This window comes from Tiliqua scincoides, chromosome 5 (genome assembly GCF_035046505.1).
Source record: "Tiliqua scincoides isolate rTilSci1 chromosome 5, rTilSci1.hap2, whole genome shotgun sequence".
NCBI lineage: Eukaryota > Metazoa > Chordata > Lepidosauria > Squamata > Scincidae > Tiliqua > Tiliqua scincoides.
In genome coordinates, this window is record NC_089825.1 from 9,232,652 (window position 1) to 9,376,830 (window position 144,179).

Consider the following 144,179-nt stretch of genomic DNA (forward strand, 5'->3'; position numbering starts at 1 on the left):
TTATCATAGCAGCGCAGAGGTGTTAAAACACAGGAGAAATGGTTGGGCTTCACCATAAGGCACCCATAAAGTCACGCTGCTGCATACAATCCCATAAAATGAAGTTAATCTGTAATTGTAATCATAAAAATGAAATTAAAATACTGGTATTGTCAATTTAATGGCATCATAAAAGAAACTGCTCTAATGGCAGTCTTTGTTAGTCTGTGTGCTGCACTATTACTTAAAACTCAGGCTTTAAATTCATTCCCTTCTAGAGCTAGAACCACAAAATCTACGATGCATTTTATAAATATAGCAAAATGTAATATGAAAGCCTTTGCTTCAAGGCTGCAGGCCTAAATCTTAGGCAATCTACATGTCAATAAAAGTGCATGTTTCAACCTACTGTACACTGTAAAGATCCAATCCTGTCCCCCGCCAGCCCATGCCATGCATGGCCACTAACAGAGAATGTGCTACATGCTATGGGAGAGGGGTGACTAGGAGCACCAGCTATTTAGAGACTCAGGGCCAAGGAGACTCAGGGTTCAATCCAGCGGTTCTCTAGGAGAGTTTGAGCCGCAGTAAATTCCTGCGGGGGTGGGGGAAGCAGCGACATGATCCCCAGGATCACGTCATTAAGGGGGCTGCAGAGACAGGCATGTACTGACCAATCCGTAGCAGCCTCTGGGGGTGCAGGGAGCCCTGCGCGACCATCTGCAGGGCTCCCCGTGTCTTCAAAAGTGAAAGCACAGCGATGGCATTCCACTTCTGGTTTTGAAGACTGTAACAATGTTAAATATTCCTATTTATTCTAGCATATTGTCTTTCCAGCAGCCAATGCTAGTGTCTTCCTTATACCCTTTTTTTTTTTTTTTAAGACTGCAGGCCTCTTTGAGATGAGCCATCTTTTCATTTCTTTTGCTGTGTAAAATGCTTAGCGACTTTTTTGCTGTTGTTGAAAAGAACATTCTAAATAATCACTATGTTCACACAAGCTGCAGGATAGATACGGGGAAGTATTGAAAGAGGTGTTGCTGTTTTCATGATCTCATCTACCCCTTTTTCTCCCAGGGATAAGTCTGAGGGATGTTTTTTTTTTTACTCCAGCTGGAGAAATATGAACAGTAATGAGTCATGAATGCCAGGGGAACTCCTTCGTCAGTTGCTTGCTGCCAGATTCTTAGTTCTCTTTTTTCCCAGCCAGCTGCCAGTTTCCTCTGGAACACAACGCTGGAGAAGTGGCCAACTGCTTAACAAAAAAATCATTTAATTTAGAGAGACTTTTGGTTTTATACTCAATGAATGCAGATTACCCCTCCTCTTTCTATTTGATCTCCCTGCCCACATGCAACACGTGAGAAAATAAAATAAAATTCTAAATGCACTGACAAATAGTCTCTTTTCTCAAAGCAAGACCAGGGTGGGGGGGAAGCATCCTTGCTAATCGCTGCAAAATAAAGGGAGAGTCGTGTGTCTTAAGAGAAGATGACAGTCTCAGAGCAGAAGATCAGACAATAGGTGACATTTCCAGTGGGCACTGAAACAACCAGATATTTTACAAACGTCAACTTGTCCCTCCTGCAATGAAGTGCTGTGTGTCACGTAAATGCAATGGGGCCTCCTGACTCAAAATTCTTTTCAGATGGAAAAGGTCACTCTAGCCGGGAGAAAAAAGGCAAGTGGACAAATGCACGTATGTGCCCAGTCATAAACTGAAGGGAAACTTACAACAAAGAACAAGAAAGGAATCTAGGTTTCTCATGAAAATACAGCAAGGTTGGGACCCACTACTAGGTGGGTCACGAGCCCATTTCAGGTGGGTTCCCATTCATTTCAATATTTTATTTTTAATATATTAGACTTGATGCTACCATGTTATGTGACTGCATTTGGGGAACTATTACAGACCTGTACTAATAGGTGACTAAGTATATGCTTTTAACAATGACAGTCAATGGGACTTACTCCTGGGTAAGTGTGGGTAGGATTGCAGCCTAGGATTGTTGAAAATTTTCCTGCTTGATGACGTCACTTCCGGTCATGACGTCACTTCCGGTCATGACGTCACTTCTGGTGGGTCCTGACAGATTCCCATTTTAAAAAGTGGGACCCAGTGCTAAAAGTGTGAGAACTACTGTGATAAGACATACTTTGGGTTCCCATATCTTTCGCGCTGGAACAGGCAAGCCAAGAATCCAGCACAGGATAGGGGCCCAAGGCGGCTCAGCCAGAAGAAAGGGGAAACTTCTCCCCTTACCCTGGGTAAGGCGCCCTGGCCCCAATGGGTCTCCTCGAACTTGCGCCACCTCCTGAGGATAACTGCCAGATCCCAACCCTGTCTCCCACTCCCACTCCCACTGGGGCCGCCCACTGCCCGCCCTCCCCACACCCAGGAAAGCCTCCCTCCCACCCACCCAAGCCGGGCCAATGCAAAGCTCACGGAGTAAGACACCACAAAGACTGGATTCAGCCACTGTGTATCGGTGCGCCTTAATGCGCTGATGCAGCTTACACCTGAGGAGGTGCAAATGTGCTTTACAGCACATTTGCAACTCTCCTGGCCCAGCGCAAGGGACTTGCGCCGGCTCAACTCATTCTCAGGATTGTACCCTTCCTTGCTTTCAATTGCTGAGCAAGTTATAATTTATTTATTTATTGGATTTGTATTCCGCCTTTCTCCCCGAAGGGCACCCAAGGCGGCTATTGGAATTGCTCAGAACTAGAAACACCTCCATCCAGTATGTACTCCTAGTCCAAGATTCGAAACATTCTCAACCAACAGCACTCCATTCTTGTCAGAATTAAGATTTGCCTGGATTGAAACTCCAGGCAGTAGGACAAAGGTGGGTTCTGAAAGCCCCAGGATAAATCGCAGGAAAAGCAGAAGCTTTGGAAAGGAAAGATCGTCAGCTGAGCCTTGAAAATTGAGCCAAGCCTGCTGAGCATGCAGACCACACCCTCAGAGCTAAGAGTGAGCAGGAATTTAAAGGAGCATAATTCTGACTTGAAGTTGTGCACTCCAGGATTATAAGTGACTTCCAAGTGTGTCCAATCTCTTCTCAGCTAGGAGCTCAAAAGACAGGGAAAGGCATCTCTCACGTTACACTAGTACAGTGGTTCTCAAACTTGTTAGTACCAGGACCCACATTTTAAAACGACTCTCTATCGCAGCAGTTTTCAAATTCTCATGGAGAGTTTGCACCACTGTATGTTCTTGCGGGGGTGGAGAGGGGAGGGGGCGGGGGGAAGGCAGCAACACAATCCCCAGGGTCCTGGGGATCACGTTGCTAATGGGGAAGCAGGGACTGGGATGCACTCACCAGTCCCTGCAGTAGCCGTCCCGCGGTGCGGGGAGCCCTGCGCAAGCGTCTGCAGGGCTCCCCAGCTCGTCAGAAGTGAAAGTGAAGCAATAGCACTCCACTTACAGTTTTGCGTCGCTGCCTCCTCCTTGCCTCCTCACTGCCCCCTCCCCTTAAGGGGAAAGAGGCCAGGGCCTTCAGGCTGGGGCATCGTGATGCCCCAGATTGAAAACCACTGCTCTGTTGGGACCCACATAGCTTTACAAGACTTTAAAAAAGCTTCACTTTACCAGCTGCCCAAGGCTCTGTTTTAATACTTTTTACTATGGTGGGGGGGCATGTTCTGGAGCATTTGTTGAGCTCCACGTTCATCAGATTGGGATCATTCTAGTGGCCTTGTGTTCCCCCTTCACCAGGCCTTTGATACCCACAAGTCAATGCGCACATGTGGTTCAGTTTCACTTACAATAGATCTCAATATGTTTTATTGTCAGCTTAGAGGATGTGACTCCCTTTGCGAGAGTTTTTTGAGACCTGTGTTCAATGGATCAGGATCATCCTGGTGGCATGACATACCCCTCAAGTGGACCAAGGCATGGTTTCCTACTCATGAGTAAACATGCACATGCTTCTCCATTTCAGTTTCCATTGAGCCCCGTTAGGTTTTCATCAGCTATCAGCTTGTCAGTTTCACAATCCCTACAATATACGAGTCCACATCTGTAAGAATTATTTAAGCAGTGGTTCCTAAACTGGTGGTTCATGACCCCCAGGGGAACCAGAAGCAGGTCATTCCCCCTTAAGGGGGGTGGCCCAGCAATGATGGTAACAACGACACCACAGCAACCATGGCTGGAGCTTCCAAGGAGCTTCATAACATACTGGGAGGGTAGCACTGGCCATCCAGACAGTGCAGGGGACTTGCAACCCACTCTGTGGGCCTCCACACTGCTCCAAACAGCTCAAGTCTCTGATCATGACCCACTTCCAGTTTGCGATCGCAAATCAGAAGTGGGTTGCAATTTTAGATATGAGCCGTTTGGAGCATCAGGGAGGCCTACAGAGGTGACTTCAAGCCTGCCCCTGCACCCTCCCTATGGCCAGTGCTACCCCCCAGGTATTTTATGAAGCCCCTTGGTCACAGCAGCTGCACGATCACTGCAGTGCCATCACCACCACTCCGTCACTGCAATTACTTACAGGGTTCCCAACTTCTGAGTAGAAATTTGGGAACCACTGATCTAAAGGCAAATCAAAATAATTATGAAATATGCATGAGAAAAGCAACAGACTGATGGATGGCCATTGTCATCCAATCAACAGTCTTCATGTACTCTCAATTCAGCTTTTGCCCACCTCCTGCTCACCACTGCTTTTTTAAAAAAAATTTTATTTTGACAACAGTGACATCCGGTAGCTTTCAATCTTAAAGGCTTGATGAAAATATGTGATGGGTGGGTTTTTGGGGTGGAAATATGAGAAGAAGCTGCTTATCTTTGGGAAGACGCTGCCTTTGATGCTGATGTAAAAATGTACAGAATGTGTCTAAACTCAATTAAGAAGTGTCTGAGGGGGGAAAAAAATCACTTAACCTCTTCAAAACATTTCCTTTCTCCCATTCTGGAGACGGCTGATGTGGTCTTTGAACAAGAGAAGGAGGGCAGGCAAGATGCTCTAAAATGTGTTTCTTTGAAGTAAATTGCCTACTTCAAACTACTGTCTCTAATCAGCTTCATAAGGAGGGCCAAAAATAAATATATCAAACTGACAATAAATTGCCGTTTAGAACAAATTAATGCTGCCAATCTGTTTGTGGTAATACTGCACCCCTCCTGCCCCTCCCCTTAGTGTGGCACTATTCTCATGTCACTGCCTAATCAAAGTCTGTTGTGACTGGACAGCTCTCTACCTATACAGGCTTTGGCACAGCCTGAAGCACCTTACCAACCCCCTCCCAATATGTTAACAGCTGTAAAATGCTGTGTGTGTGCACGCGCACGCGCAAACCAAGTGTTTGTCAAACCAGGGCTCTGGCACACTCCCCTTTGCACCACCCAAGCTCTATCCTGACAACAAGCTGAGAAGTCTGAGCTCTGGGCTTTACCAATAGTGTCAAGGTTTCAGTGTCCATCAGTTGAACGAAGAAGCCAACCACAGCACACCTATAAAGCTGGGGTGTCAGCCCTGGTCATTGTTAGTGTGAGGACTTCCGGCCTGCTCCCTTGCTCCTGACTGTTACTTCAGACACTGATCCTGCCTGACTTAGCTATGTGCTTGTCCCAGCCCATACGGCAGTGATTTTCTTCTTCTCATGATACACTGAACATTATGGTCTTCACCTCTTGTGATGTTGATTCCAGGAGACTCTTCCAGGTTCTATGGCTCTGTTACTAGGGCAACTGTAGTAACATATTGTCTACTCTTCTTCCACCAGCAGAGCTGACAAGTAACAATTCATTACTACAGACCGTTGCCCTAGAAACAGAGCTGCAGAACCTGGAAGAGATTTTCAGCTATTTTCAACTGCTGTGCTCTAACTTCAGTAGCACACCTGCAGACCTTTTCCAGCACACCAATTTTCTGAGGCACACGGGTTGAAAATCACTGTCACATAGCCAGCCTTCGCAGTTCTTTTTCTCCACTGTATCTAGCATTCATTGGGAGCAGGCTGAAGGTTTTCTGGGGGTAAGGGGATATTTAATTCACTAAGAGCCCAGTCCGGAGCTCTTACCACTGGTCCTCCGCTGGCACGGAGTGTTGTAAACATGCTGTAAAGCACATCTGCGGCCCTCAGTGTTGGCCCAGTGCTGGAGCTAGCCCAGTACCAGTTGGCACTGGTCTAGTGCCAGTGGATTGCTGCTGCTCCGCTGATCCACGGTCACCTAAACTTCTGGGTGGCAGAGAGGTAGGTGGGGACGTGGTGGGGGCAGGAGGAGGTGTTCTGAGGCAGGGGGAAGGGGCGTACGAGGGGGAGGGAGTGGGGTGAGAGGGAGGCAGGACCGGAGCTCCACTCCTCCACATCCAGAACCTCTGGGTTGCGCCGCAGGCCTGACACAGAGGCTCTTGATTTTATGACAGCCCAAGGGTTGCTGCAGAATCAAGTAGCCCCATTGTGGGGCTATTTGCCTTACCCAGGAGAAGGGAATGAAAGTCCCCTTCCTCTAAGGAGTTGCTGGTGGCTGTCCTGTTGTGCACAGGATGCTGCAGCAGCCGTTTTAGCACCGCAGCAGTCCCAGTGCAATGGGCAGCTTAGGACTGGGTTGTAAATTCCCATTGAAACCAGTCAGTTCTACCCAAATTAAACTGAACTATGCACGAACAAAAGGGCTTCTACTGAGCCCAAACGCCCATAGCAACCTCTACTGAAAAAGAAAAAGATCAATATACACAGATAGCAACCCTCCAAGATGGACTTAAGCACAAAGCAAGACGAAAAAACAACAAAATTCAATTCAAAATTAAAGTTCCTGCTACAGAAAGGTAAGTGGCCTAATCAAGCAACCTGTGACTGGAAGTCTCCATTTCGTGCTTACTACCCAGGTTAAAAAATTAAAAGCGAGCAAGGGCTATATCCAAGAAAATTCATGTTTTCATTCATTAGTTTGACCTTCATTTTGACATGATTTGGCGCTACCATTCGACACATCACTGAAATACTCAGCAAGCTCTTCAATTGCCCTTCCAGAGTTGAAGAAAGAAATTGAAGAGGAAATCAGTGTAGCACACTGATTTCTAGGCTTCCAGCCATAGACTGATCTGTACTTGAGGGCATAACGGGGCTAACTAAGGGGCAAAAGGGCTTAAGTAGAGGATCTCTGAGCCTGTGGTCTAGCGATGGGCTCACAAGAGCAAATAATTAAACCACTGCATTTGCTAAATCAGTTATTAGGGTTGCATGAAGATCTTAAGTAAAGATCAACAATCAGTAACTCCTAGGCTAAGGTATCCAATCCTATCCAATTTTCCAGTGCTGATGGAGCCACAATGCAACTCCAAGATAATTGAATAAATGTTCCCTTACCTTGAGGAGGCCTCTCGAGTAGGATGCAGTGCACACCCCATTAGCACAGCTGTACCAGTGCTGGAAAGTTGCATAGGACTGCGCCTTCAATGGGTCTTCCCTGAGGGATGCTAGTTGGTAAACAGCGGAACAGAGGAATGATGATTGTGGAAACTAAATTTGCCACAGGCCACTTTTGAGAATAAGGATTGGTGCCCTGATCTGCCCATTTCCCCTTTCCTTCTGGCAAAACCAGCAGCTAGTTTTTCAGTACTGAAAGGGGCCCAGCTCTTACTCAGAAAGACAAGGTATTCTTTCTACCAACCTCACTACTCCATCATCCAATCAGCCTATATACCATCAAGAACACAATGTGCCATAAGCAGAGAGCAGGTATCCTAAAGAAAAAGGGCCTGCATAGAAATCAGAGTCAATGATTCAACCATTCTCATAGCGCAGCTCAGTTTCACGTTCTCTTTGGGTCTGAAGACTTCACAAGCAATTAAAGAATTCTTCCACTGCAGTTAAAATCACATGGTATGGGTAAACCCCATGCTGGCAATCCTCTTGCAGTAGCTCCACTACTGAGACTGTTGCAGGAAATGGTAGGAAGACATGCATGTGAACGCATACAAAGCTTAATCTAAAAACAACTATCACAAGCAACCAGTGAATTATTATAGGGTCCAAAAAGGAAACTGTGCTTGTCAAAAGCAGCTTTTAATGTACACAGTAGATTTCATTGCATCTTCTTCTTGGCTCATAGTAAGCCAGATTCCTTAAATCAGGGGTGCCCAAACCCGGGCCCTGGGGCCACTTGCGGCCCTCGAAGCCTCTCAATGCGGCCCTCAGGGAGCCCCCAGTCTCCAATGAGCCTCTGGCCCTCCGGAGATTTGTTGGAGCCCACACTGGCCCAACACAACCACTCTCAGTGTGAGGGCGACTGTTTCACCTCTCACATGATATGTGGGATGAGGGCTCCCTCCACTGCTTGTTGTTTCACATCTTTGATACAGTAGCGGCAGCAAAGGAAAGGCCAGCCTTGCTTTGTGCAAGGCCTTTTATAGGCCTTGAGCTATTACAAGACCTTCATTCATTCATATAAGTTCATTTTTAATATATTCATTTATGTAAACTTATGTAAATTTATTCAAATTTTATATGTAAATTAATTATTTTCTTCCCCGGTCCCCAACACAGTGTCAAAGAGACGATGTGGCCCTCCTTCCAAAAACTTTGGACACCCCTGCCTTAAATCAAGTAAATTTAAAAAAAAAAAATGAAAGCTCATGTTAAGATATTTCCAACAAAGTTGTTTTTAAAAAGAGACAGAGTCATCACCTTTGGTATCATTAAAGCACGTCCTGAGATCCAGTGCAATGACAGTTGGAATACAGCAGCTGCTACGTGCCACAGAGTCTCACTCTGTGCTGCCTTTTAAATGAGATTGTTTGCCTAGAAATGCAAGCAAAGGCGAGTCTCTGGACTAGAAGAGGCACCTCTGGATTGCTCAGGCTGAACTGAATCCCAACTAATAAATTTCCCCACACCTTTGTCTGAAGCAAGGAAGGCAAAGGTCTGCGTTTTCTCACAAGCATGCACAAGCCTCCTCCCAAGTCATATGGCTTTCTTCTACCTCTAAATCTCCCCCTTTGTTGACTTAAAGAGTTTGCCTGAGTGACAACGGACATCACTGGTTTGTTACTTCTGTCATCTATGCTACTGAGCACGCCTTGCCTCAGATCAAAGTTGAAAGTCTCTTTTTTTTAAAAAAAAACTACACACACACACACACACACACACACACACACACACACACACACAACCACAGTTACAAATAGCACGCTTTGTTTAGCAGACCAAAGCAAACAAGAAATTGCTTTCATTAACCAAGAGAAAGAATCCCCTCTTTTTCAATCTTAACTCTGAAGTCGGAGATGTTCAAAACTCAAAGTTTACTTCATGCTCAAGGAATGACTCCTTTTCAAAAACTGAACGAGCCTGGCAAAACTCAAAACTGTTTGCAATTTTCTGCAAAATATGTTCTCAGAACACAGAATGGGAAAAAACAATTAGATATTATTTTGCCTGCCAAAAAGAGCTTCCTTTTCAGTAGAAAATCTACCTTTTTTATAAAAAAAATTTTTATAACATTTTTAGAGCAGATATAAAAACCACACGTATTTGTATAGGAAAAAATTATACATGCACTTCATTGACTCATGGAACACCCCACCCCCACCCCCCACAGTGGCATAGCTAGCTGGTGGAGAGTAGACTACCCTGGGTGCCACCCTCGAGGGGGGCGACACCACTAGTGACCAAAAAGTGGTTGTTAGGACTAATACCATCATCTTACGGTCAAAGACCAGCATAAACAGAACACAGCAACATTGCCTGTGATAGCAACATTGAGAGCCAGGGTGGTGTAGTGGTTTGGGTGGTGAACTTGGGCCTGGAAGACCCAAGTTCAAATCCCCCCTCAGCCACCAAGCTTCCTAGGTGACGTTGGGCCAGTCACTTTCTCTCAGCCTCACCTACCTCACAGGGTTGTTGTGAGGACAAGAAAGAGGGGAGCAGGGCGGTAGTAAAACAAAAAAATATCATAGATGTGTAATTTACAGCAGAATGGAAAGAAACAAACCAGAGTGAAATAACTCGATTCTATCAAAGGTTATAGCCACAATACCCAAATACAAAAATACAACTGTCCTCAGTTTTAAAAGTATATTTCCTTAACTCAAACCGGACCAATGAGACTGATTGTTTGAAGAGCAAATGAGATATTATGACACAGTATGGAACCAGTAAGGTATTGTAAGATGATACTCTCAGGGGGGATGATGCCACTAATAACCAAAGTTGTGGAAATCGTGGTTTTTAGGAATAATACCATCATTTTATGTATCATTTGATGTGTAATTTAATGCAGAATGTAATGAAACTGCATTGAAATATCTGTGTTCTATCAAAAGTTATAGCCGAATACCCAGAAAAGCACAACTGACTTATGTAACAAAGTCAATTTCTTTAACTCAAAACTGACCAATGAGTCTGAGTGTTCTGAGAGCTAAAGAGGTGTTGATATGACACAGCATGGAACCCAATAAGATGTTATAGCTCCCTTTTCTGTGTATCAGAGAGAATACTTGAACTCCTATTCCAGTGGTTCATAAACTGTGGGTCAGGACCAACTGGTGTGTTGCAAACTGATTTTTGGTGTTTCGCCAAAGGATGATGAAAAGATCAGATATAATTAATTGACTCAAGCAATTGAAATTTAAAATGTTAGTTCCTAGGATCAAGTATTTTTTGAACAACCATGCTGGGGGAGGTACTTATGTAACTAACAGCCCAATCTGAGCTCTCGTGGTGCGCGGCTGCAGCAGCACCAAAAACTGCTACCACTGCATCCTGCACGCCAATGGCAGCCGTGGGCAGCACTTCGGAAGAAGGGGACACCTTGGAAGAAGAGGGAAGAGCGTTTCTGTTGGGCGCTGAGCCCCACAGGGAGCAGAGCTCCACCAGTTCTGCCTCCCTGCCTCCCCACTCCCTCCCCCTGGCAAGCCTCCCCCACCCTCTCCCTGCCTCCCAGTCACGCCTCCGCCCTGTCCCAGAACACCTCCTCCCTGTCCCTGCTTACCTTACCATAGCTCAGTGGTCTGTGCGACTGCCAAGCAGTTGAGGTCGGGCACCTGCCCAGCGCTAACCCAGCACCAGCCAGCACTGGGCTAGCATGGGCGCTGGCCCGGCGTTAGGCCTAGCAGCAGTGCAACAGTGCGCACCAGCAATAAGCCGGTGCATCGAGCCCAACATTGGGCTGTAAGGCTACAATCCTATGCACTCTTTCCTGGGAGCAAGCCCCACTGAAAGTGACAGGGCTTACTTTTGAGTACCCACTTAGGATTGGGCTGTAAGGGCGCAGTCTTCCCGTGCGCTGGAACACATACGTGTGCATATATGGCAGGGCATCTGGTGCATGTGCACACGAAGCAGTGGATCCTCAATTGAGGACGCAATCCCTGCGCTGGAACACACAAGCCAAGAGGCTTGCACTGTTTCCAGCGTGGGATAGGGGTCCTTACCTCTGGGTAAGGCACCCTTGCCCCATGGGTCTCCTCAGACTTAGGTGGCTTGAAGCTGCTCCAAGCTCCCAGGGAACAGGGGTTGTGACCCGGCATAGCTACCAGATCCCAGACCCGCCCCAAGACAGCCTCATTGCTGAGCATGCCCCTGTCACCTCTCCATGCCCTGGTGACCACTCAACCCCCTGAGGGGAAGAGGAGGGGCAGTGGCGTAGCTGGAGGGGTGTGGAAACTCAGTGTGGCGGGCAAGCGAACCCTCCTTCGGAGCCATTCCCAGCGGGGTTGGGCAAAACGGAGCCGTACGGCTTGCTCGCCACACTGAGGCTCCCTACCAGGCTGGGTGCACCACCCCCCTCAAGCTACGCCACCAGGGAGGGGAGCTGCGTGGGCACAGCCGCCCTCAGCAAACAAGGCCCCAGCAACCAGAGCGGGTCACGTGACGCCAGCCAACAGACGCTGGTACCTCGTCCTTCGTTCCACTAAGCGCTACGCCACAAAAGCGCGCGAAAGCCTCGCGCCTGCGCACTGGCTTCTTCTCGCGGCAACGGGGGGAGGGGTGCGCGCCTGTCACAGCTCGCGCACGCGCAGTACAGAGACACCGCGCGCGGGCGACCGTTGCTTCCAGCGCGCGCTGGCCCGGTTGCTAAGCGACCGGTAGCGTGCGCGCTGGAGCTGGAGGAGAAGAGGCAACTGGGGAGGTCGGTGGGTGGGGAGGGTGAAGGCGCTGCTCGGGGGGACGGGACGGCTCGGCTTCCCAGGGGCGGCTGCGTGTGCTGTGCGCTGCCCACCTCCAGGGGACTGTGCAGGGCAGCAGGGCAGCAGGAGAAGGAGCCCTGCCCCGAGGAACATGCAGGCTGAAGCTTGCCTTGCCTGTGGAGCCCCCTTAGTAGAGCAGGGGACAGTGCCACCTGCATGGCCCCCTCAGGCTGCAGTCCCATCCACGCTTCCCTGGGAGTAAGCCCCATTGAACACAGTGGGACTTGCTTCTGAGTAGACATGCACTAGGCTTGTAGTCTCAGGCAGGTGGTTGGTGAGGGAGAAGAAGGCTCACAGTTTAGTTTAACAGCCCAATCCTAGGCATGTCTAAGAAGAAAATCCCATTATAGTCAGTGGGGCTTACTCCCAAGTAAGTGTGGATAGGATTGCAGCCTAAGAATCCAATCCTAGGCATACCTACTCAGAAGTAAGTCCTGTTATAGTCAACAAGGCTTATGCCCAGGTAAGTGGATAGGATTGTAACCTTAGAGCCCAGACTTTGAGTATGCATGTCTACTCAAAAGTAAATCCCATTATAGTCAGTGGGGCTTACTCCCAAGTAAGTGTGGATAGGATTGCAGCCTAAGAGCCCAATCCTAGGCATGTCTATTTAGAAGTAAGTCCCGTTATAGTCAGTGGAGCTTATTCCAGGTACGTGTGGCCTCATTAAGAGCCTCTTTGTTGTGCTTTGACCACCGATGTATATGCGGTCTGTCATTAAGCGACCTTGTTAAGTGGTACACGCCTGTATATAATTATTTTGTTTGTGCCCCCTATTTGGAACTCCTTCCAACAATATACTAAGGGCCCAATCCTATCCAACTTTTCAGCGTCAGTGCGGCCAAATTGTAGCCTGAGGTAAAGGAACAAACATTTGCTTACCTTGAGGAAGCTGCCATGACTGCTCCCCCACTGTACAATGCAGCACATGCCCCGTTTTCACAACTGCATCAGTGTTAGAATTTTGCATAGGATTTGGGCCCTGCTTGTATTACTGATCGTGTTGGAAATCTGTTACATGAGTAAATATAGAACCTTGGAATCCGTTATAGCAATCCAAATGGAATGGATATAGGTGTGTTCATGTGTTCACAGGCTAGGGAGATATGTGCCCGCATAACTTGCACAAGGAAGGAATTTTTTGTAACACAAAGAATGGGCAAGTGGGGATAGTATTAATTATTAAGAGAATGCTGTGAGTGAGTGCAGAAGTGACAGTAGGAGATGGTTATTGAACAGGAAGACATTTAGCATGATCATTTTAGATTTTGGAGATGGTAAAGTTAATTTTCTTTTCCCATAATATTCAGAACATGATTATGGTCAAAGGGGAACCTGTGGTTGGTGGTCTTTGTTCTGTGTAATTCACAATGTAGGCTATTTGAGATATTTTAGTGGAAATTTTATAATTTTAATTTTATATATAATTTGATCAGAGCACCATTTTGATTTTGAGAGTCTTCACAATCCCAGTTAGCCAAGTAACAGACTGAACCAACATGAGGAGTGGAGAAACGTAAAGAGATCATTGACATCCTCCATGAAGTCTTTTCTCCTAACTGTTCTCCTCAAGGCTTTTTGGCCACCATTTGTTGGCATCTGCATTGCATAACTATGTATGTCTCCTCTGTAGCACTCAGTGATGATGTTGGAATTGACTCAACATATAATAAGCTGATCTGTCCCACTTGGCTCCAACTCTGAGGCACTATGACAACATCAGCACATGCCAATGTGTTACATCTATAGCTTTGGTTGTCAATTACTCCTCAGGTGTTTTGTATTTGTTGTTACAGAGCTACAAGAATTTGACAGTGTATGCTATCAACAGTTCAAATCAGTGGAGCATTGTTCTATACTAAGATAAGGAAACCATCACCGCCTCCAGTTCCGTGATGCAAAAGAACTATTACGAGGTGCACCAATCTCCTGGTTGTAAAACATGCTAAAAGATATAGCCTTTAAAGCAGGGGTCTCCAAACCCTGGCCCGGGGGCCAGATGTGGCCCGCGGAGATCCTCTGTCTGGCCTGCAGCCAGTCTCTGATCTGCTGAGAGCCTCTGGCCCAGTTGACCAAACACAACCAGAGTCGTGCTTGTGGGGTGGGGGAATGGGGATCCATTTAAGTGTGTGTGTGCTTTATTTCTTGGGCTGTGTTGGTGCTTGGAGAAATCCTGGACATTTAAGCCCATTCACTCATTCATTTCAGTCATTCAACAAAGTTCCGTCTCTAGTGTATTTATTTAAATTTTAGATTTCATTTTTTTTTTGGCCCTCGACACTGTGTCAGATATTTGATGAGGCCCTTCGGCCAAAAAGTTTGGAGACCACTGCTTTAAACTATGGCATTTTAAATAGGCTCACAATGTATATGAAATATCCACCAACTTTTTTTTTTAATGTGCAGTTACTTTGGAAGGCAAGAGTAGCCTTAGGTTTTGTTTTTAATTACATTGAAACAAAATATGTTTAGGCATGTCAAACTTTTATAGTTCATAATGAGTTTATTGCACATAATAATTATGGGTTCAGTAATTAAAAGTTTAAAAATTGCTGCTATTTTATTTAATATAAATGATAAATCAAAGATTTCTTTTGCCTTTATATAAGTTAAAGTTAGAATGTGTCAAACATCAATCTTATGTTTCATATTATGGTAATTGTATATTAGTAAGACTTCAAGCATGGGAGTTGTATAGGTATAAAGCTTCTCTCAAGTTTAAAAAAAAGCCATTATTGGCTAAGGGCTGAATTTCTTTTGTTGTTAATATGCTGTACATAACGTACACATTCAGAAGTAATTTATAATAATAATTATGAAACTTTATTTAGGGGAGTTCCTCCAAACGGGAGTCTGTAGCGCTTACTGCTGTGGCATTACAAGATCACATTTTACATAATCTTCAGCTCCAGAATCTTTCATTAGCGGATCCTTTTAAATCAAAGAACTGGAGTAAAAAGAACAGACCTGTGAACAAAGAGAGAATCAGAGCAGTAGTAGATACTGGATTAAGAAAACCAAGCAGTTGCCAAAGAAAACATGAAGATCCAGAAAAGGAATATGTCCTTGATCCTTGTCCTCAACTTTTAACATTAGGTAAATCATTATCATATTCCAATGTGTATCATTCTGCTTCTTAAGAAAACTAACTAAAGTATCATAAGTAGATGCTGTTTCCATGTTGCAACATAGCATAAGCTTATAAGAGCCTAACTGCAGCTTACAAGCAGGTCCATGAGTCTGGATTTCGGATTATCACTGCTGGAAAGAAGTGCTGGATAATCTGAGGAGTTACAGGGGTACATGAAGGCAACAGCTCTTCTCTGTTTGTCCTGAACATCTGGTATTCAAAAGGATACTGCCTCTAAGCTTAGAGATTTTAAATATGGTCTATAGATGGAAACTTTAAAGACTGGGGCCAATTCATTTCCAGGCCAAAAAATCCTTCTCCCCTCCCCCCCCCCCAATGTTCAGATCAGTAAATTTAGTACCTGAACTGGGAGGTGATCATTACTAACTAATGGCTGGGAATAAAATGGTGCTGGGATTACTGACATTACTGCTGACCATGTTTTTAAACAAACATAACACATTACCTTCATGTGAGCTTGTAACTTGTAATCTTTTCTGTTTGCATGGGCATATGCATGCATATATTGTTCAAACAGGTCTTAAAAATATCCTTTAAAAAATTCTGACTTTAACTTACAGCACACTGCCCTGAATATACTATAGTTTTTTTTTCCATTTGTCACACACATATCTTAATTTCCTTTGAGAATAAAGGAGGGCAAAAGATAATTCTGCCAGAATGGAGAATTTTGTCATTTTGGAAGAAAATGGTTTATAACGTCTCTTTAGACTATGAGCCCTTTTAGGACAGTGAGCCATTAGTTATTTGATTTTCTCTGCAAACCACTTTGTGAACTTTTAGCTGAAAAGTGGTATATAAATACTGTTAATAATAATAGCTACTGAAAATACAGTGCAATGAAGTTGCATTGGCACCATCTAAAGTTGCATTATTCATATAAATGGGATATTTATAAGCATTTTGTAAATCACCTTTTTAAATAAAACATAGGTACTAGTCTGGGTATAAAATTTATATTAACCTTTACCTAGCCCTTGATCAAAATTTTACAAGTTATGTTTTCATAATGGTTTGGAAGCAAACCCATGAACAATGCCTGCACTTAAAACACCTACTTCAAATCAAGAAGCAGTTGTACCCACAGTAACATGCATGGATGCAAAAGCTTAGAATCCTGCCTCAGGAAATAGGAGTTGCAGTGGCAAAGCACAGTATTGCTGTGAGGTGTTGTTTTGTCTGACTGACAATCAGGAAGACTTGCCCAACCACCACTTTTATAATTCTCTGACTTTCTCTTCAAGTTTCTACTGTCATCCTTATTAACCCAAATATATTAAGCCTGGTAGCTTTAAAAGTGAAAAGGGGAGGAAAGAAAAAGCTCTTGTTTTAAAAAGCTGAGATTCCCCATTTCATGTAGTATGATAGCTCAGTTCTGTCGTTTGATTCATTACACAGGCCTTCCTCACAAGGAAGCTGCTTGAATCAGCATATAAGGTACCTATGCCATACCCACAAAACTAGAACCGTTTGGGCAAAACCAATGCCCTTTTTGGATTCAGCACCCCAAATATACCCAAGAATAGGTCTAACTTTTATGACAACAAAATGCTTGTAGGCCTGTGTTATAGATGTGCCAAAGTAACTCTGGTTTAGTGACTAAAAAATTGCAGGTCTATTGTAAAAATATTTTACTGAAATATTTGACAGGCATTGAAGAAAATTACTTAAACATATGTCCCTTTATTGCATGGCCCTTTATTCATTTTAAAATGTATGCCACACCTTTTGGTTAAAACTGTGCCCAAGGCAACTTGCAATAAGACTACAGATTGTCAATATGGAGTATATGAATGACTTCATATTGGTTCAATCTGTGTAAGTTGATTATCAACTGTGAGATAAGCAACCAACTGCCTAGGGCAGTGGTTTCCAAACTGGTGGGTCACGACCCACTAGCCAGGGAAGCACTTTAAGGAGTGGGGAGGGGGGAAGGCAGCAACATGATCCCCAGGATTGCGCTGCTGCCAGAGACAGGAGAGTTTTTTAAAACCTACTGGCAGTCAGCACTAGAGTCTAAAAAATTGTTTCAAATATGACTTTTTTGGGGGAGGGGGGGGCTGGACAAACATCGAAAAAAGGAAAAAAAACTGGCACTTCTGGTTTTCGTAGCAAAAACGGAAGTGCCTGGTTTTTTGTTATTTTTACATGTTTGGAGGCGCTGTGGGTTCCCCAGACTCTGGCACTGGCTGCCGGTAAGTAAAAAATACTGCTGGGGATTGTGTTGCTGCCATAACCCCCCTATCTGCACACACTTAACAGTGCTCCCAACTCTCTTGTAGGAGGTTGGGAAGCACTGGCCTAGGGAGACCTGGATTGCTTACCAGCAGTCTTGGTACAGTCACACCATGTAGTCCCTAACTGTGTATCATGGTGCTATTCTGCAAAGCATTCAATTGGAAAATGCAAGGTATGAGAGAGTATGTTTCAAATGCTTTGAAATCTGCTAGATCTTTCACAAGTGACAGACAATTAACAAGCCCTTCAAAGAACACTTTGTTGAATTTGCTCATTGACTGAAGAATTCACTTCTCATAAGAGGTGGATGCTAGTTTCTGAAACCAGTCTACATTCATATATTATCAATGCATGTTTTGAAAAGCATTATCCATGGGATAGTTTCTGTGCTTCAGGATGAAAATACAAAGCAACAGGATTTTAAACCCATGGAGGAGATGTTCCAATTACTTTTATTTTGATTCTGGATTTTGTAAACTGTTGCCCAGCTTTGTACATAACTCTGTTCGCTGGTAACTTGAGAAAAAGAATTGTCTGAGGTGCCACTTACCTGAGAAAAGTAGAGCCTACCTGTTAAATTCTTCTCTCAGGTGACGCATCTGCCTATCTGAGCAAGCGAAGCTTAAAAGTAAATAAAACAAACAAGTGTTTCATTGAAAGTTAGATGTTTAAGTGACATATATTCTGTATAATAAAGTGGAGAATTCTGATACTTTGAATATGTATCAGCACACATAACTGTATGTGTATGCACATGTGTTCACTCTGGTAAATTCTCCTCCTCCCCATTAAATTTCTGGCAGTATTGTGTGAAACCCAAACCTTTTGGGCTGTCGGCCCAAGGACAACAGCCTGTGTGCTTCCTCATGAACACCCTCCATCAGGGTTCAAATTTTGACTGCATAATAAGCCATTTCAACAAAACATGGGACAATTCAGCTTCCATTTATGGGTTGACATTCAGTCCTTTAGTTTCATCAGACCAAACTATTGGTGACATATGAGCAACAATAAGTCCTTCAAACGTATCCTTCCAGGACTCTGTATGTGAGCTCCCATAACTTTTTAAAAGAGCCAATTTTAAAAAGTGCTAGTTTCATTAACCTTATTTTGGGCTTTGCCTGTAGCCCAGAGATTTGGCTTGGTCGAGCTTCCTGCCCTGCCGCTAACAACAGATGAGTGGGAACAGGTGAAGCAGCGATCTATTGAACAGGGGGATTCTGTACAACCTTGTGCCATATGCAGAGAAGAATTTGCGCTTCTGCCACAGGTATTTTTATCTTTGTATTGTGGCAATACTCTGTAAATATGTTGAAATATTTCACCTAATGCCATTAGCACTGTTATACTTCTCTGTCCTAAACTCCTGTGTCAACACTGAGTTAAAATCATGCCTCTTGGCGGCACAATAGCTCATAAGTGCGTCTAACCTGAATGTTCATCTAAAAGTGCAGCAAGACTTCAATTTGAGTTGGTTGTAGAATAATTCCAAAGTTCAGTGTAAAATAATACAGCCAGAATACAATGAACCATACAGTCATTTACCCATGTTGCATGGAGCTTTGAATTTGTTTTTCTTGCACAACAGCCTTCTGGTTTCCCCATCATCCCTTCCATCCTCCAGTGATAAACTGCTTTTTAAATTGAGGGGTGCTTCAAAGTGTTAAAAGGTTTTCTTAACTTCAAGTGGCAGATTTTCATTTATCCAAAATCTAATCACTTAACATAGGTTGCTGTAATCTTTTGCTAGAGTAAAAATTTTTAAATTGCAGTGGAACCCTAAAATGTTCTGTTTTTGCAATGAAAGCTTCTGTTTATCTGTGACGCCTTTGGCAATGTTCGCCAGTTATAAGAATGTTGTGCATTTTCTGAACAAGTTTAAGTTTCAAGGTGTTCTGTTCTTTCTTAACAGGTGTTGCTGTCATGTTCTCATGTGTTTCACAGAGTGAGTAAATCCTACCTTTAACTATGAAAACTGATATGGACAACATAATAGTCTTGCACATTGTATAACTAGGAATAATGTATACTTACATTAGATATAGATATTAGATATAGAGATTAGATATAGATATTACATTTAGATATAGGCTGATGGGTTCTGAGCTGTCTGTGACAGATCAGGAGAGAGATCTTGGGGTGGTGGTGGACAGGTCGATGAAAGTGTCGACCCAATGTGCGGCGGCAGTGAAGAAGGCCAATTCTATGCTTGGGATCATTAGGAAGGGTATTGAGCACAAAACGGCTAGTATTATAATGCCATTGTACAAATCGATGGTAAGGCCACACCTGGAGTATTGTGTCCAGTTCTGGTTGCCGCATCTCAAAAAAGACATAGTGGAAATGGAAAAAGTGCAAAAGAGAGCGACTAAGATGATTACGGAGCTGTGGCACCTTCCTTATGAGGAAAGGCTACGGCGTTTGGGCCTCTTCAGCCTAGAAAAGAGACGCCTGAGGGGGGACATGATTGAGACATACAAAATTATGCAGGGGATGGACAGAGTGGATAGGGAGATGCTCTTTACACTCTCACATAATACCAGAACCAGGGGACATCCACTAAAATTGAGTGTTAGTCGGGTTAGGACAGACAAAAGAAAATATTTCTTTACTCAGCGTGTGGTCAGTCTGTGGAACTCCTTGCCACAGGATGTGGTGCTGGCGTCTACCTTAGACGCCTTTAAAAGGGGATTGGACAAGTTTCTGGAGGAAAAATCCATTATGGGGTACAAGCCATGATGTGTATGCGCAACCTCCTGATTTTAGAAATGGGTTATGTCAGAATGCCAGATGCAAGGGAGGGCACCAGGATGAGGTTATCTGGTGTGCTCCCTGGGGCATTTGGTGGGCCGCTGTGAGATCCAGGAAGCTGGACTAGATGGGCCTATGGCCTGATCCAGTGGGGCTATTCTTATGTTCTTACATGTTTTTCTTCCTAATCTTCATAGTTAAAAACGTATATTTTGGGATACTTTTTTAGGAAAACATCCCTTATCTTGTTCAAAATGTTATCACTTGTATGCTTATGGGCAGTACCAACTTTAAGATGCTAGAACTGCATGTAATTATGCCTTCAAATCAAGTGTATCTAAACAATAATAATTTGCAACATTGAACCAGATCAGATACTGCAAAATGAGCAGCATGATGCTATACGGGTAGAGCCTATTTATTTGTGTTAGTTCTGTTCCGTGACTTGGCACGATTAACAAAAAATGCGTTGTGCTAAATTCCATAGAGTTACGCAAAGAGGCTGCAGCCTGACACTTTTGGATGGAAGGAAACTAAGGCAGCTGTTATCAATCCCTTCCCCTTTCACAGGTGGGATCCTGAGCTTGCTTGGGAAGCCTTGACCTCTGTGTCCCAGGCAGCCTCCTGACAGCACTGCAGGTTCTCTTCCTCCTCTTCGCTGCTGCTGCTCCTGCAGCCCTCCTTGGCTGCCGCCATAATGGAAGCTCCTCTGCCACAGAGCATTCTGGGATTTGTAGTCCAGCTCTCTGCTCACCCTCACCTGTCTCTCCAAGGCTTGCTTGGGAAGGCTTGCTGGAGCAGGAGAGTCTTCATGGGGGGGGGGAATTCAGCAAACACTCCCTGGTCTTTTTTAAAGCAATCCCCTCTCCTCCCCCTCCGTACTCAGCCTTCCCTGTTGCCAGCTGTCCTGCTTCTTTCACAGGTGGGATGTTGAGGTTTTAAGAGTCCAGCCCTATACGTTTCTAATCAGAAGTAAGCCCCATTCTAGTCAATGGGGCTTACTCCCAGGAAAGTTTGGAGAGAATTGTAGGCTAAATCTCATGCTTTGCTTGCTAGAAAGGCTTGCTTGTGTCCATGATTGCCTGCACCATGGGGGGGGGGGGAAACACTCCCTGGTTTTTTTAAAGCAATCCCCTCTGTTGCTACTGCACCTGCCCCTGTGTGTGAGTGAGAGAGAGCAAGCTCCATCTTGCTGTACATGTTCTGGCTACAGAGGTTTTCCGCCACCCCTTCCTAACCTCCGCTGGCTCAGGGGCTCCAGGAATGTTACTGTTCCTTCAAAAGGGGAACTTCTTCCATGGCTGCAGGGCTATTTCCCTGCCTGGGTGAGGCAGAGCCTTTTTGCAGTGTTTTGGGCTGCCTGGAAATGGATCTAGATGCCAGTGCAAGGCAAAGGTGTGTGTGACTTTCAGTTCCCCCACCCCCATTCTTGTTGAGACAAATCCTCAGATAAAAAATCCTTGGAAAAATAGGCTGCACCTGTACATGTCTTCTCAGAAGTTCCATTGTGTTCAATGAGGCTTACTCCTGGGAAAGTGTGCATAGGATTGCAACCTAAGGCAGTTAATTAATAAACACAAATACTGAACTCCTGTTAAGCAAGAACAATACTACTTCTTTCATGAAATAAAAATTTATTTACTGTTCTTAATTTGCTTTTTATTACTGTCCCGTTTTAGTTTTTATGTGTGCTGATGGCTTTGTTTTATGTATTGATTTTAAAAAATTGTTTCAAATATGACTTTTTTTGTTAGTTGACCTGGGCACCCATTGTAAGTGGGGAAAGGCAGGATAAAAATTCATTAAGTACTGTGGGGTCCTCAGTATCCATGGGGATCCATTCCCAGACCCCCTGCTGATATCAATTTCCATGGATAACACAGGCCTACAAAATTGAGTGTCAGAAAAGTTTTCCCCAAAGTTTATGGTGGTTTGATATGAATTTGGGGTGCTGATTCCAAAAATGGCATCCGTTTTGCCCTATCACGTCTAGTTTTGGAGATATAGTATAGCCTCATTAGTGAATGGTTCAAGCAGCTTCCTCATGAGAAAGCTGCTTGAACCATTCACTAAAGAGGCTATGCCATGTCTCCAAAACTAGACGTGATAGGGCAAAACAGATGCCATTTTTGGAATCAGCACCCCAAATATACCCAGGAATTGGTGTAACGTTTAAGGAAGCAAAATGTGTGTAGGCCTATGTAATCGCGTCTGTGGAGAGGCCCAGACCCCAAAACTGGAAGTACCTTTTAGAAGGTTCCGGCAGGCTTTCCAGGGTGCAGGGAGGCCATGCGCAACTTCCAGTCATGTCGGGGAGGCCCTCCAGCATGAATGTGTGATCCATGTTGAGTCATACCTGTGGATGAGGAGGGCCAACTGTAAATTGGAGCTGGCAGCCTGAACCACATCCCAGAACAGTGCTCCAGCCTGTTCTTCAGCTCCTAGAGGACTTGTAAACACATGAACCAGGGCAGAAACTGTAGGAAGTCCTCTCCTTTTCCACAACCCAACTCCATTATTTTGGGATAATATCTCTCCAGATGTACCAGCATTAGATATCATGCACCTGTGGAAAAAGCTGGGTGGGGGAGTGTTGGGGAGTGTTGATCTCAAGCAAAAGTAAAGTGAAAACTTAATGTTGTTTTTTCTAGGCATGCCTGAAAGCTTTTGAAAGATTTGCAGGTAAAAAGACCTGCCCGATGTGTAGAAAAATCCAGTACCAGACCAGAGTAATTCATGATGGAGCACGTCTATTTAAAATAAAATGTGCTACAAGGTAAGGATGAGTGGCAAATGACAAAACTTTTTGCTGAAAAACATTTCTTGAAAGTCAGCATTCTGTTACCAGCAGTGCTGGTAACTCCTTGTTTTGGAGTACTTGGGGATTTGTTTGGGAAGGAGGCCTGAGGCCAAGCTCAGGCATTCAACAAAAATGTACAAAAATCAGAAAAGCACTCGCTTACTCACAAATAGAGAAGAAAAAGCAACACCCACTATACATGCAGTCAATTTGACTTCACACAAGTCAAAGACAAGAAAAATAACAGGGAATTGGTGGGTCTTTGACCAGGCCACTGATGAAGGTTACCTATCCTGCAAGACTTGAGATTTTTGAATTGCATAGGGTCACAGTGGCAGATGGCCAATTAAGCCAGTCTCCCTGGGGAAAGGCAAGTCTCAAAGACAGAGCTATGAAACAGGCCTTATATCCAAAGAAACAGTGGTCATACACAGAGCAGGGCATCATAGCTGAGCCACCTTTCTTGAATGGAAGGGACACTTGGAGGGAGAAGCATCCCAAAAGCTTAACTGACCAACCTGCACTGGCTTAGCAGTTTCAGTAGAGCTCGAAGAGTTGGAAGGAAAGAAGGCTTGAGAAGAAATAAGGTTGCAGGGTGTTACTTTCCTGGGTGCCAGCTGATACAGTGTTACTCAGATGAAGGCTTGAATGGGGATGACTTGACACAGCAGCAGTGGACCTGTGGCAAGGCAGGGTAGCAGGCCACAGGTGGGGAAGCAAAAATCACAAGGCTCTAGCACTCAGAGTTTTTAGAGATTTTTCCTCCATAGAAGCCTTTGGGATTCTTAGGTGGGGTGACTTAGAGCAGGGGTGCCCAAACCCCGGCCCTGGGGCCACTTGTGGCCCTCGAGGCCTCTCAATGTGGCCCTCAAGGAGCTTACAGTCTCTAATGAGCCTCTGGCCCTCCAGAGATTTGTTGGAGCCCACACTGGCCCGACACAACTGTTCTCAGTGTGAGGGTGACTGTTTGACCTCTCGCTTGAGCTGTGGGATGAGGGCTCCCTCCACTGCTTGTTGTTTCACGTCTGTGATGCAGCAGCAGCAAAGGAAAGGCCTTTTATAGGCCTTGAGCTATCGAAAGACCTTCATTCATTCATCTTTAATATATTCATTTATGTAAATGTATGTAAATTTATTCAAATTTGAAATGTAAATTAATTCTTTTTTCCCTAGCCCCTGACACCTTGTCAGAGAGACGATGTGGCCCTTCTGTCAAAAACTTTGGACACCCCTGACTTAGGGGATCCTCTGTGGCCAGTAAAGGACCCCCTGCTGGGTTCAGCCTTTGTTTCCCACTCAGTTGAGGGTGCAGTAACAAGTTGGATGTCCATTGGCATCCAGTGATTGAAGCGCTGGATGTTCTCCTATCATTTTATGGTCTTTTATCTTAAAAAAAATGACAATAAGTTTACCTGCTTGCACATTTTCCCTGAATTAAAAGAAAGAAAACAAATAAGATTTATTCCTGTGCAACTCCTTGGCTAACCATCCTGCAGCAGAAGTGGGAATTGTTTAATTTGAGGCTAGCACAAATAACTGCTGAAGCTTTTGTCAGAATTTATAACATCTAAAGAGTCTTAAGTCACTAAATGTGGTCGTAGTCGTAATTGGTGTGAAATCTGCAAATGGGAAGCATCTTGTCTCGGCCTAAAACTACCTGTTAACAAGAGGAGAACCTGTCATGTTTCTGTAATAGTGGAAAACAAAAGAGCTGGTGCAAATTAATTTTGAGTGTCTGGTGGCCACATTTCACTTGCTCCACACAGCAGATCTGAGTCCCCATGTAATGGAAGCTAGTCTTGTAAATCAGCCACCAGATATAGTAACGGACAGTTTTTCATTCCACTTGCTCTTCGTAAATTGGGTGGCAACTTGCTACTCCAGCACATTTCAAGTGCTCTCCCCCCAACCCGACCAATACCTTATTTCTAGACTTTATGTTTGGATTTGTGAAAGAACTGCAACTTTCCATCCCACAGAATTCAAGCCTCATGGAGAGGGTATATTGTTAGAAAATGGTTTAAAAACCTGAGAAAAACAGTTCCTCCAAAAGACCCCACATTAAGAAAGATATTCTTTGAAGAAAAGGTACGTCTGAAAATTCTTTACCCCTAATTACGTTCTTCACCTCCTTCCAAAATATTTTATAAAGCCGATAACTGTAATTAGCTGGAGTTCTTCTATATGTGAAAATAAAAACCAAATTTGCAAGTAAGTATTCTCTTACAGTTTTTTCCCTTGTCTGTGTAGCATTAATGTGCTTCAATTTATTTTTGGTTTTAATGGGAACATAAGAACAGCCCTGCTGGATCAGGCTATAGGCCCATCTAGTCCAGCTTCCTGTATCTCACAGTGGCCCACCAAATAATTCCGTGAGCACACACGACAACAGGAGACCCACTTCCAGGTGCCATCCCTTGCGTTTGGCATTCTGGGGTAACCCACTTCTAAAATCAGGAAGTTGCACATACACATCATAGCTTGTAACCCACGATGGCCTCTTAAGTTGGCCTCTTACTGGGAGGGAATCCACTATGAATTCCAGTCTCAGACCCCACTAAAAGCCCTCCTCCTAATAGGCATTTACTTCACTATGCACCAGCACCCAGAGCAAAATTTCAGATGGAGGGCAAGGAGTGGGAATCCTTCGGGGAACCATGGGGACAGGGAACCATTTTTTAATTCATTCCTTCACTTTGCAATGTAAAGTGTTTTGTTTTTGTTGTAGATAAATATTCATCATCTTCACACCATGCTGTGTGAAGAAATTTCCCAACTTTTATGTGAAAATCCTCTTCCTATGTGATCCTATTATCAGTAGCATAAAAGAAGTGCCTTATTTAAAATATTCATTCTTTCCCTGGTTCTGTGGAGTAAATGAATTTTTCCAATTTGTTGGCTATATTTTCCAATAACTTTAGTTGTTAGGCATGACCGCTTTCTTTCAAGGCCCTGGTGGTAACATGATGCAGGACCAAGAAATTATTGGCTCTTATCATAAGAACAGCCCCACTGGATCAGGCCATAGGCCCATCTAGTCCAGCTTCCTGTATCTCACAGCGGCCCACCAAATACCCCAGGGAGCACACCAGATAACAAGAGACCTCATCCTGGCGCATCTAGCATTCTGACATACCTTGTTGGCAACCTTCAGTCTCGAAAGACTATGATATCGCGCTCTGAATGGTGGTTCTGGCACAGCGTCTAGTGTGGCTGAAAAGGCCAATTTGGGAGTGACAATCCCTTCCACACTGGGAGCAAGTGCAGTCTGTCCCTGGTCTGTCTCCCTGGCTATGGGCCTTCCTTCTTTACCTCTTAGCCTCAGTCTGTTGGCCAAGTGTCTCTTCAAACTGGGAAAGGCCATGCTGCACAGCCTGCCTCCAAGCGGGCCACTCAGAGGCCAGGGTTTCCCACTTGTTGAGGTTCACTCCTAAGGCCTTCAGATCCCTCTTGCAGATGTCCTTGTATCACAGCTGTGGTCTACCTGTAGGGCGCTTTCCTTGCACGAGTTCTCCATAGAGGAGATCCTTTGGGATCCTGCCATTGCCCATTCTCACAACATGACTGAGCCAAAGCAGGCGTCTCTGTTTCAGCAGTGCATACATGCTAGGGATTCCAGCACATTCCAGGACTGTGTTGTTTGGAACTTTGTCCTGCCAGGTGATGCCGAGAATGCGTCGGAGGCAGCGCATGTGGAAAGCGCTCAGTTTCCTCTCCTGTTGTGAGTGAAGAGTCCATGACTCGCTGCAGTACAGAAGTGTACTCAGGACGCAAGCTCTGTAGACCTGGATCTTGGTATGTTCCATCAGCTTCCTGTTGGACCAGACTCTCTTTGTGAGTCTGGAAAACGTGGTAGCTGCTTTACCGATGCGTTTCTTTCTCTCGATACCGAGCTAAACAGTGTCGGAGATTGTTGAGCCAAGGTACACAAAGTCATGGACAACCTCCAGTTCATGCGCAGAGATTGTAATGCAGGGAGGTGAGTCCACATCCTGAACCATGACCTGTGTTTGCTTAAGGCTGATCGTCAGTCCAAAATCTTGGCAGGCTTTGCTAAAACGATCCATGAGCTGTTGGATATCTTTGGCAGTGTGGGTGGTGACAGCTGCATCGTCGGCGAAGAGGAAGTCACGCAGACATTTCAGCTGAACTTTGGACTTTGCTCTCAGTCTGGAGAGGTTGAATTGCTTTCCATCTGATCTGGTCTGGATCATATCTGACAAGAAGACCAACAAGGCGGCAGACTGGTTTGAAGCCCACTCTGAGGAGTTGACACCAGTGATTGAGGAAAAGAGGAGAGCTCAAGCAGCATACAAGGCCTGTCCCAGTGAGCGCAACCTGCAGGTCCTCTGAGCTGCTCGCAGTGAAGTCCAGCAGACTGCCAGGAGATGTGCTGGTGACTACTGGCTCCAGCTCTGCTCCCAGATACAGATAGCAGCTGACACGGGCAACATCAAGGGGATGTATGATAGTATCAAGCAGGCCCTAGGTCCAACACAGAAGAAAATTGCCCCTCTGAAGTCTGCCACAGGCAAGGTCATCCAGGATCGGGCGCAGCAGGTGGAACGCTGGGTGCAGCACTACTCTGAGCTATATTCCAGAGAGAATGTGGTCACCGAAGAAGCACTGAACAACATTGAGTGCCTGCCTGTGCTGGAGGAGCTTGACAGTGAACCAACCCTAGAAGAACTTCACATGGCCCTGGACTGCCTTGCCTTTGGCAAGGCACCTGGAAAAGTCAGCATCCCTGCTGAAGTCCTAAAGTGCTGCAAAGAGATCATCGTCACTGAGCTGCATGAAATCCTCTGTCTCTGCTGGAGAGAAGCTGGAGTACCTCAAGACATGAGGGATGCAAACATCATCACGCTGTACAAGAACAAAGGCGACAGGGGTGACTGCAACAACCGTGGCATCTCTCTCCTTAGCGTTGTAGGAAAGTTGTTTGCCCGAGTTGCACTAAAGAGGCTCCAGGTACTTGCAGAGAGCGTTTATCCAGAATTGCAGTGCGGATTCCGAGCCAACAGGTCCACCACTGATATGGTATTCTCCCTTAGACAACTGCAGGAGAAATGCAGGGAACAGGGATGGCCTCTTCAAGATTCTCCCCAACATCAGATGTCCACCCAGGCTTCTCAGCATCATCAGATCTTTCCACAAGGACATGAAGGGCACTGTTGTCTTCGATGGTTCTACATCAGACCCCTTTGACATCCGAAGCGGAGTGAAGCAGGGCTGTGTTCTTGTACCGACCTTGTTTGGGACTTTCTTCGCTGTGCTGCTGAAGCATGCCTTTGGAACTGCAACAGAAGGCATCTATCTCCAGACCAGATCAGACGGAAAGCTCTTCATTCTGACATAGCCCATTTCTAAAATCAGGAGGTTGCACATACACATCATGGCTTGTAACCCATAATGGATTTTTCCTCCAGAAACTTGTCCAATCCCCTTTTAAAGGCACCCAGGCCAGATGCTGTCACCACATCCCTGTGGCAAGGAGTTCCACAGACCAACCACACGCTGAGTAAAGAAATATTTTCTTTTGTCTGTCCTAATCCTCCCAACACTCAATTTTAGTGGATGTCCCCTGGTTCTGGTGTTTTGTGTTATATCAACTTTCAGAGAGCTGTGTGTGATGATGGTGTTCATTCCAGAGTGAGAAACACAAAATAAGTATATTGAACCCAAACACAATTTTACATCTATAATAAAACACAGGAACAGATCATGGACAAAATAACCCATTGCCCTTGGCTGAGTATTTCTGCCATTCATGATCTCTTCCAATGTTCTTGGACTTCTCAGGCTTGGCTCATGTTGCTTTTTGATGCTCTTGGAACTGATTTCGACTTGTACCTCCCTGAGAGGATCACTACATAAGTTACAACTGGTGACATCTTTAGATATTCCCTTACCTGGTTAGAAACCTTTGCCTTCAGAGCTGTCTTCTGTCAAAGTAAATACCAGCTCTCACCATGTGAGGGCACATTCAAACAATATATTTATCTGATGCCACTGATACCATAAAATGACCTCAAGGAAACTATCATGTCAAACAGGTGACAGGTTAATCAGGCCTTTAGTCTTTATCCTAAAAGAAAATCTGTATAACAACTTGAAAAGATGCACTGGGAAATTAAAGTTAATTACCAGTACTTGTTGAATGCAAAGGAAAATAGGTTGAGTCAAAGCTTGTGAATTCATGGTACCTATTACATACCTGGCTGAGATCCAGAGGGCATACACTTCTGCAGAAGAAAGCTTCCAGGTTCAGATGAACATATGAGGCAAACGGTGTTCAGGCCTCATCCTCAGTAATGAAGAGTTTGTCTTTTTCCCCATCTGAACTTCTTTTTCATTACAACAAAACAAACTGACCCCAACACTTAGCTGCTGAAACCTTGCCTTCTTTCTGACAAGTACACCAGCAATCACTCTGTTTTGCTCTGCACTTTTTTGAACTCTTTCCTTTTCACCATTTCACAGCATATTCTTATCTCTCTCTGCGCTATCATAGGACTAGCACCCCCAGTAGTTAGTTCTGTCTTTTCTGTTTCCCACCCTACAAACAATGTATATATCTTAGGGTGGCCACAGAGAGTTGGGAGTGGGCTGCAGTTGGCCCTCATGTTTCATTTAGTGAGGGTTTACTCCAATCATGGCATTGTATGAAGGGGACCAGAATGGACTGGACACAAAGAAGAAACGACAGATCTTTTACTGCAACCCAAACTGTCTTTGCACCAAGGATACCACAGTACACTGGGGCGAGGACATCTTTATCAGCTTGGGCAGAGGGAACTATCCTCACTAGATGCTTTGGCTCAAGAGGTGGGGACACACTTCTAGCAACACAACTGAATGAGGAAAACATGCTACCCATTTTCTTCTGTCAGCGTGAATTGCTATTATCTGCTTTTTTCTGGATCTAGCTAAACTCAAACTTTTAAAAACAAATGTACATTTATTTATACACATCCAGTCTTCATAGGTCCTCAGTTTGATCCTGAAAAATATAAAGAGTGAGAAGAAATTCAAAGCCCGTAGGTTTTTTGCACAAGACTAAACTTGAGAATGATGAAGATTGTAAATCTTTCCATCAAGAATTCGAATTGGTGTAAAGTACTACCCCTCATAAAACTGCTTCCTATAGCATTGGTTTGTTGCAGTTCTCGTTTGTTGAGGCATGATTGACAGCTGTTGCAGCCAATGGGCCAGTGCATTCAGGTGGCCAATCAACACCAGTTTCCTCATCTTTAACAATGTCTCTGAAATAGCATTTTCACACAGAACCAGACTTTCTAATAATGTGTCTCCCACTTTATGGGAAGTGCTGTATTACTATATTGTCTCCTACTGCCTAGCACCTCCCTGTGGTTTCATGAACACGGGTATACCATACCTGCACAGGATCAAAAGAATGGCACAGATCAAGAGCATAAAAGTACCTTTCTCCCAGTGTCATCACCATGGCTCATACTATTTATCTATGAGCTGCTAAAGGATTCAGAAACATCAAAGTTAGAAGAAATATCATTTAGTTTATAGAAAGGATAACGTGGCTTTCAGAGCAACTGAATAAAATGGTTTTCGCTTTATCTTTTATGATTCAGACTAAGTAGTAAAGGAACATAGAATAAAAGGCTATATTAATTATGAAAGTTGTGGTTGGCTCTGCCCATTTTCTGTGGTTTTTATATCAGCTTTGTATGAGACTTGGACTGTTTTCCACAATGTTTTGTTTTTAGAAGCTTTCTAAAGTGGAGGTTTTTTTAATCATTCCAAATGGCACTAAAACAAAACTAAACAAAAACACAAAGGAGGTGCCTGAGTAAGATCTATTAAAAATACATCCATTTCCTTTGGCAGGAACACACAGAGCAAGTGTCCATTCTGTGTACTGGTAAAGACATCCCACAAAGTTAGACCCTGTATTTGAAACTTCATTGCTTAATAGAGCGTATTTTATTTGTTTGCCAGTGGTAGGCCTTCTCCATGAATCTATTCAAGATCTTACTAATTTAGATGAAAAGGACAGCAAAAGGTTACTGCAACCAGGGTATGCTAATTTTTAACACCAATGTATACAGCAAGTGAAGTGTTGCCTAGAATGTGGTGCATTTGGTAGTGAATTTCTTTGATCCTTATCTATAAACCAGGCTTCTATGTGTCATCTCACTGACATATATTTTTTTATTGCTGTAATTAAATCTTTTCAGATGTACTATCTTCTACCCAGTGAAAAATTCAGACCATTGTTTAGGAAGCTAAGTACGGTATTTGTAAGACAGAGCAGTTTGCTCTAGTGTCCTCCCCACCACACAAGTCCTTCCCAAAGATTTTAATTTAAATCTCACCAAACAGCATAATGGGTCTGGGAGTTTGTTTAGCCATTTGACTTCCTTTATCACATAGAGATGGCAAACATTCTGTTGCTAACTTGATGTTGCTCCAGGCAGCAAGACTAGGAGGATATTAAACTAGTAAAAGCTTATCAGCTGATTCATTGATACGCTGTAAATTCCAGCCTTTTCATTTTACTTTTAAGTCAACACATTAGTAAGCAATTTACTGACATAAAGATGGATTGCTTTAAAATGCCTCCCCTTCAGCGGACAAAGTTCACCCAAAGCTTTTGTGTGCATCTTTATTTAATCACGTTCTTGGGTGTTGCCTACAGTCTATGACTGATGATGCTTTACATATTGATAAAATATTTAGAATTCTTCCACTTTGTCATACAGTTCAAGTTGAAGGGCAGAGAGGTTTACAATAGTGGACACAATTAATTACCCAAATAAATTCAGACAGCTTTTCGAGGGAACTCAAAAGATCTCCAATTTTTAACATAGAGGGGAGTTCCTTTCATCTATTAATTAGCTACTTTTCCTTTGAAGAAACAATGATTTTAGTACTTTTGCCGTAAGACAAAAATAAGAATTTAGAATAGGTAGCATGAACAAAGGATCTAGGGCATTTTCACAAGCAACCCTACTGAAATCTTATAGTTTGGAGTGTCCTATAACTCTTAACTTGGTGTAGAAAGCCAAATGCATTTTAAATTTTAAAATTCATTGCTCTCTCTGATCAGTGGAGCTTCCCCCTCTCCACCTCCATTTGATTTAGGGATATGAGACATGCAAAAAGCATTAAGGCTGCAATCCTAACCACTTTCCTGAGAGTAAGCCCCATTGAACAAAATAGGACTTACTACTGAGTAGACCTGATTAGGATTGTGCCCTAAATGTCACTCATGAAAAGCACTTCCCTTGTCTTTCTCAACCACCACATTTATGGCATAGTAGAATGATTCAAGTTGCAGTGCAATCGAGGGAGATGCCACTTTCTACAGGCAGGAGTGCAAACGGGCAATTGCAGGGCCAGGACTCTTAGGCTTTGCAGAACCGTTGCAAAGAACATTCTGGGGGGCAAGAAAATATTACTGGTTTATGAGGGCAGGGCTAAGTACACTTAGATGTAGTACAAAATCTAAGTGGTTATTAGAAGAAATTCTATTAGAATTTTCTATTTAAACTTTTTCTAATAAACTTTTCTATTCAAATCCTGCAGACCTCTTGCTAAAGACCACTTTTCACTAGTTGAAGCTCTTAGAGTATGTTCCTTCCTTCCCCACATTGTTTTGCTCACCATCTTCCTGATGCAGAGTTCTGTAGGATTCAGAAAAGATCATCTGAACCTTTATTATACTTTAGTTTATATGCACTAGCACACATTCTGCTGTTTAAAAGGAATCCTATTTAAGGGCACCATTTGATATTAAAGATTCTCAGAAGCAATGCCATTCTTTTGAGCAATTTGTGAATAATTCTGAATATATTAAATTTATTACCAAAAGTGACTTCCATTTATGTTGTTATTTAATTCCAACACATTTTCTGATGCTGTAGCTACCATGTTTGGAATTAAGAAGTGTTCCTATCTTTCCCCTAATTACTTGGAAATGTAGATTATTTTGACCAAAAACAGTTATCTCCCCTAAGAGCCTAGTGTAGTGATGGAGGAGTCTTACCCCCCCCCCCAAGTGCTTGAATGCTGGTCTCAATGGCCATAACTGGGATCAAAAAATTTAAAGATTATAAAATGAGGTTATAGAGGACTAGGATTTTCATTATATTTATCTGGATTAAGTAATGAGCCAGACTGTATCTAACCTACTGCAAAAAGAGCCTCTAACTCTGCTTATAACTCATTACAGTGTACTAACAGGAGTAAAAATCTTTGCTCACCCTTCAGTTTGCAGAAATCTGCCAACGATTATTAAATTCATACAATACCAAGATAGATGAATTCTTCTCTGAGATAAATTCTACTGTCACTGCAAGTCGAAATGTGTTTCAGCAACTGGACAAGAAGATGGGCCCCTTCATAGATGAAGTCGAGTGGGAGAAAATACAGAGGCAGGTTGGTTTCAGAGGCAGAAATGCACCTTGGGCTCCATCTACCCATGATAGATTGATTGCAGTGCTGGGCCTCTTTATAATCATTGACAGGGAAGATATTTTTATATATTTGTCATGTTTGTGTTTTCTTTGTCTGTTCTAACTACTGCAATAGAATGCTCCCTTTTATCCTATAAAGGGCGTAATCCAAACGCCAGATCAGGAGGGTCACAAACATGCTGTAAGGCAAATGTTTGCACCTCCTTGAGAGGAAGCCAGGCTGGTGCTCTGAGAAGCGCCAGCTTGTGGAGGCTCACGTAAGCCTCCGTGCCAGCTTCCTCTCTGACTTTTGCATCGCCCAGCTGGGCTAACGCGAAGACAAAAGGTAGGCGGGAGGGAGGCGTTCCTGGGTGGGAGGGCAGCCCCAGGGGCGGGCAGGCAGGAAGCAGGAGGCAGGGCTGGGATTCGGCAGTTATGCTGAATGCCAACCCCCATTCCCGGGGAAAACAGAACAGCTTGAAGCCGCTCTGCTCTCCTTGGACTTGTGCCACCTCAAGAAATGTTTCCCCTTGCCTCTGGGTGAGCTGCTTATGGCCACTATCCTGCGCTGGATACAGTATAGGCCTCCTGGCTTGTCTACTCTAGTGCAGGATAGGATTGTGCCCTAAGTAAGATAAAGTGTATGACTTGTCCAAGACTACCCAGTGGCTGAGCAGGAATTCAAACTCATATTTTCACTGTCCATGCCAAAACTTGATACATTATAGCACAGTGGCTCTCACAATTACCTTATTTGGATTTCTAGCTCCTGAGCCCAACAAAATATATTTACTGTTGTGTAACTGCAAGGGGAAGGTCCATAGAACAGCTGAGGAATTGGGAATTATCTCAGTACTCAGGAGTCTAGTGACGTGGGGATGATTATAAGGGAATTGGGGGAGTATAGGTATATTTTAGTGGGGCTGTTGCCTCTGTATCTTTTTGCCTTTTACTGATGTAAGAAACATATGGACTCCTATCTGGTCAGCGTTTATTTGGTGTTGAACCTGCAATACAACATTTACCTCCTTTGTTGTACTATTCCTACTATACAATGTTAGCATCTTACGGACCCAGCCCATCAGGGACATAGTCCACCAAATTTTTTTCCAGCATTTTAAGAGGTGAATTCTTCTCATGTGCCATCTATGAAATACTTAAAATAGTCTTAGGTTGGGTAGAGTAGAAATGACAAGTATATAGAATTCAGAGCTGCAGAAGTTATGCAGGCTGGTTCAGACTCCATTTCAAATTCTCCATTTTGTAGGCAACAGGGCACTTCTTTTGTTCAATCTAACCTATTTCATATTTGTTTTTACAACTCTGAATTCCAAAGCACTGTCTAAAACCAAAGAATAATGCAAGGTAAATATTATGCAAGGCCATTTGGAATCGTCTGTGGAGGGAATATAACCTGTTGCTTTTTACATGTTTAAACTCTTAAAATATTGACCACTTTCTTTTTGTTTCAGGCATTCCGGCAAGACATAATGGACTGTCCAATTTGCATTATGCCACTTGCCCACCCTACTCATCTTCAAGATGGACCACTCCAAGACAGCCACCAGTCAAGTTCACGTCAGACTGTTCTGCTCTCGTGTTCACACATGTTTCATAATACCTGTCTTCAAGTATTTGAGAATTTTTCCCCAACAGAAAGACCCCTTTGTCCTTTATGCCGCTCCTATTATCAGAAGAAAATTCTTTACTGTTATTAATTAGCAGAAATATTAATACATTTTAATACATTTCAAGGGATGTTTTATCACTTTGCATTTCAGCAAGTGTTATCATGCAAGTTTGACTTCCCTGTGTACACGTGTCAGCTGCAGTAGCATTGAGCTCCATTAAGCCTCACCTTACTACCCAGGTTACTCTGCACAATGCTTGTGACCCTAGTAGTGCCGGAAGGAAAACATTTCTTTATATGCAACTGTTGTGCTTTGAGGGGATATTTGATGGGAGGTTTTAGAGACTTCTAAAAGACTAGTAGTACTACCATCCCTGCTGATCTCAGTACCATTCTGTATTTGCTATGAGAAAGGATCAGCCTCTGCCTGTTCTGTTCCAGTTGAGTCACAGCACCACTACCAGTGATAGATCAGAGATCATGATCCCAAAACACTTTGTAAGGTTGGAGGACAAGGTGTGTGACTACAGTTTCCCCCCCCCTTGAAGAATTTTAATTGTTGGAGTTCCATCCTTCCTGAAAGAACCTTAAGAACATAAGAACAGCCCCACTGGATCAGGCCATAGGCCCATCTAGTCCAGCTTCCTGTATCTCACAGCGGCCCACCAAATGCCAAAGGGAGCATGCCAGATAACAAGAGACCTCATCCTGGTGCCCTCCCTTGCATCTGGCCTTCTGACATAGCCCATTTCTAAAATCAGGAGGTTGCACATACACATCATGGCTTGTAACCCATAATAGATTTTTCCTCCAGAAACTTGTCCAATCCCCTTTTAAAGGCAATGTGCCCTTAGGGCAATGTGCAAAGTTGTTCCCCTCATAACGCCGTAAAATAGATTAGGCTGAGAGACCTTCAGAGGGAAAGGTGGGATAAAAAAACATTTAAATACATATATACCCAGTTGGCTTCACAGTTCAAGGGCAGGGAGAGGATTTGACAGTTAGGTATTCTTTGGCCAAGGCTGCTTCTCTAATCACAATAACATGACAACTCAATAGGCAACTCTGTTTTCTTTGCAGACCCAGATGTAGCACAGCCATGAGATAATTGAGGACAGTTTTCCCAAAGCTTACATTTCCCCTTGCTTACAGATTCTTCATATGTCTCTAGCAGTGTAATTCAAACACCACATATGGCATATAGCCGCAATTTTCAACCAGTGTGTTGTGAATGGTCTGCAGAGAACCCAGCCAGCAGCATGGTGTGCTTTGTCAATTGTCAAAAAAACCTGATGTTGTTCCTTGACAATTTTAGCAACTTCTCAGTGTGCCATGAGATGAAAAAGGTTGAAAATCACTGGTATAGCATATGAACAGAAAGCCAGGGCACCATAAAACTCTCAAACGGGATTAATCTATAAATACATAGGGAAGAAGAAGAAGAGTTTCCCTTCAATGAGCCACCCATAGGCAAATGAAGAGAACCAACAGCTGGAGCTAGACCTGCAGAGGGATTGATCATGTTGGTTGTTCCTCTGATTAGCACTTGGACTATTTACAGGTAAACAGCCTTTCCTTCATGGTCTAGGTGTAGTTGCACTAGTGGAGACTAGCTGGCTGCCCACTTACCTAGAAGTGGGTGCATTCCGATCAGAGGATGTCCTGCACAATGCACCCAAGTGAGGCATCAGTTCTTAACCTGATCGGCATACATACCAGTGCTGCCAACTGGTTCTTTCCAAAGGATTATGGCTTTTGCAGTCATGTAATGTAGAAAGCTGAGACCTGGCCATAGATCTACTTGAGACTAATGAACAGACTTTATCCTAGTGGATTGATTGCAGCATTCAGATTCATGCAGGAAACATGAATATGGGCTGGACATTAGCTTTCTGTACTGGGGGTCACTTAAAGGGGCTCTGCTCTCACAGATTTGGGCTCTCGAGTTTTGCCACAGCTTTTAACACAACTCCTTTGTGCTGCTGATGTTCAGGCAGAAATTGAGAGGGAAAAGCCTCAACCCTACCTCACACAATGGGTGGAAAGGTACTGTATATGGACAAGAAGGAGGGGTCAACCCTCCTATACTTCCAGAGTATTCTAAAAAGTGGTCTGGTAGATTTCCCAAATATACTATTCCCATGCATGTTGCTTCACAAAATGCAAAAATGGCAGTGCATGTCTTCTGAAATGACAATGTGTGAAAGCGAAAGCACGTATATAGGGAAAGGCTCTGACGGGAGATAAGTATTTGTCCCCAGGATATGTGACGAAATAGGGCCTGGTGCCCAAAGACATCTCTGTGCAAGTCTCCTCACTTCTGCTGAAGAAAGTCCTTAGATAAGTAAAGAAGCATCAGATCACTGCAGGCAGAAAACTTACAAGGGGTCTCACAGCCCAAGCTGTACACTTCACACTAAATTTGAAGGAATTTATATTCTGGCCTGTGCAGCAAAGTGCGTTACAAAATGCGATATGAATAATGCAATTCTGAACCAAGGCATACAAGAACATCTTGTCAAATCTTTTAATCAACACTGTAAAACAGGCAACTTTGTAAAAGGGATTGGAGAGAGTGAAAGATAAACATCACATTGCAATCTAAACAAAGTGTCCGAGTGAATCCTACTTCTAAAGTAACCCTCTATGACCACTAGAGTTTAGCTTTAAAAAGCTGAATACTAAAGATGTGCTCCAACTTTGCAATGACCACAGTTCTAACATGGTGTGTTCACACACTGCTACCAACAGAGGAGAAAGCCAAAAAAACTGGCTTGTTTTAAGTCACCTTGCACAGCATTTTTGGTTTGATTTGATGTATACCTAGCCCAAAAACAAAAGCAAATTTGTGCTTTAACCTCATAATAAATGAGGCAGATGGTCAATGTCCAGAGAAAAGCTTTTTGTACCTTACAAGGTACACAACACTTTACAGGAGTCAAATCACTAGGAATGCATTGTCAATATCCATCAATTATTTTCTGCTTATGCTTACACTTTAAGCCTTTATAAATGTTTGTGCATTTATGATTTTTTTTTTATAATTAGACTTGGAAGTAATTATTTGTAACATAGTTTGCAGAGAGCTAAAAATGACCATTTTTATGGTTATGGACGAAGTCCAGAAACAGGTCACACATCACATAATTTCTAGCTGGAAAGAACTAATGCTGAAACTATCAACTCTCTTGTCTCATATCCATACCAGAGCAACACAGTATGACTTCTTGCCTGAAAGGAGGGGCAAAAGCCAAGGTGTACCATACTTACATTTCACAACACAAGATTTTGAATACACCTTTCAGTACTGGCAGCTTTTGGCCGCCCTGGCACCAGGCACACACCTAACCATTGCAAAATGGTTGCTCTCCCCCATACTCCACCACATTCCTGACTGGGTCTGAGAACTGTCCCTTGGGGAAAAGTAGGTATCTCTGGATATAGACCAATACAGGGGCTGAAGGCACAGTTGATCCTAGAAATTACAGCATCCTAGAAAGGGTTTTAACTGGGGAAAGCACAAGAAAGCACTTTTGTATGTATCATGTATGAGGATGTCTTAGATCAGAATTCCCCCTCATGCACAACTCCTTTTACCTTGCATGGAGTAGTTACTAGTGCAGGGGTTCCAAACTTCTCACCGTGGTGACCCACTACATCATCCTTGGTGAATTCAGGGCCCACTGAGGCCAGGATGCTGCAGGATAAAGCCAACTAGAAGTGGCTTCTGGATCATGCACACACACCAGGGTCACTGGCTGCATCGTGCAGTGTTTCCCAAATTGTGTCTCTCAACCCACTAGAGAGAACACACTACAACCCAGTTTAAGTTAGAAGCTCTGGATTTGTTCAGATTAACTAATACTGTTTCAAACTGTGATGAAATGTTTAAGGTTGAAAAGTTCCATCTACACCTGTCTTGATCAAACCTATAAAAATGCATTGATGCAGTGGATTTCATCATCCAGTAAGTATAGTCTTTCAGCAAAGTCACACACCGTACACTGGTCTTTACAATTTACTCCCCTCTACACACAGTAAGTTAGCTAACAAATTCAGTTTCAATGTCGTGTCACACAGTGTGTGTGAGGTTCCAAAGTGTAACAGTATCAAGGAAAATTGCATGCTTATTAATATAACCATATCTAAACCCCTTGAATAAGAATCTATTTTTTCATTCTAAAAAATGAAACTGGACTGGGTAGTCTACTGGCCTGAATACTTCATGTTTTTAAAGAGTCAGGTACATATGTAAATCAATGACTGAAGAAATTAATGGTTTGCATTCATGATCGACAATGCACTGCACACTTAAAAGACCTTAGCTCAGCTGCACAGGGAACGGGACTATCATTTTAAGTCAGCCAACACCTGTATCAGCTCTGTGCAATCACCTCTCATTTTTGCACAGGAACAACACATTATACAGAAGGGAACCAATTTTCTGTGCATACTATTTAGTAGAGGATGACTTTATATCGTTAACGTATCCCAGATGCAGGGTTACGAACACAGTGATCAAATTACTTAGTTATCAGCTTTAGCACTGCAGTGCAGGATTAAGTTATTGCATGGTGATTCCCAAGTTGTGAGGGTGTGTAGAACTAAGAACTGCTTGTCTCTTAGACACAATGATAGTGTCAATGGATCAAAGGGCAGGTTAATGCAACAATCCTGGGTCTTACTGTGCTCTCTACAAATTGTCAGTGTTCATAATGCATTCAAAGGGGAAGAGCGGCAGTGCTGGTGGATGAGTTGCCATTTCCAAACAAGGCTCACCTCAGACTGTCTCGTTCTTCAGCAATATATTTAGGCATAAAAGGTTATCTGCCAAATGTGGTAACATATCAACATGGCTGCATATTCAACAAGAAATGCAATTTTCTTCTCTGTTCCCAAACTGCAAGGTATTTCTTCACCAGTTGACAGGAGTAACTAGCATGGACCAATCCAGGTGAGAACAGAGTCTGATGCACCCAGCTTTCCAGGTGCTTTATCATCAACTTGGACCCAATATACAAACAAGTCAAAGAAAGACAAAAACAAGTGTGGTGAAGTGACGGGAATGTCATGAAGTCAAAGGGCTCAGCTCTACTGACTGCTTTTCACAGTGTTTTCTGATGCCCATTCGCAGAGGGCTTGGCTGCCTCAGAGTCTCTTGCATTGTGCGAAAGGTGAAGTTTGTCTAAACCTGCAAAACAGCAAAAATATTCAATGTAAAACTGGCTTTAAACAGGTATTGCTGCGATATGGAACAATATGCAGAGAGGAAAAAACAGTGTAAGCCACCTCGTGCTCCTCCTGATCAGAAGAGGAGAGGCGGGCTGTCAATAATTTAAATACAAACACCACGGGTTGCATATTAAAAGGTTCTCTTGCTCCAGAGGAAGGGCACCTTTGGATACAACTCCGTATCATTCTTTGTTCATACACATACATTAGCAAAAACACTGCAAAAACCTTATTTGCAACTCTACTTCCTTGTCAGGAGCAAGGTACAGGACCAATTACAAGGGACTGTAAATGTGTGGCAAACATCAATTGTGGTATATGCACAATTAGCTCCCCTGCTTCTAATGCCAAATAGAGCTTACCTCATGTTGTGACACTACAACAGTCTGTATCTCCCCACCTGATTTACATCACTGACAGCCAATCATGGAGAAAAAAATCTAATGCCATGACAAGCTCAGCTCTACTAGACATTATGGAGGAAGAAAGAGAAATTCACATTTCTCCAAGTTCTTAATTCTCATCTCTGAACTTTGTAGCTCTTGCACTTAATTTTTTTTCCAAGCAAACAATAAGAGAACTCAAGCAACACAAACTAATCACCACTTATTTATCTACCTTTCTATACCAGATAGGTTGAAAGGCACTAAATGGTTGATTCTAGAGCTGTGTTTCCCAAACTTTTTAGCACCAGACCCACACAAACGACAATCCATCACAACCCACTAAAAAAAAAAAAGAGGTCTAGAAATAATAATATCAATCATAATTAGAGTCCTGTGCTCCCACCCAAGGCTGCTTAGAGACCATATATATCATATGTGCTACAGCCATTTGTTAGACTCTCCGTAGAAAAGGAGTTCAAGGACTGTTCCCCCAAAGCTTTACAGTCATCTCAGGTTACCCAGAAGGCTGAACTGGCGAGTAAGATATGCAGTTAGGGACTTTCTTGTCAGACAAAAGGTTAAAACAGGGTTCACATGGGATCAATTACTAGAGAACATTGGAAAAATACGGAATTTTAATTTAGGTGCATGAAACTTACCTAATATCAGCGAATGATTTTCTTCTGCAAACCAGACAAGAGTGCTTGCAAATGTTTTTTTCTAAAAAAGTTTCAAGAACTTTTCACAACCCACCAAAAATCAGCTTGCAACCCACTGGTGGGTTCTGACCAGCAATTATGGAAACACTGTTCTAGGGATAGTTTTAAGATTCTCACACACATGGACTATCAAGAAGAAGATAACATACATTACCTAATGCCTTGAGGAGTTCTTCTCTAACTGCAGAGGTGAACTTTCTGACCAGACACAGAGTTGTCATAATGGCAAAGAGAAGATTGTAGGATAACACAATGTAGAAGTTGCCCAGCCAATTAAATCTTCCAAAGTCTCCAAGGAGATCAAACCTCGTAATGCCTAATGGGAGCAAATGTGATAAATTCAGCAAAACATTGGATTACCAGTGACATTTTTATGAAAAAAGTTCTCCTCTGTGTGTGTGTGTGTGTGTGTGTGTGTGTGTGTGTGAAATCACTGATTAAACTATTTCTTTTGAAAGCTACATAAAGTGCCAAAAATATCTTAACACATTTTAAAATAAGTTTTAAACAAACTTGGCTTATGGTTTCAAGTTTTCACATCAGAATCTTAAATCCCTTTCTAAAAGGTGATTTAAAAGTTGCCCACTGGGTTCTTTAAGGGCTGCAGTAATCTGTTTCTACAATGCTGTAATTATGAAACACAAATTACAAGGTTGCATCCTTTCTTCAATACTCATAGCAACAAAGTGAAAGTGCTGCAACCTAGAAGGCTTGTGTTTGCATCAACATTCATATAGGATATACCCTTCCCTTCAGACCCAAAGCCACAATGTTAAAAATGCTGCTATTGGCTGAGATGCTACCAAACGTTTGTATATGTATCACTGATTGGCTTATCACCCATGAGGTCCAGCTGACGGCAATCATGAGCCCATCATAAAGTGAATAACTTATTGTACAGTGAAGTTTATTTTACTATTTCGAATACATTATAAAATGATTCGATTGTAATGCAAATCCAATGTAAAATGAGGGTCCACTGCACACGGCTACTTGTTTATTACCTACTGGTCAATGATGCAGTCTTCTGTGCCAAGCAGGAACACAGAGGAAAGATTACACAGGCTGGTAGACAGTGCTGGGGGAGAGGTAGCGGCTGTGGTGCATGTCGGCACCAACGACGTGGGCAAGTGTAGCTGGGAGGTCCTGGAGGCCAAATTTAGGCTTTTAGGCAGGAAGCTGAAAGCCAGGACCTCAAAGGTAGCGTTCTCTGAAGTGCTACCTATTCCACGCGCAGGGCCAGCTAGGCAGGCGGAGATCAGGGGTCTCAATGCGTGGATGAGACGGTGGTGTAGGGAGGAGGGGTTTAGATTCGTTAGGCACTGGGGAACGTTTTGGGACAAGCGGGGCCTGTACAAGAGGGACGGGCTCCATTTGAACCAGAATGGAACCAGACTGCTGGCGCATAACATTAAAAAGGTGGCAGAGCAGCTTTTAAACTGATCCCTGGGGGAAGGCCGACAGGAGCCGAGGGGCATCCGGTTCAGGACTCCACATCCCTATGGGATGAGGATGGGGAGGTTAGAGAACAACAAGACAAAGGCAGGGTAGGAGAAGAAATTGGGAAAGGTAGGGAGATGGGATGTGATAGACGGTTTGGCACAATGAGAGGATGCGGGGACAAAGGAGCGAATAAGCAGCCCGTCCTGGGGCATTCCTTGTATAAATGCTTTTATGCGAATGCCCGAAGTCTACGAGCAAAGGTGGGAGAACTGGAATGTCTGGTGACAAGGGAAAATATTGACATAGTGGGCATAACGGAAACCTGGTGGAATGCGGAGAATCAGTGGGATACCGCAATCCCGGGCTATAAACTCTACAGGAGGGACAGGCAGGGGCGTGTTGGAGGTGGGGTGGCCCTTTATGTTAAGGAAGGGATAGAATCCAGCAAAGTAGAGATTGAAGGTGGGTCCGACTCCACCGTAGAATCTCTGTGGGTTAAATTACCAGGCTTGAGCAGCGATGTAATACTGGGGGTGTGCTATCGTCCTCCAGACCAGAAATCGGATGGGGACCTTGAAATGAGGAAACAGATCAGGGAGGTGACAAGGAAGGACAGGGTTGTAATCATGGGGGACTTCAATTATCCTCATATTGACTGGGTCAATTTGTGTTCTGGTCACGATAAGGAAACTGGATTTCTTGACGTGTTAAATGACTGTGGCTTAGATCAGCTAGTCACGGAGCCCACCAGAGGACAGGTGACTCTGGATTTAATTTTGTGCGGTACGCAGGACCTGGTTAGAGATGTAAACGTTACTGAGCCATTGGGGAACAGTGATCATGCTGCGATCCGTTTTGACGTGCACGTTGGGGGAAGAATACCAGGCAAATCTCTCACAAAAACCCTTGACTTCCGACGGGCGGACTTCCCTCAAATGAGGAGGCTGGTTAGAAGGAGGTTGAAAGGGAGGGTAAAAAGAGTCCAGTCTCTCCAGAGTGCATGGAGGCTGCTTAAAACAACAGTAATAGAGGCCCAGCAGAGGTGTATACTGCAAAGAAAGAAGGGTTCCACTAAATCCAGGAGGGTGCCCGCATGGCTAACCAGCCAAGTTAGAGAGGCTGTGAAGGGCAAGGAAGCTTCCTTCCGTAAATGGAAGTCTTGCCCTAATGAAGAGAATAAAAAGGAACATAAACTGTGGCAAAAGAAATGTAAGAAGGTGATAGGGGAGGCCAAGCGAGACTATGAGGAACGCATGGCCAGCAACATTAAGGGGAATAATAAAAGCTTCTTCAAATATGTTAGAAGCAGGAAACCCGCCAGAGAAGCGGTTGGCCCTCTGGATGGTGAGGGAGGGAAAGGGGAGATAAAAGGAGACTTAGAGATGGCAGAGAAATTAAATGAGTTCTTTGCATCTGTCTTCACGGCAGAAGACCTCGGGCAGATACCGCTGCCCGAACGGCCCCTCCTAACCGAGGAGTTAAGTCAGATAGAGGTTAAAAGAGAAGATGTTTCAGACCTCATTGATAAATTAAAGATCAATAAGTCACCGGGCCCTGATGGCATACACCCAAGGGTTATTAAGGAATTGAAGAATGAAGTTGCAGATCTCTTGACTAAGGTATGCAACTTGTCCCTCAAAACGGCCACGGTGCCAGAAGATTGGAGGATAGCAAATGTCACGCCTATTTTTAAAAAGGGAAAGAGGGGGGACCCGGGAAACTATAGGCCGGTCAGCCTAACATCTATACCGGGTAAGATGGTGGAATGCCTCATCAAAGATAGGATCTCAAAACACATAGACGAACAGGCCTTGCTGAGGGAGAGTCAGCATGGCTTCTGTAAGGGTAAGTCTTGCCTCACAAACCTTATAGAATTCTTTGAAAAGGTCAACAGGCATGTGGATGCGGGAGAACCCGTGGACATTATATATCTGGACTTTCAGAAGGCGTTTGACACGGTCCCTCACCAAAGGCTACTGAAAAAACTCCACAGTCAGGGAATTAGAGGACAGGTCCTCTCCTGGATTGAGAACTGGTTGGAGGCCAGGAAGCAGAGAGTGGGTGTCAATGGGCAATTTTCACAATGGAGAGAGGTGAAAAGCGGTGTGCCCCAAGGATCTGTCCTGGGACCGGTGCTTTTCAACCTCTTCATAAATGACCTGGAGACAGGGTTGAGCAGTGAAGTGGCTAAGTTTGCAGACGACACCAAACTTTTCCGAGTGGTAAAGACCAGAAGTGATTGTGAGGAGCTCCAGAAGGATCTCTCCAGACTGGCAGAATGGGCAGCAAAATGGCAGATGCGCTTCAATGTCAGTAAGTGTAAAGTCATGCACATTGGGGCAAAAAATCAAAACTTTAGATATAGGCTGATGGGTTCTGAGCTGTCTGTGACAGATCAGGAGAGAGATCTTGGGGTGGTGGTGGACAGGTCGATGAAAGTGTCGACCCAATGTGCGGCGGCAGTGAAGAAGGCCAATTCTATGCTTGGGATCATTAGGAAGGGTATTGAGAACAAAACGGTTAGTATTATAATGCCGTTGTACAAATCTATGGTAAGGCCACACCTGGAGTATTGTGTCCAGTTCTGGTCGCCGCATCTCAAAAAAGACATAGTGGAAATGGAAAAGGTGCAAAAGAGAGCGACTAAGATGATTACGGGGCTGGGGCACCTTCCTTATGAGGAAAGGCTACGGCGTTTGGGCCTCTTCAGCCTAGAAAAGCGACGCTTGAGGGGGGACATGATTGAGACATACAAAATTATGCAGGGGATGGACAGAGTGGATAGGGAGATGCTCTTTACACTCTCACATAATACCAGAACCAGGGGACATCCACTAAAATTGAGTGTTGGGCGGGTTAGGACAGACAAAAGAAAATATTTCTTTACTCAGCGCGTGGTCGGTCTGTGGAACTCCTTGCCACAGGATGTGGTGCTGGCGTCTAGCCTAGACGCCTTTAAAAGGGGATTGGACGAGTTTCTGGAGGAAAAATCCATTATGGGGTACAAGCGATGATGTGTATGCGCAACCTCCTGATTTTAGGAATGGGTTAAGTCAGAATGCCAGATGTAGGGGAGAGCACCAGGATGAGGTCTCTTGTTACCTGGTGTGCTCCCTGGGGCATTTGGTGGGCCGCTGTGAGATACAGGAAGCTGGACTAGATGGGCCTATGGCCTGATCCAGTGGGGCTGTTCTTATGTTCTTAGATCTGAAATAAGGTGCTCAGAAAACTCACTGCACTTCTGCCCAAGCATCCTCTATGCCATTTCAAAAAGCCACTTACTAAACACAATGCTGCAATGCTTCATCTGGTATTTAAACCAATCATTAAGAGTAGTTTTCAAACAGGTATAATATTCTAACTTGCCTTTCCCATTAGAGCAACCGCCCTGTTCTTTTCACTGTCCAGAAACTTGCTTTTCTAATCCTGTGAAAAGCTTGTGCTTTTTCCTCTTTTTTCATCTGACAACACTGGGTGTAATGTGGTGCCTGTTGATATGCTGCACCCTAATATACTCCATTCTCATAGTTGGAAGGGGCCTTTAAGACCATCTAGCTCTAGTTCAATCTCCAGCTATTATTTCAGAGGTTCTGTTGTTTGTAGGATTTGCCCTTTTAGTCAAGCGTGTAGGCAGTGAATACGTCTGCCCGCACATTCAAAGCAATACATTTGTCTCTCTGCTGCAAACTATGGTCTATGTGCCCCTCAAAAAGTTGCTTCTATGAAAGAACATAAATCTACCCTTGAGTTGACCTGTTTTTCTACATCCCAAAATGAAAGAGTACTCCACCCCAGAACCACTGAAAAAAAGAAAAATCTGAATTTACTATCAATTTCCAATCTCGGGTTTGGGGGTAGCGTAGCCTTTCCGAGCATTAGGTGAACATATAAGCCAATGGTTCTATTATGCTTTGAGATATCTGGACTTTTCAGCATCTTGAGTCAAACAGCATGTCTATCTGCAATGTTTCATGCAATTGTGTGTCTTAATGTGCTTGTTAAAAGAGCTCTCTTTCCGCCTCTGTCTGGAAGCAGAAGAGAGGGACGCTGCCTTGGTGTTGTTCTTGTTTGTGGACTCTGTCAACCGAGAAGTGGTACATCCCCAGAACTGAGGACTGAGCACCCCACACCCCTGAGAATGTATGGTGTTCAAATTTTCCTTTAATCCTGTTTGGACAGCTGTGTCTGTGCATTTGTGTTTTAACTGTTCATCTTCTGTTTTATTCTTCTCTTTATCTCTATAGCAAACATTTGTGGGCCCCAGAAGGGGCACTTAGTAATCTTGCCATTAATTTGCTTTCTGTATAACAAGTGCACCGAGTGTGTAAATTACTTTCGCATTCTGTTTGTTTTTTCCTCAATGCTCATCTTAGTGTCAGTGTGTAAGAAATAAGGTTCACCATGAATACAAGTTTTCCCACCACTGTAGAAAGCCATTAACTGCTAAGTATTACAGAATTATTTTACCCAATTGTCAGAATGCTAGTTCCGTACTAAAAACAAATAGCTACATTTACTCACATCTCTATTAAAATTCATGTAGTAAAATTACAATAAGGTTGGCTAAACTGGTTGGTCACTTTCAAAAGCAGTTTATAAAATAGTGCAGGAATTTGCTGTTAAACGAAAAAACATATTTGAAAGACACCACTGGGCATGCTCTACCACTCTGAATGTCTTCTGCTTGCTTCCTGCCCTAACACCTGGAGCTCTCTGCCTTATCACCTGAGGAATGTACTTCAAATTCCTCCTTTTCAAGTTCACCTTTTCCATGAAGCATTTAGTTCTGTCACTAGTTTCTCCACTTTATAGCATCTAAGCCCCAAATTCTCTTGGCAACTAGCACACAAAAGGTGACATGCCAGACCATGCAGGCTAGCCACCACCTCAAGCAGGAAGAGACCAGCTCCATGCACCAGTGGACCCTGGATGCCCACCGGTTCAGGAAAGTATATATAGGGGGTGAGGTGAGCAAAATGGGGTGGCAACAAGGAAGAGGGCAGATCAGGACCGGGGAGGAGGTGGGTTTAGCGGCAGTGGTGTCCACTGAATCCCAGGTCCACAGATTTGCACCAGCAATCTCTCTGGCACAAACTGAATAGACCATTTGGGCCAGCAGGGCTTACAAATGTTCCAATGCCCCATGGAGGCCTGCAAAGGTCAAAAGTCTCACACGCAATGTAGTGGGCACCACATGGGAGTTACAGTGGATTGGGTTGCTTGATTTAGTACAGGCGTCCCCCCATATCCACAGGGATCCTTTCCAGCCCCCCCCCCCATGGATACAGAAACAGCAGATATGAGGAAATCCTATCTGAATTGTATAGAGAATATTCCCCCAATACTTATTTCCTTCATTAGCAAGCAGGCTTGCTTTTACAGAGGCTAGAACAGGGATGTGACAAGCATGCAGGCACTGACTTAAGATTCAATGTGTTATGTACAGAGGTTAGGATGAAGCTTTTCCACAACACTCAATATTACCTAAATTATTCTTCCTGAAAATATGACTGAATCAATTTACTGTTCTGTGGTATTGACATCAATGGTGACTACTTCAAGAAAGGCGTTCCATTCACAAAATGTGATTTAAAACTTACCTAGTGTCCTTGACATAACTGGCAAAGCTGAACTGAGGACCAAGATTGAAACACAGTTCCCAATTATCTGTGTAAACAAAAAAGGTTCTCATCATCATTATTTCAATTAAAAGCAATATGGTTGATGAGCCGATTAGCAACGCCTAAGCTTAGTAAGCAGTTTAAAAAAAATACCCCTAACACAGCCACTGATTTGCTTGATTTTATCCTCTGCCCATCTCAAAGTTCAGGACCTCTAACTGCATCTCTCAAACAAAAATGTTCCCAGACAAACTAGTCAACTCTAAAAATATTCAATAGGTCACATGAACTTTTAAAATGGGTCCATACTGTATTATATATGCACACAAGGACCCAGTCTGCTTTGCATTAGTTACAGATACTTTTGTATTGACTATGCAGCTACTCCAATCCCTTTGTATCAGATCCCTTTTGACTGACTGAGTTTTTATTTTGTGCCCAAAGTGGCCAAAAGACATTCAGCAACTGTGCTCTTTTATCAGTAAGGAAAGGAACAGTAGATTACCTTTGTCTCCATTTTTTTATTCAAAGAGAATCAGAATACTAAGTTCTAACATGAAGAACATATGTCAAACAGTCACAGACATTCTTCTTGGGTGTTATGGTAAGGTGGGCCCCCAGGGACCACTACATACTTACTACATGTCTTATATTGTTTAAGGCCCTTTCATGCTCAATTTCCAAACATTAATCATGAACCACTTACATGTGCGATGTTAAGCAAGTATATTAATGTACATAGATATCTTAAACTGTGTATTTCTTTCTCCTGTTTTGTGAAATTATGAGCAAATAGCTGTCCCATCCCACTTCCATGCACAGATGTGTTATCATATAGCTATTATTCATTTCACAGTGTCTTGTGCAAGACAACCGTTGAGATTTTTCCACAGCTGAAGTACTAGTCAAACAAAGAAAAAGAAATACTTTTTTCCGAAACGAGCAAGAAACAAGTTGCAAAATTCCTAGGTACATTTCATTAGCTTCCAATTTCTTTTATTCCCCTCCTTTCTCTCAACCATTTCCAAAATGCTGTATGGTAAAGGCCTGAGCAAACAGCATGGGACTACTCAACAGTTTTAATCAAAGATCTTCGATACTGTTTACTTTTCCACTTGCAAGAATTCCTGGCAAGATGAAAGCAAATCTTTTTCCTCACCTTTCTCTGAATACAAAAAAAGTTTAGAAAAAGCAGGCAAAAAATCTGAAAAACTTGAATCCCTGCTAGCTACTTGGTAATTTTCCTTCTATTTGATACATATGTCTCAGCACCATTTCTTCTAAAGCCATGCTAAATTTCAGGAAAGTCACAGTAGCTTCAGAATGAAAAGAGTTGTTGAAGAGATTACCTCATTAGTTATTCAAACTGAATTAATTTGCTAGCATTACTTGTACCAATCAAATACCTCACATTTCAAGACCCGAAAAGCACAGTTCACACAATCAAAGTTACCCATTAGCAATCAGGTTCCCTTGGGGAAGGGGAGGAACCTTCCACCAGCTTTTCTATGGCTAGTTAACAAGCTATGCCATTCCAAGCTTTTCACAAGTGAATGGATGCCATCTAAACTAGAGACATATCCTTTCTTTTCTTCTTTTCCCTCTCCCCAATTCAGCAGTTTGAAAATCTTTCTGTATATTTATGCACTTACGAATACTACAAATGAGCTAATCACAGCAATTACCATCCAAGAGTCAGTTTGTCTTAGGTACTAAAAATGATCAAGAAAGAAGAGGACAATGGTATAACCACCACAGACTTCTTACCTTTGTCATGGTTGTGTCATCCTTCCTGGGAGTGAAGTCTCCAAAAAAGCGTAGGCTATAGAAGCCAACGACAGAGGAGACCATAAGATAGCTGTGAGAATCAAGGAAAAAAAGAATCTAAGCTTCAGGCTTCTAGAAGCCTTCAGCCCCACCGAAAGGGAGGAGAAAACCTTGCTTGAGAATGACCACTGAATCCTTGGTAATGGCTGCCCTGTCATTTTTTGGTCGACTGGGCAAGTATCCTAGTAATTCACAGTGTCTCAGAAAATTAGACAAAATACTTGTTAACAGACAAGATAATGCTATTTAAAGAAAGGATACAAAATCAAAATTATCTCAAGTGCTGCTCCCACAAAACCAAATGTTGAAAGAGAGGCATTCCCTATGCCAGACCCCTGCAAGAATGAAAATAAATAAATGAGATACAAGTATTTACACAGAATGCTACTTTTGCACTTAAGTCCTAAAAGTGAAGTTTAAAGATTTTTTTCTATGTTTTTATGCTAAATTAATCTCTAACTATTAATCTTACATAGTATCAGGAGCATAAATATGAGCCAGCAATAAATAAATATGAGCCAATGAGAAAGTAAAACTTTTACGTTGCCTATCTTGTCTACATTAAAACATACTGTAGGCATTAAGAACAAATAACGTAAGGACAAACACCTTGGCCACAATAAAAAAAGAGCTGTAAGGATATATGGAGGAGTTTATGGCCTGATCCAGTGGGGCTGTTCTTACATTTTTAAAAAACTCCACAATCACAATCCAAAGATGCTCTATACATAGAAGGTGAACTGTGTAGACAACCAAAACACTGTTTAATCACTGAAGTCGTTTTGCTGCTGAAGATACAAGTCATTTTTAAAGCTGAATAGTTTGCCTCTTCAGCAGTGGGAACTAATATAATATCTAATGAAGATCCAGTTGTGTGCATAATCAATCCCCACTCACATGCTGCTTTCTGCAGATCATGGTCCTTGAGATTTTTCCATTAGACTTTTTTCATTTATTTGTCCTTTAACTACTCAGTGCTTCGAAGCATGTATGAAGCACCCTTCCGTTAAGATTTCATTATGCGAAACTCAGGCTATCAAGCTCAAGACAGAATTCATTCTTTTAAACCAGTGTTTCCAAACCTGTGGGTTGCAACCCCTTTTTTATTTGTATGCAGTGGCGGCGGCAGCAAAAGTGTCATACTAATGGCATCTACTAGTCCCTGGTCACAATGCTAAAAATGGGTTAAGCAGGTAGAGTCCCAAAACATAGGTTGGGAACCACTGTTTTAAAACATATGGTCCTTAATCTTTAACAGCTATTAAGATAACAAAAAAAATAATACTTTACCCTTGATCCCTTTGGCATTGCAGTTTCATCAACCAGCAGGCAAAGAATATTGCAAGCAACTAAGAGAACTGAAATTGCCTACAAAAGCCAAAGAAACATTTGACTGTCAGTGAAGACTTGGAACTTGGTATATTTCACAATGAATATCATTCCTGAGGTTTAACTAATTCAAACTATTTGGAAGACGAATATCTAGTACTGATTAATAAAATGTAGCAATTCCTTTTATTTCTGATATTCAACTTGCATACATATGTGAAAAGTCATTACACTTAAAAGCTATATTGGTTTCAAGCAATGGATGGAAGAAATCAGAACTTACAGTTTCAATTAGTAGCAGTATCATTACAGCTGGATAAACGAGATTCCTCTCCCACGCAGAAGCCATTTTACGCCGTTCTTTTAAAGGGGGAAAAATGGTAAACTTACTATTTAAAGGTGACTGGAATGTTCTCCCTAGCACGCAGGTTTTGCTTGTCCTACCATCTGAAATAACGACAAGGCCTCAAGACTTTTTTATTCAAGAGGGCTTTCAACTGCTGACATGAAAGGCTGGCACTTTTAATGAATGCATTTTTAATTGTTTTGTATGATCCACTGGGGTTTAATCTGTTTTATATTTTAATGTTTAGCATTGTTTCAATCTGCCACCTTGTATTGTGTTTTTATGTTGTAAGCCTCCTTGGGTGCCCCCAATGTGTGGAAGAAAGGTGGGTAGAAATTCTTTAAATAGAATACATACATATATCTACAGGAGTGCAGACATTTTTCTGAAGTGTTCTGTTAGCAAGACTGCCCACTGTTTATAACGAGATGTTCCAACAAAGACTATTTTTGTCCTTTTTTTTTTTACTGTGCATGTGAGCGTATATATTTTATATACGTACTCCTCCTGGAAAAGGTTTCACATTAAACTGATATGTTGGGTGACAGCCCACAAAAAAGATTGACACAGTTACCTAATTTTGTCTTCATGCTCTTCACATTATTAAGTTCCTGTTCCAACTGTTTTACATTGTATTCCAAGGGGGAAGACACACCTAACCAAGAACAAAAACATGGTCACTTAGTTACACCTGGTAAAACAATCCTCGCTAGCAAAATGTATACCCATCTAATAAACTGAAAGTAATTGTGAGAACCACTGAAAGCGCTTTAGAGATTTCATAAGAATATGCAAGTACCCTCTACAGTGGAATTACTCAATACAACTATAGCCAAATTGCATCATACTTTTGAGATTTCAAATATAAGTGCTCAACCAAAAAAATAAGATAGAGAGGGGAAAAACACAACAGTTTATTTAACTGGACGATCCAATCTGCCATTCTATTCACTGAGTATATGTCCACAAGCAAACCTAAGATGGGAGAATGAATCTGTTGTTCCCTTAGTTGTCTCAGTTCCTGCATGTCGCACAGCATGATTTTAGTTTTCAAAGAGACAGTACATTTTTTGATAGTTTTGATTACATGTAATCTTCCCCTTCTGTATAGATTCCTTCCTAATTCTCCAGACATTCATGATATGAAGTATAAAACATTACTGAAAGATACTAGAGAAAACCAAAAGACAAACAATGCAATCATTTCATCCTGCACAAGAGGGTATGTACCTCTATCCAAAGAATTCTTATATTTTAACAACCACAATTTACCACCTCTTAACTGACTTACATGATCAAGGGAATAAAGTGAGCTTGAAGAAAATGACCGTATTACCACTTCAGCGAAATTGTCTATAAGGCCAACTTTACCATGAATTCACCTCTTCAAAAGATGGAATGTGATACATTAACCAACAGGATCCAAAGAACTGCTAGTTCTGTGAGCCAAGGGACAATGGGATTTCAGCTTTTTTCCCCTCAAATAGCAGCCTCCCCAATCCTACTGCCACACAGCAAACTAATTTTGAAATTTCTCTCAGTTTCAAAAGCCAGTCATAATTCACATTGGGGTCAAAATAAAAAACTGGATGTCTGGGTTTCCTGCTGGAGCTTTGGTGATTCAACCTAAACCATCGTGGCTGAGATGAGATCCGAGAAGAGGCTCATTAGGGAAAGATACAGAGCTGACAGATGGTCCTAAGGAGTTAAACAACAGGACTGCTAAGACTTGTGGTTGCTAAGGATTATAGATTGCTAAGGACTGTTTGTCACTGGCTTCACATCAACCTGGAAGACAGTTTTGAGTGAGGTGCCCCAGGGCTCTGTCTTGGGCCCGGTTCTCTTTAACATCTTCATCAATGATTTGAATGAAGGGATACAAGGGGGACTCATCAAATTTGTGGATGACACCAAGCTGGGAGGAGTAACAAACACAACAGAAGATAGTAGAAGCCTTCAGGAAGATCTAGACAAAATGGAATACTGGGCTGAAATGAGTAAGGTGAAGTTTAACAGGGATAAATGCAAGGTTCTGCACTTAGGCAAAAATAACCAAAGATGCAGGCATAAAATGAATGATACTTCACTTGGCAGCATAACATATGAAAGGGATCTTGAAGTTGCAATGGATCACAAGATGAATATGAGTCATCAGTATGATGTTGCTGCAAGAAGGCAAATGAAATTTTAGCCTGCAATAGTAGAACCATAGTTTCAGGTCACAAGGAGTCATGGTTCCACTTTACTCTGCATTGGTTAGACCTGGAGTACTGCGCCCAATTCTGGGCACCTCACTATAAGAAAGATGCAGACAAACTGGAGCGGGTTCAGAGGAAGGTAACAAGGATGGTCAGAGTGCTGGAGAACAAACTATGAGGAAAGGTTGAGGAAACTTGGTATGTTCAACCTGGAGAAGAGAAGGTTGAGAGGGGATATGATAGCTCTCTTCAAATACCTGAAGGGCTGTCATATGGAAGAAGGAGAAATTTGTTCTCAGCTGCCTCTGAAAGTAAAACTAGAGCCAATGGGTACAAACTGCGAGAGAAGAGCTTCCAATGGGATATCAGGAAAAAATTCCTGCCAGTAAGGGCAGTTTGGCAGTGGATTCTCCCTCCCCGGAGATCTTCATGCAAAGGCTCAACAACCACCTGTTGGAGATGCTCTAAGAGGATTTCCTGCTACAGGCAGGCAGTTGGACTAGATGACCTATCAGGTCCCAACTATGAATCAGCATATAGTAGCAGCCTGGGGAATTGGAATCCAGAAAGGCTGTTTTTTCCCTGCTTCTATACTCCTATCAGTTCTCTCAAAAAGTTTCCATATCCCTATTACATTTAAACAGATATAATGCACAAGCTATTTTTAGCAGCCTTTGATTCTAACTTATTTTTATTTTGGGGTGGATTTGTATTTATACTATGGCTGACAAAGCACTGGAAAAACAAAAGGAATTTCTTTCTTAGTCAGACAAAACCCTCATCAGATATCCACCCTCAATTTTGTTGATTTTTTTAACAGAAGTATAGCAAAACCAATTATTTACTAAATGACTTCATCTTAGCATTGTGTAGTTTTAATGCTGCCTCCTTACTAGTCTTTTAAAAAATGTTACCCATGAACCATCTTGGAGGCAGACCAAAAAGGAAGATAGAAATATTTCTAACCTACAAAAATACCCTATCAGCCATTTCAAAAGCATGCTTGTCTAGGTATCTAGCAATACCTCCAGTAGTACAGGTAATAGGTTCCCCAAGTGCTACACAAAACCAAGCTACTCTAATAGATAGGAAACAGGCACTGTTTGACCCAGAATGCACTGTTCCCATTGGCTAGAATGGCCACGACTTATGCCAAGACAATGACTCAAGGCTAAAAGAAGTTGCATTTAATTTTAATTTCTAAAGAAGTTATTAATTAAGTTTGTCCCCTTATGAAACAGGCAGCCCTAACCTGCGCTGGAACAAGCAGGCCAAGGAGCCTGTGCTGTATTCAGCAGTGGGTATGATGTGTCTGCTGCACAACTCAGAGTAAGGGGATATTTATGCCTTACCCAGAGTAATGCCCCAGCCACCCTATGGGGCTGCTCACATCTGCACCAGCAAAATCAGTGGTGCAAATTCAAGTAGTTTGGTATAACTTTTCTGTCCTCCCCTGCCCAAAATCACCCCCATTTCCCTCCACCCCCCTCTCCAGCCCCACCCCCCATGCCAGCCTCCCTAGACCAGCGCTTACTTACTCCAGCCAGGCCTGGATCTGGCATATTGTGAACATGCTTTACAGCAAGTTTGCAACACTCCCGGACGCATAAGCCTCTAAAGTTATTGCAACACAATACAGACCACTCTGTAGTACAGCTGTTTGGGGTTAGGAGAAAAGAGAGCAAGAAGCTGGCCTTGTTTACCTTCTTGCACAGCTAAGACTTGCAAAAACTATTTGTTATAAAAAGAATTTTAACAGTATTTCTTTAATGTGTTAAATGCATCTTTCTTAGGTTGTACAATCAAACTGAACAATACTTTTATGAGCATTTATATTACTTACTTATATTCACCAAATAATTATGTATATTGTTTATGTTATGTCTTATTTTATCCTGTTCTTCAGCTATAGAGATCAACGGCCCTAGATTTGATCACAAGCTGCCTTCTTTGAACTTATAAAGCTGCCTCATACTGAACCAGATGATTAGTCCATCTAGGCCAGAACTATCTTCTCTGAATGGTAGACAAGGGTTCCAGGGTTTCAGATTTCTCTCACTCTTATCTGAACTTCTAGGTGCATAAACCTGTGTTCTAGCACTGAGTTATAGTTTCGGTGAGAATGACGTGAAGTAATCAGCTTGGGTTGACTTGGGTACTGTGAATGTCCAACTCTGATTCAGTATTACTGTCTCTTTGTGAAATCGTGGTTTAAATGGTGTTGGAGAAAATACATTCTGCAGTCTTTTGCATCCAACTACACATTTTTTAATTCAAATATATAAACTGCAGTCTGAATTTACATGGAAATATTTGTAACAAAATGTTTTTCTTTGTCCCAGCAGCATAGCTGGCTCATCTACATCCTGGGCCAATGACTCCTGTAGTAACCCCACTACGCAGACACAGAAGTAATTGGTGGTGATATAATGACATCACCATGTCACCACCAATTACTTCTGGGTAAGCAGCTGCTGACTCGGCTGCTTTTTCACTGCACTCCACTCTCAAAGCACCATGAGAAAGCAGCCAATCTAAGCAAAGAAGTCCAAGAAACAGAGGCAACATCAGGTGCAATCTTGCTGCCACCCACTTTCCTTCTTCCTTGGAAGGAATGAAGGGCAGCAGCAAGATCACGAAGCCACAGTGTTTTCTCCGCTAAGTGTTTCTGCACACAATGTTTTCTGCACTAAGAGGCTGTGGCTGTCATCTTGGCTGGCCACATGGTTGCACCCCCTCACAAGATGCTCCGTGTGGAATCTGGAGCACCCTCTCCCAGCTAGCTAAACCACTGCTTTGTGTGTTTTGTTTCAAGAAAGATGTTGCAACTCTGCAGGCAGAACACAATCTCTGCTTGCAGATGGACCGAGATTCAACCCCTGACATAGTTATAAGGTTAGGTGGCAGAACTGGGAATACTTAGAGAGAGTTGTCAGAGTAGGAAATAATGTATTAGATGGACCAATAAGCTAACTCACTCAGTACCAGGTAGTTTCATGTGTCCTTAAATGTAAGCAGTTGGACACACACACTAACACTGGATGTGCAGAAATGTCTCACCAGTATAATGGAAAATGCATCAAACCATCAACATTTATGTTGACAGAGGAATGACAACTCTTACAACTTCCTTTGAGATGATAACAAGGTAACACTAATCCTAATATTTTGCCAAAGAGCTAGGCAACACGTTAGAGCAATCAGATCAGATCCCTGAGAAATGGTACAGACTATTCAAAGCACTACAGCCTCTTAACTTGATTTCAAACAAGCAGAAAAGTTTAATGTCTGCATTGTCTAGTCAATAAATCAAACTGGTAGACAGAACTTGTTCTAACTAGTCATGAAAAATAGAAGGGATTCTCCAAGAAAACCACAAAGCAGCTCATTTAAGGTCAATTTAACAGTATTATTTTGTCTTTCTTCCAGCCCCAACATAATATTTCAGTACCTCAAAGGAAATTGTAGGAGTATCTATTTGCATTCCCTGTAGGTGATTGGCAGTTCAACACCAATTAGTTCAAAATTACACTGTTACTAGTGCGCAATAAAAACAACACCTTTCATCTTTCTTACATAGAGTAGAATACCTTCAGAGCCAATAACTTTGATCAAATAAGTATTTTTGATCCTGCCCCACCCGCCTCCTTGGATTCAGGAAAACTAATAGCTAAAGGCAACTCTTTCCCTTTTAATATAAAGAGGGTCCTAGCTTTATTCTTTTGGCATACGAATGATGTGGGTATTGAAATACAATATACAGAAACAGCTTTCCCATCCCAGCATTTCTTCCACAGCAAGGCTCTTAAAGGCAGACCGACAACTGTAGGGATTACTACCCCCATAATTACTTCCTGTGTGAATTAAGTTCTATAAAATGTACACATCACAAGAATAAATATTCTTAATACCTTATGCCATCTTAAAAAATGCATTTTTTTTTAAAGCATGAAGTAGGAGCAACGCAAATCTTTGCAGTTTGATTTCTAGAAGTCCAATATTGCCAACTGTGGCACACAAATGCTATTGATTCAAAACCTACCAACTAGGGAAGGATTTGAATATTACTATTCAAATTCGTCCTGCTTTCCATTATCAGAGGCCAGATCCACCATCCTTCATTAGAGTAGACTTTGTGATAAATCTGTAACGTGAGTTCATGTCAGCTGCACACATGTCCATGCTTGCAATCTGGTCCTAACTATTTTCTAGTAGCGGTTTCTGTTTGTTCAGTCTCAGCTACATACAATGTCAAGATTTTCAATGCTCATGGCTGTTTCATGGCAAGGTTACTGAGGTTGGAGGTTCACAGCTGGAGGTTACTGATACAAACTTTTCAGGCACCTCCTGAAAAGGTTCTACAATAGGAATTTTTTAAACTTTATTCTCTTTACACATTTGTAGGTGCTGAAAATTATGGAACATTTATCTACCAATGATTGTGTGCGCACTCAAGAGTGTGGGAGTGAGACGGACTTATGAATATAATAGGGAGAATTCATATTCTTATTGTTTTATAGATAACAACTAACTTCCCAAGATACATTGGGAATCATTTTTCAGTTTGTGGCTGTGACTTTAAAGTCTGTAATGTTTACTACCACAAAGATGGAGAAAGATGTCAGCCACTATCCTTGTATCACTGTAATTGTCATGCAAATGGTTTTTCCTGGCAATAACAAAAAAAACAAGCCTGTAAGAACTGTGAGAGAGAACCAATTCATATTGTTTTAAGTCCTTGTTATAAGTCATTCATGGGTGGAAAGGCAAGCTACAAATATTTCAGAATAAATAGAATTTGCACAATTTTCTACTTTAAGGTTGCTGGGTTTTAGTTTAAAAAGTAACCAAGCACTCAATACCCTATTTCAGAAACAAGAACTGAACCTTCAAAATAGCCACTACGCATTAAGATTTCCTTAACATATTTAGGGCCCAATCCTGTCCAATTTTCCAGTACTGATGCAGCCCTGCCAACAGAGCAGTGGGGGGTAGACACAGAGAGCATTTGTTCCCTTACCTCAGAGATGTAATGCAGCTGGAAATTTGGATAGGATTGGGTCCTTAGCAATGTATTATAAGATTTAAACTTCTATAATCTGAACTGAACCCGTTTCTTCATTATTCAAGGCTAATTTTATCTTGAATAAGATATAACTTGACAACTGAAGAGGAAAGACTAGTCTACTTGGATACAATCAATCAATCAATCAATCAACAGTATTTATATACCGCTTTTCAACTAAAAGTTCACAAAGCGGTTTACAGAGAAAAAAACAAATAACTAAATGGCTAAATAACTAAATACAAAACCCTTGATTTAATAGTTAATATCATTCAACAGCAAAGGATCAATAGTACAGGTGGAGCCTATTTATTCACAGAATTTCTATCCGTGAATCTGGCTCAACGCAGTCCCCAGGACCTGTATGGAGCCAAACATGGCCCCACCTGAGCTCTCCAAAAGCGACTGGAGCTAGCCACACGCAGATCTCTAGATGTTTAAGAGCCCAATCCTATGCATGTCTACTCAGATGTAAATGTAAATCCCATTATAGTCAATGAGGCTTGCTCCCATGTAAGTATGGACAGGATTACTGCCTAAAGCATCTCTCACTGGATGGGTTTTTATGTTGCCCATAACACAAAACTGTGTTATGTGAATTTCTTTGAAGCTACTATAGCATCATTTTCCCCCCTACTCTCTTTCATGATTTCAAGTGACTCTGCAGTAATTGCTCCTATATATTTCAAGTTGTCACCATGATGCTTATGGAATGTTTGTTAAAATGACATTTTGACTCTTACTTGCATTTGGTTTTGAATAACATTCAGTTGAGGAATGAAATATGAGGGCTAAAATAGATAGTTTGTTAGCTTCATAGGAGCTCTCCAATGCAGTTGGAATTCTGGGAAATGGTGTCTTTATTACTAACATCCACTTTGCAGCTCTCATCTGCAGCTCTCAACCAACTTGTAGAATGTGTCCAGAAAACCAAAGGGCTCTCTCATTTTTAAAACAAGAAGATAAAAATTGCAAGTTTTCATGGCCTTAAGCAAAAGGAGACATTTATTCCTGTTTATACTCTACGCAGATGCTGTAAAAGAATTTCTGCAGAAATTTCTGCAACAACTTGACTACATACAGAACTAGGTGCAAGGTGGAGAAGATCTACTAAGTAGCATATTAACATACTATTTAGTCTCCTCATGATAGCTTCTTCTTCTAAGGTGATGATGTATATCTGTTCATCCAGATCTTCAAGGATCTATGTTCAGAAAAAACACAGTAAACAAAATATTTGCTTGAAAATATGCATCAAGAGTGGGTCCACCATACAGTCCACCATGCATATAACATGTAGTAGGAACTAGGGCCAATGCATAACAATAACTTACATTCCTTGTCAACATGTGAAGTAGCCAGGCAGCACAATCCCAACTTGCCTTGGGAGATCAGAAGACCTGCCCCGGATCCAGCACAAGTTTTGGACTGCAAGCAGCTCAGCCCAGGGCAAGAGGAAACACTTCCCCTTACTCCAGGGAGAGCAGCTGAAGCCCCAATGGGTCTACTCAGATCTCAAGAGGTGGCACAGATCTGAGCAGCTTGGAGCTGTACTGCACTGCCTGGGAACAGGGTCAAGATTCCACACAAGTGCTAGGTCCTGGTCCCATCCCTATTCAGCTGTCACCCACCCTCCTTCCCTCTACCCCGAAACACTTCCTCATGCCCCCCAGACTCCTGCACCAGCCAAGCTCGGCCAGTGAACTTATCCTCTGTTGGCGCAGAGGAAGCTAGATACAGACTCTGTGGGCCGGCACACATCCTTGCGTCGGCCCAGCTGACTCAGGAGTAGGTGCAAAGGCGCTTTACGCACATTAGGATTGCGCTCTCAGTTGTTTGTATTTATAGTGTTTCCTTTAAAATGCCACACAAAGCTCACACCTTATACGTTTGCAAAAAGAAAAAAGATGCAGAGAGCCAACAACTTGTATCATGATCTGTATGCACGAATACAACTAGGAATGACAACTTCGCCAGCAAGTGTAGTTGAAGTAAGATACATCCCCTCTGTTTGCTAGCTAACCTGTGCTTCAAAATCTGTTCAAATCAACAGTTCAGGTGGCCCCTCCCCATACCCCTTCAGAAGACTGATTAAAAGCTGGTTTTCATTGTTGTTCAGTTTTGGTGGAGGGGAGGGGTTTAGAATGGCTTTCAGTTTGCATTTTTTGCTATAATACTTCATATTTATTTCATTTTATTCCATAGCTATATTATTCTATGTTTCAGAAGCTGCCTAGGGTTGTCCCTACAACCAAGGAAAGTGAGACATTTTAAAAAATGCATCTATTAAGAGCAGTTATTCTTCATGTTTCTTAAAGGTGAGAAAGTCTTAAGGTAAAATGATAAACTGTTAACATAGTTAAAAGACCATAATTTTGCAAAATAAAAGAACAGACTTATATAAAGTTAGAAATATGAATGTTTGAAGGGATAGAGTTTCTATAATAACAGTCAACAAAACCTTTATTTGGCATAAACATTTGATAGGTGAGAACTCTGTACAGAAATCGTAGAGAGTATAAACCTAAATAGTACACAAATATATGTATCAGTGCACACCTATGTGTACAGACAGATACAACGTACATTACATTTTACAAACAAACATGAATTATTTAAAAGACAGTCAGTTACTCTGCGGATCTTGCCAGAATGTAGCCTACTCAGTGATTACTTGGTACAGAAAGCTTGGCTCGATTCAGGATACTCAAATGAGTTTCTATAATGAAGCTATCTTCCTATACCAATGTAGGAAATAAAGTCTTACAAGTCTAATAGCTCAGCAAATTGATATTGGTTTTTCTAGAAAGATCTCATACTTTAGGAAAGAGAAGCTACTTCATTAGATCACCTTCTAGTTTTGGATTTGCAAAAAAATTGGCACTGACCGTTGGCTTCACAAGTAGCTGACCCATCACTGTAAACATTCGTGAAAGTCCCACTGGCGTGCATACTGTGAAGGAATACACAGATTAGTCAACTGGGATTCAGGATTCAGTACTATAGCCTCAATTACACAGAATACAAGTCTTCATCACAGAATAAACCCAGACACTTAATCCAAATATGACCATATTTGGATTGGTCATTTGTAGCTAATAAGAAAACCAATGTAGCCTTACAAATTGCATCTAGTTTTCAGGAGACCACGAGAAGCGCAAATCTATACCCATCTACTAAGAATTACATCATATTGAGTTCAATAGACAGGAGATGTGGACTGATGGTACTGCCTGAAGAGCTAAGCAGGAGATACTGTGGGCTCATTTCTGGATGGCAGACTGACAAACAGCTGTACCCACCGAGGCAGAACGGGGTTGCTGATGAGCTGATTAGCCACTGCAGTGAGAGTGTGGGGGAGAGTGTGAAGACAAGCCGGAAAAGAACTGAAAAAACCTTGAGGGCCTGTCTGGGCATGCAGCCAGAAGAGATATTCCACACTGTGAAGGCAACATCTAATGACTGGTGGTTCTGTAAGTCTTCCACAGAACGTATTGTAAAAACACCATTGAAAAATTGTGGTTTAGACTAAGCCTGCCTATGTAAACTGCCTTGAATGCTGTCTAAAAAGCACAGAAAGGCAGTATATATACAAATACTGATGGACCTTATGGATGGACCTTACTCTCAGAGTAGCCTAGAACTTTCCAAGTCTGGCAGAATACTGAGTCAATAAGAAGGCGGAGGTAACTGGTGAACAACTGGACAAAATTTCATTCACAATGTTGTTAGTTTTACATGGCACTTAAACCAGGAGAAAAAACAGAAAGGTCCTTGTCTTAAGGGTTCACAATGACAAAAGAGACACAAAAGAGGGAAGAGAATGCACTGAGAAAAGGGGGAAACAATGCACTGATATGAAAACAATTATGCAAAGTAACAAAATAGAAACATGAAGAGCTATTCAAATCCCACAGACTTTTAGGTCAGAATTCAGGCAATCATCGGTCGTGTCTCATGATGTCATCCTCCTGCAGGACTCTTCAACTTGAGGAATAAATTTTTGCTCCAGAGTAAGAAATCCTTTCTCCAGAGAAAACTCCTTCTGCAGGAGGAAGAAACCATAGGATAGAAAGCCCATGACACTAACTGTGCATACCCATCCAACACATCTGAAAGCAGCAGTAACCCCCATTTCCTTCAATTCCAGGGTGAATGACCAACCACTTTTAAAATTCAGGGTAGTTTAAAAAACTGTGAAGACTTGATTTGGCCCTGCAGCATTCAGTATTTTTCAGGTTTACTGAACAAATGTACCTAAATTCTGAACATACTTCTTAGAAGTGGCATGGTTTAAAAGCCTCATTTGTAGGCAGGACAGATCACAGTTTCCTAGTTTGGACTTTATGGAAGACTGTGGTTTAACAAACAAGGTAACTTTAGATTCAACTAGGCACAAGAGGAGGTGTAGAGGGAACATGTGGGCTCATGTAGGCTCTTCACACATTTCCATTTTCCTGATCCAACAAATGGGGTTTTCTGGATTGTCTGAACAGGGTAATTACTTATCTAACTTTCAAAAAGTCACAATATGTGGCCCGCCCCTCCACTATGACAAACACAGAGCGTAGCAAACTTATCCAACTGTTAAAAGTGAGGATAGTTTATCTGAAGAATTCCTCCACATGTGCAACACCAGTGAAGAAAGATGGTCAAGAACCCACTGGGGGAGAAACAGGTTGAACATTGTAATTAGTTCTGCCTTTTCCCATATGAACAATCAGAAACTGCTAAGTAACGAACGGCAACCATAAGGCAGACAAAGAATGCCACAAGGCCCTGGGTTATGGTTCCCTTTTATGTTGAAGGGCTGAGAAGGGAAAAGTGTCTAGCATGTACATATAGGAGACTCGATTAACAAAGCTTTGCAAAGCATATTCCATACACATGAAAGGTGCTATTATGAATACCAACAGATGGCTTAGGTCTTCACAACTGGTGTATGCATTTTTTAAGTATATCCTGTTAATTCAAATCCAATAAAAACAAGTAATCAAGTGACGATAAAATAATGATGGCTATATTAAAAGGCTTAAATGTTTTAAAGAGCGAGGCATGTTATTTCCTCTCCCAATATATGTTGCAAAACTTACATAAAAGTAATAAACATCCCATCAGTGATATACAAGAATATAAATAAGGGAGGTAGAATTCCCAAAGATCTGGAAGAAAAAAATTAACATGAGATTAGTTTGTACTACTCCATCTAATCTAGATGTTAATATTAAACAAAAGTAGTATACTTTTTACTATATACATGAAAAGTTGGTCTATGTAAATGTACTATATACATGAAAAATGTTTCCCTAAAAGTTTTGCTCAATACTGCTGTTAGAGATTTCTGGAACTCAAATACTTGGGCATTTAACAGTAAATGTAACTGATTGAAGGTAGCCAATGTCACTTAACTCATTTTTGAAAAATTAAATGTAAAAATATGTATCCTAGGCATGCAAATATTGGTTTAACCTCAGTGAAAATTGTTTACCAACGAAATGCCATTCCCCTTATCTTTGCTTGCTACAATGGGCCAAAACTTTAAATGCGCATAGCATACTTTAACACACCAAAACATATCAAAGACTTCCATACCATACAAAGACTCCATACTCGCAGCATCATTGTCTATGAGAGCTGAAGCCACCCATACTATTCCGAGGATAAGCAGTGCAAGAAGAACAAGCATAACAAGGGTTTCCAGAATGCGTGCTTTGATCCCCTATAATGTAAAATGATTCACATTTAAAAGCAAAATAAAATTCAGGGTATACTGAACATCATAATATTTCTTATAGGATATTTTCCTCCTTATGTGGCTTCTGATACTAAAGAGAAAGAAATGGTTTAAAATTAAGACTTCTTATTAATTTTATTCCATTAAAAAATCCTTCTCATCTTACGATTTCCACATGAGCATTTTAAAGAGATTGATTACTTTTATTAATACTTTCAGCTCTGAAAGTGTATTAGGAAGTTCAACACATAATTCCAATCAAGAGAACAGAAAGCTAATTATGGCAAGTAGCCCAGTCAACATTAGAGCTTTACTAGACTAAGCTTGCAACACATCAGTCTAGTTAAAATAACTTTCCACTATTACTGCTCTGTTCCTTACAGTCTAGAGCAGGGATCTCAAACTGATTTCATCCCATGGGCCACATCAGATTTATGGCACCTGCTGAGGGCCTAACTCCAAATGCGGCCCCAGAAGTGACGTGAACACCGGCAGTAATGTCAAGTGACATAACTTTCAGTGTTTTCAAAAAATGTGAAAACCCACCTCCCCCCATCACTCTGCTGCCTCCCCCTACCACAACCCTCCTCCTGTTCACCCCTGCTAAGCCTCCAATAGCCCCCCCAGCCCCCGAAGCAATGGAAACAAGCAGGCAGAGGCTAAATTCGCCATTCCTGCTTGCAAAGAGTTCAGTGACTTTTGTCTCTAGGAAAAAAAACCCTAACTTTTTGCAAGTGGAGGCAGGGAATGCAGCCCCTGCCCACTCACTCCCACTGCTCCCCTGCCTCCTACCAGCAGCATCCCCCTCCCACTTGACCTCCAAGCAAGGGAAAAGCATGGGCAGAGGCTGCATTTGCCGCCACACCTGCAAAAAGTTTGGGGGCTTTTTTTCCTTGAAAAAAACCAAACTTTTCGCAAGCTAAGGAGGCAAATGCTGCCTTTGTCCACTCGCTCCCACTGCTCCACTGCCTCCCACCAGTAGCACCCCCCGTACTGCCCTCCCACCCACCAGCCAAGCAACCTGGTCACTCCCCTCCACCCAAACTACCACTACCTGCTGCTGCAGTCTCTCCTCCTCCCCAGCCTTCACAATGACATTGGTCACGCATGAATGTGGTGACATGAATGTCACCTCTCCAGTCCTCAGAATGACGTTTGGAGGCTTTCGAAGGCATTAAGACATTACTTCCAGGTTTTCAGTAAACCCAAAGGTGACATTTTAAGGCCTTTCAAGGCCTCAAAGTGTCATTCTGAGAACCAGGGATGATGTGTTTGACATTCCCGGCCCTCAGAATTCCCTCCAGGTGCACAGGGGCCACCCAAAAAAGCTCTGTGGGCTATATGTTTGACACTCCTGGTCTAGCAAGCCCTCAGAAGCTCAGCACATGCAGATACTGAACCTTCATTACTTTCCATAACAATTAATTCCCATCATACCTTATGGTATTTTGGATATACAGACTAAACCATTTTTTAAGAACACATTACATACTTACTGTATATGCATATAATACAGTAGCCAAGGCAAAAGCAACAAATACAAATTTCTAAAACTATTGAGTTGGAAAACAGAAAAATGCCTTGTGTACCGGTGTCTCCTGCCCTATGGATAAGCAGCACAAAGGCAAATGTGCTTGAGGGGATGGGGAGGGGGGAAGAACAGCTCCAATCATTTATCCAATTTATGTTTCCTATATAGAAAAATACAGCCTATTGAAAGATCAGTTCAGTTATTGAACTGAATACGTTTGTGTTGACACCAAGTTCCATACAGCTATGAATACACTTGAAACTCTCCAGGAATTTAAATTCAGCAATGGAGAAGGTTGCACAGTTAAAATGGTTGATGTCTGTTTTTGCCAAACTAGTTTAACACACATCTTTTCAAACCCATATTCCATGTGCTGCTGTAGTTCTTCTCATTATTTTTGCAATGCTACTGCAAATGCTCTATAAGGACCTAACAATTAATAGTTCTCCAAACCAGAGCATGTTTATAAAGTAGCTTTCTAGCTAGAAACCCTGCTCAGGTATGAACGGCAGCTGACTTTACAATCTTGTAGCAATGAGAGACAAGGAAGCCACAAAGCATAAATTACTAAGAAAGAAGTCCCTTCTCCTCCCCCAATAAATCTGTATTGAAGAGGATTACTGTTATGTCAATTGAAACACATTAAGACATGCCTCAAAATAAGAATGTTTACAGTTTATACCTAGAGGGTAATTTCCCTTTGTGTGTACACTGTACATCTTCTAGTTCCTTGCTAACTTTGGGTGAATGTTTTGACGTAAAATTTTCAGATTTTGTCATGAACACAAAAATGATAGGCTCTACTGATGAACTCTAACAAATATTAAGTAGTTGGGATTCTGAAAGATTAAGTAATTTGTATCAAGTATTTGTGTCCAGAGTACAAATCATTTTTTTTAAATATGAAACTCAAAACTACTACTGGCATTTTCCTCGTATACACAACTTAAAATTTTTCACCAGACATGATCAAGCATTAAATTTACATACTTTTGTAGCTAGTGCAGTCATTAAATTAGTAAATGCATAGAAGCTCCTTTTATCACTACCATTGATCAGCTTCAGAACAATGCTTAGGCAAGAAATCTGCTCACCTTTTACTAAGAGCTAAAAACAAAAAGCTAGCAACCCCCATGGGAAGACTGCAGAGCAACACAATGTTTTGAACATATCAAGGATAAAGGCCCCAACAGATGACACGATAATAGGTAGAAGTATCACAAAGCCTGACAAAAGTCAAGTGGTCTGTCCGTTTACTAAAAAAATATCCATCAATTTATGAGGGAAATGGCAAGTCATTAAAAAACAGTGCTAAACTTTGCTGTTTTTAAGATTTGAAACCATTCCTTCAACAACTGAGGCTTATAAATGCTCCCACTGTACAAGCTGCAAAAGACAGTATTCCAGCTTTTATAGGTTTTACTCCTAAAGCAGTACATAAGCAGTACATATGTACGAATGCACATATTTGTTTTTGCATAGTAAGAGGCTTGTCAATCTTTAATGGTATTCACACATACTTCCAAACACAAATTACAAGATCATCCAAACCCATAACACATTCTGAAGCATTTCAAATGGGAAATTATTATAATCCAATCCAAAATTCACACACAAATAACTTTTGGCCACTATGCACACATCATACTTTACATCAAATGCATGATGAATGGCGTGCATATAGCCCACTGCAGATAGAAAAGTTCTACTTTGATACTGCATAAATCAGTCCTTGGGGGTCACCACATGCTTGAAATCCAATGGAACTAGGCTGTCAATGGTCCAATATGACATGAACTTAATGGTCATCACAGCAGCTGTCCCACCCTACATGAAAGCATTGTGGCAAGAGAGCCTATAATGTGCTCCATCTCAAACAACTAAGGTGTTTTAGAGTCCCACTTCACAATGCCTATGCAAATAATTGTATAATGAGGAAAAAATAGTTGCCCAGAACCATATTGTGCCTTTTAATTACGCATTAAAAATCATTATCTCTTCTTCCACGTTCTACCAATGAAAAAAGAGAGCAAGAGAGAAAGTCTGTGTGTAAAAAAAAAAACTGTAATCTGGCTAGCACTAGATATATAGATAGTATGGATATATACTATAATTTACTTTAAAATGTTTTTTAAAAAAGAGGCTTATTGATGTAAAAACACTTTTAAAAGCAGACCCCAGTATCTGTGGACCTCTGTATCGGGGGGGGGGGGGGAGAACTGATACCAAGGGCCAACTTTTTTTTAAAGAAGAATTTTTATAAATATTTTATAAAATTTTAGCAGATGTCAAAAAAGAAAACTGAGGCTATCCAGCTTATGTTACTAAATGAACAAGTTTTATTTCTGCCTCTATTAATGGAAACAATAAATGAACAAATATAGCGCTGCATAATTTCATTAGATACCAGTAACATTCCACTGAGATCAGAGCACTAAACATTCACTCTGTGCTGGAGATTTTGATAGACAAATAAATATGAGCTTAAATGCCAAGCTCACACATACCCTCAACCACATCTGTGATATTATTTGGAAAGCCAATATTTAGTGTAGCTTGTGGTTACCCCCCTACAGCTGATCCTTACACTAAGCAACGCACTGAAAATATTCTATTTTAGAAGCCAGAATTACATAGCTGTGTAAATTCTGTCAAGATTAATGTACTAAACTGTGTTCAAGGGTGTGGTCAAATAAGATTCTCCCTACTAAAAAACAACCATAAGGCCAATATGCAGAGTTGCTCCATTCACCTCCAAGTCAATTATTTTGTGGCATGATCAGAGTATAAGAATGCAGTTTATGAAGTCAAAAGAAAGATTAACAGTCTTCAAGAAAGACGTACAGCTGTCTTACTCACAAATGTTAAATACCAAGTACTAATTACACTATATTGTTATCCTGATGAAAAACAGAGCACCTCAAATCAACTATATTTTCAATACAAGCTGCAATGAAAATTCCAAGTTCATTAACTGTTTAGCAAAATGGTTAATGAATATGACCATTCTTGAATCAGCAGTTTAGGAAACTGGTTAATTTTTAAAATGTTTTTGCCCATGTATTATCTGTACATCCTGATGTGCCCCCAAATTCTCTCACTGTTCAATGTTTAGGACACATTTTTGTAGAACTACAGAAATACTAACATAACCTAATCCACACTCCTGCCATAAATCCTTTTCTTTTTTTTCTTAGCAACAGCCTGTCATTTATACTTTACTTTAAAAGTAAGGCTATTTACTTATTTTTGAACATAATTTTCTTGTTAAAAACACTGTTTTACATGGGGAAGAAAAAGACAGAATCGTGATTACCAGTTGTCACACAACAGCTGGTGAAATATTGCTCTATTTTTTGTAAGAAACATCAAGATCAAAACATTATGCAAGTTAAATTTCCTTGAAAGGTTCCCAGCAGGAGTCTTCCTTTTTGTTCGCAAAGCGCTTGATTTCCTTTCACCCACAAAAAAGCCTCACCAAGAACATTCATGTGCCACTAACACTAAGCAGCACTTCCTTAATCACTTATTTCCAACAATTTATGGATGATCAGTGGCAAAAACGAGTAAAAATAATGAAAGAATACAATGAAGCGACCTTGAGACATACTGGTTTAGACTTCCTACTCATTTGCGTCTCTTTAACATTGGGGGACTGATACAAATTAGCCACTGAGGGGGGGAAAGTCATCTGGTCATAAAATACAGTACAGGGTCATTTTTATGTAAGTTTGCCAAAAGGGACATAAACCAGGACAATTTCAAACTGTGACACAGGATAGAAGTATATTAAAAAAATCTTTGTTCCTCCTCTATTGTGCTGTCATGTTGCTCAGCTTTATAGATATTCTGAGCACCAACACTGGCCTCTTCACTTCCACCTGGCCTACCTAATTAATTAAGCAAGGAAGTTACCTCAAATTTTTCTACCATTTGCTTTTATTATCAAGTACTCTCTTTTGATGTTCTCAGAGTTAACTTCTCAATCTACAGACTTTTTGTGTTGTGTTCCAAACATTGAGATGTCTGGCTAGTTTGCATAATTAGTCAGGATGTTGCTGTCGCATATGGCAAGTTTTATGCCACAACTCCATGAACAAAACCAACAAAAGAAAAATAAGCAGGTTTGCTATAAACACTTTTGCTTTTAAATTAAGATTTATGATTTTGTATCACAAGTGTTTCAACTTTGTCATTCTGATAAAATGTAAGCTCTGCTTCCTCAGAAACACTTTCAGCTCTAAAAGACTAAAGAATTATAATGCATTTGTTAGTATCCGAGAAATGTTACCACAGCTAGGTGACGATGGGGCACCACCTATCTGACTACTGAGCACAAATGCAAACTGAACAATGGTGTACAGCAGAACTTTCAATGTATCAGTTTATGATACACAGAGCTACTCAAAACAGGAAACTACCTTATGCCACCAGACCACTTACCTTTAATACTAAAAGGAGACTGCCTTCATTGACAGATAGCAGCTCTCCAAGGTCTCAGACAAAGAACCTTTCTTCTACTACCTGGCAGACACCAGGGATTGAATCTAGGAGGTGCAACCACTAAGCTGAGGCTTCAGTCTACTTTAGCCATTGCAACAGCCTTAAATATCACTGGTTGAAATACAGGTTTTTGTCCTATGAACATCTAATACAGGGTCACTTGCAATATGTTCTCACAAAAACATCATGCATTTTTCATATGTCTGGCTCTGGTATATCTTCAGTTATAAAAGCTGTTTGCCAATGGTTTGAGATCAAGTAACTAATGTCATGGTTCTTTTGAATAGCAGACAGTTCTCCAGACATGAAGAATAACATGGATGTACCAGAGCCACAGTATCAAGATGAGTCAAGTCTTGAGTCTCCGCCCTCTTGGCTCAAGTCACCCACGAGTTGTAATGGCAGCCGTCATGACTTGTCCAGAGCCATTTTTCAAGTCATTTTGAATTAAATCTGAGTCTTTTTGAAAAGCAACTCATGCCCTGGAAGCAGCGGGGGGAGGGGGAGAAGCAAGCACACACACAAAACAGAGTTGCAAGCACACACAAAAGCAAGTCTTGACTCGAGTCTATTCAAATCTTTTCATTTTTAGAGTAAAATCCCCAAATCCTGACTAGATGCCCAAGTTTTTGACACGAGTGACTTGAGTCTGTAAGAGTCATAAAAAATGCAACTCACGTCAGAGTCATCCAAGTCTCAGCCCATCCTTGGAGAATAATGGGTTGGAGTCAAAGAACCAGAAGAGGAAGGAAAGCAAATGGTCACTTCTTCCCCAAAAACTTTTGATCAAGTCTTTGCACAGGAGTATCCTAGGTAATAAAGGTCCAATCTTGTTATACATGGAATTTTTTATGCAGGGATTTGTATAAAATCCCTCAACAAGAATGGCCACTGCAAATGAGAAGGAAAGTGCTGATCCCTGGAGAAGGGGAAAAATGTATCCCTTTAAAATCACAGTTTTAAAAAACTGCTTTTCTTACTGTTGTAGAGACAGTCATGCAAGTGATTATGCCATTCTTCAGCTGACTGAGGCAAAAGCAGGGGTTCTAATTTCTGACTGCTTCTCTACAACAGTAAGAAAAGCTGTTTTAAATCAAGATCAAAGCACTGGCACCAGCTCAACCTGATTCTCACCAGACGCTCCAGCCTTCCCAGCATCAAGATCACACACAGTTATCAGGGTGCTGCCAGCAACACTGAACACTCCCTGGTGTGCAGCAGAGTGAAACTGCAAACAAAGTGACTATCACATGAAAAAGGAAGGAAGACCTTGCATTAATACCAGCAAGACCCGGGATCAGAGAAAAGTGGAGGAATTTGCAGGAGCGCTTGAGGAATCTCTTCCAGGCCCGGCCAACGCAAACGCATCCAACAGATGGGAACATTTCAAGAATGCCGTTTACAACACCGCCTTGTCCATATTCAGCAAGAAGACCAACAATGCGGCAGACTGGTTTGAAGCCCACTCTTGAGAAATGCCCACTCTTGAGGAGTTGACACCAGTCATTGAGGAAAAGAGGAGAGCTCAAGCGGCATACAAGTCCTGTCCCAATGAGCACAACCTGCAGGTCCTCACAGCGAAGTCCAGCAGACTGCCAGGAGATGTGCTGGTGACTACTGGCTCCAGCTCTGCTCCCAGATAGAGATAGCAGCTAACACGGGCAACATCAAGGGGATGTATGATGGTATCAAGCAGGCCCTAGGTCCAAAGCAGAAGAACATTGCCCCTCTGAAGTCTGCCACAGGCAAGGTCATCCAGGATCGGGCGCAGCAGATGGAACGCTGGGTACAGCACTACTCTGAGCTATATTCCAGAGAAAATGCGGTCACCGAAGAAGCGCTGAACAACATTGAGTGCCTGCCCGTGCTGGAGGAGCTTGACAGTGAACCAACCCTAGAAGAACTTCACGTGGCCCTGGACTCCCTTGCCTTTGGCAAGGCACCTGGAAAAGACAGCATCCTTGCTGAAGTCCTAAAGTGCTATAAAGAGATCATCGTCACTGAGCTGCATGAAATCCTCTGTCTCTGCTGGAGAGAAGGTGGCGTACCTCAAGACATGAGGGATGCAATCATCATCACACTGTACAAGAACAAAGGCGACAGAGGTGACTGCAACAACTACCGTGTCATCTCTCTCCTTAGCGTTGTAGGAAAGCTGTTTGCCCAAGTTGCACTAAAGAGGCTCCAGGTACTTGCAGAAAGCGTCTATCCAGAATCACAGTGTCCAGAATCACAGTGCGGATTCCGAGCCAACAGGTCCACCACTGATATAGTATTCTCCCTTAGACAACTGCAGGAGAAATGCAGGGAACAATGACAGCCACTCTTTATAGCCTTCATAGATCTCACGAAGGCTTTCGACCTGGTCAGCAGGGACGGCCTCTTCAAGATTCTCCCCAACATCGGATGTCCACCCAGGCTCCTCAGCATCATCAGATCTTTCCACAAGGACATGAAGGGCACTGTTGTCTTCGATGGCTCCACATCAGATCCCTTTGACATCCGAAGCAGAGTGAAGCAGGGCTGTGTTCTTGCGCCAACCTTGTTTGGAAATGCCTTTCGAACTGCAACAGAAGGCATCTATCTCCGGACCAGATCAGACGGAAAGCTCTTCAACCTCTCCAGACTGAAGAAAGTCCAACGTCCAGCTGAAATGTCTGCATGACAGCTGAAATGCAGCTGTCACTACCCACTCTGCCAAAGATATCCAACAGCTCATGGGTCATTTTAGCAAGGCCTGCCAAGATTTTGGACTGACGATCAGCCTTAAGAAAACACAGGTCATGGTTCAGGATGTGGACTCACCTCCCTGCATTACAATCTCTGTGCATGAACTGGAGGTTGTCCATGACTTTGTGTCCTTGGCTCCACGATCTCCGACACTCTTTCTCTCAACACCAAGCTAAACAAACGCATCGGTAAAGCAGCTACCACGTTTTCCAGACTCACAAAGAGAGTCTGATCCAACAAGAAGCTGATGGAACATACCAAGATCCAGGTCTACAGAGCTTGCGTCCTGAGTACGTTTCTGTACTGCAGCGAGTCATGGACTCTTCGCTCACAACAGGAGAGGAAACTGAACGATTTCCACATGCGCTGCCTCCGACGCATTCTTGGCATCACCTAGCAAGACAAAGTTCCAAACAACACAGTTCTGGAACCAGCTGGAATCCCTAGCATGTATGCACTGCTGAAACAGAGACACCTGCATTGGCTCGGTCATGTTGTGAGAATGGGCGATGGCTGGATCCCAAAGGATCTCCTCTATGGAGAACTTGTGCAAGGAAAGCGCCCTACAGGTAGACCACAGCTGCGATACAAGGACATCTGCAAGAGGGATCTGAAGGCCTTAGGAGTGGACCTCAACAGGTGGGAAACCCTGGCCTCTGAGCGGCCTGCTTGGAGGCAGGCTGTGCAGCATGGCCTTTCCCAGTTTGAAGAGACTCTTGGCCAACAGACTGAGGCAAAGTGGCAAAGAAGGAAGGCCCATAGCCAGGGAGACAGACCAGGGACAGACTGCACTTGCTCCCAGTGTGGAAGGGATTATCACTCCCGAATCGGCCTTTTCAGCCACACTAGACGCTGTTCCAGAACCACCATTCAGAGTGTGATAACATAGTCTTTCGAGACTGAAGGTTGCCAACTATGTATGTAAAGGGATGCACTTTTAATTTTTTTAAACTGCTTTTATTTAACACATTTTATGGTATCAGCAGAGAGTCCCAGAATCAAACCCTTGCCGATGACAAGGCACAACCTTATTTCATTAGGAGTAGTGGGTCTTTAAATCTATTTTTCCACTGTTTTTTCATTCATGGTTTTTTTTTTATTCACTAGGGGTTCCGGAACGGAACCCCAGTGGGTAACAAGGGACGACCTGTATTATCTAGTAGTTCTCGGGCTTCAGTTGTGCAAGAGGCTGTATGAGATTTTGCCTGACAAGATTATCATTTTTTAATTTCACATTTTTCACTTTCATCATGCAAAACACTAGCAAAAAAAGCACAGAAGAGCCCTTTCACAAGCAAAAGGTGCCTTCCATGGGCAGGTGCCCCAATGCATCCAACCCCATGATACCAATAAGCTGCCATTCCACAAAAAAAGACACTTTCATGCAGAACCAGCTGAAGCATCAGCTAGTTACAGAAAAGGATTGCAGCAGACAAAGAAAATGTGATCAGATAAAAATCAACATACAAGCACTATAAAGGTAAGAAATTCACTATATTGCTCATCTACATGCTTTACAGAAAGATTCTAAAAGATAGTCTAAATAAAATAATTTGGGGTAACTGAAGCTTTTACGGTAATAGTTGATATCCTAGCCTGTTCAAGACATTAATACTGTATGCCAACATTCTGAAGAAAGACTGATCTGTCTACATTTACAGTTTACGAACATGAAGAAAACGACAGGCCCAATAAAAAAATGAAAACCGTGGACTAAGGAAAAAGGCCATTTAAGCCCTTTTTTAAAAGGACACAGCGTTAAGCCCCTTAGGCCTAAAATATCCTGTCTGAATTAACAGAGTGGTTTAATTAAAATCCTAGACAGAGAATCATGTTTAGTTTGATTTTAGAACAACCAACACATCTATCCATGGAGAGTGGCCAATTTCCGTATCTGTATCTCTGTGTAATATGCAAGTGCTTTTAAAAAAGAAAAAACCTTTTGCCCAAGGGAATCAATGGGAACCTACCAGAGAAGCCATATGCCTTTGAGAATGAATGCCATCAATTAGATGCGAAAAAAACACACACACACAATAAATTTGCAAGTGGCCAAATGAAAAAAATTGTACTCTTTAAAAAAAGGACAGAAAATATTAGTCTAACTGGAACATCACCAAAGTCGGCTTTACAAGTTAAACCATAATTTGCTAGTTATACCATAATATATTATACGTAATATGCAATACAACATAGCCTCAAACAATACAATACTTGTAGGAAAAATAGTAGCGTCTAATTAGGAAAGACATTAGAATACATCCCTTCATAACCAATGCAAGTTTAACAGTGCCTAGCCTTTAAACACAGGAAAAGGAATAGGATTCTGGAATCTATGATTCTACAACGAGGAAAGATTGAAGGATTTCACACATTCTCCTCTCCCTACTCCTTATGTGAACTGCCCCATCAGTCTTAATTAAGTCTTATTTGCTATATCATCAGTCTTATTTGCTATATCATTACTACATCACAAATATTAGTAACCACTATCCAAGTGGCCACTTGGTTTCATTATACTGTACTAACTGAAGTCCTACATGCACCAATCAATACAAAGAACAGAAATTGAGCCTTTGGGGGAATAAATAAAGCTGCAAAATTATTTGCACCTTATTAATAGAGAAAGCAGTATTTCCTCAAGATTAATCTGAAAAACCTTGAAAGGTATGCAAGTCTTAGTGATGCTTCCCCCGAATGGCTGACACACCAAAACATTAGAACCCAAACCTGCCTTTCAAAGTAACCTCTGAAAGAATTATGACTTGGTGCCAAACTCCATCATGGCATATTCTCTCAGTTATAATCTATAAAGATCTTCCTTTAACAAATTGTTTTGTCACTAATTCTTTGTTGCATCTCTTACCACTCGCAGAATTTGAATCATTTTTTCTTGTGTTAATGACTTTCATTGAAAGAAACAAAAGTCAAAAGAGAACAAATGGGACAGTCAGCCCAGAGAGCAAGTATTTGGATTTCTAAATGCTACTAGTGCAGGAAAATGCCGGGGTGAAAAAGAGGGGTTTGTTTTGCTTTAATGCTAAAAAAGTAACTTACAATAAAAGAAATCAATATCAGTTCACAGATCCTATAGTTCAAAAAATCCAGTCATTTCATCCCACAAGTACAAAGAGGCTCTTAAAGTGGCCACTCATCTGCTTCCATTAAATATCAGTAATCCACTGATGGTCTTGAAATATCTTATGTTATAGTTGTTGAATGGCAGTGCCTGGATGAAAGACCATTGGGAGCCCCGGTTAAGTTACTCTAAGTGTTTCAAAGAAGAACAGGATACAAATAAAAAATTCCAGCATTAGAGTTTTGTACTAATAAAAATCACAGTTGCCATTCATAATTTGGAAAAGGAAGAGACAAGATGGAACAAGAATTTTAACTTTCTGTATATTTTTAATATACAAAGACAAAGATTTGGGTGCGTGCGTTTTTGTTTTTTTTTACTCTTCTGTTTCTATTCCATTTATGAAGTAGTTTGATCCCCTAATCAACAATTATAAAGTATATATGCCAAGTGGAACTGGGGCTTGAAATGGTAAGTTTCACCTCTCCTTTTGGAGATACACATGCATGAGCCCACATGTGCATCACCACACCCTCATTATCACCACCTCCTCCTAAAATGGCCAAACAGGGAGGTTTTGTTCCCAGAACCCTCCCTGCCTGATCAGTTTAGAAGAAGCAGAGAGAGGGCCGTGGCTGTCCTCTACCCAATCACTCTCCTGGAAAGAGAGAATTGCTATGCCCATTATCTTCTCCCCAGCTCCGCCACCATGATCTTTAGTAGGTGTGACAGTTTCCCAGTTTGCCCAGCCACTGTCCCTTCCTTCCTAATCTTTCTCCATTTACTCACTTTGCTGTTTTGATATTACATTTAAATATATTTAAAATCCACATACCTTTTTTAAGCCAGCAAAGCCTTCTGATTCCAGAAAGAAGAAAGCAAAGGGCATCAACACAAACAAACAAAGATTGGAAAAGAGGGAAGCAAGATTCCATAAGCCTAAACAAAATGAAAAAGATGCATGTTACTTGTAAAGAATACAGGATTTGTAAAATAACATATCATAATTGATACTACTAGACTAGAAAATTCTCACAAAATGACTTTGGGGGTTCATGCCCTTATTCAGTTCCTCCGATGAATGGAAACTTACATCAAAAGGTGTTGCGGAGGACATAAGTCTACTTTGCTGAGGCATAGAAAGATACAGAAACTCAAAGAGATGCCTTTAGGGCAGTGGTTTCCGAAGTTTTCTGTACCACAAACCACCTCGTTCCAATGTTCCTCATGGTGCCAGGAGAGGCCCCAGAGGCTTCTTCAAGGTTATGCCAGTCTGGCAGCACACTCTATTGGCCTCTGCAGGCTTCAGAATGGCCCACAGAAGTGTCCGGAAGTGACTTCCAGTTTTTGGAGGCAACTTCCAGTTTGCTTCTGAAAACCAGACGTCACTTCTTGATGCTTCAGCAGGCCATTCTGAGGCCTACAGAGGCCAATAGAGTGGATCACCAGCCAGATGCTACCCAGAAGAGGCCTGTGGGACCTCCCAGTAAGGCTTTGCAGCCAGCAGTGTCACTGAGCCGGCAACCCCCTCCCCTTCCAGAATGGCTCAGATTTGGAGTGAAAGTTCCAGGGGCAGGCAGGAGGGCCCAGCTCACAGCCCACTGCACATGGGCTCACTGCCCAAACTTTGGGAAACCCTGCTTTAGGGTAATCTGGTCCAAAGGAGAAGGGGGTCAGGATGGCTGGAGCTAGGTCCACCACTGTGCTACCTTGCTGCCTCAGAAGCACTGAAAGCAAGCGTCAGGGTCCATGGCTACAAGGATGACCTCTAAAGGATTCCAGGCTCAACAATAAAGCTGCACTGGATCAGAGGTGCAGGCAGAGTTCCTAAAGGCAGATACTCTGGGGATGGCAGGTTCTTTGGGTGGTGGATGTTATATCCACAAAACTTCTGCAGATATATACTGGATCCCTGGCTTCAGCACTTCCTGGCCTGCCTTCTTCTTCCCCTCTTAAGAACATAAGAACTCTTTCTCTCTGTCAGCTTTCTTAGCCCTTCCTACTCAACCTCGCCTGAACCCTTGTCTTACTTGGCCTGTCACTACTTACTTTTGCCTCCCTCTCCCTTTCTTTAAACCCTCCCATACTGCAGGTATGCCCCAATGAATGAAATTGCAACCAGCTGTGCTGCCACTCAGGTCTCATGAGACTTGTTCACCAGGTGGCAAAGTCATAGCCAGGCAGAAGCTGAAATGGCCCCAAGCACCACACACCACATGGATTTTCTCCTTACAGTCACCCACGCACTCTTCCACATCATCATCAAAATGAAGCAACATGCTTGATTACTGTGTAGATTTAAAATTAACAGAGTGAACTAAAACAGCAGAGGGATGCACCAAATAAATATCACAATTTTAAAAAAACACCAGAAATTGGGGAGGAGGGCACAACTTAAGTCTCCTGTGAAAAGGCATCTCAAAGTCATTGTAGGAAAGTAGGAAATGGCATCACAAAGTTAAAACAGAGTGATGGCATTTTTGCTACATAACCCCCGATGCAGCAAGCATGAAGAGTTTGTTTTTTTTAAAGCGTACCAAAACAACTACTAAAGGGGACCTCAAACAGCAACAAAATGCTATAGGAAAAAGAGTGGCAATGTTTTTCCAATGTCTTGGAACACTGCAAGATCCTTGCAAAATCTTTTCCCAATTGAAAATATTTGCCCACGAAAAATCAGTCTACTCTCCACACTCCCTGAATTTTTTTTTAACTCTTAACTGCCTGCCATAGACCACTATACCTCATGGTATTTACTGCATTCCAATGAAGTGTTACCACTAGAACCATTAATATAAAACCTACTGACACTTTCATAAAAGAAAATTAGAAATCCTGTACCTGTGTTCCTGCAGGTAATATAAATCCTGTATCACTTTGTTTGAAACCTAGAATGGACTGGCATTCTACCGAATAGCCACTATTGCCTAAGTGGCTCTGTAAAAATTACAATATGGAAACTTGACAACCTTTTAAGGTTCAGATTTCTCATCTTTAGAAGGTACTCTGTAGGCAAGACTGAACACTAACAATAACCACTGTACATGAACACCAACTGCAAATAGCGCTTTGAACAGATTTTCAACAGCATAAGATGATAGGATAGGAAAGATGATTAAGTATTGTTAGATGAAATTAACATAGCACAGTCACTGCCACTATTCCCTTTAAGCTGCTCAGTCACACAGCTCAAAATCCACCAAAGCTGAGCTCTACACAGCTCAGATCCCAGCAACGACATCTAACATCACGATGCTTCTGGAAATGATGAGAAGCTGCAACATGAAGGGGTCTACACAGTGGCACAGAGCACTTAGAAGGAATATTGGTCACTGCTGATAAAGAAATAAGTTCCAGAAGTACAAAACACCTAAGTTGTCCTCCAAAGAATGCGTTTATTATACAGAAACATTTCCCATAAGTAAAGTGCAATTTTGCTCTCACAGGTGGGTTGTACAACTAACTTGTATCCTCTGCAGAACAAGAACTTAACATGTGTGTGGCACTTAAGTCTGCAATGCATAGATGTGTGCGAAAATGGTAAATGTGAAATAATGCTATATAACACAAAATTTGCATCAAAAAATGAAATAAAACTAATAAAGCAAAATAAGCCCAATTTTACCCCTCTCAGAGCTGCCTCATGGTCCCCTTTCCTTTCAAAGGAGTTGCAGAGGCCTCTCCAGAACCTCTGAATGCTGGAAAGTTACAGTAAGGGATCATAGGTTCATTCATCTTATTGGTGCAGTACCCGTGTCCACCACTAGATGGCTTCAGCTTGAAATTTTCAGAATGCACCTTTCCCAGAGGCTTATAGCCCCATTACCAAATTGAAAGAAAGTGAGTTGCTAAGTGTTGAAAGAAAGCACATAAGCTGCATGATGAAAGGTTACTCCTACCACTTTGTGCTAAAAGAATTCTGGGCTAGTCAGGAAGACCTGTCTATCGATGCTTGCAATGGATTCCCCTCTGTAAATACTGGACTATGCCTCTTCTGCAATGTGCCTAGATGTTCTAGATATGCACAAGTCCTTTTTTTTGCTATTTTGCATGCCCCCCCCCGTATCGAACGAAGTGCCGTTTGCATTTTTTCTATGCTGTTTTCCATGACCTGCCCCTTTGCTTCCTCCAGCACCTATACTGAGATCTAGAATGCTTCTGGGCTGCACGTGCTTTCACTATATCACTTATACCACCTTTCGAGTGCACATAAACACTGAGCACTTGAACAGCAAATAAACTTTTTTAAAATAATGATTTGGAATAAAAACACATAAGACTGCTTTTTGTCTGTCAATTTTTTTAATTTAATGAAATTTGTGAAAAAAATAACACCCTATTCTAACACCTCTAGCAATGTATATCACATCTATTCTCTTCATGGATTAGTTATTTACTTACAGCAATGGTTCCCAAATTAACCATGGTTACAGCACCCTTCCTTTACAGCGGCCTCTTCTTCCTGGCTCTCCTGGGCACCACCACCTTGAATCTCAAGAGAGTCGTACAAAATCTCATGCAAACCAAAATGACGGCACCCAGGAGAGCCAGGAAGATGTGCACTGCCATCCTGGATACTGTGAGATCTTATGAGATCCAAGAAGGTGGCACTCAGGAGAGTTGGGAAGAAGGGGCTGCTGGGGACATCCCGTGGCACCCTGGGAATTCACCGCTGTGCCCTCAAGCACCACAGTTTGGGAACCACTGCCTCACAGGGTTGTTATAAAGACTATTATCCCCATATTGCAGTGAGGGAGCCGAGACCAAGAGGTTGCCCAAAAGCACCTGGTGAGTAGAGGTGAGTTTAAAATCAAGTAACCCTGATTCACAGCTCAGTCACTACACTAGTGCTGCTCTCAGGAAAAAGCAACCTATATCCTGAGAACATGCTCTGCATGTATAAGCTGTTTTGCTAATTATCTTCCCATGTCACACAGCACAAATATTTGCGCATCTGTATAAGGAGGAGCACAAGCAGTTTACAGCCAATAATGCTTTAGTACCAGAAGAGGAGGTCGTCTTAAGGAAGGAACAAAGGATAGGGTAAAGATTGGCTGATTGTACAGAACAAGAGGTGGGCAACCACACCCTAAGTACTCATATGGCTGATGACAGAAAGCATGTATGAAGAATTTTATTAGCAACTCACACTATCCCTGCCAGCCAACTCTGATACAATCTCAATGTTAAAGCATTTAAGTAAAAGAAAACTGCAATTAAGTAAGCATTTTACCACATATGATAAAGCCTCACCCTTCCCTAAAGAACTTTGTTGAACAGAGAGCAAGTCCTGTTTTGTGGGCAAATGCAGTTTTCATTATGCTCTATCTCCATCTGCTGGACACTCATGAGATAGCAAAAGCAAACAGTCTCACTTGAAGGGGACATTAGCTTTTCCTCATTTCTCTACAGGATTCTGAAACTGAGCCAAATTTCCTGATGCTTTAAATTTTAAATGTCTTTTCCCCTTATCATAAATATTTTGGCCTTCAGAAACATATACAAAGGAATTGCTGCTGTTCCATTTCTACCTGATGTTAACAATCAGGCATTTGTCACAAATACAAATATATTTTTGAAGTTATGAAGATCTAAATTAATACTAGATATCCATTATTTCTTAGGACTCTAGTTTATAGAAAGGACTTACCACATAAAAAGATTGCAACAATGTATGATGCCATGTAGGCAAAGTTTACTACTACATAAAACCATTCATGTAGTAAGCTCTGATTCAAAAGTACTCTGTGTGCCCCAGGATAGGAATCACTGAAGACGACTATTGAGCTGTAGCCTAACTTTTTTCAGAGCACTGCTGCATTATCAAAAGCTCCTTTCAGAAATGGAAGGAGGGTTGGGTTCACAAAAGGGGTCTTCATGCAAGCAGAGAGATCTCCTGTACGAGCACAAATCTCCTTCCACTTCTAGAAGGGAGTTCCAAAACAGATTAGTGGTCCACAAAGGGTTAGGATACAACAACCAAGCATGTCCTCAGTATATCAATAATCAGTTACATCAGAATGACTAAGGAACTCTGCAGAAACACAAAGTTGGCAGCTAAATAATTCAATATAAAAGTAGTATGCTGACATTGTACAAGTATTCCAAGCTGCTGCAAAAAATTTATGTACTAACCCATTTAGTAACTCAAAATCAATTCACAGAACAATTTTCCCCATAAGAAGGCAACTTCTAGTTAATTACTTCATAGTCCCTATTTGTCACGTCACTTCTCTTTATTACCAAGCATGCACACACACGCATATGGTCATAGGTGAATGCTACAATGGCATGTGACCCAGGCTAGGCTCATGTCTGTCTTGTCCAAGTGAATATCAGACCCCAAGCTTTTTACAAAGGCAACAGTTTTGTTACTTGCCACCAACACCACCACCACTTCCTGCATCTTATCCACCACCTGCATTCCACAGGGCTGCATCTCATCATGCTATCATATTCAACCCTGCAGGACAATGTTGCAATCTCTGAAGTATCCTGTCATTAAGATAAACGCAGCCATCTAAGTCATAAAGGAGAGAGTCTTTAATCCCTGGCTCTTCCTCCCCTCCCCTACTGCCAATTTAACCCAAGTTCCAGGATAAATGAGTTTGGCCTCCATGGACAATACCAAGGGCATTCACTCAAGCCCCTCAGAGACTTGGCACAAAAGAAACAAAACTGCCCATCAGAAAACATTAAAAAAACATGTGTTGGTAAAGAGTAAGTTCATTCCACAAAAGATCCAATTTTAGTCTATGGCCAAAGACCCTATAAAAAGTATGGCTACAGATCTCAAACAGTTCTCAATTCCTAATCTGCAGATAAGCGTTTGAAAAATGTATCTGCCATGCTATGCACCATCCTTCTCTCTTGACAAGTCATCCTTCCTCCATGCTAACAGACAACTAGAATAAGTAATTCATCTCACTTTTCCTCATTATTTTACTATACTTCAAAGCTTCTCTACTAACTGTTAGATAAGGCCCCCTCTCGAAACTTTGCTCCCTCCTTGCAATCTTCTCTCTCTCTTACAATCCAGGTCAACTCGCACACAAGTGCACCAGGACCTGAGCCCACCGAGCACCAAAGAACAGTCTTGAGTACTAAACACCCTTGCCCACTTGGAAACACCCCATCGATTTCCCTGTTTGTTGTCTCATGTGTGTGTCTGCAAGCTTGTTGGGCACCCTAGCCTTTACTGCTCATAGCATCCTAACCATTCAAAGAACTCATCATAGCCAATATGGACCAATAATCTTGACCAGAGGTCCTGCTCTTCTGTCTTCCTGTCTTGTATAGCCACTAAGTAAACTTAGGGCACAATCCTAACCAACTTTTCAGCACTGGCATAGCTGTGCCAGTGGGGCACATGCTGCATCCTGCAGTTGGGGGGCAGTCACAAAGGCCATCTCAAGGTAAGGCAATGTTTGTTCTCTTACCTTAGAGTTGCATTGCCCTTACCTTGGAGCTGGAAAGTTGGTTAGGATTGTGCTCTTAGTGACTTCTCTCTCATAATCTCTCTTTGTTGGACTTTAAACTGAGACCCCCTAGATCTATCATCTCCCAGTTAAGACAAAGCCCAGAGATTGGCCCTCCTCTGCATACAGTTCCCTTTTAACCTATGTAGCAATGGTACTCTGAAATATATGGATGACATTCACCAACTGTACTCTTCAGTTACAGTTGCTCTATCACAGTTAAGAGGAATCATAGAGTGGGAGAGACTAGCTCATCCACTCCAAAGAACATTATGTTCTGTTGAAGGGATTGCTCCTTGCCTTATTTATATCTAATTTTTCACAAAAGCAAATATCATACCAAGTTGCATATGGGCTATTATGCATGCACAGAAACATATATACTGTAGGTACTCGCCTATAAATTGATCTCGCAGATAAGTCAGGGGCAGATTTTGAGCCAAAAATCATGGAATTTTCTAAGACCCTTGGATAAGTTGGGGGGCTTAAACTTCGGGGGTGTCTGACTATAGTTCTGTCTGATTTAACCCAAGGTCAGATCCTGAAAAATAACCTACCAGTAATTGTTACCTAAGAACTGTATTCTCTATTTTAAATATAGTAAAAGATCCTAAGATACACTTTATACATTAACTTTTTAAATTCTGGCCCTCACAACCTTTTTGTAAACACTATCACAGTAAGTGCACTGTAGAGAACGCAACAGTAGAACCATTAATCAAATTCTTCTTTAAGGCGCCTGGTGTGCTAAGCCAAAGGCTCAACATGTAACATACAACTTATAACACATAACTGGGAGTGTGCACAGTGGAAAGACAAGCAACAAGGACTGAGCATGAGCAAGCGCAGCTGCACATAGATGCAACTCTATTTACTCAGAAGTAGACCCACAGCTTTCCATGGATGCTATTCCATGGGTGCACTGAATTGTAGCCTGGAACTTCGTTTCAGATGGAAATGAGGACTACATCCTGGTGCTTTAAAAGTCAGACCCCTAAACTGAGTGGGGTGTTAAATTCTTTGAAAATGACTTGCCAGGAACTGTTCTGAGGCAGCAGCATAAAGAGAAATAAAGGAAGAATTTTACCTTCTTCTCCAAACTGAAAGGGAGTTATGGGACCTTCATTGGCTTTGTGAGGAGTACAGTGCTGCACTTCCATAGCAGCAACTCTCATACAGGCTACAATTTCCATAAGTTCCTTCACTTCATTTCCTATTTGAGGAAGTTATAATGGCTCCCTTTGAATACTATAACTACTAGTAAAAATTATCCTTTCTTCCACCCCCTACGTCCTGCTTCTCAGTCCAGTTCCACTCTCCCCCCCCCCAACTTTACCAGATAGCTGCTAAGCTTCCCAGAAGCTCCCCGAGGCTTCTGCTTCATTTATTCTATTGACCTGGGTATAAGTCAACCCAGGGTTTCATGCTCAATTTTCAGGCATGAATTTTTCAACCTACAGGTGACTATATACAGTGCTCGTACCACAGCACATGTGGCAACATCTTCCAGGCAAGGGTAATGAACAATTCTTGTGTTTCATGACCAGAACAGTCTTCCCTTCACATTGTGAAGTACTAAGAAGCTGCCTTCGTAACCATTTCTATACCTCCTCATATTCCACTCGTATTTAAAGCAGTGGTTTCCTCAATTTCTCTTTTTAACTAGGGCCCCTCTTCCAAAGCTTTTAGCTTTATTTAAAAAAATTATGGCACCAAAATTTTTAGCTTTATTTTAAAAAAATTATGGCATTTCTACGTCACTTTTCAGCCAGCAGCCCACGACATCAAAATAGAATTACACACTGTAAGAAAAACAGACAGCAAATTAAACTAAATAGAACTGACATTGCAAAATACATAACAAAGCTTCTCACTATCCATTTAAAAGTGAAAATGAGCAAAGCCATGTGAGCTTTCAGATGGAAAGGGGGAATTCCAGAGCCTAGGTTCCAACATAGAAAAAGCCCTTTAAATATCATGGTCCCAAACCATTTTGGACTTTGAATGTCTCTCCCATACAATTCTATTCACTTGTTAAGACCTGAAGCCTCTTCTGAAGCTCTAAAGTCTGGCTGGTGCGCATGCAGAAAAGAGTCTTCTCTCTGGTGGTACCTAGACTCTGGAATCCTCTCTCTTAGAGGTTACATAGTCTCATGTCCTTAGACAGATGGTGAAAACTTTAAGAAAGGGTCATCTCTGACCTTCTCCTAAAACCTCACACAGGACCTATCACTGGAATAAAGCAATCAGTCTTCCCAAATCAAGTTGGGATGATGGGATCTCAGCACCACCAGTCACCAACATGAATCAGTGAGAACCCTCTGCCAGGAGGCATTTATTCCTACCCTGGGTGCGATGAAGAAACCTACACATGCCTCAAGATGTTATGATATTTCGCACCTTAACTTTGGGTATCCCCATCCCACAATTTGAAAATTAAATGTTGTGATTTAAATATGACTATATGTTTCAGATAAATACTTTTAAGCACTGATTATAATGCATGCTTGGCAGAAATGCTTTTTAAACCTTGCATAAGTTTCAATTCCTGTTGCTTTCCTCACTGACTCTCATATGCAGAATTTTATGTAAAATATTTAGCAGTGTTTTTTAGCATAAGGACTGCAGATCAAAAATAACTTCCAGAAGGGGAGCCATCTTAATCTATAATAGCAAAAAAGTCTTGCGATACCTTAAAAACTAACATTTATTTCAGCACAAGATTGCACAGACTAGTCTTCTGCAACCAATTCATGAAGCGGCCTGTATTCCACAAAAGCTTTTGCTTAAATACATTTGTTAATCCTAAAAATGTCACAAGAACCTAAAAATAGTTAATCCCATATACATCAGAAGTGCTGCTTGTTCATTTAAGCAATGTGCAACCTACCACAGCTCAAGGCTCAAAAATGGGTGACCACACAGTAAATACTCTACCCTATTCCTGGTGACTAAAATCACCTTACACCATTTCTAGAAGATACATAAGCCGGTGCTATGGAAAGTCCATAAGAGAAAAGAGTGTTCCAAGTTGAGTGGCAGCCACCTGTGGGTTTACAGAATTACACATGCGGTAGGAACTCTTTCCTTAAGCTGCCTGCATGCCCTTATGGGGTTGACTGGCTGCATAAACAATTTAATTACACAAATTTTGTGCTACAAGGCATTATAAAGTACTAATATTGAATTATATAACCAAGTACTAACCATGTATTAGAGAGCCATTTAACCACTGAATATAGTAGCTTTGTGGAAAAGAGAGCAGGATCTCATTGCTGATTATCGAGAAAGGTAGAAGGAGGACAGCACCAGCAGAAACTGCAAGAGTAAATGTACTCAAGAACAGCCTGAAAATGAAAGAGATGTGTTATTATTGCCAATACAATAGTTCACACATTTAAAAAAACCTTCAAAAACAACTTCCCTTCAGATATCACTCAGCTAATAAGAACTGTTTGTAATGATGATCTAAATTCAACATGCAATCCTTAAGAAAAATTAGGATGGAAACATAATCCCTAACATAGCAGGTTGAAGCAGGCAACCTTCAGCAGGCAGCGTACTGTCTCCTAAGACATTTCCAAATTTTTTCTTGCACAAGTAAAGTACTGGAGATCTGGAAAGAGGATTCCTTTAGTCAAAACAAAAGCTGGCAGAAAGTAATGCTTTAACGCATTAGCAAAGCATTTAAGCCATTTCTGCCCAATGTTGCATATATGCGACAGGGATCAAATGTGTACACCTGTGGGCTGGGCAGAAATGGATTAAAAGGTGAAGCGTAAGTCTCAAAATGCAATTACATGATAGGAGTGAGATACAAGATTTTATGAGATGATAAAGAAAATAGGATGGTAAGATTACATTTCTTCTATATTTTAAACAGGCCTAAGAGGTATGTACAAACTCCAACACTAATTGAAGTTAAATGCTATTCTGTGATCTCCAACAAAATGAACCTTTTCCAGAAAGAGTGCATTAGTGATATTAGTATGGAATTTTAAGAGGTTACATCTCAAAAATTCTGTTCTCGAAAGTGTTAAAAAATATATAAGTTCCTCTATATTCTCAATTCTTAAAAGTTTCCACTAATTCAAGAAGAACTGCAATGAATTTCAGTGAAGTCAGATGAAATTTCCCATGATACAAAGATTAAATCCACATACATTTAGAAAAAGAGTGGTTAAAAATAAAGGAAGTTGATATTCTGGTGACTACCAACACACAGCTGAAGGCAGCTTCCCCACATATTCAACTACATTTAAAGTGTTGCACTAAGTTCTGTGTTTGAAATATTGTATTCTATACACATACAACAAACACAGCCTAAGTCAAATTTGTCACAATTAATGAAAGCACTCCCTCTGCTGTAGAAGATTAGTACTGCTAATATGTACTAGTCTTGAGGCTTAGTTTGTGTAGCACTCATGTTAGCCAAGCTTTTCTCAGTAAGTAACTAACAATAGAGGGGAACATACACCAAGTGGCTGTATTTAGAACATAAATCAACTAATGCCAAAGCATCTATGGTCTTGCATTTCTTGAATAGCAACCCTTCACAGCAACTCCACTTACGATTTTTTAAAAAAGATAACTTAAAAAATATTCATAAGGGATTGGGTTCTGCTGTTCAAAGAGGAAAGAGAAAATCTTACAATGCACACCCAAAACTTTGGCACATCTAAAGTCGTTGGTTGGATCCCAGACATAAACTTTGCATCTCAATGAAGAACACTCCATCCTAATTTTAAAGGACAGATCTGTGAACTGAACAATTTGTTCTTATTCCTGTTCAAGGATTTCCCCTTAAAATAACATTTGGATTTCAACTAGTGAAAAACAGGCCAAAAAATGGAGGGGGGCCGGGAAACCAACTTTCTAAAAGACTTCACTTATGCGGACTTCATACTGCAGATACTGGCAGGACTCCAAACAACCAGAGAAGGGGTTCTGGTAGTGCAATGATATTTCCAGTCACCTCATCCCACTGCACTCTGGTGCTCCCTTGAAAAGATGACATTCTATAGGGGTCCTGACCCTCAGAATGGTTCAATATAGCACAGGAGACTGCAGTTGGCATTGAGAAGAGTATGTTTTTGAAAATCAGAACACACAAACCTTAGCATAAGTGGAAGTATCTTCTGCTCACATAAAGAGACTCTTTGGATTCACGCCAACGTAAAATATTTTTCAAATCTCAAAAATGAGATGACATTAACATATACAATGATTAAGTAAAAATGTTGGCTGGAGATAAATCATTCGTATCAAAAAGGAACATTTACATTTCTATGAAAGAGGAAAGACATTATCTTAATTTATATACTGGCTTATGTTACACAGCCAACCCACTATCCATTTAGTTTCAATGACCTCAACCGGGTGCATATGTTTACAGAATTTTCTCTCTGCCTTTAAAAAGGTCAACAAAAAGAATATCAGGACTATGTAATAACTTCCATTTGAACAATTTCAATGCCATAACCGCATACCAGAAAAACCAGACTGAAACTGGCCATTTTCAACGAGCTTCCAAAAATTTGAATTTTGAAAAGGATACTTTTATAGAACAATCACTGAAAGTGATAAGAGAAAAGTACAGCTAAGAACTTGGTAACAATAAAGTCTGAATTTTTATTTCACACATCAAAGGGCAGCTAGACATTTCTTTGAAGCAAAAAGCATCTCCAAAGAGCAATTAACACAAACTGACCTGTTCCAGGTATTCTTATACACCTAAAATAATTTGCAACATGAATGGAGCTTTGTTGTCTGGTTTCCAATAATATTAGGACAGAATTGCATCATTTTGTCCAAGTAAACATGGAAAAGACAGATAGGATCACAAAGGTCAAAGAAATGTCACTATCATCATCATCATCATCTCAGTGCTCAAAGTATAACCCTGAAAACACAGATGTGTTGTCAATCAGTTCCATTTGCAGCATTCCCCATAACTGATATGCCACCAAGCACACATTGACTCATACACGTCCTTCTGACTTCGTTTCCCATGCAAAAGACTTATACCTTACCCTACCTTTTCCCTAGTGACCAAGGAGCCCAAGGCACTTCTAACATATAGTAAGAACCCCATTACATCCCTGTCAGTGCTAGGCCTGTAAGCTCACCTTTCTCCTCTGCACAGCCTCCAAGCCTGCATCATTCTTTATTACATTGTTTTCAGTGCTGGCACTTTTGTTGCTGTCACCATCAACTGGAACAACAGGGAGAGCAACCCAAACTCCTCTGTTTCTCCTATCTCTATCCCTTGGAACCCAATGCTGCCATAACCACTGCCATTTCCTATAACAGCTACAGAGAGAATGCAAGGCTCCCAGCATTCCCACCAGGGGTCATTAGAGGAGCAAATAACACAGTAGCACTAGACACTAGCACTGTATGTGCATGTGTCCGTCCATGTCCAGAGCTGATGCCACCATCACCTTCTCTGATAACCAATGGAGGACATCTGCAGGATCTCTGCAGCCATCAGAAGATGTAGTGATGGCACTGGACGCTAAGGGAGAGCCCCCATTTACCTCTCTCTCTCGACACTGAGCTCCACCATGCCGCCGCCTCCTCTAATGGCCACAGAGGGAATGCTAGGCCCCCAGAGCTCACTCCGCCAGCCATCAGAGAAGCAGCAGTGGAGATGGATGCCAAGAGTGGTGTAGGTCTTCTGCATTCTCCTCTTTCATACTATAGGACAAGGAGGAAATGGAGCCAGTCTAGAGGAGGCAGTCTGGGAAGTCTGGGGGTAGGTATGGCGTAGCCCCTGCCACTTCACCATCACCTCCAAATCACTGCCTGACACAAAGTTCTCAACTTGTATCATCAACAGGTTGCACCGGGGAGGGGGTTAATACTGGTTGATGTGTGTACAGTTTATACTCTCTACAGTTCCTATACCTATCTGATCCAGTGGATAAAATTTTTCTTTAAGTTTAGTGAAGGACATACAATCTCCATGAGCTTCCATTTACAATATTTTTAAAGGAAAATTCCTTTCTCTAAGTTGTTTTGCTGTATGTTCAAGCTTTCTGTACCTAACTTTGACTTATAAAGGGGACCCCTGTATTTCAAAACATATTGTGATTCACAGAAAACTGCTATTAAAAGATCGAACTTGTTTTGGATCACAAGAACTGCTATTTAGGGGGTATATTTTTTGCTACCTGAAGCAGAAAGTCCAAATAGTGTCTCCTATAGTGCTGAAAATATAAAGTTGCAACATGCCACCCTTTAATCTGCTGAGATCCTGTGGTCCACGCCGCAGCTCCGCGCTGTGGACCACAGTTACAAACATGCCGTAAGGCACATTTGCGAGGCTTACTGACTGGCTCCCGCCGGGGCTAGCCCAGCTCCGGCCAGCAATGAGCCAGTGTGTGGCAGGCGCCTGAGTTCCGTGGCTCAGTGGTCACCTGGACCGCCGGGCTGCGGAACGGGAGATGGGGGCATGGTCAGGGGTGTGGGGGAGGCATTCCAGGGAGGTGTGGCCAGGGGCGTAGGGGAGGCGTATCGGGGGAGGGGGAGAGGTGGGTCCGCGGAGCCGAGCTCCGCAGGATTCAAAGCGCTCGGGTAGGGCTGCTCACCCTACACGAGTGCCTTTACTTTAGTGGCGACCAAAAGGTCGCCGCTAAAGTGAGAAGCCCCATTGAGGGGTTGCTTCCCTTACTCGGGGGAAGGGGACAAACGTCCCCTTCTCCCGAGGAGCCTCCCGCAGTAGCGCAGGAGGTGCAGGATCCAGCGAGAGCCCTCCGTGGAGCCACTGGGTCCCGGAGCTCCAGGCAGCTCAGGACTGGGCTGCCTGTGAGGCAGGATCAGCCCTACCAGTATCGCAGTATCTCTGAGGGGCAGAATTGCCACCTACTCTTGTTATCTTCTACTCTGTTCTCATTATCCATAAATACTGCAGCGAGGCAAGCTCAGGGAAGGAGCCAAGAGACAGGAAAAGGGAGAGGAAGGGTCAAGACCTCCTCTCAAGTAGAGAGACAGCCAGCACGGGGGAAGAAGCATCAAATATTTGAGATATTGACAAGCCCTCGCTATCACTTAGCCCCACAGACTTCAAAGTTCATGAAGCATATGGTGAAGAGGATCCACTGGAGCCTAACTCCTTTTTCCCCAAATGCTCAATTATTCAGTATCCACTAATTCAGAATCCATTAGGTTTCCCAGGAACCTAACCCTAGTGGATAATGAGAACTGACTGTACTTATTACTTCACAGAAACTACCTCACCTAAAAAAGCAAAGGTGTTCAAGAACTCAAACTGTTATGTTAAATTTCCTAAACTGAGGTTTGTTCATTTTTGTTCTGTTTGTTCATGCTTCTATGAGTTCTGATGTAGAAAACGGAAGCAACTTGGTTTTTATGAAATACTACTATCAAAGACTGGGAAACCATGGGCAAATTTTTCTGCAACATTAATTTTTGTGCACCAGAATTTCATGTTTAGCATTAGCATTAGGATTCCCCCCCACCCCCACTGGCACATAAAAGTTAGTATTTCACACCTAGATCATCACTTCATTGGCTACATTAGCCAAAACTTTTGCTCTGAAGTGGTTAAATCAGAAATAATTGCCGCTCAGTTATGACACACACACCAATGTGAGTCAGAGGAATCTTACCAGGTGTACTGCATCAGACAAGAAAACTCTTAAACTCAACTTTTTTGGTATTGCACATCAGCTCTCACTACCTATACATTCTTCCTGTTAGGGGTGGAAACAGACCACTGAAATGAAGCAGCAGACAGAGAACAAAAGAACAGTGTTGGGGGACGAGAGCTAGCTAGAGCTTCACTTTCCAAAGTTTAGTTCCAATGAAGGATGCAATGTTCAACTGAGATATAAAAAACACTTTTAACCATTTAGAAAAGGTTCCCCTAATTAATCAGGCAGTTTAAAAATACAGAGAATCCTTGATTTCATGGACTAATGGGAGGCAGGATTAGAGCTGCCCTTATGGCACCATCCTTCTGGTGCTCCTTCCTCCTTGCTGGAAGTTATGTTCTGACAATTATTTCTGATTATGTTCTGCCAACATTCCTCCTCCTCCATTTGGGAATAGAACTCCCTAAGAAGTGACACCCTTCTGCAGTGCACAACTTATACAACTGTACATTGTATAGGGCAGGAGGTCTGGTCTAGAGGGTAGAGCCTCCGTTAGCCCGAAGATAACATCAGAAGGTCGCCAGTTCGAGGACACCAGCAGCTCCCTCAACGGCTAAGAACGGCGAGACCTTGAAGCAGCTGACAAGCCAAGCTGAGTGATTCCACCCGCTCTTGGTGGAATCTTTACTTATAAAAGATTATATAAGATTATCTTTACTTATAAAACCCACAGGATTAGGGTTGCAATCTCCAACTGAAGTCAACCCTTGAGATTTTCTTAGGCAACATGATGTGATGTCAATAAATGTGGAGGTCCTGCCGAAATATCCAGGTTTGCTTTCACTAATCACATGGAGACTCTACCCAGGGAGCAGGCACCACCTTCGAAAAGGCATTCCTCCACATGCAGATTCCTCTTCATGGAGAGTCTCTGTTGTGACACATGGTGCAACATCAAACAAGAAATCGGGAGTTTTGTTCAAAATTATTGGCTTGCTTACACTTTTAAAAACGGATCAATTAATTTTGCAATTAAGATTTCTTTAACCATTTAATTTCAATTAGCAAGCAAGTACTAATTCTGCTTTGATGTACAAGAAACTCAGAACAAAAGTGACTTAATGATTTAGTGCATTTCGATGAAAAAAATCACACTAAATCTCCACCTAAATTTTGGTTTGAAATCCTGAGGCAATGAACTAACAGCAATATGATATACATATTCAATTTTGAAAATCCTATTTAAAAGAAAACCCAACAACTCATAGATAACTATGTACACAAATACAGGTGAGCATCGCATAGTGGCATTCTGACCAGTGATAGCCAGCATATGCAACAGCTGCTGCAGGTCTGTACGTGCCACCCCCAGCCTCTGAAGGCAAGGGAAGCCGTGCTGCCCTCAACTCCGGAAGCTTTTCTGAGCCACACAAAGGCAGCACTTACGTGCGTGCAACCTTTATGAGGCTCACAAAAACACAAGACTTCCAGTTTCCTGTGAAACCAGAAGTCACACCTTTTCGCCCAAAATGGGCATTCTGAGCCTTGTAGAGGCTTCACGTAATGTCAACATAAGAACAGCGCTGCTGGATCAGGCTATAGGCTCATCTAGTCCAGCTTCCTTATCTCACAGTGGCGCACCAAATGCCCCAGAGAGCACACAAGATAACAAGAGACCTGCATCCTGGTGCCCTCCCTTGCATTTGGCATTCAGACATAGGCCATTTCTAAAATCAGAAGGTTGCACATATATATATATATATATCATGGCTTGTAACCGTGATGGATTTTTCCGCCAGAAATTTGACCAATCCCCTTTTAAAGGAATCTAGGCCAGATGACATCACCACATCCTGTGGCAAGGAGTTCCACAGATTAACTACATGCTGAGTAAAGAAATATTTTCTTTTGTCTGTCCTAACTCTCCCAACACTCTCCAAATTTTAGTGGATATCCCCTGGTTCTGGTGTTGTGTGAGAGGGAAAAAAATCTCTCTATCCACTCTATTCTTCCTGTGCAAAATTTTATGTCTCAATCATGCCCCCACTCAAGCATCTCTTTTCTAGGCTAAAGAGGCCCAAACACTGTAGCCTTTCCTCATAAGGGAGGTGCCCCTGCCCAGTAATCATTTTAGTCACTCTCTTTTGCACCTTTTCCATTTCCACTACGTCCTTTCTGAGATGTGGTGACCAGAACTGGACGAAATACTCCAGGGGTGGCCTTACCATCACTTTGTATAACAGTATTATAATATTAGCCATTTTATTCTCAATACCTTTTCTAATGATCCCAAGCAAAGAATTGGCCTTCTTCACTGCCGCCGCACATTGGGTCAACACTTTCATCGAACTGTCCACCACCGCCACAAGATCTCTCTCCTGATCTGTCACAGACAGCTCAGAACCCATTAGCCTATATGTGAAGTTTTCATTTTTTGCCCCAATGTGCATTACTGTGCACCAAGACTCGCTTGGTGACAGGGGTGCCAGAACGCATCCCTGTCACTAAGTGACACACAACTGTATTCAAATTAGTTTTCTCCTCTGCAAATCTATAGCCAGGAATTCTATTAAACAGCTATCTCTAAATACTTTTAAATACAGTTGAACAAAGCTTTCAATACAAAGAAAATAGTAAATACCAAAGCTATGTCCAAATGTTGCTCTCATCAGGATATTCTGTCCACATGTACTATGTTCAAATATAGGTTAAAAATTCTTCTAGCAGCACACATTCTCATCACCATCACAGATGCTTATTTTAGCTTTCAGAATTACAAAAGAGGGGATGATTGTGCCCCAGCACTATATATTTTTCTGCAGAACACAAAAGCTTCAAAATTAGCACAAGACTGAAGAGAATCAAAAGACAGTTTAAGTACGATTTACATACGAAATTCTGTTGACAATGGCATCTTCATCCTCTTGCTCATCTGAAAAAAAATGCATATTCAGATTATATTTTATTACCAAGATGGAAATTACATGCTTTACTTCTTGTCTAACACAGATCTGGAAAGTGAAAAGTTAGATGAAATAAAAATATACAGATTTTATACGTAGCCATCCATTGCACAAACTGCCCTAACCTTTAATTTAAGACAATTTGTTCATCAAATGAAAGGTTCATATATCACTATTTTTTAAAAAAATCTCAAATTCAGAGTTTCCATCAGATTTTGACAGTTTATAAAAATACCATTCCTCTTGAGAAACTGTAGGCAAAAATTCATTCTACTGAAGTAGCAAGACAGAGTGCAAGTCACTCATGTTTTCTCTTTGGTTGCTTCCAGGCCTTGTGCAAAAGGAAACAGAGGAAAAAGAAGATACCCATATATGTCTCACTTTCTGATATGTGAGTTAGAGGGTAACCCAAATGGAGCGCTCAGCCTGCACAAGTCTCTTGCACTGGCCTTGGAGAGTCACAAATGTGCCACAATGTTACGTGAAAATCCCCTTTTTTCTCTTTTACTTGTGATTTTATGTCTGGTTATGTATTATGGACTAAAATATCATGCAGGCAAAATCTCAACATACAGACCACAATCAAGTCGAGTCACAAGCGCATGGCTACAGATCATCCAGTTCTCTAGGCCAGAATGTGAAGCCAGATCGGAATGAAACACCTGAATGTAGTGGTTCTTGAAAGAAAGAACCTTCTTTCAATTGTAAAAATCCCTATTTAATAAGGGATTTAAATAAGCCTGCCTATGTAAACCGCCTTGAATAAAGTCTTGAATAAAGACCAAGAAAGGCGGTATATAAATACCTGTTGTTGTTGTTGTTGTTATTAAATGTCTCCTATTCTCCTAAATGTCTCCTAAAAATGTGTATTGTTTAACCCAATCACTGTGTCTCCTAATCCAATCACTGTTTATGCAAACACATTTAAACTTCTCACAATCAGGTCAAGTCACCTCCACTTCCCTGTGGTTATATGCATCTTAAATCCACCTTCCGGATCATACATTGTAGGTAAGGGTCTGACATAGTATACTGTTGTAACTCAATCACTCTTAAGTACTGTATGCAAACAGGATCTACCTTCTTGTGTTGATGTTTCATGGTATTGTTTAAGCCAGCCACAGAACCCATTGATTTTGCTGATAACTGACAAATCCACTTCCCTATGATTTATTCCCAAGTACCACCCAGCTCAGCCTGTTTGAAAAATCCCCTCTTTAAGAGAGAGCTTCGTCACATGGTCTTTCTCTCTAGCTGACCTTCCAAGGCAGAGGGTCCTCCATAGGACTCTCCACACACACACCCCATCCAACTGCTATTCAGGACAGGTAACTATATGCGTCTGAAACTCCTTCCCTTCTCCCCCCCTTTTTTCTCCCCTTCTCTCCCCATCTTTAGTTAGCAACTGGGTTATACAGACCAGAGACCCCTAAAATTCTTCCCTAAAATCTTTCCCTTTTCCTAATCTTCTCGGATGCACCAAATACACTCTACATGCAACCACCATAAGCTAGGTACACTAGATGCAAGTATAAGGACCAAGGCTCATCATTTTTCATGTGCATTATGTTTACCTGTGTGCTTTGTAATAAAAATATAATCTTTTACTGAAAGTTATCTTTCTCTCAGTCTCCTCTTTGAACTTAAAGGAATTTTCTCTGCATTACGCCATCTTGTTATCTAGCCTGTGATCCTGAAGTTTCCAAAAAGGGTAATATACTAATTCCCCTAAACAAAACAGCCCTTTTTGGTAACAGTAAAGCACATTTGAGCCTCCTCTGAAGTCGACTGGGCCAGAGCAGGGACATGCGCCAGCTCATGGAGGCTGCATTCAGCCTTTGCGCTGACCAAGACCAGTGAGTCCATGCCAGCCAAGGTCAGCCAGCATGGGGGTCTTGGGGGAGGTGTGTGAGGGGTGGGGAGGATGTGTTCCAGGGTGGGGGAAAGGCGGGCAAGCAGGAGGCAGGGCAAGGATCTGGCACTTGTGCCAGATCCTATTCCTGTTCCTGGGCAGCCTGGGGCAGTCCCAGGCTGCTCAGATGTGTGCCACCTCTTTAGGTAGCGCAGATCCTAGTAGCCCCATTGGGGCTGCTGTGGCTCTCCCTGGGGTAAGGGGAATTATTTCCCCTTGCCTTGGGCCAAGCCATAGCCGGCTCAAAACTTGTGCTAGATGGAGTGCAGGCCTTGGAACTTGCCTGTTCCAGCACAAGTTAGGTTTGCACTGCCCAACGTACATCTCACAATTGAGAATATAGGAATAACAAATGACAACGAAGTAGGAGCAATGGCAGACTTTCAGATTACACTCCTGAGCCAAATACCTGCAGATGTTCTGAATTATGTAACATTTGCTAGCACTTTTCCAATATCAACTCCTGAGAGTGTTGTTTCCGATCAAATGCAGTAACAGTGGCATCATTACTAACGTCACTATTGCTGCTACAGACTCTTGGATTTAAGACACATACATTATTGTAAGAATGCTACTTTAGAAAATAATTCACTCATGAGTTTGAAGAAAAATATTTCATCGGAGGTTTTTCTTCAAGGTTTCTAAAAATTACCATTCATATTATCCTGAAAAAGATGCACTAGTTTTCCAGTCGTTTGTACCTCTAATATAACAAACTGATGGATGGGGCAGGAAAACAGTTTGAACTCACTAAAGCAGTAGTTCTCACACATTTAGCACCAGGACCCACTTTTTGGAATGAGAATCTGAAAGGACCCACCAGAAGTGATGTTATGACTGGACGAGACTTCATCAAGCAGGAAAATTTTTAACAATCCTAGGCTGCAATCCTACCCACACTTACCCACACTTACCACTTACTAACTATCTTTGTTAAAAGAATATACATAGTAGCTTATTAAAAGTACAGGTCTAACATTTCCCCAAATGCATACCATGGGAGTATCAAGTCTTAATATATTAATAAAATATTGAAATGAATGGGGACCCACCTGAAATTGGCTTGCGACCCACCTAGTGAGTCTCAATCCACAATTTGAGAAACATTGCACTAAAGAAAATAAATATTTTCAGATTGCACTCCTATAGTCATTTGTACTACCAGAATCCCAGTTGTGCAACTACTCATAAAATTGCCACTGTGTTGTCTGTGGCTATTTGATAGCTAGGTGGCAGCATGACACAGAGTGTCAATTTTTATTTTCTCTTCTGAGAATCACAGACTCAAGGCAAGACAGGAAGAGAAATCTTTGCATCTCATTCAGTAATCAATTGACAAACCACCAAATGCCCTTATAGAAATGGTTCCCAAACTGAGCCATTGCTCCCCAGGGAGCTGCAGAAACCAGACATGAGCCACAGAATCCTTGCAAAAAACACTTGCCACCCTATATGACTTACAAGACTGTATCCTTAACGGGGAGCCATGGCCAGTGGCCTAGTAGGTCAAGAGCCTCATCAGTTTAAAAAGTTTGGGAACCACTACCTTATAAGAAAAGAGCTTCTGGGATAAGACTATGCTTAAATGTTCATCACATAACTACAACATGGTGTTCAAAACTGAGCATGGGTGGGCTGGTCATGGATCAGGTCAAAGAAAAAGTTAAAGGCTTTTATGGATATACTTTTCAATGTCAATACTGTTAACTGCAGGGAACATTCACTCATTGCGTAGTCTACTACCCTGGAACTTTTTCAGCCTCAAGGAATGTGCATCATCTACTTGAGGTACAAAGTCATCCTTGCATCCTTAGCAGAGCCCACCAGTGCCTTGATGAAGATCTTGAATGCTAAGGTCAGAGCAAAGGTTAAAACCAGATATTGTAGCTATACTTCTAGAAGCAGAAAAATTTAAATGGATCAGGTTGTGCAGGTGAACCTCCATGAGGTCAAGCAATGCAAGAGAATCTCTCTCAATTCAAACTTGCAAGAATAAAGAAGAGCATCTTTATTCTGCAAAACATTTTTTCATTAAAAGTCTGTTCAAAAATTTCTTAATTTTTTTCAAGGGAGTGAAGATGACAAAAGCCAGTTCTATATAGCCCCTATCTCTAAGACGTGATTTACAGCTTTGAAGGTTTTGTCACGATTGTCTGAGTCAAAGATGAGGAAGAATCAATCACTGGAATTTGAAAAAGTTTCAGGAGGTCATCATTTTTCATCACTGCAGGTACAACGGATCTGTGCAACATGGCCACTCTCCAGATGATGGCAAGCACTGAAAATGAAGAGTCGAGAGGAAGATGGAAGTTAGGATGTGAAATAGGAAACCAGCTTCCTGGAGAGGTGTTAGCAGCCATCCTTCGGCATATAGCAGCATGCCCTTTAGACCTGGTATCTCTTCTATATAGGGAAACTTGACACAATCAAGAGGGACAGAAGGCCTCTTAAAAAGTTCCTACTAAAGAAGAGGTTATCCTTCCTCTCAATCAAAATTCTCAGATTTTGAGAACCTCAAATTCTGACTGGAAAAGGACAAGTCCATTAAGTGAGCTTTGGATGGCAGCACCACATACTGTGTCTGACAACCAAGATGGAACCAAGAACTATCTGCACTGGTCCCAGAAATGCATCAACCAAAAAGGCAACAGTGAATAAGACTCTCCTAAAACTATCTTTGGAAAGCCCAGGGACATCTGACATGGCAGACACTGCTGGATCCCACATAAAGGTAGTCTGGGCACACAATGGGGCTGAAGCTTGCACTGTCACAGCAGAGAACAAAACCTTCACAAAAAGCTCTCTCAGTGCTGCTACTAGAGCATTTAACTTTGGCATCTTCAAAGTTCAGCCATGATATCTTCAGTAGAGCATGAAAGTTCGTGAATTTTCACTCCACACAATCTGCTCCTTCATGACCATGGCTTCAAAAAACTGGGAGGGACTCACAAGAGCCGGGAGTGACACATATGGGAAGGCCAAGTACACTCCGAATAGCTAGAACGTTCAGAGGAAACCAGAGCACCTTCTTACAGAGAGATACCAGCTGTATGTATATAGCAACCTCTGGAAGGTTTATAGCAACCACTGGAAAAGCCTCAGTAAAATAATCTCCCTTCTGTTCATGCTCCCCCTTCCCACTGAAATCCAGAGAAGTGAACTATCACCTGGAAGAGCTAGGTGAATCCCTGCATTAATCAGACAAGATGAACTCACTCTCTCTATTCTCGAAAATAGGTTATATCTTCCCTTTTACCAGGCAGGAAAAACTAGGAAGAAGGTTCCCCCTTGCTTCATCTGTCACAGCAGCGAGAAGAGATGGGGAGATATACAGCCAATGAGCACCAATATCTACTCTGCGAATACACCAACTGGAGAAAGGAAAGCATGAACAAGACAAGCCCCAGCCTTCACTGCAATGGAGGTGGAACAGAAATTTCTAGTCTGAAGGTGTCACAAATCACCAAGGGATAAACTGTCATGGCTGAACAATGACTGCAGTCTTTTTCTTTCTTTTTTTATGGTAGTGTTGGCATAAATGAAGCAGCAAGGATTTGTGTGCAGGAGCAGCCTTTCTTTCTAGTCTGGGCTCTGAACAAGTTGTGGTAAAATGTGGCCTTGAGTCACTGAACAAAGGCTGGTTGCGTGGTTTTACCTGCTAGAAGGGAGAAAGAAAAAAGGAGACTGCCTGCCTGGCTTACCAGCTGTTCAGTTTCTCCCGTAACCAGTTTCAGTGGAAGAAGAGCAGGCTGATGACAGTAACTCATATCTCTGAGAAGGAGAAAGGACAGAGATAGTGAGCACTTTCCACCAAAATACTCCTTCGAATCACAACACTTGCCTAGTGCACTGGATCCCTGTCCATTGCTGAGAAAGAAGGCAGTTTGCTTGCTCCACACGGCATTAGAGGAGTGTCTGGAAGATCAAATGGGCATCAACTGGATCATGAGCCCTTAAGGTCCAACACTTACAACACATTCGAGGGGGAGTGAGATCTAGGGAGAGTGCAGCCTGCTGTGAAGGCACTGCTAATCATTTTTCTGTTACTTTCACTCCTTGGTGTCCACTTCTCTTGGAGCTCCAGAAGAGTTACGTAAAAATCCAACCTTATTCAAGACAGGAAAACGAACAGGATCAACTAGATCTCTCAACAAATGGCTTTATTCCTGCCTTCATGAGAAATTAAGAAGTCATTCATCTTTGGATAAGGGCCTATCTATAAGGGGATAAGACAGGGCAACAAAAGTTTAATTCACACTCTTCTATGAATTTGTGAACAAAGTTAACAAATACACACTCAAGCCAAGTTATCTGAAGAGTCTCATGTCTATAGGCCAATGGTTGAAAAAAATACAAGAATATGATAAATAAAGATATGAAAGTAGCAATATGAACTAGTCAAGGTCTCTACACAAACTTAAATATGGTAACTGATTGTGTGTGTGTCCCATTACCTCCACTTTTAGCTTTCTGACACTATGTCTCATCCATAACATAACAGTAGGGCCTCAACTACTTCCCCATTTTTATTGCAATAAAAATCTGATTATTGACCCCATTTACCTGCTTTCCTCTTGTATCTTCGGATAATGAAGTAGGAAACAATATACAGAATAGCGAACAGGAGAAAACAGATCTGAAAGAAAAAAACAAGTTGGTGAAAAACAAGTTGTCACATTTGTGATAATTTAGATTTTAAAATGAGATATGATAATGAGGAAGCCAATATACCTGAAGCAACTACATAATAAACAATGCTTGCTTCAATTTAACTAGTTTTGCAGTGTACTAACTTCCTCTTTTAAAGAACAGGCACAAGAAGTGAATATTCTAAACAAGAACTGGTTGCAAAGAAATCAGCTCATTTTTTTCAAGAATAGAACACTGACTAAAATACTACAAATTAATATGCAAGATGTTTGTCAATCTTCAGTTTCCCAGTGGATATACCAGAATACGTCTCATCTTGAGTTCTTCCTCACACATTCATTTTTCTTGCATAACTTTGCAGATACTAGAATCTGGAAACTGCCCAGCAAAATTAAGGAATATAATAACAATGCAGTGGCACTCATGCAACACAAGAGAACTGGCACTTCCCTTATACAAACTATATTGTATTGGGCTGTGAAGGAATCCAGGTAATTCCAAGATACCAAAATGGTGGCATACTTAGCACTAAAATGATAACCATATACATTTCTTTGAAGTAGTGATTCTTAATAAAGAACTGCATACCCCAGTTGCAGAATATAATACTAAGAAAACTTTCTAAATTAAACGTTCTAAAGAATTGCGTTTCCCACATGAAACCATAATCCAACTGATATTTGACTTCACCATTCTGATGAAAATAGAATCAAACTCACAGTTTGGGAGATGTAAGCTTTAATCAATCAACTAATATTCTAATCAATTAAAACTCGCCTGTCAAGCCCTGACTCAGCTTCGGCCTGTCAGTGATGTCATTGTTGAGTGCAGGTCAAGCACATGAATCTGCTGCCCTTGGAGGGGGAGAAGGCAGAGCCATCTTGAGACAGTCACATGCTTGCAGCCTAACCTACCCCACAGGGTTGTAAAGATGATAAAAAGAGGTAACTCCTATGTACATAACCTTCAATCTTTGATGAAGGATGATATCAGTGTATAAAAAATAAATTATAGGAAATACACGTTATCAATTCACATTCAAATCACCCGTTTCTTAGGTAGGCACACTTCACTTCAGGTTGCACAGCCACTTTAAAGCAAGAATAGTTGGTGACCAAATTATATTTAGAAATATATTAAAGCAATAAGCTGAATAAAAATGACAAGTTATGTTTTATGAAACTGAAGAGTTCTCAACAGGTAGTTTTCATCTAGCATAGATTAAGCTCTTTTAGCTTCTATTCAGCACTGCCCCATGAAGAAATAGGTATGAGTATTTTTTTTACTAGTATGGCGCTCGCTCACTCACTTGCTCTCTCTCACACACACTGAAATTATTCCATAATTTATAAAAGTTTGATGGATATGTCCAAAAGGGTGAAACAAGCCAAATTTAAGCACTTAAATTATTTTAGTTTACACAGTTTACAGTTACACAGTTTAGCAAGTATTTAACATGAAATCAATGATCTTTCTAGAGAAGTGTCCTGCATTATTCGTAGGGTTCCACCCCTGGAACCCCTATAGATGCCAAAACCTGCAGATGATGAAAACCACAGGTACGAGGATCTGTAACTGTCTGGCGGCAACAGCAGCTATGCTCCCAGCACCTCCAGAGGGTCCATGTTGGGCTAGCCCCAAGGGTTTGGGACCCAAGGATAATCAAATACACAAGTCCTTTATCCACAGGTAACAAGGGCCCACTGTATATTAATCCATATCCGACTCTCCACTCACAGGTACAAAAAGTACACAACATCTTTCCCTGATCAGTGCTACTTCATACACTGTGTTTTATCCTACAATTATTAATAGTTATTATCATTAAGGCTGGTCCCATCCCCAGATACCTTCCCTGTTCAACAGTATGTCTGTATTACTAATAAATCATATTTTAAAATTAAACTAGAGTTAAACAGATCTGGGTATTTTAAAAGAGTGCTTTGATTAGAGTGCATTTGACTCAAATGCCTCAACCAAGACCACCTTCCCCACCGTCAAGAGAATTAATGGCTAAACTTGGGCTCACTTGTGCTCTAAAAGTATTAACTTACAATTTCTTTTGACTCTGGTTTTATTAAACTACGCTTTCACCCAGATTAGCCATACTGAAATGTCAATGACTAGTTATATCAAATGACTGGTCACAACAGCGCACTTCAACTAACACTTGTCAGCAATCACACCTCCCTCCTAGTTCAGCTCATCTTACCCAGATGAAGTCTACAGAATGCTTTCAATACCCCTCATTATCATGGTTCCGGAAAGAGATAATGAAAAATCAGCTTCAGGCTTGTTTGCACAGAAACTATTTAAAAATACATTATCTACAACTAATTGGATAACACTTATTAAGTTCTCATACAAAAATGCTCATGGATTAAAAATCGCTTTGCCAGGCTCAGTCTGACTGGAAGCAGGGTTATATGTAATTCTGAAACAGCACTTTCAACATCATTATAGATGTATCACTTCAAATTAAATCAGTATGATTTAAGATAAAATAAGTGTGCTCCACTTTCCCACACAAAAGACCTAGTTCCATGCAGAGACATGCATGCCCAGTCTTTTGCTGGCTTCCAACTGAAATAGTTCATACTTTCATCCCAGTCAGAGTACGTCAGGAGTCCGACTAGTTCCTCAGGTAATGCTGTGGAGGAGAATCAAAAGTAATCTTATCCACATGCTAAGCCTCAGCCAAAGATCTATCCAGCCACACCACCAAACTATGCCAGTGAAATGAATTCAGCATTTAACATAATAAATTACTTCCTAGATCATCTGATCTTTCCAGTCCATCATTCTGTCTTTAATATAAGCAACCATCTACCAGCAGGAAGCTCTCAGACAGGAAATGATGGTGGCAGACTTCCATTATTCTAAATATCCATCTTCAGCAAATTTCTGTTGGTATCCTTCAGTCTCGGAAGACTATGGTATCGCGCTCTGAATAGTGGTTCTGGAACAGTGTCCTCTCTAGTGCGCGAAGCCTGGGTAAAGTAGATATGGAAGATAGACTGTTATTAATGCAGCAAATCCCCCCTCTCCACGTCGCTGAAATGGTCCAATGGAAAGGCAGAAGCCAATACAGTTGGTTCCAGCAGCGTTGCAGGAGTTGCCAGAATGTGACTGTGTTCAGCCATGAACTGCCTCAGGGACTCCGGCTCTGGATTTTGCCTCGAGGTTGACTCCTGAAGGCTTTTCCATAACTGGATGTAGCCACAAGGCAGTGGAGGTTTGGGATCAGAGTTTTCCTTCTCTCAGATGAGCTGCCTTCCCAGGCTAACAAGTCCCATCTACCCAGTGGTAATCACAATCAGTAAATTATGCATGTATATTCTATAACAGCACGAAGGCAGATCATTAACATGCTTCTCATCAGAGAATAATTCCCAAGCATTGTGCTGTGAACATCACAGACACAAGAACTGCACAAGAACTATTCAATAGGCAAGAGTTTCTGTTCAAGGAAAGATTGGTATAGGACAATTCTCACAACATATGTTCACAAAAATACCATCATGGAAAGCATACTGAAATGAGAAAAAGTGAATTTAAACAGTTCCCACATTAACCCTTTGAGAAAGCAAGTGATGCTTCCCAGAAGTGAACAGCAGCATTTAGTGTCAATGTAGAAATATAAATAGACTGTTCCAGTACTGCTTAACACTGTTCTCACCTTTCCCTCCAGTTCCGCAAAATTACTGCCTTAGCTATCAGGTTGCTCTTCAGTAGTTCAAAGACTGCATACTGGAGACTTCAGCAAACATATCTGACCAGTTTTTCTCTACTGCTGTTGTGCTTTTGAAAGTAGCTATACAGGGTACACTCCCCATTTATTGAACAAAAATGCCTTTCTAAGGACAAAAGGGGACCACTGTTGCAACAAGCCAAAAATAAAGGCATAGTGATAAACCAGGTGGTTCCTTTTATCTGCCTCACAGCCCCAAAACCATTACCAAGGCTTTGGTATCCTTTCACAGCACCCAGAAAATAAAGAGATGGTTTCTTAACATCAGTAGATATTGGCATAATAGGAGCACAGATGCTGTAGCTATTGCAGTACAGGAAATGTCTTACCATGCTTCCTGGAGGGGGGAGCAAAGTGGAGACTTGTGCATTTCCTCCATGATAAAATGCAATGTTCTAGATTATACAAGGTTCAAGATATTGATACACCTTGCTGCCACTTGCATGAAAACTGTATTTGAATCCACCCAAGGATGCTACTTAAGACTGTGGGCAGTTTCCTCTAATTCCACTACTTAAGTCATGAAGCATTCATAAGCCTAAATCAACACACCTAAACCCCAAAAGAAAGTAGTTGTTTAATATTCCTAAATCCTCATTTCCCGGTGCTACCCATCCTAGCATTGGTTTCCCTTTCCAAGGTCTCCAAGTTCCTAATCAAGTCTTCAAATTATCAACTTTCATTTATTGCTCTCAACCTCCAAGAAATACAATAAAAGACATTATCTCACTTGCAATCATGGGGACACGGATTATCAAAGCTTTCACTGTCTTCCCCCACCTATCTCTGCACCCTCTCTACTCAACAGGGCTCCCTCTACAATGTCTCTCCACATTTCTTCCTTCCTTCATGAGGGCCTCTTGGAATGGAGACGTTCCACTTCCTGCCAACAAGGACCTCATAAGGAAGGAAGTGGAGATGCTACACATAGAGAAACTGACAGATGCTACACACACACCCCTCACACTCACCTGCTTCCCCAAGAAAAATGCCTGATAGCAAGACATTTAAGAGCCACTATTTTGTGTTTTAAAACCTTTATTAAGGTATTTACATTTTCTTTTTACAGCTCGAAGAGCTAAGATGGATATTTTGATAGTGAAAATACACTGAATGATACCTACATGTTTACAGTCTTCCTACACCTATGTAGAGCTGGAAAATAAAAAAATATATGATTCTGATACGTAAGAATTCCTAATATTTTCTAGACCAAGAAAAAAATTTATATTTTGTGTGTGGGTTATATTTTAGGGCTTGGAACTATGTTTTAATGCAAATGTATGCTTTTTTTAAAAAAGCAATGTCTTTCTTAAATAGCCACTTTAACAATACAGCGGTATAAGTGTTAGGTCACAACAGCACTGCAGTACACATTAAAAGGTTTGCAACCGTTTACAGCAGTTCTCCAAATTGAAAGCAATAAATTTAATTGCAATTCCCAATCTTTCTTCTATATAGAAGATGGCAACAGTCTAATTCTAATGTTAAATTGTTCTCATAAGGAAACGCTTGTGTCCTTCAGGGCTACTTGGCAACTAAACAAAGCACTAGTAGCCCCATACAGACCCATTTCAAGATGTGCTGCCCAAAGATTTCAGCAGACAACAAATAAAGCAAAATTTCATTTTATCTTGAATTCTGGGTGCCTCAGAAATGCTTAAAATAAAGGAAAGAGGGTGACAGTACTGTCAGAATCCACTTTACATACCAACAGGTTTTAACTACAGTTCAAGAACATAAGAACAGAACATAAGAAGTTCACAGGAATTTCAATATTTTATTCCACATGGCAATTACTCCCCCCCAAACTTTTCTTAAGTTGCAGGACTGGATAGCTGCACATTTTGAATTTGATATTTCTTTTAATCCCAATTTCTTGTACAATACAAACCTGAGGGTGAATATAAAGAGGGCAAGTTTGAAAGCCCCCTGTTCAAGTCTCACTTCAGCTATTAAACAGTTACCTAGTTAACCACTTCTCTCAACCCCACTCATCAATAAAGTGGGCCACTGCTTTACAACAGTAGTCCATTCAGACAACACTATAAAGTGAAAATGCTGTAATGTGAATCCAAAAACACATTTTATTTTGGTAATTCATTCCAAGAACTCAACTTCTGCCACAGAACTAAGCTTCCCCCCACCACCACCACCACTCTAAACAGTTAGTTAAAAGGTGCCTACTGGGTTTGTTAAGGCTATTTTTAAAAAAGTTCCTACTTGGCTAAGACATATCCACAGAGCATATCACATATCCCATATCCCATATCCACTGTTTCACATATCTGCAGATAGGGCAACTCCCTCCCGCATCCATTAAGTCATTTTACTTACCCCCTGCAAAAACATCTTGCTTAACAAGGTCATTATAAGCTTAGACCAGTGTTTCTCAAACTGTGGGTTGGGACCCACTAGGTGGGTTGCGAACCAATTTCAGGTGGGTCCCCATTCATTTCAATATTTTATTTTTAATATATTATATTTGATGCTATCATAGTATGTGACTGCATCTGGGGAAGTGTTACAAATCTGTACTTTTAACAGGCTACTCTGTATAAGCTTTTAACTATGACAGTCAATGGGACTTACTCCTGGGTTTGTGTTGGTGGGATTGCAGCCAAAGATTGTTAAAAATGTTTCTGCCTGATGATGTTGCTTCTGGTCATGGCATCACTTCAGGTGGGTCCTGACAGATTCTCATTCTAAAAACTGGGTGCCGGTGCTAAAAGTGTGAGAACCACTGGCTTAGATGCTTATAAGCAATGTTCAGGTTGCTTCCTGGCAACCTGGTCACTTGAAAAAAAACAAAAACTAGATCAAAGTTAACAGCAAGCGGTTAACTTCCACTTCCTCTAACCTCGATCTAGTTTTTTCAAGCAACCAGGCTGCCAGGAGGCAGCCAGAATGTCACTGTAAGCCTCTAAGCTTATAGTTGACTTCATTAAGCAAAAAGTTTTCACGGGGGTAAACAACTTAATGGGTGCGTAAGGGGTGTGGGAGGCCACAGAGACACATGACCCCCTGAATCTGCAGTTTCCGATATCTGTGGGGAGGGGACCTATCCCCTGCTGATACCAGGGCATGCCTGTACTTCAAAAGTCTCCAGGCTTGCACTTCAATAATAATAATAATAACAACTGGGTATTTATATACCACCTTTCTGGTCATCGGATTACTCCTCTGACTTTATTCAAGGCATTTTCCATAGGCAGGCTGTTTCTAAATCCCCGAGGCTCAATTCAAAATTTAGGCGGAGAAAGGGTCATCTTGTCCTAGTAGGGAACATCAGGAAAAGCCTGTTTATCAGGCTAGGCATAATCTTCATTCTAAGGTTGCACTTTATAACCTTACAAAATTTAAATATAAACAAACAATTCATGATACAACTCTCAAGTATACTGCTGTACCCATGTGTGCATTTTCATTCAAGCGTAGAGTTCCAAGTCAACAAAATTTATCCCTGTGTATTGATTTTCAACACATCTGATGTGACATTTTCATTAGACTCTACAAAAGCATTCAACTATAGCCAACACTGCCAGTTTCCTGTTATTAGTTCCAAGGGGAAAAAACCTTAGCCTTAAATTCTATTTGCAAAATACAAATATATACAGGCTACAAAAATCTCACAGTAGAGTTTGAAGTCTGTTAAAAAATTTTTACTCCTTTTACCCATTTAATAGTGAATCCGTATACTATAGCAGTTACAGCGCTGATCTGTACCAGAAGCTAGTACTTCTAGCTTACTAGTTTCATACATCTAAGCTAAAAAGCTTGCTGATGACCTTGGGATAATCTAGCATATATCCCTGAATTGCTGCAAAAAGAGATGGGGGTGGGAGAAGAGGATCGCCCCATGAACACCACCCTGAACTTCTTGAAGGAAGTGTGAAAAACAAAACTTTCAACACATAACTTACCTTCTAGACTTCCATTCTGATAATCACCCTCAGATCACTTCCATTTTGCAAATGGGAACCCATGCTGAAAAATGCTGATGGGGACCCACATAATGAGCAGGTGTTTAAATTCTAGGAAAGAAGGATTCTTGCCCAGCAATGAACTCACTGAGATTTCCCAGATCCAAGTCCAGGACAGAACTACATTAAGTTCTTTACTGAAGTGAACAATAATGTAAAATAATCCCATTAGAACAGACCTGAAATTGCAAGCAGGTTCCAGGTAAGAATAATTACATGGGAAGCCTGAACAAATGATGTACTTCTACACTCTGCTGTCACACCATTAGAAGAGTGACTTGGAAATTACATCATAACCCATATATGTTCCCCTACTGAGTGAGAAAGGAAGATGTGAACAGCCATACGGTCCTGTGCATACAATGACTGCATACATATATGCTGCAGACAAGACATATGAAGGCAGAAGACAGCATTTATAAAAGAGTGTTAATAGCAGTGAGTAGAATACATTCACAGTATACTTCTGTTTCAGGGTTATGATAAGGGTGGCGGTCTGCAGATAGGTGGCACCATACAAACAAAAAATTCATTAGCTAGAACGCACCTGTACATGAGGCTGTTGTATTCAATTCCAAAATGAAAGCAAATATTAAGAGAAGTATTATATAATATCTGAGGTTGGCAAGGGAAATAAAAATGATTTGTAGGTAGACATGACAGGACATGTAATGACATGACAGTTCTGTAATGCAGAAATGGTCCCAAGGACAGAATTTGCCTCTCCAGATAAACAGTCTGCTGGGAAAGCATCCCCACATTAGACTGGGAAAGATCATTCTCTGAAACTCTGAAGAGTCATTGTCAGTCACTGGAGACAACACTAAAAGATCAGTGCTTCAGTACAAGCCACTTCATATGTTCAACATGTGCTTATGCTCAATGTACCATACACGGGCTTACTTGGTGGTAGAGTCTGATGGGTTGTACAATGCATATAATATTCATACATTCCTGTGCATAGTTGTGGGAGCTGTGCATAGCTACACAACCTGTGTAGCTGCGCATAGCTACACAACCTGTATAGCTGCGCATAGCTACACAACCTATACAATGATACACGCTCCTATCTGAGGCAATGAATAATGTATAAATCTGTAATGTGGTTGTGGAACGGATGCTAGTGTAGTCGCATAGAGATAGTGGCATAGCTTTAAGCATGCTACTTACAGGCTCCAACTGCCTTCCACACTTGTCCCCTAACCTCCACAATAATCCAAGGACAGTAACTCACAGTTAAGCAAAAAAAGAATAGGGGGAAAGGGAAGAGACTGACATGGGTCAAACGACAGTCAATCAATATTTTTATTTGCAGAAACCAAACTGTTGCCTGTTTGCCAGTCAGAAACACAGAGTATACATCAGCAAAGCAAAACCCAGTAGATTCAAGCAGGCCCTACTATTAGGCATAGTGAAGCTACTGAAAGATAACAAACTGTCCATTATAATTTATCAACCTGCTTGGAAGAAAAGAAAAAGTTGGATTTTCTGCCTCCGGCACAGAAAGCTTTGGGGCCAGCCCAGCCTAGAGAAGGCAGCTCGACCACAGGGTTACAGCAGGTTCACTGAGGTCTGCATCTCTGTGTTTTAACTACCCTTTGGCACTCATAACCACCAATGAGTGCCCAATTGTGCAATATTTTACATGAAGCAACTCCCACTGTGTGCAATGGGGCTTATTCCCAGGAATGTGTGTATAGCAGTGATTTTCAACGTTTTTATCTCACAGCACACTGACAAGGTGCTAAAATTGCCAAGGTACTCCATCAGTTTTTTGACAACTGACAAGGCACACCATGCTGCTGGTGGGCGGAGGAGGCTCACATTCCCAAATGGACCTATCAATAAATGACCCTCCCCCAAACTCCTGTGACACACCTGCAGACCATTCATGGCACACCAATGTGCCGCAGCACAGTGACTGAAAATAACTGGTGTATAGGATCAAGGGGACAAGGACCGGGGCAGGCAAGTTCAGAGTGCCAGAGGTATGAAGGTTGGCTCCATCTGCTTCTTTGTGGTTCAGGGAGAGCAGTCTGCACCAGTGGAGTAGCTATAAGGGGTGCAAAGCACTAAGTTTTGCAGGGAACCTCACTGCTGCATGCAAGCAGCCCTTCTCCCCTCCCCCCGTTTTGCTCTAGCGCCCAGAATGGCTTGTGCTTTGCACCCCCTCTAGCTACACTACTGTACAGGATTGCAACCCAAATCCCTAGGCTTAAGCAGCAGCTGGCACTGAGTTCTGAAGGCCAACAGAGATGAAATTAAAAAAACCATGAGCCAGAGTTTGTTTTGTTTTTTGGTCCAAGGGAGGAAGCAGGTGAGCACTGAGCAGGAAGGTGATTTGCTCTAGGAAGGTGTTGATGCCCAAGAGAAGGCAAAAAACGCACCACCACATTGGAACTTAAAAAAAACAAAACCTGTCATACTCAAGACCAATGGTTCCCAAACCCACCTGGACCCACTTTTTCAAATAACACTTGACAAACCTACGTAGGTTTACAAGATATACCTAGATACCATGTAGCATGGTGTAATTAAAACACTGAAAACAGTGTTTCTCAAACTGTGGGTCAAGACCCAGTAGGTGGGTTGTGAGCCAATTTCAGGTGGGTCCCCATTCATTTCAGTATTTTGTTTGTAGCATATTAGACTTCAAGAACCCATGGTATGTGACTGCATTTGGGCAAATGTGACAGACCTGTACTTTTAACAAGCTACTATGTATATTCTTTTAACAATGACAGTCAATGGGACTTACTCCTGGGTAAGTGTGGGTAGGATCGCAGCCTGGGATTGTGAAAAATTTTCCTGCTTGATGATGTCACTACTGATCATGACATCACTTCCTGACAGATTCTCCTTCTAAAAAGTGGATACTGGAGCTCAAAGTTTGAGAACCACTATCTAATATGTTAAGAATAACATATTATATATGTTATTTTAACATATCATGTATGTTATTTATGTATAAACTATAACATTATATATGTTATTATATAAACATATTATGTTATTTTGGTTAATAAACCCATTTAACGTATTATATGTTATTTTGGCTAATATAATATACCATATTATGTCTTATTTTTATTAGTAAATAATATACAATTATGTTATATCTTATAATATAATGTTACGTTTTAATATTGTAATAGAAAAAACGTTTTATATGTTTTTATTAATAAAACGTATACAATAATTTTGTTATATGTTAACAGTAGCAAGTCTAATATATTAAAGTTAAAATGCAATTGAAAACAATGAGGACCCACCTGAAATTGAGTCCCGACCTACCTAGTGGGTCCCGACCCACACTTTGGAAAGCACTGCTCAAGGCAGGTAAAAAAAGGAAAGAAACAGGCCCACACAGCGTGCCCTACTCAGAGGCAAACCCCGCTGTGTTCAAGGGTCTTACTCGCGGGAAAGCGCGCTCAGCGCAGCGAGGCGCGAGAGAGCCGCCTGCAGGGGGGAGGGGAGGGGCGGACGCACCGTGTACTCGCGCACTTGGCTGTGGAAGTTCTGCTCGCGGATGGTCACCTCGTCCGCCTCCATCCTCTCATCGCCGCGGCAGCCGCCTCAGCCCCTCCTGGCTCCGCGGCGACGGGCGGGGGACCATGGCCGGCCGCGCTACCCCTCACAGTGCTGAGGGGGCGAAGGGAGGCGCGCGCCACAGACGACAACAACACCGCCCCGCCCTCTCACCCTCACCCCACGACGGCACCGCGCCTGCGCGACCCAGACAGCGCTCGGCTTCTCGGGGCGCGCGCACAGGGGGCGGGCCCAAGGCCCGGGGACGTTACTCATTGGGAGAGCGGACGGGAAAGGAGGCTTGACGGGGGGGGCTCTAGGAGGAGCTCGGGGGAAGGGCTAGGCGAGGGCGTGGCTACATCTGAAGGGGCGTGGCTTGAGAAGAGGTGGCAGTCAGATGTGTAATAGACCTGTAGCAGGAGACAGAATTGCAGGGCTGTAGTGTTGTACTTAGAGGGTGTGTGTGTTTGTGTCTACACACACTTGGGGTGTGTATTCCTGGGGGGGTGTACACACACTTGGGGGGGTGTACTTGGGGTGTGTGTGTGTGTGTGAGATATTTTCCCCCAAAGCTTCTTGATTAAAAAAGCAAATTGTGGAGTTACGTATTTTTATTCCAAGGGTGCATTTTTTACATTAGAAATATAAATTATAATCCCTTTCAAGTGTACTTGGCTGGTCTCCTGCTGTCTTGTGTTCCCAGAGCCATCTGGTAGTCAACTATGAGATACAGGAGGCAAGACTAGGCTTTTGGCCTCATCCAGCTGGGCATTTATATTCTTAAGGGGGAGCTGCAGAGGTTGAGGAGCATGCAACCCCAAGCCTGGTGCAGGGCCAGGAGCTGACCTGCACCCCTATCAGCAAGGCACTCTGCTGAGGGGGGGGGGGATAGCCGGAGGTTGGCAGTCTGCGTACCAAAGAGGAACTAGTTAGCTCACTAGCTATATGGCCTTCTTTGGGTGCAGACTGCTTGTGCACTGTTGTTGCACCTTTTTCCACTTACAATATTTCCATCATCCATATCACTAATGCTCCCCTGCATATGTTCTGAGAGCATCATGAAGCGGAAAAGATTTAGCACCCTATCATCTGAGTGAGTGGTGTTGCTAAGAGGCCCCCAAGGCGCAATTGCCCTGGCTCCATGCTGTTAGGGAACACTCTTGGAACCTCCTAACAGACACTTTGAACAGGCGGGCATTCTGAGTCATGGGGAGGGGTGGCCTCCCCATGACTCAGAAAAGCTCCCAGAGCCTTTAAGCCATTTCTGCCCAATGTTGCATATATGCAACAGGGACCAAATGTATGCCTCCGTATGCTGGGCAAAAATGGGTTAAATAGGGACTTCAGGTTTTCACAAAAACTGGAAGTCCCAATTTAAAGGCTCCAGCAATGGGGGGAGCTGTTTTTGGGAGGGAGCTCCAAAATCCTCTTTGACCTCAGGAGCCAGGTGCATTAACTACACCACTGATCTATGGTCTTCCAGGCAAGGTTTTAAGTGGTGGGATGGGAATGTAGGATTATCTGTGAAGTATAGTCTCTATCACCTGCTCATTTTGTAGCAGTGTGGGCAGGGTGGGAGGTGTGGCAAAGTTTGAGATTTTTTGCTTTTCATTGAGTCCTATGGTCCTAGAGTCCTACGGTCCTAGAGGTGCTCAAAAACTGTTATTTATTTTACTCAAAAGTAAGCCCATTGTGTTCAGTAACACTTAGACCATAATCTTCTCTTACTCACAGGAAACAAACACCTCTACATATGGGTTTTGTGGAAATGTGCTAGGTCTGATGTTGGTGTAAACATGAAGAATATTCTGAACAAGACTGTTGTCCATCTGGCACCTGGGTCTGGGAATACAAAAGGAGACACAAAGTGAGAGGAAAGACAAATTTGTAATACTGGAGCTAGCTATTCACAGTGAACTTTCTTTCTTTCTTTCTTTCTTTCTTTCTTTCTTTCTTTCTTTCTTTCTTTCTTTCTTTCTTTCTTTGGCATGCAGCTTTCAGGTTGGAATTGCTCATTGCAAAATAGAGAAGAAACAAACAATTGGAAAGATAGATTGGTTGTGGAACTACAGAGAACTCTTCTGTCTACAAACATTTGGAGTCCCCTCTCTTGCACTGATCTTGCCACATCTCCACGCAGTGTTGGTTTACGGAGACTTCCACCAACCAGTACCGAAGCACACTGGCTTTGCTAGGGAGGGTTGCGGGGGGAGGGGGGGGGGAGGTGCGGGACGCGCTAACATCACAGCGTTAGGAACTACCCCGTCATGCCATACACCGTTGGATGCGGAATGGCTAGCGGAGTGCAATGCAAAAAAACAGAATTGAAATAGCTCCTTTCGTTCAAACGTTATGGCCAAAAATCCGGAAGGAAAAAAATGCATGGAGCCCTATGAAAAGTGAAAGTGAGCTCATCACGCGCTTACTCGCGTGTGGGCATACTTGCCATAGTCCGTCGGAAAGGGCATGCTGAGAGGAATCCAACGACACCACAATAGTCCTGATCCAATGAATACAGCCCCCCAAAAACACCCGAGAAGCTCCCCCCTCCCAGCTGCGAGTCTGAGCCCAAAAAGAAGCCATGTGGTCGCGTTTACTCGCAAGTAGGTGGACTTACCTTAGTCAAGGCAGGCTGAGAGGCTCCAAGGACGTCAGAATGGTCCTGATCCAATGAATGCAGCCCCAAAAACACAGAGAAGGAGGTCCCCCTTCCCAGCTGCAAGTCTATGGAGCCCTACGGAAAGTGAAGCAGCCTCATGTCGCATTTACTCACAGGTAGGCAGATGTACCTTGGCTGGTGGCCAGGCCAGGCAAAGGGGAATGTGAAGGCACCAGAACAGTCCTGATCTGATGGAGCTGGAGTGCAACAAATGTCCAGAGGCAGCCTCCCCCCCCCCCAAAAAAAAAGAACAATAAAGAGGCTTGAACTGGTAAGGGGAAAGTTTTCTATTTTGCACTTGCAAAGCCAGGTGGGTCTTTATATGGATATGCCTGAAATAGAAGAACTTTAAGCTGGGCACTGGGGAGGACTAGAAATCTCACTGATTCTTTTTGGGGGGGGGGGTTGTTATTGCAGGCAGACTACAGAGTACGCTCCATTGACCACTATGGGACTTACTTCAGAGTAGACATGCATAGGATTGGGCTCACAGGCTGCAATCCTACCCACACTTTCCTGAGAGTAAGCCCCATTGACCACAATAGGACTTACTTCAGAGTAGATTCACTTGGTGGAACAGGACTGGCTCCCCCTTATTTAATTATTTTATTTTAATTTAATTATTTATAATTATTTATTTTAATTTGCTTGATGATGTCACTTCTGGCCATGACATCACTTCCAATGGGTCCTGTACAGATTGTCATTCTAAAAAGTGGGTCGCAGTGCTAAAAGTTTGAAAACTGCTGCAATAAGGTGTTAGTAAGTTGACACAGGGTGTGTGTGTGAGAGATTCTACAAGTTTTCAAAATCACTATAATCAGAATTTGGAGGAATAAGACCATTGTATTGGCAACCTTCAGTCTCGAAAGACTATGGTATCGTGCTCTGAAAGGTGGTTCTGGCACAGCGTCTAGTGTGGCTGAAAAGGCCAATCTGGGAGTGACAGTCCCTTCCACACCGGGAGCAAGTGCAGTCTGTCCCTGGTCTGTCTCCCTGGCTATGGGCCTTCCTTCTTTGCCTCTTAGCCTCAGACTGTTGGCAAAGTGTCTCTTCAAACTGGGAAAGGCCATGCTGCACAGCCTGCCTCCAAGCGGGCCGCTCAGAGGCCAGGGTTTCCCACTTGTTGAGGTCCATCCCTAAGGCCTTCAGATCCCTCTTGCAGATGTCCTTGTATCGCAGCTGTGGTCTACCTGTAGGGCGCTTTCCTTGCACGAGTTCACCATAGAGGAGATCCTTTGGGATCCAGCCATCATCCATTCTCACGACATGACTGAGCCAACGCAGGCGTCTCTGTTTCAGCAGTCCATACATGATAGGGATTCCAGCACGTTCCAGGACTGTGTTGTTAGGAACTTTGTCCTGCCAGGCGATGCTAAGAATGCGCCGGAGGCAGCGCGTGTGGAAAGCGTTCAGTTTCCTCTCCTGTTGTGAGAGGAGAGTCCATGACTCGCTGCAGTACAGAAGTGTACTCAGGACACAAGCTCTGTAGACCTGGATCTTGGTATGTTCTGTCAGCTTCTTGTTGGACCAGACTCTGCAACAGAACTGCAACAGAAGGCATCTATCTCTGGACCAGATCAGATGGAAAGCTCTTCAACCTCTCCAGACTGAGAACAAAGTCCAAAGTCCAGCCGAAATGTCTGTGTGACTTCCTCTTTGCCGACGATGCAGCTATCACTACCCACTCTGCCAAAGATCTCCAGCAGCTCATGGATCATTTTAGCAAGGCCTGCCAAGATTTTGGACTGACGATCAGCCTAAAGAAAACACAGGTCATGGCTCAGGATGTGGACCCACCTCCCTGCATTACAATCTCTTTGCATGAACTGGAGGTTGTCCATGACTTTGTGTACCTTGGCTCAACGATCTCCTACACTCTTTCTCTCGATACTGAGCTAAACAAACGCATCGGTAAAGCAGCTACCATGTTTTCCAGACTCACAAAGAGAGTCTGGTCCAACAAGAAGCTGACAGAACATACCAAGATCCAGGAATAAGACCATCATGTTATATATCAATCAATGTGTAATTTCATACAGAATGCAATGAAACAAACCACATTAAAATATCTGAGTTCTAACAAAAGGTACAGCCAAAAAACCAGTGGGGGTTGGGCAATGGCACATCACCACACCCACCTGGGGCACTGACACGCCCACTACATGGGGTAATGCGCAGACCTCCCGCACTGGGTGACTCGAATCCTAGTGACGCCACTGCTGAAGCATGATAATATAATGTGTTTGTGGCAATTTCTATGTATTTCAAGTTGATACAAATATTGTCATGGACATCATGCATAGAACCAAGGAACTGCAATCTCTGCTGAATAGGGTTGCACTCACACTGTCATTCTGGCTGATTGAATGGATAGTTCTGGGAAAGCAAGGATGACTCTCACAATGCATTTGATCAAACAGCCTGATAAAACGCAGTGGGATTTTCCTGTAAGTCATCCCCAAAACCACAGATATAGGACTTGGAAGCACACTAGAGAGAGGCTTGAGAAAGAACCCTTGAGAACTGAGGCCAAAATCTCCATGTTACATAGAAGCTCATGTTCTTTTAAAACAAAAAAAGCTTCAGAGTTTTCACTGAAATATACTCAGTTTGCTCTTTTGAAATGAAATTTATGAAAATTTGCATATGGACTCCAGGTTGTGTTGAGATGTATAGTTTGCTCATCCCAAAAGCAGGCCGTCCGAAGTTTCCTGCATTAGTGTCTTTCATTGCTCTCTCCCTAGATCAAGAGCGAGTACTTTGGGCCCCTGCTGCCATCCTTGGATCTGGTAGCCATTTCTCAGGACCTTTGTCTGGAATCAAAAAATAATTCTTTATTGCCTATTGTCACCATGGAAGTACCATCAAATGCTGAGATTTATGCTTCTTGAAATGACATGGTGTTTTTCAGGACCATTCTGGATTTCTTTTGCATGATGTCATTCTTTTGTTCTCCATCAGTAACACCATCAACAAAAATCTATTCTGATATAAATCTAATATGATATACTTTTGAAAGTGCAAAGGAGAGTGATCTGAAGAAAGTGCAGTCACTGTGAATTAGTAGGCAGATCTTCAAAACATTTGACCAATAATTTGTGGGCTTGGGGTATCTCTTGACATGTTTTTAATGTGGGAGTATAGATTTTTCAGAGAGAACAGTTCTGGGAAGTGTTCGTTTTGAACACTCATTCTAATTTCTGGGTTATTGAATGTATTCGTCATTTAAAGTAGTTTAAAGTTGCGGAAGGCTGGATTTCTCAACAGGTTTCATTTCATAGTTAATTGATGCTCTTAAATCTCAATCAAGCATTTTTGTGTGAGGTATGTGTATACGTTCATATTGAATTTATGTTTGTGTGCCTCTACAGGCATAGCTAAGGCTCTTGTCCTAAGCAGATACTGGTCTATTTCATGTCATCAGCAGCTAAAGTAGTAAAACTATAAGTAGACATTTGCACCGCACCTGGAAAATTGCATCATTGCTAAAAGGATCTGTACACAGAGAAAGCTAGATACCTAGTCTTCTCCTTTCCATGTTAGTTTTGTATGTGAAAGGATGTATTCAGCAATGTGATCCCCTCCCACATTTATTTACTAATTATAAAAATCAGCTGGTTTTTTTGTAAACTAAGTCTGATTTCAAAATAAACTCTGTTGAACTCAGTGGGACGTACCAACCACTGGACAGCAAGTCAAAATTTGACACCAACACACCAATTTGACTTAATGGTGACACTTATGTATCATAATAGCTAGGCCAGTGTAACCATCTCCTTGGAGGTTGAGCTCTTCAGAGTGTAATCTGCAAATTAATAAGAGTAATTCAACTGAACATAAGAACATAAGAACATAAGAACAGCCCCACTGGATCAGGCCATAGGCCCATCTAGTCCAGCTTCCTGTATCTCACAGCGGCCCACCAAATGCCCCAGGGAGCACACCAGATAACAAGAGACCTCATCCTGGTGCTCTCCCCTACATCTGGCATTCTGACTTAACCCATTCCTAAAATCAGGAGGTTGCGCATACACATCATGGCTTGTACCCCATAATGGATTTTTCCTCCAGAAACCCGTCCAATCCCCTTTTAAAGGCGTCTAGGCTAGACGCCAGCACCACATCCTGTGGCAAGGAGTTCCACAGACCGACCACGCGCTGAGTAAAGAAATATTTTCTTTTGTCTGTCCTAACCCGCCCAACACTCAATTTTAGTGGATGTCCCCTGGTTCTGGTATTATGTGAGAGTGTAAAGAGCATCTCCCTATCCACTCTGTCCATCCCCTACATAATTTTGTATGTCTCAATCATGTCCCCCCTCAAGCGTCTCTTTTCTAGGCTGAAGAGGCCCAAACGCCATAGCCTTTCCTCATAAGGAAGGTGTCCCAGCCCCGTAATCATCTTAGTCGCTCTCTTTTGCACCTTTTCCATTTCCACTATGTCTTTTTTGAGATGCGGCGACCAGAACTGGACACAATACTCCAGGTGTGGCCTTACCATAGATTTGTACAACGGCATTATAATACTAACCGTTTTGTTCTCAATACCCTTCCTAATGATCCCAAGCATAGAATTGGCCTTCTTCACTGCCGCCGCACATTGGGTCGACACTTTCATCGACCTGTCCACCACCACCCCAAGATCTCTCTCCTGATCTGTCACAGACAGCTCAGAACCCATCAGCCTATATCTAAAGTTTTGATTTTTTGCCCCAATGTGCATGACTTTACACTTACTGACATTGAAGCGCATCTGCCATTTTGCTGCCCATTCTGCCAGTCTGGAGAGATCCTTCTGGAGCTCCTCACAATCACTTCTGGTCTTTACCACTCGGAAAAGTTTGGTGTCATCTGCAAACTTAGCCACTTCACTGCTCAACCCTGTCTCCAGGTCATTTATGAAGAGGTTGAAAAGCACCGGTCCCAGGACAGATCCTTGGGGCACACCGCTTTTCACCTCTCTCCATTGTGAAAATTGCCCATTGACACCCACTCTCTGCTTCCTGGCCTCCAACCAGTTCTCAATCCAGGAGAGGACCTGTCCTCTAATTCCCTGACTGTGGAGTTTTTTCAGTAGCCTTTGGTGAGGGACCGTGTCGAACGCCTTCTGAAAGTCCAGATATATAATGTCCACGGGTTCTCCCGCATCCACATGCCTGTTGACCTTTTCAAAGAATTCTATAAGGTTTGTGAGGCAAGACTTACCGTTACAGAAGCCATGCTGACTCTCCCTCAGCAAGGCCTGTTCGTCTATGTGTTTTGAATACTTTGAATACTGCATTCATTGAATACTTTACTGTAGTCTTTCCCAGCCCTATCAAGTGAGGCCAGAGATTTATCTTAAAATCTTCTGCATGTAGAGCATGTGTATGATCTCTGAACTAAGGCTCCATCCCTGGAACTCCTTTCGTAAGCAAATGTAGGCCTATTTTATAAAAACAGCAGCTGAAGTAGACCAATATCTCAAAATCCAATCCTGATGGTCTCTGAATTTTCCCCATACCCATGTGTATTTTAGGTACATGAGAATATCCATTAAATCAGTTTGCCAAGAAGAATTATCACCTGATAAAGATGACAAAATAAGAAACATCTTAAATTTATATCAAATTATAATTGAGTTATCCTTCACTATCCTAATCATGTGCAATAAATATTATTTATAGGGTGATCATTTCAAAGTCTAATATTTTGTGGGCAGCTACTGTAGGGGTAATTGCATTTTAACTTGAGAAAGGCAGATTAATCAATCTCTGGTCTTGATTCCAAAAAAGAATGTTGGTAACTGTCATTTAAGCACTTTCATCTTTCTGCATTTTTAAGATAAATATGAACACATCAATTCTGCCTTTTTCAGTAGGTGAGTGTAATGAACCCTGCTCCAAAGAGCAACTCTAAGTTCAAACCTGGAACCAATCCCAGCTCTGACCCAAAGCCAGATATGGAAGAATCCTGGGAACATGAGTTCTCAAAGGCAGCACCCACAGAGCCCAAGAAGAACTGACCTATCAACTGCCAGAGACCTTGTGCTTCTCAATGCCTGTATATTAGTGCCAGCAACAAGCTAGCTGGGACTTGACCAAGGGGAAGTAGGGCCAGATTCCATGTCAGAAGGCTTCCTTTCCCCTTTTCTCCACTCTCGAGGTAAGGGAGACAATTTAGACTATGGCAGTGGTTCTCAAACTGTGGGTCGGGACCCACTTGGTAGGTCGCAATCCGATTTCTGGTGGGTCGCGAGAAGCTGGAGGCAGCCATCTTGGAAGATGGCAAAAAACCTAGGTGGCGCCATTTTGGGCAAAGCTTGGGCGTCGCCATTTTAAGCTTCCCGGCATTGAGACGTAACTAAGATTGGTTTGCACATGTGCAAAGAAAGCAGCATGCCGCTTTTCCCCAGAAAGCTTGCTGCTGCCTTCCAGCTGAACCTCCCTCTGCACTTGCAGGCTTCCCTCACCGGGGCCAATCGCAGCCAGCCAGGCTTCTCCCCACCAACCTTTGTCAGCTTGGCTGCCTTGATGGGATGGGCTGCCTTGGGGATGCAAGACAGAGCAGCTCCCCCCCCCCCGCAGCTGGACTAGGCTGGAGAGTGTAGGCGGAGACCTGAACACAGGGCTTGGGTGAGTAGAGGCAGACCTGCGTGATCTCCCCTCCTGTGAGCCTGCCTTGAAAGCAGCATCGCCACCGCCACCACCCCACTGCTGTTCTTGTCCTCTGCATCACAACCTCTCTCCCTCTCTGAAATCGCCTGGAAGCCGTGATCCTTTCCTGCCCTGGCTAGCACGTCCTCTCTTTATATCTTTGCAGGGGTGAAGGGGGATCCCTGGTTGCCTGGCTGCCAAGAGAGCAGCCAGGGGGGAGGGAGGGCAAGCCTGGCATGTGAGGGGGAACACCCAGGAAGAGTGCTGCTCCCCCAGCCGCTTCTCAAATGTGCACCCTTCCCCTCTTCTTACTTCTCTCTTAGGCTGCAGTTCTGTCTACTCTTACCTGGGAGTAAGCACCATTGCCAATAATGGGAGTCAATTCTGAGTAGACATGCTTAGGCTTGGAGGAGATGAGGGGAAGCGTCCCTGCTTATCTTCCTTCTGAGGGGGATACTACTGTTTTTATTTCCTTTATTTACAAAAGCTCAAGCTACTTCTTGTATTGAGGTGCATGAGTAGGGTGCACTTGTTTCTGGCTAGTGCTGAGCACATTATCAATAGCCACATCAATGTTTGTTAGTTTCAAGCACTATACAAGAAGTAGCTTGAGATTTTGTAAATAAAGACAGAAATAAAAACAGTAGTAAATAAATACACAAATATTTTGTTCCAGATGTAGTTTTATTTATTGCTTGATAGCAATGGTAGTGAGGGCAGGGAGAATTGGAAGCTTCTGAGCTGGAATACTGTCTCTTGTCATTTATAGTTTGAGTTTCTAGGCAAGAACTTCCTGCTTGATGACATCACTTCCGGCTCTGCCATCAGTGATGTCACTTCCTGTTTGATGATGTCATTTCTGGCTATGACATCACTTCCAGGTTGCTGACACCACTCCTGGTGGGCCCCAGACAGATTGTTATTCTCAGAAGTGGGTCCCGAGCTAAAAAGGGCGAGAACCACTGGTCTATGGAAAAGAATTTTAGGTATCTGACATGCAAGAGCTTCCTTGGAGCTGTCCAAGGTACTGTGACTTGGGCAGCCCAATCTTATCTACCCGCCCCCCCCCCCCCGGAAATCTGGTTGCAAGGCAGTGGAAAACTATAATAGGGGAAATAAAATAGAACCTTCTGCATGTCAGTTTATGGACTCCCAAGAAGCTATAGTTCTTCCAGGTTCACTTGGAGATGTTTGTTTTAACCTGGAAGAACATTCAAGAAGCAATCCCAGCCTTACTTCCTGAAATGGTAAACTCCTGGAAACACTGTTCCACTATACATTTATTTTCTGAACATTCAGACCAGGACCTAAAAGTAAAGTGGCAAAGAGCTACCTGGTTGGTGATAATAATCCTGGATCCCAGAAATCTATGTAACCTAGAGCTATGTCTTTAAAAAGCATGTGCTGCCAATACATACAGCAATAACATCTTTTCTTATTGCTAGTTATGTTTGTTTTCTATCCTTTAAATTCTGCACCCAACTCACCAGTCACTGACAGCTAATTCAACAATTCATGGTTATTCTTCTTGTGCAAGCAGCCTGCACACATAATCAACGTAGCAACAGAGCAGTGAATTCACTTTAGTACTGCCCTTCCCTTCCAAAATTCTGTAGCTTTCTTTTCCAGGTCATGGAAGGCAAAGGGGGATTTCACATGACTTGGCTGCTGCAGAAGCCAAAACACTGTGAAATGGATCACACATAAAGCACCTACCTATATAAATATTCCATGCATGCCATGTCACACTTCAAATGTCACAGCACTAGACCATCTGCATGAAGCATTAATTAATCTGCCAAAGTTGCGCCTGCCCAGGCCATCAATTGCTGGCATGGTGACACTACGTACATTCAGATGGGCTGATGTTGTATGGTGCAGAAGTGGATTTTAATATGAAGGGGCTGCATGTACTTTTCTAATGGCCAACGTGGTGTCTGCTTTAGTTCCAATATTACACAGTGGTCACACCAGTATATTGTTCAGAAGCAACTCTACGTCATGGCACACAGAAATCCAACATTAACTAAAACATTTTTCCCCATGGGTTTATATAATTACTTTTTGCCATTTTCTTTTTGACAGTAAGCCATGCACATTTTATTAAGGGCTTTTTCTCCCCAAATGTTAGAAATCCTAAGGGTCATAAATCATATTAATTCTTACAATTAATAGAGGCTAGATTTATTCTTAAATCATGAATGTTCTTTTCTAATTAAATTCAAATGAGTTTAATACCTCTCCAAAGTGTTCAGATAATAAGTAGTCCTTTTTTGGACCTTAACATCCTTGATCCCTGTCAATAATTAGATTGGGTGGTTTATAAAGCACAATGCTTGGCGTGTTTAAAAATCTTTTATCTTCTTCTTCTGTCTCATTAACAAAAATGAATAGTTTCACTCTCCTGGCAGAGCAAACCTTGAAAATTCAATGTTGCTCCAAGGACATGACAAATAAATTCTAGTCATATTGGATTAGTCCTCCTGTCCTCCTTGTAATAGTCACAGATGAACAAGGGGTCGAGATTTCCGAACAAAATATATATAATTATTTCTCAGCCAGATCATCCCAATTTTATATTCAGGATAAATTATGCAGAAGCATAAATTGATGTCATTCTCAGAATTTGTTCCAAAAGTTTCTAATTTCTTTCCAGGGTGTTATGAGTAGGGCAGAAACTGCCTAACAGCCCAGTCTAAACTGCCACTTCAGCCAGCACAGTCCTCCCTGTGCCAGCTCCGAGTGGAGCAAATGTGCCATAAAGTAAGTTTGTGCCTACTCAAGAGCCAACTGGGCCAGCATGGAGACTCCCGCCAGCTTGGCCAGATCCCAATCCTGTGCAGCCAGAGCAAGTACGTTTGCACCAGGTGGTGCAGGAGAAGCGAGAGTGTGGGAGAGCGTGGAATGGATGCAGGGAGGGTGCATTTCTGGGGAATGGGGGAGGGTTGGGCCTGGAAGCGGGGCAGGATCAGCAGCGGCAGTGCACATCATGTCCTAACCTCCCTCCCAGCTGGCCTGGTCTTATAGTGGATTTGTTCTAGCTGAATACCTAGATTCAGAATACCTAGAATACCTACAAATGTTCAGATTTGTTCTAGCTGAATACCTAGAAAAACATCCCCTTTCCCCGAGCCTCCAGCCTGCTCCTAACCTGCACTGGATACAGCACACACCATTGTGGCCTGGCTGTACTGGCTCAAGTCAGTATTCCTGTCCCAAGAAGCTGTACTGCTCCGCAGGATCTCTTGCAATGTCCCAGAGATACTAGAAACCATGACAGGGTTGTGCTGGTATACAAACCTGAGTATTCTCCCCAGTGTCTAACATTGCAGTCACTTGCCTGGTCTTGAGTACCTGCTGCATGTCTCTGTTTATCCTACATCTTCTTACTTGATTGTGCTACTGACTATTGCTTTGGCTTGCTGGATCCTGCAAAAACCATGGCCAGAACACATGCTACGTTAAATATTCTACAGAAGCACCAGAGCCTATGAACTGGTAACATAGAGCCCAATGCTATGCCTGTCTACTCAAAAGTAAGTCCCATTATAGTTAGTGGAGCTTACTCCCAGGAAAGTGTGGATAGGATTGTAGCCATAGTGAGGGAAAAACAGATGTTGTACCTATTAAATAGGTCTAGCAGCAGGAGTGTAAAATATAATAAATTAGGAAGCAGGAGATTATCTTCATACCTTGGGGGGTATCAGTCGTTTCCCTTCAATGACATTCATAATATAAAAACATTTAAGATGCAAAATGTTGGGACAGATGCTCTTGCTTTGAAATTTGACTGTTCTGGGAATAGGAGCTCACCCCAACTATTAAGTACAATACAAAATGCTTTGCAATGCCTCTGCATTCTCGTCATCAAGACCTCTGCATTTTTAGCATCTTCTGGAAGATATACCTTGCTTCTAGAATCTAGAGGCATCCATTAACAACTTTGCCAAAGGCAGAGGGCAGACTTGCATGCCTCTCTTCAGATAGCTCTAAAAGTAGATCTGAATTAGCTTCTCACTCATTTCAAAGTGCTCACGGAGGTATGGAAGGAGAAAGAGGTGCAATTTAATGGCAGACCTATTAAAATTTGATCAGCAAGGAAATGGATTTCAGTACATGTGAGCAATTTTTGAAATTTAAATACAACTGTTGCATTGTCATGATCTCCAATGTATTTTATAGTTCTCATTTCATTTACTTCCATGTCAGGTAAGTAAATAGTACTACTGCTTTTCTGGCATGCCAAAGCCTGACCTATGATGAGGCAGCTGTGAGCACCAAGGATCAGTACTTGGACCCATAAGGATTTTGCAAGGAGAACTTAATCCAAATTGAGAGTGGGCAAATCAAAATTTGTGTTACTCAAAATATAAGAACAAATTTCTTAAATTCCAACACACCCACCTAGAGAATCCACATGCCTTCTTCTACCATTCAGTGAATATGGACTTCTGAATCATAGCTGCATAATTCAGATTTAAAAATACAGCTAATCCCATCCAAGCCTTCAAGTTGGTCAAAAAAGATGAATAGTGCATCAGATACTGACACAAGAGGAAGGTTTCGTCCCTTCCATATCCAGACCCCTGTACAGATCCTGACACAGAGCTGGAAGAAGCTGAATTAGAGGGGACATGGCACCAGCAAATGAGCAGCCCGGTCCAAAGAAGAATAGACTAGGAAGGAAGTGCAACTACAGACTTGGACTCAGGGCACCACAGCAGGCAGTCAGAGTCCCCTTGAGAAAACACTCACCAGTTACTCATGACTTCACATTTACTCAGTCCTCCTTGCCTGAGACAACAGAGTCTTGCTCATCAAGAAGCCATAGGATCACTGGCACCTGCCGTGGTGTCACTACGGTTTGCAGGAGGCAAGCATATCACCACTATTATGGACCGCCTCCCATGTAGTGGGCAGGGCAATACTCCAGGCGGTGGGTATGGTGATGCACCCTTGCCCTACCCCCACTGGTTTTGTGGCTATAACTTTTGATAGAATAGAAACAGTTTTGTTTCAGTGCATTCTGCATGAAATTGCATGAATTCTGCATGAAATTATGCATCAAATAATATATAACCTGATGGTATTGGTCAAAAATACCAAGATTTTAAAAATTTTGCCCGTAGTGGTGTCACCCCCCCATGCATATCACCTGGTGCGGTCTGCACTCCCTGCACCCTCTAGCGACGCCACTGCAGTCTGCACCCTCTAGCGATGCCACAGGGCACGGGGCCTCACCATGGCGTGCAAGTGGCCCTTCCCCGTCCCCTGCAGTGGGAGCAAAATGGAGGCATTTGACTCTGAAGGGGAGGGGGTGGGGGCACTTACATGCTGCAGTGAGGCTCCCTGCAAAACTTAGTGCTTTGCACCCCCTTTAGCTATGCCACTGGGACCAGGCATTACCCCTTTCAAGGAGGTGCTTCTCTGCAAGGGGAGGGGCAGCATGGTTAAAACATCAGAGCCTGCACAAGTTCTTGGTTCTACTTGACTGAAAGTCAAAGCTAACTATCTGCTTTGGATTGAGTCGCTAATTTACTTTCTGTTCTGCTGTTTGCTCTCTCCAGCTCATCTGTTCATCTGTCAGGATTGCCCAGTAGCTCAGTACATGGAGGGAAAAGTAGAGGGGCCTATAGTGTCATCCGCAAACCCCACTCCTTAATTTTAGCCAAATCATACCCTTTGTAGCCTTCCAAAAAAGGAGCAAAGGCGTCTGCTACAATCAGTAAAGGGGGGGGGGCAAGTGGCATTCTAATTTGAGCTACCAGTTTCTTTTACTCACTGTCCATTTATTTGCAACTCCAGACTGTCTCCAGCAGACTTGCTACCATCCTGGTGAATAACAAGCAGCCAAGATAGGACAGTGAAGGAGTTAAACCATTTGCATTACAAAATCATCAGCTCTAGTCTGAAGCACACCACTTTTGGTGGCAGACTGTGGGCCATTTCTCATGGATAGCACAGGAGACCACCAACCACCACTACTAGCCCGCAATGGCATATCTAGGTTGTGACAAATGGAGACCTCTGCCCTGGGCACCTTTTGAAGGGGGTGCTGGGCACAGAGTTACCGATGGTGTATTATCATACCACAGCCAATGGTGTGTTTTTGCACCAGTTTCAGGGGACCTCCAGAAAGAGGTAAATATCTGAAGAAAAAAAATACAGAATATTTTTCATTTCTTTTTTTAGAGGGGCATAGAATCTGCAGATTTTTGCATAAGTTCACCTGGTAGAACAGGGCTGGATTCTTTCTCATTTCCCCTTCTCTGTGTAGCCTACTGAATAAATTGGTGGGATGGACATGGCTGGCTTCCCACCCCAATCTCTCCTTCTCTGTGTATGTTGCTGAATAAATTTCCTTGGTGGGACAGGGTTGGTTTTCCACCCCATGATTTCCCCTTCTCTGTTTGGACAGGGGTACAATTTCAGTATTTGCCATGGGCGCCATTTTCCCCAGTCACACCACTGACCTTCTTTCAATGCCGTGCAGAGAGAAAAAGGTGATTGGACACCACACTGCTTTTCCTATATCCTCCTAGTAGAAAAGGAAAGGGGAAGAAAGGAGGAATTGAATAGAAAAAAAGAGAAAGAGGAGTGCCATTTGATGCTTTCCTTCAAGCAGCAAAATGTAAGAGGCCAGCACTGCTTAGGTTACACACTTCCAACCATTCCATCCTAGCGTTGATTAACCATGCAACCTAAGCAAGCATGTTTGCTTGGAAGTAAGCCCCATTGTGTTCAAAGAACTATGCACTGCATTGCAGTTTTTATGTTCTTCCCTTGATGCCTTCCATTGCACGAACCTCTTTAAATGGCCATTGCCTGTAGTTTCACCTACCAGTCTAAGCCTGGGCCCATAGCAGAGCATCTGTCATATAGCTGACAATGGGTTCTTCTCATTATATAAGTTTAATTTGCATATATTTATTAAGATATGAGATTTAATAGGCTAGTCTAACCCTGCTGCCTATTATGTCATTGCTGCTCTCATATTTCATTTTAGAAAGACTTTTGAAGGGATTTGGGCATCTCCCCAGACTTGTCCCACAGAAAAAAATGTATATTGACATCTGGAAGAATTATGAGTATTGGTAAGGGAAATGCAGCCACTGAAGTTCAAAAAATTATGCATATATGTAAATATGGAAGCCACATTGACCAAAGCATTATGCTAATTATTTCTTTGTGACAATGCTAACCTACTTTGCAGAAAACATATACGGGTATCACTGCCTTGTATAATTCACTGTAACAATTAAAATGTGCAGTCAAATTCAGACGTTTCCCTGTCTGAATTCTTTGATCTAAACTACATGTTATACACACTGTAACTGCATGAAATGTAATTGCAATGGCTGGCTCTTTGTTGCAAAGTGACATCAGGATCAGGCAGGGTTGATTCCTGATTGTACCCCGCAATCCTATATACTGGGATGACTTGCATTGGGATGACTAGTACAAATCTACCTCTGAGTCACAGCAGATCAGGTATTCCAACACAAAAGTCTGACAAGCAGATATGCCCAAATATTTGGTAATGGGCAACTTATTAATACCCCTCTTTACAAGTGAAGAATACTGCCTCCAACAGAGAAGTTTTTTTTGGTTTGTTTTGCTCACAGTTTTGTTTGCTTGAGGACATCATATACAGAATACAAAATGATTACAGATTTAGTGTAGAGTTTACTGTAATTTCCATTACTATTTTTAAAGATAAACCTCATTCTATTGACATGAGCTATCTGATCTATTTCACATATTGATCTTATTTTTACCTCCAGAGGGAAAATTGTCAATGAGAGATGCACTCACTGTAGCTTCTGTTGTTTACTTATAATTATGACTTTGACTTTCTCTGATCATGCATAATAATTGCTAGATCCAAATTATAGGCATTGTTGTGGCTTAATGGAAATAAGGTATGACACTGAGGGCAAGATCAGAAGGGAATGGCATTTTTGTATGTAAAAATAAAGCAATTAATTTAACAAATATGGAGAAAGGACAGGGGGAAAAAGGAAATGTCCCCTTGTTAAATATTTACTGCTTGAGCTCTGATGAAAACCACCCTATAAATGACAATATAATACAAGTAAGTGTTCCCAAGGTTAGGTCAACTTTCAGGATGAAGTTAAGGCTCTAATAGATGGAAGAAATACACTTCTTGGCATGGATGCATTAATTATATAAATTTCATAAAGGAAATGCAAAGTCCTATAATGTGCGGCATTGATGAATGATGCTGTTTCTGATTTATAGTTGTGTATTTTTGAACTGTGATATTTAACAAGCTGCTAATTTAAAAGCTAGGTTTCTTTTGCAACTTTTAAGGTGCTTCCAACAATCCCATGGATAATGTGAACATTATTCTGTTAACACTTCTACAGCCAATCCTATGTTGCATTTGTGATACTGTTACCTACAATTTTTTCCATCAAGAAAATAAAAACAGGTAAAAAACAATTAGCAAACTGCAACAGAGCCCTTCTTTCATTCATATATTCCATGTGACCCTGCTTTCAGTTTTGTTGGTAAGGTTTTGCTTTGGACCAAATAAGATGTATACTAAACACAAAGGTGTTACTAAAAACAGCAGTGGTATGTCAAATCCCTTCTACCTCTCCAAAATGCTACTAGAATTTAATTTAACCATGACCTGGAAGCACAACATGTTCTGTTTACCTACCTCCAGTCTGTCTACAATACTGACTCTCAGACAGAGAGCAGATAATGTGGAAGGTCGGGACATCAGGCCACTGTCCATCAGGACATCTGCTAAGCTGAGAGCCAGGATGGTGAAGGTGCTTAGAATGTTGGACTTCAGCTAGTAAGTTTCAATGCTCACATAGCCATAATGTGTGACCTTGGGCCAGCTGACTTCTCTTAGCCTAACCACCACAGAGAGTTGTTGTGTGGATAAGTGGGGGGAGGGAACCACATAGGTTCCCCTAAATTCTTTGAAAGAAGGGTAGAATAAAACATAATGAAATAATAATAGCTATTATGAGGGAACAATAATATATAGCACATGTATTATAGTACTTTTGAATGTTCAAAGCACTTCGCAGTTATAATCTTCTTATGATCTTTATAACCCTGTAAGGTAAGTATTATTAATTCTTATTAAGAACAGGTCTGAAATACAGAAAGTATCCTAGCAACCATGTGACCCAGTGCTCCTTTGGACCATGACATATAAATCTCTCCCAGTTTGGATATACATACAGCACTTGTATGTATTTATTGGTTTATATTTATATTGGTTTTACAGCAATTTATATTGGTTTTACAGCAGTATAACTATCATGGCTTCCTCTTAAGGATCTCAGGGACTGTAGTTTGGTGAGGATGCTGGAAATTATGTGCGAATTAACCCCTTCTAAGAACTACAGTTCCCATGTTTCTCTTGGGAGAGGAAATTTCAAACTAATTTTAAATCTCTGGTTTAGATTTCTCTTTGCATTTTTTTGACAGTGCCTTCCTTTGTGCCTCATATACTATAACCCTGTTTCAATGTTTATCTCTTGTTTTCCATCTTTGACTTCTGACTTATTATTTGAATTTCCTAACACAGTGGTACTCAAACTTTTTAGCACCACGACCCACTTTTAGAACATTAATCTGTCAGGACCCAACAGAAGTGATGTCATTAACCTGGAAGTGATGTCATGGCCAGAAGTGACATCAAGAAGGAAAATTTTTAGCACCCCCCATATAAGTATAAAAGTTGTTTAAAATAAAGAACCCTCCTAACCCTCCAAAGCAATTGCTAATCTGTTTTTTAAAAATTTCCCAAACATCCCAAAGGCTGCAATCCTATCCACACTTATCCAAGCCCCATTGACTATCATTGTTAAAAACATAGACATAGTAGTCAATTGAGGCCCAAATCCTAAACAATTTTCCAGCACTGGCATAGCTGTGCCAATGGGATGTGTGCTGCATCGTGCAGTTGGGTGGCACTCACGGAGGCCTTCCCAAAGTAAGGGAGTGTTTGTTCCCTTACCTCGAAGCTGCATTCTCCTTATGTCGGTGCTGGAAAGTGGGTTAGGATTGCACCCTAAAAGTACAGATCTGTAACATTTTCCAATGCAGTCACATGCCGTGGTAGTATCATGCTTAACATATTAAAAATAAAATGCATATTGAAATGAATGAAATTGGCTTGCGACCCACCTATTGGGTCTCAACCTGCAGTTTGAGAAACACTGTCTTAACACATCCTATAATTTCATTTGCCTACTGGATCTTTTGTTCTCTCCCCCTCTCTCCTTCAATTATATCTCCCTGCAGAGACCTTGTCTTAACTTGAACTGATGTCACAAAAAGCAGATCAGCCAAAATCCACTAGTCCCTGATATTAATGGAATATGCTCAGCAAAATACTAATTGAATGCAGATCTGTAGGCGTTCTCCTATGCTTGAGTAAAACAGTTTAACCTTGGAACCTTCCAGAAAAACATGGTTAGAAATATAACACCTAAATATGGTAAGAGATCAGTAGGACCTCTTGTACTAAGGAAGGAGAAATATTCATTAGATATAAAGGACTTTGTCTTGGAACTGAAAAGCTGGAGTTCTGATGCTCGTGCTGCCGAGGATACATGATGTAATGACTGAAAAAAGGAAAAATGCGTAGAAGGTAACAAACCATCTCCTGAAAATTAATGAGTTATTAGAGTTTTCCAGCCAGAACTGCATACGAATGTTTGGTACTTAGGACAAGAAATGACAGCCATGGGACAGGAGCCCAGGGACATGGAGTCCACACTGGGCACTGCTACGGATACAAATAAGACAATATTGGCAGACAGGTTTCTCGCTGGCAGTCTCATTGATACGGCTGAAGGTTGATGAGACAAAGAGCCTCAATTTTCCTTTCTCCTTTAGTTTCTTACCTTTGAGAGTCAAAATAGAGCAAGTGGGAAAATACTGGCTGCCTTCCCCATCCTCTCAATGTGCTGTGTGCTCTCGTGTTGCTCTTTTACACTATTCTCTCTCTCTCTCTCTCTCTCTCTCTCTCTCTCTCTTTCTGCATATAACCTCTTTAGTATACCAAAACTGTAACAAACAGCAGCAGATGCCTATGACCTGGTTGTCTAAATGCCCAAAGGTGCATTTCCTAGGTGAAAGTCTAATGCCCTAAAAATGATGGATGCTGATGTTGCAAATGGGCCCACAACATTGATTAGCAGCCTTCAATGGTCTGACCCAGGGTTCAAATGCTCTTGATACACTAGTTAACTAAACAAATTAGATCAAATTGGACCTTGTCAATTGCCTACTGAATGACACTGTTTTATAAGAAGGGTCCCCAGTTAGGATTGCAAACCAACTGCATTTAGCCATTTGGTGATCTGTTTTTCTATGTAAACCTACTGTGTGAACTACTTTGTGTTGAAAAGCAGAATATACATCATCATCATCATAACTGACCTGACTCTTTGGGAAGCACTTATTCTGGCCTCTGCTTGAGAGTCTCCCTGCCTGAGATTCCCCCAGCTGTCAGTCCCAGCTGCAGCACCCCACTTGGTGGTGCTCATACACCAGTGGATGAGTTACCAGTGATCAGCAGTGGATGAGAGCAACTGCAGGGAGTGACATTAGGTCAACAGCAAGCAAAGGAATGAGGAAGAAGAGGTAGCTGCAGCAGTATTACATGCATGATTGTGATAAGGTGAGAGAAGCTACAAACAAGACCCATTGAAATCAGCTTGCTCCTAAGTAGGGCCGGCCCATCCAGGAGCATAACTGAAACAATTGCCTCCGGGAGCAGATGAGGGTGCCTATCTCTGTCTGCCTACTTGCCTCCACTGCTTCCCCTCCCTCCACTCCCTGGATTGGAAAAGGAAGATGGGGAGAGAAAGGAAGAGGAAATGTGAATGGGAGGAGATTGCTGACCTAGAAAACTGGCGAGTGGGAGGAACATCAGGTAAGGGATGGGGTAATATTTGGCATACATCTTCAAGCATCAGGAGGTCATGGGCCAGCTCTGCTCCTAAGTATGTTTACTTGAAATAAGGCCCATCAAGATTTCCAAGAGAAAACCACCAAGAGGAGCATGTGCTTCTCATCTCTAAAATGGCATGCTTACTAGAATGCTTAATTCCTGACAAATGTGTTTTTGACAAGTGACTTTGCATGAGGTCTGCTTCTGGGCTCAGAGCTGGGTTATGCAAGTACAGATTGAGTCTCATTATTCAGGAGGGTTCCATTTCCAGAACTGTGAATGGCAAAAATCGAACTATAGCTAATCAATTTTAAAAACAAAGTTCCTTTGCTCAGGTGATTTAAAAACAGCCTTGCAGACCTTTGTGATGTTAGAGTCATTAAGAGGACAATCCAACAATCAGTCTCTCTCCAGGCCCTTAGAAAGCTATCTTTCTTTCAGGGGGAAGGGAAGGGATCACTTGGAGAGAGAATGATTGATGCATTGTCAGCTGGCTGCCCTCTCTCTAACTATTATAAAGGACTGTTTTCCTTTAATTTAAAGGGCAGTTCTCATCATATTGAGATAAAAATCTCTACAACAGTAAGGAAAGCATTTTCAAGGGGTGCATTTTTCCCCTTCTCCAGGGATCAGCACATTCCTTATTTGCAGTGGCCATTTGTGTTGAGTCAAATCCCTGTATACAAAATCTGTGTATAACAAGGTTGGACCTGTATCCTTGTATTTGTATTCCTTTCTTTGTATTTGTGAAGTACTGCATGGACTGTGTCCAGCTGATCTGTAGCGGACAGTATTGCCTGTAGCATGGGACTTGTGTGTTTCAATGTTGGGATGAACTGAGCATCACTACCAAGTCTTGCCGGTTGAGCATTAGGCCTTGCCCTTTGACCCCACAGGGCTTTGCCCAAATTTCAAAAGGTTCTCTTCCAGGAATGAGCAACTTCACCTCCAATTCAGTCAAGATATGTCACAAACATGAGATGTGTATTTTCTTGGCAAGGTTACTGTGACATTCACAGCTGCAAAAGAAGCAAAAGTTCAAAGACTACCTGAAATAAGCCCCAAGGGGAAGAGGAGAGCTTTTTTGAGCATGGAAAAGCATGCTTTGGAGCTCTGCCCACTGAGCCAAACCTCCAACTGCTGTTTGTTGTGTCTTGTTCCTGGTCTCGCTGCTGAGCGGCAGGTGTCCAGGGGTCCCATGATAGGGACATGCGGTGGGTGGGGAGGCAGGTGAGGCAGAGCCTCCCCACTGGAGTCCTTCGAAAAGTGCCACCGCCGTGGGAGGCACCCAAGCACCCACAACCCACATGCTCTGCCAATGGGTACTACTGGTTGAGAAACACTGGGCTACCTGCTTATCCTGAAATAAGCCCCACTGCGGCTACAATCCCACCCACACTTTCCTGGAAGCAGGCCCCATTGACCACACTGGAACTTACTTCTGAGCAGACATGCACAGACTTGAGCTGTGAGTGCCCTCCAAGTGTGCTGGGGACTGCATCCTTGGGATGATGAGAGGCATCCCTGCCTTCAGCAAAGAACTACATTTCCCAGCATTCATTGAAGGGACGCGGCTACCTTCTGAGCCGGTCTTCCCTCCCCGGCGCTTTATGATGACATTAAGAGGCCTTGCTGCTCTCAGCGCTTCAGCGAAGAACTGCATTCCCCAGCATGCATGGTGGCGCATTCTGATGTCGCTGCGGCCTCCCTCAGCCGAAAGGCGGCCTGCCTAAGATGGCGGCCCCTGAGGAGAAGCGCCTGGGGTTGGCCATAAGGCGGGCGGCTGCTTCTCCCCCCTCAGCGCCCGGGAAGGGCCGGGCCTCGCTCCGGAGGCCGAAGGGGAGGAGGCCTCAGCCGGCCGAGAGGCTGCAGAAGCTGGGCCTGGCGGTGCGGGGCTTCGTGGAGGCCGCGGCCGGGCCTCTCCCAGCGGTAGCGCCACTGCCGCCGGCCTCGAAGAGCCGCAGGGGCCGCCGCGAGCTGAGGCGAGACCGGCGCAGGCTGAAGCGCGGCCGCCGCCGCCTCTTGTTGAGCGGCCGGGGGGTGGCGGAGGTGCCTGCGCCCGTCCCGTCGCGCCCGGCCGGAAAGCCCCGAAAGCCGCCGCGGGAGGAGGAGGAGAAGCCGGCGGCGGCCCCCGAGGCTGCGGGCAGGAAGAAGCCCCTCGCCCCTGCGCAGCCAGCGCGCGCCGCCGCCGCCTCGGCCCGCAGACGGGCCCTGCTGGCCGCCAACGAGGCGGAGGAGCGGGAGATCCGGCGGCTGGAGAGGCGGCTGGGGCTCCTCAAGCGCCGCAGGAGGGGCCGGGGGGAGGCGGCCGTGCCCCAGAGTTTCCTCAGGGACGGGCTGGGCTACGTGTTGGGCGCCCTCGAACCGGGGGGCGCCCTCTCGGGCCTCTGCGGAAGCAGCAGCAGCGAGGAGGAAGAGGAAGGAGGAGGAGGAAAGGGGCGAGGAAGGACTGCAGAGGAGGAGGGACGAAGGGGTGATGGAAGGACTCGAGGACACCAGGAGCAGCAGAGCCTGGAGGGAGAGGCCAGTGAGATGGAGGAGGGTGAGGAAGATGAAGATGATGGCCATTCCTCTTATCTGGAGGAAGATCAAGGAAGCTCAGAAGAATCCCCTGCAGAAGCAGAAGAAGCAGCTGAGGAGGGAGCAAGCACCCCCCATGGTCTCGGAAGCCCAGAGGCTGGAGCCCAGAGGCTGGAAGAATCCATGCCTCCCAGACAGGAGGTCTGCGGTACCACAGTTTCACAGGCTACAATTGTGTGCGTGCTTACACAGGAGTAACTAACCTATTTCTGCCCAGCCCACAGGTGTACACATTCAATCCCTATTGCATATGTGTAGCGTTGGAAAGAAATGGCTTTTTTAAAAAAAGCCATGGGTGTGGCATTGCCCCCAGAAGTGAGATGGGGGGGCATCATTTTAATGCCCCAGGCTCCAGGGTGGCTAGCTATGGCACAGAGAGCAAACCCCATTCAGCACAGTGGGGTTTACGCCTCATTGATCATGCATAAGGTCATTCTTTAAGAACTTAAACCATTTCTGCCCAACATTGCATATATGCAATAGGGATCAAATGTGTACACTTGTGGGCTGGGCAGAAATGGGTTACAGTGACATAGCTTATTGGTAGGAAGCCCCATTCAATCCATGATATTTCCAATTAAGGCCCAAATCCTAACCAACTTTCCAGCACTGAGATAGCTGTGCCAATGGGACATGTACTGCATTCTGCAGTTGGGTGGCAGTCATGGAGGCCTCCTCAAGGTAAGGGAATGTTTGTTTCCTTACTTTGGAGCTGCATTGCCCTTACCTTGCTGCTGGAAAGTTGGTCAGGATTGCACCTAAGAGATATTCGGCACTATGATGGGAAAATCCCTCTGCCTAAACTACTGCTTAAAAGAGGTGGGTTGCCCTGTGGGTAGGAGATAAATGTTTTCAAATAAAAACAGTATAGACAGATCACCTGATGATCAGTATAAGGGAGCTTCATAAATCAACATGTCTCAGCCAGTCCCAATTCTCTGACCTGATTCTTGTTCACAAATTGGTATTTTTCACATCCGGATTTTAAATTTTACAGAATATATATTGTGAACATAAGAAGAGCCCCACTGGATCAGGCCAAAGGCCCATCTAGTCCAGCTTCTTGTATCTCACAGTGGCCCACCAAATGCCCCTTCCTACTTGAGAGGTTAGGTTTCTACTTGCAGAGAGTTTATTTCAGTGTTGGAGAGCATTATAAATGTGACCCCCCCCCATTTGAAGTCTGAAATGGTACAGTCCATTCCACTACTGCAGGATTTTACCACTTCACCCACTTTGTGCCTCAGACCAAAGGGGGGGAGAGAGAAACTCTGTCCAGCTAGATAACAAGCATCCTCAGAACATTTGGTTAAAAAGTAATCTGATAAGGTTATGAGAAGCGTGATAACTTGCATTGATTTTTGTCCTGTTCTTTCCTTCCAAATGTACAGCTCTGCTTTTTAATGGTGAAGTTAGTCAGATTCTATTTTTTGGCATACCTTTAAAAATTATTTGAGGGTTTTGATTTTTTTTATTATACTCATTTGAGATGCTCCTTTTTGTCATCACAATAACAGAGTCCTGTGAGAACTTGACTAAATCAGAGGATGGAGAGCAGGGCCCTTGATAGATGTGGTCAAACCTGACTAGTACTCTGGGCTGCCTGATGAAGACCAGAATTGCTGCTCCACCCCCTCCCCCACAAAAAATAAGAAAAACCTTGCTTGCACACTCACTCATCCACTTCCTTAGGTGAATGAGAAGCAGGCGCCCTCTCCCCCTTCCCTTCACCTCCCCTCTGTACAGCCTCCACCTCCCCACATCAGTTCTGTTCCAAATGAACAGTTAGCATCCTTCAGTCTCGGAAGACTATGGTCTCGGAAGACTATGGTATCGCGCTCTGAATAGTGGTTCTGGAACAGTGTCCTCTCCAGTGCATGAAGCCTGGGTAAGGTAGATATGGAGGATAGACTGTTACCCATGTAGCAAATCCCACCTCTCCACGTCATTGAAATGGTCCAATGGAAAGGCGGACCTTGTGTGGCAAGGTCCTCTTAGTCTTGCTTAGTCTTGCCAGAAAACCAAACATATGTCTTCTAGGGCTATGGAACAAGGGATCAGAATTTTATACTTGCTGCTTATCACATAGTCATTAGTTATATAACACACGTTGCCAACAAAATGACAGTCTTTTCAGAGTAGGAAATTGTATGCAAAAATTCACATGCCTAATATAGTAAAACGTGAATGAAAAAATGAACATTACATTTGCCACATGTTGTAACCTAACTATGGAATGCCTGCAATATTCTCAGACATGAGATTAATTGATAACCACTGTCTTTTTTTTTGTTTGTTTAGGGTATTTACCACAGTGTTACAAAGTATGTTCCTCCTCAGATGCGAAAGTCTGAAGAGATGCCAGATGCTAGAAAGAGAGAAGTATTAGAAAGACTAAAGAAAACATTGAAAGGTCTAATTAACAGGTATTACTGAACGTGCTATACAGTTATCGTTACAGACATAATCTTGTTTAGCCAAGGAAATAGCGGTAGAACTCTGCTTTTCACTGCTGCCTTTTGATTTGTAACTCGTGAGTCTTTTGTTGGCTTTTTCATTTGGGAAGAACTGACAAATCCTTCAATTCAAAAATGAATTGACAAAACGGGCTATATTCCCATGACTACTTGCTCTACTTCAAAATGTGTGCTGACATGACTGAGCACTGATGATGATATGGACCATTAAAATAAACGTTTAACTTTATTTCTGTGTGACTTGCTTCCTACTAGGTTGAGTGAACCAAACTTGGCCTCCATAAGTGGGCAGTTGGAGGACCTTTACATGGCAAACAGCAGGAAAGATATGAATGAAACGCTAACAGATATTCTTCTCAGTGCATGTGTTACGGAAGCAGCCATGCCTTCCAGATTGGTGATGGAGCATGTTCTTTTGGTTAGCATACTTCATTGTACAGTGGGAATTGAGGTAACTTTTTTCTTTCCTACATCTGTCTTTACTTTTTTAATGTTAACTTGCACAGCAGTATAACTGATCCAGTAGTCCTTTTATTTTGGAATAAGTGCTAATTATTTAATAATTGTAACGTGTGGGTTTTATAGTACTACTTTGGACTACTTGTTAGCTGTTTAGGGTACAGCGTTTCTCAACCAGTGACACTTGTACCACTGGTGGTACTTGAGGTGGTTCCTGGTGGAGCCCCACTGCCTGGCATTGAGACCAGCATTGCAGCGCAACAAGTAGGTGTAGCAAGCTTGACTGAGCAGGCAGAGCTCCAAGTGTGTACCTTTTGTGCACTCCAAAAAGACTTCCATCCACCCTGAGCCTTTTACCAATCTTTTTTGCATTCTGTCTGGTCTCCCAATTCAGAAGTAACTTGCGATAACATCATCACCACTTACTTGGGTGGTACTTCCAGTAGGTGGACCATGCAAAGTGGTATGGTGGGGAACAAACATTGTTAGATGCTGATCTAGCAGAACAGTGGAATGTAAATGTAAAGAAATTCCATTTTAGTAAGCATGCAGTAGAACTTCAGGTTTTTTTTAGATGAAAATGTCAAAGTTGCTGTCAGTAGAGAATATAGTTCCTAATTTCCCTGTTAATTCTTAGAATTTGTCTTGTCTTAGGCATATCCATTGTAATCTGGTAACAGTATTGTCCCATTCTTTAATAGGCAATTCACTACAGATTTCTAGGAGGTTTGCATCCTCTAATTTAGTTCATGTCTGAAAAAAGATCTCATGTGTTTGAGACTGTTAAACAAAACCTGGAATATATATTTGTTTAACTTACCTTTATAGAAGTCCTGTTTACACTTATTTGGAAATAAATTTCATTGAACCCAATGAGACTTACAAGAAGATATGTGTAGGATTGTGCTGTAAAGCAATAGAGAATTCACTAATATGCTTAGAGTTGTTCATTCCGTATACCTTACATAGAGCTAGTTCACATGGCAGCAACCTTAGATACAAGGCATAGGTACATGCAGCTCATCTTTGAATTCTCACATCCTCATGGAGAACATATTGTGTGATTGCTGTGGTCAATTTTCACAGTTACAGCTCCACTTTAAAGCACCACCTGCCTGTGTCTGTGATTGTCCCCATCCTTGACAATCTAAGGCTGTTCATAAATGTTGCCTAAGTGGGTTTTTACATCATCACATATATATGCGTTAAAGAGCTATGTTTGTCATGAAAAGGACTCTCCCCCATTATATATAGTAGCTCATTAACATCTGCAAGTGAAGCATTGCAGACTAAATGGTATTTGAGCATCACTTCCAGAAGACTCTTGAGTTGATTGAGGAACTGTCTGTGCAGTGCTGACCCCTTGTAGTGCTTAGTGAGGTTATGTTAGCACTGTAGCCAATGTGCTCCTTTTGAACCTTTTGAAATTGCTGGTCAGCAAGTTTTTAGGACCACACCATTTGTTGTACAGTGTTGAATTTTTTTCAAGTGCTAAACTGTCTTAATGTTTGTATTTAATTATTTCAGGTTGGTGCTCACTTTTTGGAGACCGTAGTGAAAAAATTTGATGAAGTCTACAGAAGTGAGGCTGAAGGAAAAAAATGTGAAAACCTGCTTACCTTAATTGCTCATTTGTATAACTTTTATGTAGTGCATTCCTCGCTGATCTTTGACATCTTAAAGAAGCTTGTTAGCACTTTTTCTGGAAAGGATATTGAACTCATGCTGCTGTTGCTGAAAAATGTGGGTTTTTCCTTGAGGAAAGATGATGCTCTGGCATTAAAAGAACTTATCACTGAGGCCCAGAAAAAAGCAAATGCAGTAGGAAAGCAGTTCCAGGACCAGTCAAGGGTATGAGCACTTTTTTTTTTTTAAAGTATCTTCTTGCTCAGAAGCAGAATTTGGCTATAACTTGGTTATATCTGTATCTTCCCAAAATAGCTTGCATATAGAGGGTTCAGTCGCCTGAAGTCTAATTGGATCTTAAGGTGTAAAGTGTGCCCTAACATTGTCGGTGCTGGTGTGTCGGTTGGTGGGGAGCAGTTGCTCAATACAATCCAGGCCTACCCTCATTCGCTGGAAAAGCTGTAAACTAGTTTGTGTCTGAAGAAGGAACAAGAACATAAATCGGTCAAAAGCTCATTGATGTTTGACATGTTTTAATACCAGTCTCAGTAGGGTTCTGATCCAGTTATCTAATTTAGATAAGTCCTTGCCATTTAGGGTTCTGGAATAGTAATTCAGATTTGCCTTTCTCTAAAGGTTTGCTTTATGCTGGAGATCATGTTGGCACTGAAAAACAATGACATGAGGAAAATCCCTGGTTATGATCCAGAATCAACTGAGAAACTACGGAAGCTGCAACGAACACTGGTAAAGTACAGAAAAAAATATACCTTACACTATCTGTCCCTGAATTATACTTTCTGAACAAAGTCTGAGCTTTAGTAAAAGCTGCTGTTAATATCATGGACTTCGAGGAACTGTTGCTGTAGAATAGCTGCCTGTCTTAGTGAAACACAAATTGGTTTGCTGAACAGAGAATTGACTGCTGGGTTTGCCATCTTTTCTCAAGAAGAGGTCGTCAGAGCACCTGAATTTGTTAGTAAGAATGTAGGCCTTCTACAGTTGTGTTCTGGTGTTGGAGACAATATGGAGATCTAGTTAATATTGATCAGTACTAGGGAATAGAAGGCTTTTTTTAAAAGAAAAAAAGACAAAAACAAAACCCAAACACCTGACAACACTGTTTTTCCTACTAGATTTGCAATAGTGGTTCTGGAAAGGAGGCTCAGCTTCGTGTATCATTGGAATCACTCCTAAGTGCTGATCAGGTTGGTCGTTGGTGGATTGTTGGATCATCTTGGAGTGGTGCTCCAATGATTGACAGCACCAGCAGCAGAGTTCAACAGATAGTGCCTAAGGGAAAGGTAAATGTGATAATTTAAATGGGGTACTTTTCTACCATGGTGGGTCAATTGTTCCTCCAAAAAGGAGTCTTACTGTTGGGATTTTTCCTTATCAATGAGAGCGAGGGCGGTTGTAGGTAGGGAGCATTTGTTAAACACACCAGGTATTGTTTTCCAAATCTATTCATACTATCATTTGTGGGTGTATGGCTAGGTCTGTTGTGATGCCCAGTGTATGGAATTCCCTCCTAGAGAGTATTTGCACAGTTCCCACCTTTCACACACCTGAGAAATGTAGACAAACTGTTTTTATTTCATTACATGTTTGGCTTACTTTGAGCTGATTTCTTGAGTTGGTGCTGTGTCTTTTTGTTTGATTTCTTTATATTTAATTTTGTGGTGTTTTATAAAACACTTTGGGTTCTCTTAACTGGGGAGAAAAGCAACATATAAACAAATGCATATATTATGGATTAATCATTTATATCATTGGTTCCCAGACTGTGAATCATGGCTCCCTAGGGAGCTGCGGAAACCAGCTGGGAAGCTGCTGAATCCTCACAACAAACCAGCCACCTTATACAGTGTGCAGGATTGTAGCTCTAATGGGGAGCCTCGGCCAATAGGTCATTAGGTGAAGGGAGCTGCCAGTCAAAAAATGTTTGGGAACCACTGGTCTATATGATCTTAATCATCTATAAAATGTAAAAATGTTCAATTCTGAACAGTCTTTTTTTAACCTTTCAGG

At 42.4% G+C, this 144,179-nt stretch overlaps 3 protein-coding genes across 5 annotated transcripts in view; 2 read left to right on the forward strand and 1 right to left on the reverse strand.

The window, feature by feature from the left end:
* The first annotated feature begins 12,017 nt into the window (after positions 1-12,017).
* On the forward strand, positions 12,018-35,219 carry RNF32 (ring finger protein 32). The gene is made up of 9 exons (XM_066627521.1): positions 12,018-12,067; positions 13,922-14,041; positions 14,957-15,221; positions 18,642-18,784; positions 19,427-19,459; positions 22,917-23,041; positions 25,045-25,153; positions 33,317-33,484; positions 34,974-35,219. The coding sequence occupies exons 2-9, from the start codon at positions 14,021-14,023 to the stop codon at positions 35,217-35,219; spliced, it is 1,110 nt and encodes a 369-aa protein (XP_066483618.1). The 5' UTR covers positions 12,018-12,067; positions 13,922-14,020.
* A 2,415-nt stretch (positions 35,220-37,634) lies between these two features.
* On the reverse strand, positions 37,635-113,939 carry LMBR1 (limb development membrane protein 1). 3 transcript variants are annotated; one of them, XM_066627825.1, is made up of 17 exons: positions 113,719-113,939; positions 102,409-102,481; positions 95,863-95,902; positions 87,560-87,699; positions 77,710-77,813; positions 64,890-65,016; positions 64,391-64,459; positions 62,186-62,250; positions 60,429-60,501; positions 52,609-52,689; positions 51,972-52,048; positions 51,650-51,727; positions 50,621-50,694; positions 50,300-50,390; positions 48,512-48,578; positions 41,623-41,784; positions 37,635-40,322 (listed from the first exon to the last, which is right to left on the reverse strand). In XM_066627825.1, exons 1-17 carry the CDS (start codon positions 113,779-113,781, stop codon positions 40,237-40,239), a joined length of 1,470 nt encoding a protein of 489 aa, XP_066483922.1. In that variant the 5' UTR covers positions 113,782-113,939; the 3' UTR covers positions 37,635-40,236. The 3 variants fall into 3 exon arrangements, with proteins under 3 accessions (XP_066483922.1, XP_066483923.1, XP_066483924.1); XM_066627826.1 differs by lacking the exons at positions 87,560-87,699; positions 113,719-113,939 and having other exon boundaries at positions 102,409-102,478; XM_066627827.1 differs by lacking the exons at positions 64,391-64,459; positions 64,890-65,016; positions 87,560-87,699.
* Positions 113,940-136,720: 22,781 nt separating this feature from the next.
* Positions 136,721-144,179, forward strand: part of NOM1 (nucleolar protein with MIF4G domain 1) — a 15,158-nt gene continuing 7,699 nt past the window's right edge. Inside the window, exons 1-7 of the mRNA XM_066631290.1 lie at positions 136,721-137,727; positions 139,888-140,012; positions 140,319-140,514; positions 142,050-142,373; positions 142,785-142,895; positions 143,285-143,452; position 144,179. The exon at position 144,179 is cut by the window's right edge and continues 121 nt beyond it. Of these exons, the coding sequence (XP_066487387.1) occupies positions 136,741-137,727; positions 139,888-140,012; positions 140,319-140,514; positions 142,050-142,373; positions 142,785-142,895; positions 143,285-143,452; position 144,179 (1,912 nt within the window). The 5' untranslated portion in view covers positions 136,721-136,740. The remainder of the gene's footprint in view (positions 137,728-139,887; positions 140,013-140,318; positions 140,515-142,049; positions 142,374-142,784; positions 142,896-143,284; positions 143,453-144,178) is intronic.

Coding starts and splice junctions, on each gene's coding strand:
- RNF32 (XM_066627521.1), top strand. CDS start 14,021: ATGCAAAAGAACTATTACGAG. Junction 15,222..18,641: donor TCCTCAACTTTTAACATTAG/GTAAATCATTAT, acceptor CTTTGCCTGTAG/CCCAGAGATTTGGCTTGGTC. Junction 25,154..33,316: donor AGATATTCTTTGAAGAAAAG/GTACGTCTGAAA, acceptor CTCACCCTTCAG/TTTGCAGAAATCTGCCAACG.
- LMBR1 (XM_066627825.1), bottom strand. CDS start 113,781: ATGGAGGCGGACGAGGTGACCATCCGCGAGCAGAACTTCCACAGCCAA. Junction 77,814..87,559: donor AAATGGCTCTCTAATACATG/GTTAGTACTTGG, acceptor CATTTTGTTTAG/GCTTATGGAATCTTGCTTCC. Junction 65,017..77,709: donor GCTTTGCTGGCTTAAAAAAG/GTATGTGGATTT, acceptor TTTACATTATAG/GGGATCAAAGCACGCATTCT.